At 43.1% G+C, this 110,182-nt stretch overlaps 1 protein-coding gene across 3 annotated transcripts; it reads left to right on the top strand.

Moving 5' to 3' along the window:
* Positions 1-17,661: 17,661 nt before the first annotated feature.
* On the top strand, positions 17,662-101,890 carry immt (inner membrane protein, mitochondrial (mitofilin)). 3 transcript variants are annotated; one of them, XM_041184600.1, is made up of 15 exons: positions 17,662-17,879; positions 39,434-39,507; positions 40,340-40,529; positions 43,367-43,478; positions 44,642-44,797; positions 47,679-47,804; positions 48,930-49,066; positions 51,253-51,356; positions 59,974-60,109; positions 64,349-64,478; positions 83,535-83,549; positions 93,842-94,065; positions 95,752-95,883; positions 96,507-96,636; positions 101,026-101,890. In XM_041184600.1, exons 1-15 carry the CDS (start codon positions 17,841-17,843, stop codon positions 101,631-101,633), a joined length of 2,313 nt encoding a protein of 770 aa, XP_041040534.1. In that variant the 5' UTR covers positions 17,662-17,840; the 3' UTR covers positions 101,634-101,890. The 3 variants fall into 3 exon arrangements, with proteins under 3 accessions (XP_041040534.1, XP_041040552.1, XP_041040543.1); XM_041184618.1 differs by lacking the exon at positions 47,679-47,804; XM_041184609.1 differs by lacking the exon at positions 83,535-83,549.
* Positions 101,891-110,182: the final 8,292 nt, after the last annotated feature.

Here is a 110,182-nt window from a genome sequence, read left to right as displayed (position 1 = left end):
TGCAGCTCCTGGAAGCTCGCGTTTCAGAGCTGGAACAGTGTCTGGGGACACTGTGGAGCACCCGCAAGTCTGAGAGCATCGTGGATAGCATGTTTAGAGAGGTGGTCACACCGCAGCTGAAGGGACTTGAGGAAGGAAGAGAATGGGTGACCACCAGGCAGTCCAAGAGAAACAGGCAGGTAATTCAGGAGTCCCCTGGGGTCTAACTCAGAAATTGGCATTCCATGTTGGAGGCTGATGAGGGCGCTGGTTCCTCCAGGGAGTGCAGACAGAGCCAAACCTCTGGCACCACAAGCAGTCTATCTATACAGGAGGGGAGGAAGAAAGGAAGCGCAATAGTAATAGGGGATTCTATTGTCAGGGGAACAGATAGGCGCTACTGTGACCGTCAACATGACTCCATGATGGTGTGTTGCCTCCCTGGTGCCAGGGTCAGGGAAGTCACTGAAGGGCTGTAGGGCATCCTGAAGGGGGAGGCTGATAAGGCAGAGGTCATGGTACATGTTGGTACCAATGACATAGGTAGAAAGAGGGATGAGGTCTTGCATCAAGAATTCAGGGAGTTAGGCAGTAGACTAAAAAGCAAGACCTCTCAGGTTCTAATCTCTGGATTACTCCCAGTGCCACCTGCTAGCGAGCTCAGAAATAGGAGAATAGCGCAGGTGAATACGTGGCTTAAGAGTTGGAGCAGGAGGGAGGGTTTTAGATTCCTGGATCACTGGGACAGTTTCTGGGGAAGGTGGGACCTGTACAAGTGGGACAGTCTACATCTGAACCAGAGTGAGACTAAGGTCCTTGCGGGCGGGTTTGCTAGTGCTGTTGGGAGGAGTTTAAACTAATTTGGCAGGGGGAGGGGACATGGAATGTTAGCAGAATAGGGACACATTATAATACAGTAAAACAATCAAGTCAGAGGGAGTACAAAAATAAAAACAAAAAACTGCAGATGCTGGAAATCCAAAACAAAAACAGAATTACCTGGAAAAACTTAGCAAGTCTGGCAGCATCGATGCTGCCAGACCTGCTGAGTTTTTCTAGGTAATTCTGTTTTTGTCAGAGGGAATACAGCTGCATTATGTTTCAAGGGAGTAAGGCAAGGCTGGATAGCCTCTACTTTAATGCCAGGAGTATTACAGGTAAAACGGATGACTTAAGGGTGAAGATTGAAATGTGGAATTGTGATATAGTAGCCATCACTGAGGCGTGGTTGAGGGAGGGGCAGCATTGGCAGCTCAACATTCAGGGATATAGAATCTTCAGGCAAGACAGGGGAGAGGGTAAAAGAGGAGGAGACATTGCATTATTAGTTAAGGAGTTAGTTACTGCAGTAAGGAGAGATGATATCTTTCTTGGAGGAGGCATCAAATGAAGATTTGTGGGTAGAGCTTAGGAATAAAAAAGGGGCAGCCACATTGTTAGGTGTTTATTTTGGACCCCCAGATAGTCAGCGGAAAATTGAGGAGCAAATATGTGCACAATTTGTGAAGATGTGTAAAAACAATAACAATAGGGTAATTATATTAGGTGATTTCAACTTTCCCAACATTAATTGGGATAGACATAGTGTTAAGAGCTTGGATGGAATGGATTTCTTGAAATGTGTACAGGAGAAGTTTTTAGGTCAATATGTAGAGGGTCTAACAAGGGACGGCCCAGTGCTGGACCTAATTCTGGGGAATGAAGCCGGACAGGTGGCTGAGGTGGTGGTGGGGGACCATTTTAGTGATGGCGACCGCAACATGGTACAGTTTAAGTTTGTTATGGATAAAGAAATAAAAAAGTTGCAAAAAAATGTTTTGGATTGGGGGAGAGTGGATTTTAGTAAAATAAGGCAGGATCTGGCCAAGGTAGACTGTGAACAGCTACTTGTGGGGAAATCTACAGAGGAGCAGTAGGGGCGGTGGGGGTGGGGGGGGGGGGGGGTGTTCAAAAAGGAAATGGGGAGGGTACAGGCCCATCATGTTCCCTCTAGGGTGATAGGAAGGAGTAACAAGCCCAGAGAACCATGGATGACCAGAGATATTCAGGATATGATGAGAAGGAAAAGAGAGGCTTTTAGCAGGTACCAGGGAAGCAAATCAGCAGAGGCATTAGTGGGTGCAGAAAGTACAGGGTGGAGCTTAAGAAAGCAATTGGGAGAGCAAAGGGGGAATATAAGAAAGCTCTGGCTGGTAAAAGTAGGGAAAATCTCAAGATATTCTATAAGTTTCTCAATGGGAAGAGGTTAACCAGGGAAGGAGTAGGGCCCATTAGGGTCCAAGGGGACAATCTATGGAGCCAGAGGACATTGCTAGAGTGTTAAATGAATACTTCATATCCGTCTTCACCCAAGAGAATGAGGATGAAGGTATCAAACTCGGGGAGAGACACTGCGAGGTTCTTAAGCAAATTGATATAGAGAGTGACAAAGTTTTGGAGATGTTGGCAGGCTTAAAAGTGGACAAATCTCCAGGTCCGGATGATTTGTGTCCCAGACTGCTGAGGGAGGCAAGGGGAGGCTCTGACCCAAATTTTTAATTCCTCTCTGGCCACGGGGGAGGTGCCAGAGGACTGGAGAACAGCTAATGTAGTTCTGTTATTTAAGAAGGGTTGTAGAGATAAACCAGGGAACTACAGGCCAGTGAGTCTCACGTCAGTGGTAGGGAAACTATTGGAGAAAATTGTGAAGGAGAAAGTCTATCTCCACCTGGTGAGGCAAGGTTTGATCAGGGATAGTCAGCATGGCTTTGTCAGAGGGAGGTCATGCCTAACAAACTTGATTAAATTTTTTGAGGAGGTGACCAGGTGTGTAGATGAGGGTAGTGCAGTTGATGTCGTTTATATGGATTTCAGCAAAGCCTTTGACAAGGTCCCACATGGGAGACTTATAAAGAAGGCAAATGCACATGGGATACAGGGTAATTTGATAAGGTTGATTCAAAATTGGCTTAGTTGTAGGAGACAGAGGGTGATGACAGAAGGCTGCTTTAGTGACTGGATCCCGTGTCCAGTGGCAAACCACAGAGATTTGTGCTGGGTCCCCTATTATTTGTCATTTATATAAACAACATGGATGACTATGTGGGGGTTAGGATTAGTAAGTTTGCAGATGACACAAAGATTGGCCGGGTGACAATGAGGTTGAGTGTCTTGGGCTACAGGAAGATATAGATGGGATGGTGAGGGGTAAGAGGTTTAGGGGGTATGTGAGGAAAAACTTTTTTATCCAGAGGGTTGTGACGATTTGGAATGCAGTGCCTGGGAGGGTGGTGGAGGCGGGTTGCCTCACATCCTTTATAAAGTACCTGGATGAGCACTTGGCATGTCATAAAATTCAAGGCTATGGGCCAAGTGCTGGTAAATGGGATTAGGTAGGTAGGTCAGGTGTTTCTCACATGTTGGTGCAGACTCGATGGGCTGAAGGGCCTCTTCTGCACTGTGATTCTGTGATTCTGTGTGTGTACCTACACCACATGGACTGCAGCAGTTCAAGCACGCAGCTCACCATCACCTGCTCAAGGGCAGCTAGGGATAGGCAATAAATGCTGGCCTACATCCCAAAAAAGGAAGAACTTTACAGTGTTTCGGACATTGACTGACTCAATGTGTGTTTTGAGCACTTTGTAATTGTCCAACCTTGTTGCTTGTTGCTGACTGGTTCGAGATAAAAATCACTGTGATGTAACCTGCCCATTATCCAGGATATGCATGATCCAACGATTGTCACCCAGTACAACAACAATCGAAGCGTCTCCCTGCTGAATATCATGGGAAAAGTGTTGCACTTGTCAGACCTTGTTTGAATGCATCAATGCTGAATCCCAGCATGGTTCCGGGACTGCAAGATCTACAATTGACATGACCTTCTCAGTACGGCAGCTGCAGGAGAAATGCAGTGTACTTATGCCACATAGACAGCAGCGATTCAAGAAGGTGGCTCACCACCACCTTCCCAAGGGCGATTAGGGATGGGCAATAATTGCTGGCCTAGACACATGAAAGAATAAATAAAAAACAAGACCACTAAATATTGCCTTTATTAATCTCACCAAGGCATTCAAACATGTGAGCAGAGGTGGTGTTTTTAAGCTGATGGAGGAAATTGGCTGCCTTTCAAAGCTGCTCAGTGTGATCTCTTTCCATGACAATGTGATGGGAAACTATGGCGGGGCAACATCAGAACCCTTTGACATTTGTAGTGGAGTAAAATGTGTGTTTTGACACTGACACCCTTTGGCATATTCTCTTTGTTGCTATCTGCAGAGGGTAGCTTTTTTTTTATTCTTTCATGATTTGTGGGCATCATTGGCTAGGTAATATTTATTGTCCATTATTAGTTGCCCTTGAGAATGTGGTGGTGAGCCATATTCTCAAACCGCTGCTGTCCATGTGGTGTAGTTATGCCCACAGTGCTTTAGGTGGGGAGCTCAAGGATTTTGACCTGGCGACAGTGAAGGAACTGCGATATAGTTCCAACTTAGGATGGTTGTGGCTTGGAGGGAAACTTGCAGGTGATGGTGATCCCATATCTCTGCTACCCTTGTCCTTCTAGGTGGTAGAGCTCACAGGTTTGGAAAGTGCAGTCGAAGGGTCCTTCATGAGTTGCTGCAGTGTATCTTGTAAATGGCACACATTGTTGCCACTGTGTGTCGGTGGTGGATGCTTTTTTGTGTACAGGACATATCTGGGCAATTTTCCAAATTGGCGGGTAGATGCCAGTGGTTATGAGCTACCAAACAAGCAGCCTACATTATCCTGGATGCTTCTTGAATGCTTTTAGAGTTTCACTTATCCAGGCAAGTGAAGAGTATTTCATCATAGTCCTGACTTGTGCTATGAGTCAGGAGATGAGTTACTTGCCACAGAATTCCTAGCTCTGATCTGCTCTTCTAGCCACAGTATTTATATGACCGGTCCTGTTCAGTTTCTGCTCAATATCCCCCGGGATATTGATGGGTGATTCAGCAATGGTAATGGCATTGAATGTCATGGGGAAATGGTTAGATTCTCTCTTGTTGGAAATGGTCATTGTCTAGCACTTGTGTGGCGTGAATGTCACTTGCTACTTATCAGTTCAAGCCTGAATGTTGTCCAGGTCTTGCTGCATATGGACACAGACTGCTTCAGTATCTGAAGAGTCATGAATAGTACTGAACATTGTTCGATCTTCAGCAAATATCCCCACCTCTGACCTTATGATGGAAGAAAGGTCATTGATGAAGCAACCGAAATGGTTGGGCCTAGGATAATACCCTGAGGAACTCCTGCAGTGATGTCCTGGGATTGGGATGATTGACTTCCAAAAACCATAACCAAGTTCCTTTGTGCCACGTTTGACTCCAACCAGCGGAGAGATTTCCCCCTGATTTCCATTGACTCCAGTTTATCTAGGGCACATTGCTGCCATATTCGGTCAAATGCCGCCTCAATATCAAGGGAAGTCACTAACTCCTCACCTCTTAAGTTCAGCTCTTAAGTTCATTTTGCACTAAGGGTGTCGGGAGCTGAGTGGCCTTGGTGGAACCTAAGCCACGAATCAGTGAGCAGGTTATTGCTTATTAAGTGCCACTTGATAGCACTGTCGACGATATCTTCCATCACTTTGCTTATGATTGAGAGTAGACTGATGGGGCAATAATTGGCTGAGTTGAATTTGTGCTGCTTTTTTGTGGACAGAGCATACCTGGGCGATTGTCCACACGGCTGGGTAGATGCCAGTATTGTAACTATACTGAAACTAGCTCTGGAGTACTATTGCCAAAGACTTGTATCAGAACTGATAGAAAGCTGTTAAGCTATGCTTGCCTGATATCCAAGGCAAAGGTGTGCCAAGTTCTCATCAAGTTCCTCCATGCTTACTATGCCACACTAGCATTCCATACTGAGGAACACCTTCAGCAGCAAATAGACAGATTTCTCTCATGCCTGTAAAGCGTTTGGTTTGACTGTCAGTATCAGGTAGACAATTATCATGGTCAAGGATGTTACCATACCGCCACCTATCAGTATTGACAATGTGACACTGATGTTGTTGGTTTAGAATGAGTGTATGCTCCTGGACCTCTGAGTTAGCTTCGCATATCCAGGCTCCACAATCACCGGCAATCTGTCACTCGATGCTGAAATCAACACATGCATCACAAAAGCTGCAGCTGTTATATCCAAGCTCTTTTTTTTTTTTTGCTAAAATGTATTTTATTCATAAAATATCTGAAAGAACATCACAAATGTCCAAGCTGAGCAAGAGAGGGTAGAACACCAGCAACCCGACTGAGAATACTGAACCGTGAGTATACCAAGCCCCTGTCCTCAGTGCACTCTACAGTGGTGAGATCTAGACATATATTAGGCAGATGAAATGGCTGAACAGTTTCCACCTTTGCTGTCTCAGACATATCCTCGGCATCTCTTGGCAGGACAAGGTCACTAACTCAGAGGTCCAGGAGCATACACTCACTGCTAAATCAATGACATCTGCGGTGGCTCAGCCACATTCATTAAGAACGTAAGAAATAGGAGGAGGAGTAGGCCATTCAAGCCTGCCCTGCCATTCAATAAGATCATGGCTGATATACCTCAGACCTCAACTCCTCTTTTGTGCCAGCTCCTCATAGCCCTCAGCTCCCCGATACTTTAAAAATCTATCTCCTCTTTAAATACTTTCAGTGATCTAGCCTCCGCAACTCTCTGGGGTAGAGAATTCCACACATTCACTACCCTCTGAGTGAAGAAATTCCTTTGCATCTCAGTTTTAAATGAGTGTCCCCTTATTCTGTAATTATGCCCCCAGTTCAAGATTCCCCCACTAGTGGAAACATCTTCTCAACGTCTACCTTGTCAAGCCCCCTCAGGATCTTGCACATTTCAGTAAGATCACCCCTCATTCTGCTAAACTCTGATGAATAAAGGCCTAACCTGTTTAGCCTTTCTTGATAAGTCAATTTCATCCCAGGAATCAGCCTAGTGAATCTCTTTTAAACTGCCTCCAATGCCAGTATATCCTTTCTTAAATACAGGGACCAAAACTGTACACAGTGCTCCAGGTGCGGCCCTACCAACACCCTGTACAGTTGTAACAAGCCTTCCCTATTTTTAAACTCCAAACCCTGAGCAATACAGGCCAAAATTCCATTTGCCTTCTTAATTACTTGCTGCACCTGAAAGCTAACTTTTTGCATTTCATACACAAGAACAACCAGATCCTTCTGTGCTGCACTTTTTTGGAGTCTCCCTCTATTTAAATAATAGTCTGCCTTTTGATTCTTCCTACCAAAGTGCATGACCTCACACTTTCCTACATTAAACTCCATCTGCCAAGTTTTTGCCCACTCACTCAACCTATCTATATCTCCTTGCGGATTCCTTATGTCCTCATCACAACATGCCCTCCCACCTATTTTTGTATCGTCAGCAAATTTGGATACGTTATACCTATTGTACAAGGGCACCAGCTGAGGCTTCTCCAAAGCTAAATTCTGGTTCCCCATACCTGCCTCACTCGCAGTCACACCCTCCAGTCTCTGACCATGGTCTAAATTTGATGGATGGATGACAGCCATATATCCAAAGGCCTTCTATATGGTGAATTGGCCACTGGGTCACAACCTCCTGGGTGTCCATACCTCTGCTACAAGAACATCTGTGAGTGGAATATAAAGATGCTAGATACTTACAACTGGGAGACAGTCGCTTACAGCAATGATCTCTGGAGGCTGACTGTTTGGAAGGGCATTGGAAGAAGAAGGGAAAAAAAACCCAACAGGCCGAGAGCCCAATGAAAACAGAGACCAGTGAATTGTGCCCCTTCTCAGCCTGCAGCAGCAAATGCAGCAGAGACTGTCATACCACAGTGGGCCTCCTGAGCCACATCAGACCATGTTGAACACAGAGTTAATGATCACGACGAACCATCCTCTTACAAGATGGAAGGCTACCACCACTGCTGCTTGATCTTATTCTTATATAACCATCTGATTTGAGCTTGTTAATCTGTCTGCTTCCATAATTTAAAAATGGAGGCTTAGTTGCTTGATGTAGAGATGTGTTGAACAATACTAGTTACAAAAGTAAAACACTTGTTAAAAACAAAAACAGAATTACCTGGAAAAACTCAGCAAGTCTGGCAGCATCGGCGGAGAAGAAAAGAGTTGACGTTTCGAGTCCTCGCGACCCTTCGACAGAACTTGGAAAACACTTGTTAAGATCCCTGTGGAAATCAACAAACCAAAGAAGTGAATTTACCGAACAACCCCAATGAAACAACCAATGGTCAAGATTTCACCTTTCTGTAATGATCAAAATCTCTCTCAGTAAATTTTAATGTTAGAATCAGAAATCTTGCCACTGACAAATGGTCTCCTCCCTTTAACCCGTGAAGCCACTTTCCATGATGCCTTCAATATATTTTTTGAACCCACGATGGTTTATATTCTTTAATGAAAAAAAATACTCCACTGCACTCTATTAGAACGTTTAAAAAAAAGAAGTTAATATAAAGTGTAGAATCCGCTGCCTTGTTCCCTCTCTCTCTGAAGTGGGACTCAGCTTGTCGATCATTCTCGTCACTTCCGGATCAGTCCAAGGCTGTGCCACCCAACATGCATAAACCTTGATGCCCTTACCTAATAAACAACTGAAAAGGAATAGAAAACACGCTAGAGTGATTTCACAACAGTAATAAAATCATAGGAGCATTGGCTCTATTTCATTTGAGTGCCACTATATTTTAAAAAGAAAGATTTAAAAGGATATGGAGAAAGGATCATACCACTATTACCCACATCCAAAGAACAAAGCAATAAAAGGTTTTTTCAAACCATTTAGAATGGCAGTAGTACAAGATAATTTCATTACCCAATACCAAAGGAACCATAAAATAAATCAACCTCTTCAGGAGGGGATCAAGGCAACAAAGAATATGTTAGCTTTTTCTTTAGCTGCTCCAGAAGAACTTCACAACTTTATCATTTGTAATGTTTCATGAGCATTTCTGAGCATCTGCTGTAGAAAAAAAGCAGCTGATTTGGAACTTTGGGCAGTTTATATTGAAGGCTTGCTAAACATTAAACTACTGTAACAAAAACAGAATTACCTGGAAAAATTCAGCAGGTCTGGCAGCATCGGCAGAGAATAAAAGAGTTGACGTTTCGAGTCCTCATGACCCTTCGACAGAACTTGAGTTCGAGTGCAAGAAAGAGTTGAAATATAAGCTGGTTTAAGGTGTGTGTGGGGGGTGGGGGGGGGGGTTGCAGAGAGACAGAGAGAGAGAGAAGTGGAGGGGGGGCTGTGGTTGTAGGGACAAACAAGCAGTGATAGAAGCAGATCATCAAAAGATGTCAACAACAATAGAACAAAAGAACACATAGGTGTTAAAGTTGGTGATATTATCTAAACGAATGTGCTAATTAAGAATGGATGGTAGGGCACTCAAGGTATAGCTCTAGTGGGGGTGGGGAGAGCATAAAAGATTTTAAGATATTTAAAAATAATGGAAATAGGTGGGAAAAGAAAAATCTATATAATTTATTGGAAAAAAAAGGAAGGGGAAACAGAAAGGGGGTGGGGATGGGGGAGGGAGCTCACGACCTAAAGTTGTTGAATTCAATATTCAGTCTGGCAGGCTGTAAATTGCCTAATCGGAAGATGAGGTGTTGTTCCTCCAGTTTGCGTTGGGCTTCACTGGAACAATGCAGCAAGCCAAGGACAGACATGTGGGCAAGAGAGCAGGGTGGAGTGTTAAAATGGCAAGCGACAGGGAGGTTTGAGTCATTCTTGCGGACAGACCGCAGGTGTTCTGCAAAGCGGTCGCCCAGTTTACGTTTGGTCTCTCCAATGTAGAGGAGACCACATTGGGAGCAACGAATGCAGTAGACTAAGTTGGGGGAAATGCAAGTGAAATGCTGCTTCACTTGAAAGGAGTGTTTGGGCCCTTGGACGGTGAGGAGAGAGGAAGTGAAGAGGCAGGTGTTGCATCTTTTGCATGGGCATGGGGTGGTGCCATAGGAGGGGGTTGAGGAGTAGGGGGTGATGGAGGAGTGGACCAGGGTATCCCGGAGGGAGCGATCCCTACGGAATGCCGATAGGGGGGATGAAGGGAAGATGTGTTTGGTGGTGGCATCATGCTGGAGTTGGCAGAAATGGCGGAGGATGATCCTTTGAATGCGGAGGCTGGTGGGGTGATAAGTGAGGACAAGGGGGACCCTATCATGTTTCTGGGAGGGAGAAGAAGGCGTGAGGGCGGATGCACGGGAGATGGGCCGGACACGGTTGAGGGCCCTGTCAACGACCGTGGGTGGAAAACCTCGGTTAATGAAGAAGGAGGACATGTCAGAGGAACTGTTTTTGAAGGTGGCATCATCGGAACAGATGCGACGGAGGTGAAGAAACTGAGAGAATGGGATGGAGTCCTTACAGGAAGCGGGGTGTGAGGAGCTGTTGTCGAGGTAGCTGTGGGAGTCGGTGGGTTTGTAATGGATATTGGTGGACAGTCTATCTCCAGAGATTGAGACAGAGAGGTAATGGAAGGGAAGGGAAGTGTCAGAGATGGACCACGTGAAAATGATGGAGGGGTGGAGATTGGAAGCAAAATTAATAAATTTTTCCAAGTCCCGACGAGAGCATGAAGTGGCACCGAAGTAATCATCGATGTACCAGAGAAAGAGTTGTGGAAGGGGGCCGGAGTAGGACTGGAACAAGGAATGTTCCACATACCCCATAAAGAGACAGGCATAGCTGGGGCCCATGAAGGTACCCATAGCCACACCTTTTATTTGGAGGAAGTGAGAGGAGTTGAAGGAGAAATTGTTCAGCGCGAGAACAAGTTAAGCCAGACGGAGGAGAGTAGTGGTGGATGGGGATTGTTCGGGCCTCTGTTCGAGGAAGAAGCTAAGGGCCCTCAGACCATCCTGGTGGGGGATTGAGGTGTAGAGGGATTGGACGTCCATGGTGAAGAGGAAGCGGTTGGGGCCAGGGAACTGGAAATTGTTGATGTGATTTAATGTGTCACAGGAATCACGGATGTAGGTGGGAAGGGACTGGACAAGGGGAGAGAGAAGGGAGTCAAGATAACGAGAAATGAGTTCTGTGGGGCAGGAGCAAGCTGAGACGATCGGTCTACCGGGGCAGTTCTGTTTGTGGATTCTGGGTAGGAGATAGAAGCGGGCCGTCCGAGGTTGGGCGACTATCAGGTTGGAAGCTGTGGGAGGAAGATCCCCAGAGGAGATGACGTCAGTGACAGTCATGGAAACAATGGCTTGATGTTCAGTGCTGGGGTCATGGTCCAGGGAGAGGTAGGAGGAAGTGTCTGCGAGTTGACGCTCAGCCTCTGCGAGGTAGAGGTCAGTGCGCCAGACAACAACAGCACCACCCTTGTCAGCGGGTTTGATGACAATGTCAGGGTTGGATCTGAGACAATGGAGTGCAGTAAGTTCAGAGAGAGACAGGTTAGAATGGGTGAGAAGAGCAGAGAAATTGAGACGACTAATGTCGCGCCGACAGCTCTCAATGAAAAGATCAAGAGAGGGTAAGAATCCAGAGGGAGGGGTCCAGGTGGAGGGAGAATATTGGAGATGGGTAAAAGAATCTGTTGAACTCGGAGAGGACTCCTGCCCAAAGAAGTGAGCCCGGAGACGAAGACGGCGGAAGAAGAGTTCAGCATCATGCCGAGCCCGAAATTCATTGAGGTGAGGGCGTAAGGGTATGAAACTAAGTCCTTTGCTGAGCACTGAACGTTCATCATCGGAGAGGGGAAGGTCAGGGGGTATAGTGAATACACGGCTGGGGTTGGGATTGGAAGATGGGGTGGGGACGGAGGGGCGGGCAAGGGTGGAGGGTCCTAGATGGGTGTTGGTGTCGATGAGTTGTTGGAGCTTGCGTTCCTTAGCACTTGAGAGAAAGAGAAAAAGTTTCTCGTTGAGGCGTCGGATGAGCCGAAGAATAAAATGAAACTGGGGGCACGCGCAGCTTTGAAAAAGGGTACGGCGGTGCTGCTGGAGGGAGAGGTCGAGTGTGTTCATATGGCGGCGCATGGCACTGAGTGTGGATTTCAGAATGTGACGGGAACAGCAGTCCGAGAAACGTTTTATGTCCCGGAGATACCTGTAATCCTGGGTGGGTTCGAAACATGAGGGGTGGAATTTCAGTTGAAATCCACGTGGGGTAAGTCGGAGATGGAGACAGTCACTGAGAAAGGAGATATGGCTGTGAAAGCGGGTTTTAGTAAACATCTTGTCAAACACCAGGAGGGAAATGGAAAGCAATGAAGGTGAGCAAGGTAAAAGACAGGAACGGAAATCTTGTCGCAGAAAAGAACAGAACTTCTTCAAGGAGGTAGGCATTTCTTGAAGAGCAGCAGCAGTCAATTAAGCACAGAGATAAAAACAAAAAAACTGCGGATGCTGGAAATCCAAAACAAAAACAGAATTACCTGGAAAAACTCAGCAGGTCTGGCAGCATCGGCGGAGAAGAAAAGAGTTGACATTTCGAGTCCTCATGACCCTTCGACAGAACTTGAGTTCGAGTCCAAGAAAGAGTTGAAATATAAGCTGGTTTAAGGTGTGTGGGGGGGAGCGGAGAGAGAGAGAGAGAGAGAAGTGGAGGGGGGGTGTGGTTGTAGGGACAAACAAGCAGTGATAGAAGCAGATCATCAAAAGATGTCAACAACAACAGAACAAAAGAACACATAGGTGTTAAAGTTGGTGATATTATCTAAACGAATGTGCTAATTAAGAATGGATGGTAGGGCACTCAAGGTATAGCTCTAGTGGTGGTGGGGAGAGCATAAAAGATTTTAAGATATTTAAAAATAATGGAAATAGGTGGGAAAAGAAAAATCTATATAATTTATTGGAAAAAAAAAGGAAGGGGGAAACAGAAAGGGGGTGGGGATGGGGGAGGGAGCTCATGACCTAAAGTTGTTGAATTCAATATTCAGTCCGGAAGGCTGTAAAGTGCCTAATCGGAAGGTGAGGTGTTGTTCCTCCAGTTTGCGTTGGGCTTCACTGGAACAATGCAGCAAGCCAAGGACAGACATGTGGGCAAGAGAGCAGGGTGGAGTGTTAAAATGGCAAGCGACAGGGAGGTTTGGGTCATTCTTGCGGACAGACCGCAGGTGTTCTGCAAAGCGGTCGCCCAGTTTACGTTTGGTCTCTCCAATGTAGAGGAGACCACATTGGGAGCAACGAAAGCAGTAGACTAAGTTGGGGGAAATGCAAGTGAAATGCTGCTTCACTTGAAAGGAGTGTTTGGGCCCTTGGACGGTGAGGAGAGAGGAAGTGAAGAGGCAGGTGTTGCATCTTTTGCGTGGGCATGGGGTGGTGCCATAGGAGGGGGTTGAGGAGTAGGGGGTGATGAAGGAGTGGACCAGGGTGTCCCGGAGAAAGCGATCCCTACGGAATGCCGATAAGGGGGGTGAAGGGAAGATGTGTTTGGTGGTGGCATCATGCTGGAGTTGGCGGAAATGGCGGAGGATGATCCTTTGAATGCGGAGGCTGGTGGGGTGATAAGTGAGGACAAGGGTGACCCTATCATGTTTCTGGGAGGGAGGAGAAGGCATGAGGGCGGATGCGCGGGAGATGGGCCGGACACGGTTGAGGGCCCTGTCAACGACCGTGGGTGGAAAACCTCGGTTAATGAAGAAGGAGGACATGTCAGAGGAACTGTTTTTGAAGGTGGCATCATCGGAACAGATGCGACGGAGGCGAAGGAACTGAGAGAATGGGATGGAGTCCTTACAGGAAGTGGGATGTGAGGAGCTGTAGTCGAGGTAGCTGTGGGAGTCGGTGGTTTTGTAATGGATATTGGTGGACAGTCTATCTCCAGAGATTGAGACAGAGAGGTAATGGAAGGGAAGGGAAGTGTCAGAGATGGACCACGTGAAAATGATGGAGGGGTGGAGATTGGAAGCAAAATTAATAAACTTTTCCAAGTCCCGACGAGAGCATGAAGCGGCACCGAAGTAATCATCGATGTACCGGAGAAAGAGTTGTGGAAGGGGGCCGGAGTAGGACTGGAACAAGGAATGTTCCACGTACCCCATAAAGAGACAGGCATAGCTGAGGCCCATGCGGTTACCCATAGCCACACCTTTTATTTGGAGGAAGTGAGAGGAGTTGAAGGAGAAATTGTTCAGTGCGAGAACAAGTTCAGCCAGACGGAGGAGAGTAGTGGTGGATGGGGATTGTTTGGGCCTCTGTTCAAGGAAGAAGCTAAGGGCCCTCAGACCATCCTGGTGGGGGATGGAAGTGTAGAGGGATTGGACGTCCATGGTGAAGAGGAAGCGGTTGGGGCCAGGGAACTGGAAATTGTTGATGTGATGTAATGTGTCAGAGGAATCATGGATGTAGGTGGGAAGGGACTGGACAAGGGGAAAGAGAACTACTGTTCCTATCAGCAAGAGGTTCCCAATGTTCTGGAATCTGAGCCACCTGTTGGATGTTTCGGGAATGCTGGAGACCAGCAGTGACACATAATAAAATCACAAATTGCAACTTTCATGTTCTCGCCGCAAATCTTCCAGACTGTTGAGATAGATCTGTCATGACCAGACGTGTAAAAGGCCTGTACGAGAGGGATGTTTAATCTTAATCACAGATTAGACACTTAGTAAGCCCGATGGTAAAACTTCAGTGTCATTTATTTGTTCCTCCTTGATCTGCGGGTCGAATTAATTTAATTAAGCTCATTCTTGTTTGCCAATCATCTCACAGGTGAATTTGAGAAAAGATTTCATACACACTGAAATATTTTGGATGGGAAATCCATTGCAATATTCAGAGAATTTTATTCACCTGATATGCAAAGCTAACTCAGTTTCAGTTCCAGGTCAGGGATAATATTCATATGTCAGTTTGGAAAAATGTAGGGTTAGAAGAGGTTTGACTGAGGTTTTCATCTTTGAATGAAGGACCTAGCACAGCCCAGCCAAAGACGGAATGCTAACCCTAAATGAGTCAATGGTTAGGCCACAATTAGAACACTGTGACTGACTTTGGAGTCCAGTACCACATATAATCAAGGGTAGAATGTAATGACAACATTTCTTGATGTAGCACGTTAAACATAGTTAAAAAGGTGCGGATCATGTCACAGGAATACCATCAACAAAAATTGACATTGAGCCACATAAGAATAACTTTGGTCAAAGTGGTAGGTTTTAAGGAGCATTTTAAAGGAGGAGAGAAACATAGAGGCTGAAAGATGGAATCCCAGAACTCAGGGCCCTGGCAGTGAAGGCCCTGCCACCAATAACAGAGTGATTAAGATCACAGCTGTGCAAAAGAATAGATATAGATGAGTGCAGAGATCTTGGAGGTTTGTAGGGCTGGAGGAGATTGAAGATATGAAAGGGGTGAAGCCGTGGAGGGCTTTAAAAACAAGGATGAGAATTTTTAAATGGTGGAATTGCCGGATCAGGAGCCAATGTAGGTCAGTGAACACATAGTTGATGATAGATGAACTGCTGTGAGTTAGAATCTGGACAGCAGAGTTTTGGATGAGTTCAAGTTTATGGAGGGTGCAAGATGGAAGGCCATTGAATGATCAAGTCTAGAGATAACAAAGACGCAGATGAGGATTTCAGCAGCAGGTGTGCTGAGGCCTGGATGCAAGTAGGTGACTTTACAGAGGTTGAAATAGGCAGATGTTGACGGAGCAGACAGATGGTTCGAAGTTCATCAATGAATCAAATAGGATGTCAAACTTGTGAAAGGTCCAGTTCAGCCGCAAACAGTAACCAGGGAGAAGACTGAAGTCAGTGCCTAGGAAATAGAGTTTGTAGTGGAAACAAAAGACAATGATTTTGGTCTTCTCAATATTTTATTGGAGGAAATTTCTGCTTATGCGGGACTGGATCTCCAACCAGCAATGTGACACTTTAGAGCCAGCGAAGTGTTTTAGAGAAGTGGTGGGGAGCAACATTCCCTTTATGCTGCACGGGTGCACAGCAATTGGGAATATGCTGCAGGGGGAACAAACAGGCCAGGGATAAGTAACACTTCCTTTAGGATTTGCGCACGAGTCACACATCAATCTTAAAGGGATCCTGCAATGCAACAGGTCGACCATACACAGCAAAAAAATGTTAGAGAAAATAGTGGTGGTGACGTAGAGCTGGGTGTTGTCAGCCTGCATGTACACTCTGATATTGTGTTTTCAAATGATGTCACTGAGAGGCAGCAGTAGATGAGAAATAGGCCCAAGAATAGATCCTTAAGGGACTCTGGAAATAACAGTTTGAGAGTGGGAAGAGAAGTCATTGCAAATAGTTTTCCCAATCCAGCAACTCCACCATTTAAAAATAGATCTACCTAGTCTATCTAGATAAGAATGCAACCAGACAAGGGTAATTCCATCCAGTTGGATGACAGAGGAGAGGTGTTGGAGAAGGCTGGTGTGATCAACCATCGCAAAGGCTGCAGACAGGTCATGAAAGATGAGGAGATATTAATTTACCACAGTCATTGGAATGTACTACCAAAATAAGGACAACTTGTACAGTGATTTGAATGTAATAAAAGCTAAGGTGCTTTACAGGAATGTTATGGCACAAAATTTGACATCAGTTGGAGATATTAGGGCAGATAACCAAAAGCTTGGCTGAAGAGGTAGGTTTTAAGGACTGTCTTGAAGGAGGAAAGAAAAGTAAAGGGGTGGATAGATATAGGGCTGGAATTTCAGAGCTTAGCGCTAAGGCAGCTAAAGGCACGACCCCTAATGCTGCATTGATTAAAAACGAGGATTTTCAACAGGCGAGAATTGATAGAACTCAGAGATCTAGGGTCATTGTAAGACTGAAGACAATTATAGAGATAAGGAGGGGTGAAGCTGTGGAATGGTTTAGAAGCAAGGATGAGAATTTTTAAATCGGGACATTGGTTGACTGTGAGCCAGCATGCACAGCGGAAATGAGAGACCAGTGGTGAAGCAGATTTGGTGATAGCTTACAAAGCACAAGTGGATAAATACTTGAAAAGTAAAGCTTTAAAAAGGGGTAGAGGGAAAATGGCAGAGCACTGGGATTAAGTGGATACCTCATTCATAGAGCTGGCATTGGCACAAAAGGGACAGCAGATTGCTCTCTCCTTTAAAATTATCTTTGGAGGTTATGATGGAGTCTGGTGTGTCTAGGACTGCCAATGTGCGCAGAGTTGGGGGGGGGGGGTGCAGGGGGTGATGATTCCCCTTAGGGCAAAACCCAGGGTTGCCAACTGTGACTAAATGTATGTCTGGAAATTTCATCACATGACTTGCACCCCCCCCCCCCGTATTCCAGCTCTTAGTCAGCCAGCACATTCATACTTGTGATGCCCTGCCTTCCTGTTCCAAATTGGAAAGCAAAGACCCACTACCCTTTTGGATGATGCTTAGCTGTCAGCCAAACGGCCCTTTTCTCCCATTTTCAATAAGAGAAAAGCTCAAAGAAAATGACAACAAAAAAAAATCGTTTTTTTAATGTCCTGGTGATTTATCTTCAGGATTGCACACAATATCCTGGAGATCATTCAATTCCTGGAGACTCCAGGCCAATAATTCTGGAGGGTTGGGAAACCCAGTATAACCACTGGTGTAAAATTGCAGAGACAATCAATCATCACCGATCCAACCTATAAAGTTTGGTTGCTGGGATGCAGAAGGTTAGGTTGAGCAACGGAAGGGCGGCGCACATGCGTATTGAGCTGGCGCAGCCTCTGTCGGACGAGAGCGGTCAACGCGGTTAGTCCCGCCTCAGAGAGAGAGACAGAGGGAGCAAGGCCGCGGGCTGTGCGTTTCATATTTCTTTTCCAAAACAAAAGATGTTTTAATACGGACGGCGGACTACTTTTCTTCATTAAAGAACATAAATCGTCGAGGGTTTTTGAAAGAAAATGTTGAGGGCTTCATGGAAAGTGGCTCCGCCGTTAAAGGTAGGAGATCGGTCGCTGGTGAGATATCTGATTCTGACATTAAAATGGACTGAGGGAGAGATCTTTCCTTTCCCTGGAGTGTCCTTGTCCTCTCCCGATAGTGAAGCCGGGCCACACCTGGGGGCTTCAGGCAGGCCGTTTGGTTCAACCTAATTTAGTTGGCTGGAAGGAGGCGGTGATTGACGAGGGTTTGCGCCAATCGGGTAAGGCGAGTACCGAGAGGTGCGGGACCGCTAACGAATCAGCCGCGTCAAGGGGCGGGTCCTCTCCCTGCGAGGGTGGGTCTGGGGAATCGTGCTAGGTTGAACGACAATGACAGTGGGAAATGCAGTTTCTGTGGGTGGGTGAGGAAAAAGGGACTTCATATTTAACTCGTTAAAATTTCGATGTCTTGCTGCCGCAGCGTTTCCCTCTCCTCGCCCAAATTGGTAACGCAGCGGAAGACATGCATTTTCAAAGTTGCATTTGTAGAGAGAAAATGGTATGACCTTCTACGTGAATATTAGAAAGTTTGTACAGATTGGCCTTGAAAAGGCATGAACCCATGTGGTTTTTTTAGCGTTTTAATTTCTTGTACTTTCTTTTTCAACAATCCTGAATTCCCCTCCAATTTAGTATAATATTTTGGCATGCAATGTTAAGGATTCAGGGCACCAGGCGGTTTCTTCAAAGAGTCTGTAAACTTAATTACAATACAGTTGTGTACAAATTTTCAATATTTTAATTGAAAGTTCTTTCCTTTGTGGTGGAGACCTAAGACCCATAGTAAAAACATTATAGGGGTGAGACAAGACAAATCAGTATGTAGTAGTTAGGTAAAGCTAAGTTTGGATTTGAAAATATTCCATTGCAGAAGGGGAGGAGTAAAGTTTAAGTTCACCTCTGTTAGTCCCCATAATTCTCAAGCAGAGGACATTGCAGAAGTGGAGGAGTAAAGTATAAGTTCACCTCTATTAGCCCCCATAATTCTCAAGCAGAGGAGAGTGGGATAATAATGTACCACTGGTATAGCATCAGTCTAATTGCAAAGTTGACTTTTGCTTGATGGGCTGGAGTAAATTGAATATGCCCAGCAATTGCTGTGATCGTCAGTAACATACTACACAAGAAACCGATGCAGTAATGTTTTGTAGAATATATGCTGTTGGCACAATGCAAATCGCGTGGTTTGGATCTGTAATTTGAATCAGTTGTTTTGCAAAATGATCAAGTTTCTGCTTTGTCTTTACAATTCACATTTTGAAGAAAGTAGATGTAAATGTTTTTCAACAGTTCATTTTTATTGGCTGACAATTTCAATTTTTAAAATTCTTTCATGGAATATGGGTGTCACTGGCCAGGTCAGCATTTATTGCCTATCTCTAATTGCCCTTGAGGAGGTGGTGGTAAGCTGCCTTCTTAAACCACTGTAGTCCATGTGGTGTAGGTTCACCCACAGTGCCGTTAAGGAGGGAGTTCCAGGATTTGACCTGGCAACAGTGAAGGAATGGTGAAATAATTCCAAGTCAGGATGGTGTGTGGCTTGCAGTGGGACATGCAGGTGGTGGCATTCCCATCATCTGCTGCCCTTGTCCTAATAGGTGGTAGTGGTCGTGTGTTTTGGAAGGTGCTGTCGAAGGAGTCTCGGTGAGTTGCTGCAGTGCATCTTGTAGATGATACACACTGCTGCTACTGTATGTCGGTATTGGAGGGAATGAATGTTTAAGTTGGTGAATGGGTGCCAGTCAAATGGGCTGCTTTGTCCTGGATGGTATCGAGCTTCTTGAGCATTGCTGGAGCTGCACTCATCACACTCCTGACTTGTGCCTTCTAGATTTGGACATGATTTGGGGCATCAAGAGATGAGTTAATCACCTCCAAAATTTCTAAAATTAATTACTAAACACTGTGCAATCATCGGTGAACATCCCCATTCCTGACCTTATGATGGAGGGATGGTCTTTGATGAAGCAGCTGAAGATGGCTGGGCCTAGGACACTACCCTGAGGATCTCTTGCAGCAATGTTCTGGGACTGAGATGATTGTGCTCCAGCAACCGCAATCATTTTTTGTGCCAGGTATGACTCCAATTAGTGGAGAGATTTTCTCCTGATTCCCACTGACTTCAATTTTGTTAGCACGCCTTGATGCCTAATTACTCAAAACCAGCTCTGATGGGCAGGAAATGTAGCCTGTATGCCTGCAATCAGACTCCTGAAGCAACCGCTCTACTCTGAACTTGGTTGTGGCAGGAGACTCCCGGAGGATAATGGAAACGCTTTAGAGATGTCCTCAAAACATCCCTGAAGAGGTTAAATATCCCCACCAACTCATGGGGTACCTGGCTTGTGACTGACTAAACGGAGAAGGTTTATTCAGGAAGACACTGAACACATTGAGAAATATCAGTTACATGCAGAGGCAAAGTTGAGCTGTTGGAGAAAGCGCACAAACCTCCAAATAACTCCTCAATCTGACCCTTCAAATGCCACTTGCCCCTCATTCTGGAGGAACTGCTGAAGAAGTTGAGGTGACCAGGTGTGTAGATGAGGGTAGTGCAGTTGATGTAGTTTATATGGATTTCAGCAACGCCTTTGACAAGGTCCCACATGGGAGACTTAGAAAGAAGGCAGATGCACATGGGATACAGGGTAATTTGATACAGGATTCAAAATTGGCTTAGTTATAGGAGGCAGAGGGTCCTGATAGAAGGCTGCTTTAGTGACTGGAAGCCAATGCCAGTGCCATACCACAGGGATCTGTGCTGGGTCCCCTATTATTCGTTATTTATATAAACAACATAGATGACTATGTTGGGGGTAGGATTAGTAAGTTTGCGGATGACACAAAGATTGGCTGGGTTGTTAACAGTGAGGTTGAGTGTCTTGGGCTACAGGAAGATATAGACGGGATGGTCAAATGGACAGATAAGTGGCAAATGGAATTTAACCCTGAAAAGTGTGAGGTGATACACTTTGAATACTTACTTCCTTGTTAAATTACTCCTTCCAATGAATGACATGACACTAGGAAGTTCTGAGGAACAAAGGGACCATGGCATGTGTGTCCATAGATCTCTGAAGGCGGAGGGGCATGTTAGTGGGTGGTGAAAAAACCACATGGGACACTTGCCTTTATCAATCGAGGCATGGATTACAAAAGTAGAGAGATCATGTTGGAGTTGTATAGAGCCTTGGTGAAGCTACAACTGGTGTGCAGTTCTGGTTGCCACATTATAGAAAGGATGTGATTGCACTGGAGGGGGTGCAGAAGAGATTCACCAGGATGTTGCTTGGGATTAAACATTTAAGTTATATAGAGAGGTTGGGTAGACTTGGGTTGTTTTCGTTGGTGCAGAGAAGACTGAGAGGCGACCTGATTGAGATATACAAGATTATGAGGGGCAGGGTGGATAGGGAGCAGCTGTTCCCCTTAGTTGAAGTGTCAGTCACAAGGGGGCATAAGTTCAAGGTGAGGGACAGGAGGTTTAGGGGGGATGTGAGGAAAAACTTTTTTACCCAGAGGGTGGTGACGGTCTGGAATGCGCTGCCTGGGAGGGTGGTGGAGGCGGGTTGCCTCACATCCTTTTAAAAAGTACCTGGATGATCACTTGGCATGTCATAACATTCAAGGCTATGGGCCAAGTGCTGGTAAATGGGATTAGCTAGGTAGGTCAGGTGTTTCTCGTGTTGGTGCAGACTTGATGGGCTGAAGGGCCTCTTCTGCACCATGTGATTCTGTGAAGTAGTTGAGCCAAATCATGCGGATGCATTTAAGGGTAAGCTAGGTAGACAGATGAGGGGAATAAAAGAATTGAAGGATATGCTAATAGGGTTAGATGAAGATGGCTCATGTTGAGCATAACCGTAATTTCTTCCAGGATTCCCTATATTCTAGAATGGTCCCCATGTTTTGGAAGGTAGCAAATGTATGTGACTCCAGACCCTCCTTCTGATATGGCCCAGCAAACCAGTTGGTTGTGTCAAACCACAACAGAAATATTGAAGAATAAAATCAGATGGACCACCCAGTATCACTCTAGGCATACCATCCCCAGTTGAACATGCAAAGTCTTCCTCTGAACAGGGGACAAGTTCCAAAATTGGTAGTGCTGTCCCACCAACGAGTCAAGCAACAACCTGGCACCGTCATACACAGCAAGATCAGTGTCCCACCCAGTGTCCCAGACTCCTGCATTACCATCTCCATTCCTGGATCTGTTTTGTGAAACTGGCAGAGTTGGCAACACTGGTATACAATTAGGAGAGAAAGGCCCTGGGAGACCTCAACATTGATTTCGAACCCCGTGAAGTTTCATGGATGGGGTCAGACACAGACAAAGAAGCCTTCTGCCAGTTATTACTGACTGCCATCCCTTAACCAATCATTTAGTACTCCATGTTGAACACCACTTGGAAAATGCACTGAGGGTAGCAAGGAAACAGCATATAGTCTGGATAGGGGACTTCAAAGCCCATCACCAAGAATGGCTCAGTAACACCACTACTGGTTGAGCCCTGAAAGACCTATGTGGAAGACTAAGTTTATGGTAGGTGGTGAGGGAACCGCAAAGATGGAAAAACCTACTTGACACACTCACCAGTCTCAGTTGTAGATGCACCTGTCCATGACTGTATTCATAGGAATGACCACTGTGCAGTCTTGGGGAGATGTAGACCATCTTTGCACTGAGGGGTGTTGTCATCGTGTTGTGTAGCACCACCACCATACTAAATGGAATACAAAAAGAACTAGCAGCTCAAAACTGGGGCATCTTTCAGGTGCTGTGAGCCATTAGCAGCAGCAGAATTCTATTTGACCATAACCTATGTACTCGTGGCTTGGCACATACCTCACTCTATCATTACCATCGACCAAAGGACAAAAATGTAGGGGAACGTGCTAGGAACAGCACCAGGCATACCTAAAAATGAGATGTCAACCCAGTGAAGTTACAACACAGGACTATGTGCATGCTATCCAGAGGAAGCAGCATGCTACGGATGGCATTAAGTGATCCCACAACTGACAGATCAAGTCAAAGCCTGCAGTCCTACCTCACCCAGCTGTGAATGGTGGTGGACAGTTAAGCCACTAACTGGAGGAGGAGGCTCTACAAACATCCCCAACACCAATGATTGTGGAGCCCAGTATGACAGTGCAAAAGCTGAGGCTGAAGCATTTGCAGCCAACTTCAGCCAGAAATGCTGAGTGGGTGATGTATCTTGGCCTCTTCTGATTTCCAGCATTGTAGACGCATTCAATTCACTCCGTGTGGCGTCAAAAAATGGTTGAAGGCAACGGAAACTACCAAGACTACAACCCCTGACAACACCCAGACTGTGATATTAAAGACCTATGCTCCAGAACTCAGAACTAGCTGTGCCTTTAGCCAAACTGTGCGAGTACAGCTACAACACTGGCAACTACCTGACAATGTGGAAAATTCCCCAGGTACGTCCTGTCCACACAAAGCAGAACAAATCCAGCCCAGCCAATTGCTGCCCCATCAGCAAAGTGATGGCAGAAATTGTCAACAGTGCTATCAAGTGATACTTACCCAGCAATAACCTGCTCACCAACGCTCATTTTGAATTCCACCAAGGCCACTTGAATCCAGAATTCATGGTCTTGATCCAAACATGGACAAAAGAACTGATTCAGAGGTGAGATTAAAATCACTGCTCCTGACACCAAGGCAGCAGTTGACTGCCTGTAGCATCAAGGAGTCCTAGCAAAAGTCATGGACAGGTGCATCTACAACTGTTAGACTGGCAAGAGTGAAGTCAAGTAGGTTTTTTTCCTCTTTGTGGCTCTCAATAAGAATCGGGGAGTAAATTCTCCACTAGTTGGAGACATGTCTAGCACAAATGGTTGTGGTTGCTGGAGGTCAATCATCTCAATCCTGGATATCGCTGCAGGAGCTCTTCAGGGTAGTGTCCTAGGCCCAACCATCTTCAGCTGCTTCATTAAAGATCTTTCCTCCATCATAAGCTCAGGATTGGAGATGTTCAGTGATTTTGCAGTGTTTAGTGTGGTTTGCAAATCCTCCAGGTACTAAAGCCCTTGTTCCTGCATGTAGCTGGACAACATTGTTATGGCACAGCAGGTGGTGAATGCTGAGCTGTTGAAATCCCAAAGGGAAACTTGAAACAGCTGCCACAACTGTTTTGCAATTTGTATTTTATTTCGAGATGTGTGCCTTGAATTTAGTAGTAATAAGTCTGCCGACACTTAAGAGTTTTTTTTACAAAACTAAATTAAACATTTATTAATAGAAGAAGAGATTTTAAACACATAGGTCCACAAATGACAACTATACTAACTCCTAGCTCGCCTAATTAACCTGGCTCCCAGTTACATCTCTGTTAAGGAAACAGTAAAACGAAACAGATTTTAACAGACCCAGGCAAACTACAAAATACCCTGGACAATGATATTTGAAGTGAATGCTCTTAGCTTCGGTTCCTGTAGACAGCAGCTTGATGCTTGGAGACTGGAGGCTTTTCACACTTGTGTTAGAACTTAGAACGTCTTCTCCTTTTACACATAACCTCATCTTGTTCTTTATACATGTTTCTCTCTTTTTACAATAAATCACAATATTATGAAAATTATTATATTTTCATGACAACATTCAAGCTTGGGCTAAGTGGCGAGTAACATTCACACCACACAAGAGCCAGGCAATGACCATCGCTAACCAGAGAATCTAACATCTCCCATAGACATTCAATGACATTACTATTGCTGAATCTCTCACTGTCAACATCCTGGGGTTACCATTGACCAGAAACTAAACTGGATCAGCCATGTAAATACTGTGGCTGCAAGAACAGGTCAGGGAATTCTGCAGAGAGTAACACATCTGATTCCCCAAAACCTGTCCACCATCTACAAGATGCAAACCAGGAGTGTGATAGAACACTCTCCACTTGCCTGGATGAGTGCAGCTCTAACAGCACTCCAGAAACTCGACACCATCATCCAGGACAAAACAGCCTGCTTGTTGGACACCACATTAGGCAGCAGTGTACAGTAAATCATCAACAACATGGTATAAGCAACTCACCAAGGGTACTTCAATAGCAATGTCCTAATCTGCGACCTTTATCACTTACAGCAGGAGCATTGGACTGCCACCACTGCAAGTTCCTGTCCAAGACTCTCACCACCTTGAATTGCATTATATCATCGTCCCTTATTGCTGCTGATTCAAAATCCTGGAACCCCCTTCCTAACAGCATTTTGGGTGCACCTTTACCATATGTTCTGCAGTGGTTCTCAAGGGCAGTTGGGGATGGGCAATTAAAACTGTCCCTTGCCAGCAAGATTCACGCCCTATGAGTGAAATTAAAAAATAAATCAGTTTATCTGCAGGTACAGCAAGCAAATAGGAAAATAAATACTGTAGTAAAACAGCCTTTAAGAGAAAATAAGCCTTAATTGCAATTATATGGAGCCTTGACAGGACAGCATGTGTAGCACAATATTGGTCTCCTCACTTAAGGAAGGACATACTTGTTTCAGAGGAAGTACAACAGAGGTTTGCTAGACTGATTCTGGGATGAGCGTATCAACGCACAAGAAGAGATTGAGTAGACTATGTTTCCTGGAGTTTAGAAGAATGAGGGGGTTTCTTTGAAACAAATAAAATCTTAAGGGGTTTGACAGAGTGGATGCTGGGAGGATGTTTCCCCTGTCTGGTGAGCCTAGAACAAGGGTTACAGTCCCAGATTAATGACTTGGCCATTTAAGTCTGAGCTGAGGAGAAGTTTCTTCATTCAAAGGTTTGTGAGGCTTTGGAATTCTCTAGCCTAAAGAGCTAAAGATGCTCTGTTAAGTAAATTCAAGACAGAGATTGATAGATTTTAGGATACTGCAGGAAGGTGGTTTTGAGGATGAACATCAGCTATGATATTGAATAGTGGAGCAGGCTCAAGGATTGAATGGCCTAGTCCTTTTTTATTGTGTTCTTAAATGTCATCATAGGCTAGTTGGGCTGATGGCCTGTTTCTATGCTGTATACTTTTTGTAGCTTCTCTTTGTCGACCAAAGTAGAAAATGGTCATTCATCGCATTGCTGTTCGTGGGCTGGATGCAATTGATTGTCACATTCTTTCATTCTGTAATATGTGAATAAACTTGAGTTTTGTAAGTACGATGGTTGCAAGAAATGGAGGAAGAGAAGTTGAACCGGTGGATTTTAAAAGGCTATGGAAGAGATGCAGGTAGAGCAAAATGGAGGGTTTCAATTCCAGAGTGTAACAATATAGTATCTGGAAATGCAGTAGAAAGGAGGGGAGTTGTATGTGGTTAATACCTATTTTGCATTAGCACATACTGGATGTTGCTTATAACTGCAGCATAATACATTTTTACTGGAAAGTATAACAACCAAATTGTTCTTATGGTCTAAACTAGATTTCTAAGGTAATTTAAGAGCTGAGTCTACTGATTTATTTGGACCTAAGGTTGCTTGCAATGAACTTCTTTACATAACCCACTTCCACTGCAGTTAGTGTACAATTGTGGAAAGTATGGGTACTTTGAGTTGGAGACTGATCCTAAACTATAAATGAAGGTTTTAAAGCCGGAGAATGCTTGAAAGAAGATTGAAAGAAAGTTGTGTCATAAAGCATCCAGATATGAACACACACACACACACACACACACACACCGGCGAAACCACAGCTGGGAAAAATTCTGGAATAACAGATGGATGAGAAGCATGGTCATAGAGACGAAAGGCCTTTAGGGAGCCTGTTGAAGGAACGGAGAACACTGGTAAGGGAATTCTGAAGACCGCAGGGTTGCTTTAATTTGCTCAGTGCAGTTCACCCAAAATAAGCCAAGCCAACGTAAAAGATCAAGGAATTTTAAGCACAAATTATGTTCAGAGCATTAGTTTCCATGATGTTTTGTGCAGTTTAAGAAGCATTGTGCTTGAAGTTGATTCTTCATGGCCCAGATCAAATTAATCTCTGAGTTTCTGCTACTTGTGCCAGTTTGCGGGCCTTTGAGAAGACACTGTTTAAAAACTTTTAATTTTTAAAATTACTAAGACTCGATAGTGTACTGTAATATAACTAGCAAATGGTTCTGAATAGTTTATTTAGTCATTTTCAAGTATTTAAAATTATTTTGAATATTTGGATTATTTATAAATTAATTGATTAAAAATCCTTATTTTTGTGATTAAACCCATTTTCTGCCAAACTGCACCAAGTTACCACTCTTAAAGGAATTTTTTAAATGAAAAATTAAAATAAATAATATTCTAAAAGGCTACCAGATTTTATGGCGGATTTATGTTTAACTTGAGCAGGGAAAAAACACTTTGAAATTTGTTATACCTTAATCTTTGCTTTTCTGAAGCAACAGATCAATTTATTTGTACTTGAAATCAGCAGAAGGGATGATAAGTAATAAAAAGCAAAGGAATATTTTCAAAAATACTAATCAATCCCTTGTGGGATTAAGCATGGGGAATTAAGATCAAGGGCACTTTCAGTCTAGCCAGGGTTAGTGTATAATGGGGGTAAACTGTTCTGTGAGCAGTGTATTGAGTTTTTATTACTTCACCATCTCCAGAATTTTCTTGGCTGTTCCATGCTGTCATTTGCATAAACCCATAGCTATAGAAGGCCTTTCTCAGGAGCATCATCAAACGAAATTTGACATGAGCCACAAGCGATAATAGGAAAGTTGACCAAAAGCTTGCTCAAAGAGGTAAGTTTTAAGGGGCATTTTTCAACAAGGAGATAGAGAGGGTAGACAGGCTTGGGGAGAGAAATCCAGAGTTTAGGGACTGGTAGTGACGTAGTGGTAGTGTCACTGGACACATAGACCCAGGGTAATGCACTGGGGACCCGGCTTTGAATCCCACCACAGCAGATGGTATTTGAATTCAATAAAACTTTGGAATTAACATGACAGGAAACCATTGTTGAGTGTCCTCAAAACCCATCTGGTTCACTAATGTCCTTTTAGGGAAGGAACTCTGTCATCCTTAACCTGGTATGGCCTACATGTGACTCCAGACTCTCAGTAATGTGATTGACTTTTAAATGTCCTTTGAAATGGCCTAGCAAGCCACTCAGTTCTCAAGGGAAATTAGGGATAAGGAATAATGCTGGCTAAGCCAGCAATGCCACATCCCATGAATAAAAAATAAAAAGCCAACGGCAGAGCTGCTGGAGCAGGTGGAGTGATTAAAAATTGGGGCTGTGCAGAGGCCAGAATTGGAGGAGTGCAGCAATCTCAGCGTTGTAGGACTGGTGGAAGTTACTTAAATGGGGAGGAGCAGACAGTGGAGATATTTGAGAATAAGAAGTTTCAAGTTTGAAGCATATTGAACTGGGAGTCAGGGTAGGTCAGTGAACCCATGGAGTGGTGGGACTTGGTGCAAGTTAGGTTATGTGAGCAGAGTTTTGGATGACCTCAAATTTATGGAGAATGCAAGATGGGAGGCTGACCAAGAAAGCATTGGAATAGCTTCATCCAGAAGTAACAAAAATATTAATGGGGGTTTCAGTAGGAGATGAGCTGAGGTAGGGGCGGAGATGGATGATGTTAGAGGTGGAAGTGGTTGGCCTTGGTGATGGTGAAGGGACTGGCTTCAAAGTGGTGAACAGTCTGGTTCAGCCTCTGTGATCAGAGAATTGAATTGAGACAGTGGCTAGGCAGCAGAATTTCTGGTGGGGATTGAACACAGTGTTATTGGACTTAATATTTAATTTGGAAGAAATTTCATACACTGCTCTCTCTGGCATTGAAACAGATCAGAGACAGTGAATGGGTTGAGAGAGATGGTAGAGCAGGGTGTTGTCAGCATTTATATGGAACCTGGCATGCTTGGATAATGTCACCTAGGAAGCCAAGGCTAGATCCTTGTTTGGGGGGAGGCGTCAGAGCTAATGGAGCAGGTATGGAGAGAAAAACATTGTGTAGGTGGTTCTCTGACCATGAGTGGGGAAAGAGAAGAGGACTTGATTTTCTATAGCACTTCTCACAACTTCAGAATATCATGGTCACAGTAAAAGGATGTCATTTGTGACTTTACTAAAGGCACATCAGCGAGAGAATAGGGTAGTTGGGAATGGGGCAAAACAGATTTATATGCTCGTGGCAGGGGGTTAGGTTAGTGCTGTATTCTCGCACCGGCTGTATTTGTCTGGCCAGTGGGGTTATCAAGCTTCTATTACAAAAACTAAAAACATTTTCAGTCATCTAACAAGCATATTGCATTTGCCAACTATTGGGCAATTTTAATTGTGGTCAGGTTGGAATGAACTCCGTTGCCTCAGCCGTGAGATGTTTTTTTTTTTAAAATGGCCGTTGCTTCTCTCATTGTGTTCCATTACACGTTTTTTAGTTGGCTGTGTCATGCTGCTAATTCATAATATTATTAAACAGGGCTTGATTGTTGGAACTGTCTTCTTCTGCCAGTTTGACCAGCAAGCTTACAAAAATGCTCATGTATACGCTTTTGAGAAACAAAATCAATAAAGTAAATGAAAAATCAATGAATCAGAGGGATGACATCCACTGGTCAGGCATTGCTCATGTATATATGCATGGTATCAATCAACATTAAATCATAATTTGCCCAATAGCAGTAGTATAAGCTCTGGAATAATCTACTCAGTGCGGTGAAATATTAACTTTTTCTCTACAGGCTTTTACATCACCTTGTATGCATTTGTGTGTATTCTGGTACACGGGCTATTTTCCTGCTCGTTACCCAGTTTTCAGAGTTAACTCTTTTTTGATGATTTGAAAACTGGTAGGTTTCATTAATTGGTCACTAACATAAATTTTACTTCTATTTTTAATCCCAAGGATTAGATTTTTAAGATGTTGGAAAGAAAGTTCTGTAGATCAGTGACATTCTGTTTGTGCAAAGACAGAAGGTACTTTGCATACCAAGTCCAGTCTAATCTCTCTAATGCTTATGTATCCTGAATTCTTTCTATTTGTTTGCACATTTTGGCTGACACTCCAGACCCAAGCACGTTTCTTCTGTCCCCCTATATTTTTCCTCAGAGCCCTCTTTTCCTGGTCATGCCAACTCTCACTTCTCTTAGGGATACTTCCTCCCATCTCTCCTCCCCCCCCCCACCCCGCAAAAAAATCAATCCTGCCTCCCTTTGCTGTCATCCTGGCTTTGATTCTTTTTAAATATGCCACAGCTACCATTTGTGACTGTGTTGGCATTTTTTTGAAGGGCCTGTGGAGGCATACATCACTGTCTCCTTATAAGCAGCAAATCCAATTTTCCCATCTTCTCATCAACTTTCTTGCCTACTATGCTTGCTGGGGCTGAAGTCGCCCATCTCTCCTCTCCCACTCCTCCGACCCATCATTGTCCTGTGCTGATCCACTAGCAGAGTACAATCAGCACCCCTTTTAGCATTTTCTACTGCAAAGTCCTTTCACTTGTGAACAAGACCCTTGCCATTCACAGCCTCATTGTGGATGATTACATTTGACATCCTAGCTTCAACTGAAACTTGGCTCACAGCGGTAGCATATTTTTCCTTACGAAAGCCTCTGTGCTTAATCATACTTTCCAGTACTTGCCCAGGCCAAACTGCTGAGATGGTGCTGTAGTCTTCATCATCAAATTATGCCTTATTATCTCCCCCCACTCCCTGGCACCTCTTCCTTAGAGCATCTCTTCCTATGGAACAGGTCTTCACTCTCCTGTAAAATTCTTATTGTCTATAGCTACCAGCCCAATGAGTTTCTTCCGGAAATATCTTTCCTCCCAGCCTGTACACTGAGATTCAACATCCTTGCTGATTTTAATCTCCATCCTAGTTCACTGCCTTTTCGCTTTTATAAATGAACTGCCCTCCTGTCCTCTCAAAACATTTCTCTCCATTTAAACTCTCATATCTATATTCTTAACCGTGCCATATTCAGTGGTCTTGACCAATGATGTTCCCGATCATTCCCTAGTATTCCGCATTAGCAGCATCACCAACTCCCATCCAAGTTTCCTTCCTCCTGTCCGTGTCTTTAAAAAATCTTTTCCCCAAGTCACTTACAATTTCACTTTCAAGCTGCCAGTTGCCCAACTCTAAATTTTCTTTTCCCATGGACAAAAAAAGAAGTTTGCCTGCCCAGGATAGTTTACATGTTTATGTTAAAAGCAAAATATTGCGGATGCTGAAAATCTGAAACAAGAACAGAAAATGCTGGAAAAACTCAGCAGGTCTAATAGCATCTGTGGAGAGAAAAAAAGCAGAGTTAACGTTTCAAGTCCATGTGACTCTTATCCAGAGCTAAAGAAAAGTAAAATGTGATCAAATTTATACTGCTTAAGGGGGGTGAAGCAGGTAAAGCTGGATAGAAGGCTAGTGGTAGGTGGAGGCAAAGGAGAGATTGCCAGAGATGTCATGAGCAAAAGGACAAAGGGGTATTAATGATAGTGATACCTGGCTAAAGGAGGTGCTGATGGTGGATTAAGGTCAGAACGTAGAATGTGATAATAGCAGGACAAGGGTAAGCCCTTTGGAAAGAACAACGTGAACAAGTGACAGATGGGAGGAGATGGTGGGAAAAAAGATTGAAAATTAGGATAAAAGGTGGATATAAAACAATGAATTAAAAAAATGGATAAAAAATGAAGATGAATATTTGAAAAAAAGGAGTGAAGATGGAGGAGAGTGTTCCATGGTCTGAAGTTGTTGAACTCTATGTTAAGTCATGAAGGCTGTAAGGTGCCTAATCGGAAGATGAGGTGCTGTTCCCCCAGTTTGCGTTGGGCTACACTGGAACATTGCAGCAGGCTAAGGTCGAACATGTGGGCATGAGTTCAGGATTGGGTGTTGAAATGGCAAGCGACAGGAAGGTCTGGGTCATGCTTGCTGCCAGGTGTTCTGCAAAGTGGTCACCTAGTCTGCTTTTGGTCTCTCCAACGTAGAGGAGACCTTCCGGGAGCACCGTGCTATTCGGGTCTTTTAACTAGGGCCTTAAACCCAGTGCCCTGTATGCACTCCCGGGTAGTTCATTGCAGGGCACTATTAAAGAAGAGCAGGGAAATTCTCCCAGTATCCCTATGTGACACTTTTCCTCCAATCAGTATTTATGTTTGTGGGATCTTGCTGTGCACAGATTGGTTACTGCATTGAATGACGTTACAGTGGTGTGTATATTTCAAAGTACTCTGCGCTAAAATACTTTGGAAAGTTCTGATAGATGGGCTGCTTGAAAACAAGTTTGTTCTTATCAGATGCCAGGTGCTTCTTGCTTATACCAGATTGCAGCATCTAAAATTAATCCATTCTAGGTTACACAAAAAACAAGAGATGAAGCGAATACCTCAAACATGTAATTGAAGGTTAGGAATACACCCGAAAACATGCTCATGTCCTGGCACCATGTAATCTAGAGGCCAAAACTGGAATCCATGCTGGACAGATACCTTCTGCCCTGTCTCATTTGTGCAGATAGATATGGGCCTCAGAAACATGGGGCAGAATTTTGCTGTTGGCTTGCAGGGGGCAGGGCCCGCTCACTGACGCATAAAATGATGCGGGATGACATTGGGCGGAACCCCCGATGTCATCCCGGCCCATTTAAATTTTCAGGAAGGCGGGCCCGCAGCAAAATCAGCTGCTGGCCCGCCGACCTGTCAATGGCCATTTGAGGCCATTAACAGACCATTTATACAATTAAAGGACCTGCCCGTCCAACCTTAAGGTGCCAGCGACGGGATGAGGTTTCATGCAGGGTTTCAAAAATTATAATAAAGTTATTTAAATTATGAGCATGTCCCAACTCATGTGATATTGTCACATGAGGGGAAGATGTTAGGGAATTTCCTTTTTTCTATTTTTAATACATTTCAACGTGGAAGTGTTCTCCCTGAGGCAGCACTTAGCCTCAGAGAGAAGTGCGCTCTTTCGTGCGCATGCATGAAAGAGCGCACTCGCTTTTGGGGAATCCCCCTGCCCGCAAGGAAGCGCATTAATTGGCCTGCCCACGTAACATGGTGGTGGGGCCCGCTTCTCTGGCAGGGATCGTCTCCCCGCCTGCCAGAGATTGGGTTGGGCCCGCCCACCTGACGGGCAGAAAATTCTGCCCATGAGCTTGTGTTTAGTTAGACTGCTGGCTAAAGCCAATATTTAGATCTTGCTTATTAATTCACAAGGATGATGACAAGAGTGAGAAGATATAAGTATGGGGCAAGTTGCATCATGCCAGGATGAGTGAGGACTGCTCACACCGAGAGTACTTGTTTGACTTTGGTCTCCATGTGACAAAAAAGGATGTCAAGGCACTGGAGAGGATGCAAGGATTAATTTACAAGGATGATGGTTAGAACCTCTCAGATGTACTTATTTTAGGAAAGATTGAACAGGCTAAGGCTCTCTTCTCTAGAGATCTTTAAAATTATGAAGGGGCTTGATGGGGTAGGCGCAGAAAAGATATTTCTACTTGTGGGCAAGACCAACAGCAGAAGTCATAAAGATAAGATAGTCACTAGGGAATTCAGGAGACATTTCTTAGCCAAAAGAGTGGTGACAATGTAGAACTCAGTACCATAGGGTGTAATTGAGGAGAATAGTTATAGATACATTTAAGGGGAATCTAGATAAGCATATAAGGGAGGGAGAAAGGAATAGAAGGACTTGCTGATTAGAATAAGAATTAGAGGGGTAGAGGAGGCTCATGTGGAGCATAAACACTGGCATGGACCAGTTGGGCCAAATGGCCTGTTTCTTTGCTGTAGAGTCGATGCAATTCTATTTCTATCAGTAGTGCACAACTGAGAACTCTTAACGGTTTCTGTTACATAAGCTGAGTTTTAAAAATGTATGGGTATTTTACTGAAAAAATTCAATTGTGATCAATATTGAATCAAAGAGTTAAAAACATAAGATGGACTTGTCTTTTTGGGTCTTGTACTTTCTGATACTTTACGATAATGTATTGAAAATAGTAAATTGTTTTGCGTCAATTGATTTATGTTGTGCACAGATTTCAAATTGAAATTGGAAACAGTTGTATTTTTTTTTCCAAGAAAACATTGGCTTTAACTGAATTCACAAATGCCACAGTGTACCCCAAATAGGAATTCCTCTGTTCAGGTCATTCACAAAATGGAAGTTTCAGCATTTTTTTCCTTTATTCTTTAATGGGATGTGGGCGTCACTGGCAAAGCCAGCATTTGTTGTCTGAATGGCTTGCTAGAGTCAATTGCTGTGGATCTGGAGTTGCATGTAGGCAGATTTTCTTCCCTAAAGGGCATTATTAAATCAGATGGGTTTTTATGACAATTGATGCTAGTTTTATGATCACCAGTACTGAGCTTTCAACTCCAGATTTATTAATTGAATTTGACTTCTATTGGCTGCTATGGTGGGATTTGAACCCATGTCCCCAGACCATTAGCCTGGCCCTCTGGATTACGAGTCCAGTAACATTACCACTATGTCATCATCTCCCTTTCCCTCTGGAAGGTGTGATTTGAAGTACTGAATAAGTACTTTGCTGCTTCTGTGAAGACACATGCAGTTGAATTTGATGTTGGAATGGGTGGGGGGGGGAAGGAGAGGGTGTGGTTAGAAATTTTGACCCAGTGACAGTTCCTTCACTGCTGCTGGGTCAAAATCCTGGAACTTCCCTCCTAACAGCACTGTGGGTGTACCTACACCACATGGACTGTAGCAGTTCAAGATGGCAGCTCAACATTACCTTCTCAAGGGCAACTAGGGATGGGCAATAAATGCTAGCCCAGCCAGCAAAGCCCACGTCGTGAATGAATAAAAAAATAGATATTGGACAGTGCAGGTCGGTAGAAAGGAAGTGCTAAATAATTTGCCATACTGAGTTAGTAAGCTATATGGTCCAAATGATTGACATTTGCTGATGTTGATGAGAGAAGTTAGGTTGGAGATAGTAGAAGCTCTGACCACAATCTTTCAATCGTCCTTGGATGTTGGAGTGGTACCAGAGGATTACAAATTTTAATCCCGGTTCAGAAAAGGAGAGCGGGATAAACCTGTCAACCGCAGGCCAAATCATGTTGGGAAAACTACTAGAGACAAGAGTCGTGGACAAAATTAATTCTCACTTGGAGAGGCATGGCTTAATAAGGGACAGTCAAGTGTGGATTTTCTGGTATTAAATCTGGTCTGACTAGCCTGACTGAGTTTTGATGTTGCAGAGGCTTGATGAAGGTAGTACAGAAGATGTGTATATATGCACTTTCAGAAGGTATTTGATAACATACTTCATAATGGACTACTTTAGAAAATAGACACACACAGTATTAAAGAGACAATGATAACTTGGGAATAAAATTGGTTAATGGATAGGAGGCAAAGAATAGTGGTGAGCAGGTGATTTTCTGACTGCAGAGGAGTGTCTTGTGGAGTCCCCAGGCGTTGGTATTGGGTTCATGGCTTTTCTTGTTCTACATAATGACCAGCACTTTGGAACAGGGAGTACAATTTCGATGTTTGTGCATGATAATAAACTTGCCAACACAGTAAATAGTGAGCATGATAGTAGCAGACTTCAGGAGGACATAGACTGGTGAAATGAACAGACACACAACAATGCAGTTTAACGCATAGGTATGAAGTGTGAAACAACTTGGGAGAGGCAATGTAATCTAAATGGTACTATTTGAGGGGATGCAAGAACAAAGAAACCTTGGGGTACACATTGCCAAATCTTTAAAAGTAGGAGGGAAAGTTGCTGAGGTTAGGAAAACATTTGGGATACTTGATTTTTGAATTGGGGCATTGAATACCAAAGCAAAGAAACCTCTTGAGTAATCAAAACAGAAAATGCTGGAAATACTCAGCAGGTCTGACAGCATCTGTGGAGAGAGAAACAGACCTAATGTTTTAGGCCTATGATCTTTCGTCAGAACCATCATTTTTAGGAAGGATGTCAAGTTCTGGAGAGGGTACATCAAGATTTACCAGGATGATGTCTGTTTATAAGAGCCATGGTGTTGGGGCTAGTATATTAGCATGGGTAGAGGATTGGCTAACTAATAGAAGCCAGAGTTGGGATAAGGGGGGCATTTTCAGGATGACAGCCTGTAATTAGTGGAGTGCCACAGGGATCAGTGCTGGGGCCACAATTATTTAATATATATTAATGACTTGGGTGAGGGAAATGAATGTACTATCGCCAAGTTTGCTGATGACACAAAAATTGGTGGAAAGGCAAGTGGTGAGGATGATAGAGTCTACAGAGGGATATAGACAAGTTAAGACAGTGGGCAAAAACTTGGCAGATAGAATATAATGTGGGAAAATATGAGATTGTGCACTTTGGCAGGAAGATTAGAAGAGCTGAATATTATTTAAATGGAGAAAGACTGCAGAAGGTTGCAGCACAGAGGGATTTGGGAGTTTTTGTGCACGAATCCCAAAAAGCTAGCATACTAGTTCAACAAGCAATAGGGAAGGCAAATGGAATGTTGGCCTTTATTTCAAAGGAAATGGAGTATAGAAATAGGGAAGTCTTGCTAAAACTATACAAGGCACTAGTTAGACTGCACCTAGAATACTGTGAGTAGTTTTGATCCCCTTATCTAAGGAAAGAAAAACTGGCATTGGAGGCAGTGCAGAGAAGGTTCACGAAGTTCATCCCGGGTATGGAGGGATTTTCTTCTGAGGAGAGGTTGAGTAGGTTGGGCCTGTACTCATTGGACTATAGAAGGATGAGAAGCAACCTTATTGAAACACCTAATATTCTTAGGGGGCTTGACAGGATAAATGTTGAGAGGTTGTTTCGCCTTGTGGGAGAGTCTAGGACCGATGGACATAATCTCAGAGTAAAGGATCACCATTTAAAACAAAGATGAGGAGGAATTTCTTGTCAGAGGGCAGTTAATCTGTAGAATTCTTAAAGCAGAGGGCTGTAGAGGCTGGGCCGTTAAGTCTTTTCAAGGCTGAGATAGGCAGACAGATTTTTAATCAGTAAGGGAATCAAAGGTTATGGGGGAAAAGGCAGGAAAGTGGAGTTGAGGATTATCAGATCAGCCATGATCGCCATATGACCATAAGAAGTAGGAGCATAAATAGGCCATTCGGCCCATTGAATCTGCTCCGTCATTCAATAAAACTATGGCCGATCTGATAATCCTCAACTCCACCTTCTCTTGCCTTGAATATACTTAACGACCCAGCCTCTACAACCCTCTGCGGTAAAGAATTCCACAGATTAACCACCCTCTGAGAAGAAATTCTACCATGTCAAGCCCCATAAGAATCTTATATGTTTCAATAAGGTCGCCCCTCATTCTTCTATACTGCAATGAGGGCCCGAACTACTCAACCGCTCCTCAGAAGAAAGTCCCTCCATACCTGGGATGAACCCAGTGAACCTTCTCTGGTCTGCTTCCAATGCCAGTTTTTCTTTCCTTAGATAAGGGGACCAAAACTGTGCACAGTATTCTAGGTGTGGTCAAACTCGTGTCTTGTACAGTTTTAGCAAGGCTTCCCTATCTTAATACTCCATCCTCTTTGAAACAAAGACCAACATTCCATTTGCCTTCCCTATTACCTGTTGAACTTGTATGCTCGCTTTTTGGGATTCATGCATGAGGACCCCCAATCCCTCTGTGCTGCAGCCTTCTGCAGTCTTTCTCCATTTAAATAATAATCAGCTCCTCTATTCTTCCTGCCAAAGTGCATAACCTCACACTTTCCCAAATTTATATTCCATCTGCCACGTTTTTGCCCACTCACTTAACCTGTCTATATCCTCCTGTAGACTCCTTGCATCATCCTCATCACTTGCCTTCCCACCAATTTTTGTGTCATCGGCAAACTTGGCATTCATTCATTCATTTCCCTCACCCAAGTCATTAATATATATTAAGTAATTGCGGACCCAGCATTGATCCCTGTGGCACTCCACTAGTGATAGGTTGCCTTCCTGAAAATGCTCCCAAATCCCAAACCTCTGGCTTCTATTAGTTAGTTAGTTAGTTAGTCCTCTATCCATGGTAATATACTACCCCCAACACTATGGGCTCTTACCTTTAATAAGTAGCCTTATGTATGGTACCTTATCGAACGCCTTTTGGAAATCCAAATATATTACATCTACTGATTCCCCTTTATCTATCTTGCTTGTTACCTCCTCAAAGAATTATAATAAATTTGTCAGGTATGATTTCCCCTTCGTGAAGCTATGTTGACTCTTCTAGATTAGATTATGCATTTCTAAATGCTCTGCTATTACATCTTTTATAATAGACTCCAATATATTTCCCAGTGACAGATGTTAAGCTAACTGGCCTTTGGTAACCTGTTTTTTGTCTCCCTTTTTGAGTAAGCATGTTACATTGGCAGTTTTCCAATCCTCTGGGACTTTCCCATAATCTAAGGATTCTTGGAATCCAGTGCATCCACTATCTCTGCTATCTAGCTATTCTCTTTAGTATTCCAGGGTGCAACCCATCAGGTCCAGCTGACTTATCGGCTTTTAGCCTCATTTGTTTCCCTAGTATTTTTTCTCTAGTGATCGTTATTGTGTTTAGTGATAGTTATTGTATTTATTTCCTCCCCTACTTTTGCCCCATGATTACTTAGTATTTTTGGTATGCTATTAGTGTCTTCTATTGTGAAGACTGATGCAAGTTATTTATTCGTCTCCTCTGCCATTTCCTGGTTCCCCATTGTCATTTCCCCAGCCTCATTCTCTAAGGCACCTATATTGACTTTGGCCTCTCTCTTTTATATATTTAAAGAAGCTGTTACTGTCTGTTTTATATTACTTGCTAGTTTACACTCCAAGTTTATTTCCTCCCTCTTTATTAATTGTTTTCTCATCTTCTGTTGGTTTTTAAAACTTTCCCAATCCCCTGGTTTACCACAAATCTTTGCCACATTGTATGTTTTTTTTCTTTCACTTTGATACTATCCTTAACTTCTTTGGTTAACCATGGTTGGTTTATCCCCTTTCTATAATCCTTCTTCCTCATTGGGATCTATTCTTGTTGTGAGTCATGAACTATTTTCTTAAACGTCTGCCATTGTTCATCCATTGTCTTTTCTGCCAAACTCCTGTTCCAGTCCACTCCAGCCAACTTTTCCCTCATTCCTTTGTAATTACTCTTTTTTTTTTATTTAAGTTTAGCACAGATGTTTCTGAACTAAGTTTCTCACTCTCAAACTGAATGCTAAATTGTACCATATTATGGTCGCTTTTGTGGTCACAGGAGATCTTTTACTCTGAGATCATATATTAAACCTGCCTCATTGCATATTACATCTCATTGAATGGCATTGTAGGCTCGATGGGCCGAATGGCCTGCTTCTGCTCCTACGTCTTATGGTCTTACTAACTACTTCGTAGTTCTATTGTCATGGTGCTACTTATTCTAAATGTTTCCCATGATTGGCTGAAATTTGTGGTGTGATGTGCTGTGCAGGCTAATATTGTATGCCAAATCAGTCACTCAAACTCAATTTACAGTATATTACAAAATAGAATTTTTGACCAGTATTTTGAGAATTGAACCTTGCTGTTCCTCAGGTGTGGACTTCCTCTAATTTTATTAAACTGCTCTCTCTTCCTTTCTCCCACAGAAGTGTCTTTGTGGTAAATCACAGCTTCATCCCTTGCGACAATGCCGTGGGTATACAACTGGAAGTAGAGCTGGGTGTGTATACAATATTATTAATTAAAAACGTAATTTTTTTTTTGAAAAAACCAAAGGGCTGAAATATTTTTACTTCTAGTTCCTTTTAGTGTGAGGAAAATTATTTAAATGTTCCTTCGCCTAATAAAAGAGAAGGCTTGCTCTGAGCAGAATTCTACTGTGGTGGGACCAGTCAGTCATTGTAGTGTACCTGCTGGGATAGGGTGATGGGTCATCTGATGCTGGACCTTTACTATTGGTTCTTTGTGAAGTGCAGGAGTGGAATATATTCAACCTGTGTCCCCCCGCTCCTTTGATATTGTGGAGGAAAGCTCACTCTGCATGGTATTAAAGAGACAATGATAACTTGGGGACAAAATTAGCCCTTGGGAGCACTGGAGCAGGGCTGGTATTTTTTGATTGTTGTATCTGTATTGGATTATGGAATTTTTTTAATATACCAAATTCCATTTGCATTTGCAAAGTCAGAAAAATAAGCATCTCAGGATAAATGCTGGCAATACAAAAATGAGATCAGTTAAATGTTTGGTTTAATTTTACAGAATAGATTTTAAAAATATGCACTTCAGTAATGAAAGTAAATCCAGTTTGTTGTTCAAACTAATTTATTTGAGGAGCCTTTAGGCAGGCACATTGTTTTGCACTACATGGCAAAACTATAGCCAGCTCCTGCCAACTGACTTCTACTGATACCTGCATTCAGTCATGTCTATCTAGACAGAAAGTGGCTTTCTTTTATGAATGAATATTATGATAGTTAGAAAGTAATTAAATTCTTTCAAATGTATTACCTTTCATTTTTCTAGCTGTTTTTTTTTGTCTTTAATAACAGTACGTCAGCAGGCAAAATAGTGGGAGGAAGTATCCTGTTTATTGGAGGTGGCCTAGGTGGCACTATATTGTATGCAAAGTGGGATCCCAGATTTCGAGAGAATATAGAGAAAACCGTCCCGTACTCTGAAAAAGTGTTTGAGTTGGCTCTCGGTCCTGCACCGTATAACCTCCCTCTATTAAAGAAACAGGTATGTATGTATAAGCTATTGAAATTTGAATTTCTGCAATCTCACTCGACTGTTCATTCCATAAGACATAGGAGCAGAAATTAGGCCATTCGGCCCATCGAGTCTGCTCCACCATTCAATCATGGCTGATAAGTTTCTCAACCCCATTCTCCCGCCTACTCCCCGTAACCTTTGATCCCCTTACCAATCAAGAACCTATCTATCTCGGTCTTAAATACACTCAGTGACCTGGCCTCCACAGCCTTCTGTGGCAATGAATTCCATAGATTCACCACTCTCTGGCTAAAGAAGTTTCTCCTCATCTCTGTTCTAAAAGGTCTTCCCTTTACTCTGAGGCTGTGCCCTCGGGTCTTAGTCTCTCCTACTAATGGAAACATCTTCCCCACGTCCACTCTATCCAAGCCTTTCAGTATTCTGTAAGTTTCAATCATATCCCCCCTCATCCTTCTAAACTCCATTGAGTATAGACCCAGAGTCCTCAAACGCTCCTTGTATGTTAAGCCTTTCGTTCCTGGGATCGTTCTCATGAACCTCCTCTGGACCCTCTCCAGGGCCAGCACATCCTTCCTGAAATACGGGGCCTGAAATTGCTCACAATATTCTAAATGTAGTCTGACCAGAGCCTTATAAAGCCTCAGCAGCACATCCCTGCTTTTATATTCTGGTCCTCTCGAAATAAATGCCAACATTGCATTTGCCTTCCTAACTACCAACTCAACCTGCAAGTTAACCTTAAGAGAATCCTGGACTAGGACTCCCAAGTCCCTTTGCACTCCAGATTTCTGAATTCTCTCCCCATTTAGAAAATAGTCTATGCCTCTATTCTTCCTACCAAAGTGCATGACCTCACACTTCCCCAAGTTGTATTCCATCTGCCACTTCTTTGTCCATTCTCCTAATCTGTCCAAATCCTTCTGCAGCCTCCCCACCTCCTCAATACTACCTGTCCCTCCACCTAGCTTTGTATCATCTGCAAACTTAGCCAGGATGCCCTCAATTCCTTTATCTAGATCATTAATGTATAAAGTGAAAAGTTGTGGTCTCAACACTGACCCCTGCGGAACTCCACTAGTGACTGGCTGCCATCCTGAAAAGGACCCCCTTATCCCCACTCTCTGCCTCCTGCCAGACAGCCAATCTTCTATCTATGCTAGTACCTTGCCTCTAGCACCATGGGCTCTTATCTTACTGAGCAGCCTCCTGTGCGGCACCTTGTCAAAGGCTTTCTGGAAGTCCAAGTAGATAACATCCATTGGCTCTCCTTTGTCTAACCTACTCATTACCTCCTCAAAGAATTCTAACAGATTTGTCAGGCATGACCTTCCTTGATGAAACCATGCTGACTTTGCCCTATTTTACCAAGTATTCTGAAATCTCATCCTTAATAACGGACTCTAAAATATTACCAACAACTGAGGTCAGGCTAATCAGCCTGTAATTTCCCGTCTTTTGCCTCACTCCCTTCTTAAACAGGGGGGTTACATTAGCGATTTTCCAGTCCTCCTGGGATCCTCCCTGACTCCAGTGATTCCTGAAAGATCGTAACTTCCAGTTGACTTCATAGAATAATATGGTATTGACAGAGGTTATGCAATCCATCAAGTCTCTGCTGGCTCTTTTAGAGAGCAGTCCTCTTAGTACCGCTCCCCCACTCTTTTTCGTTATCACAATTTTTTTCCTTCAAGTATTTATTTAATTCCTTTTGAAGGCTGTTATGGAATCTGTATCCACCATGCTATCAGGCGGTGCATTCTAAATCCTTACTACTTGCTCTGTTTTTAAACAAAAGGGTTGTCTTCATATTGGCTCTGGTTCTTCTGCCAAACACCTTATATCTGTGCTATCTGGTTATCGACCCCCTTCGGTCATTGGAGACAGTTTCTCTTTAGCCACTCTAACTAAAAGCTTCGTGATCCAAATTTAATTTTAGCCACCTCTGCTCTAAGGATAAAAACCTCAGCTTCTCTAGTCTATCTGTAACTGTAAGCCCTCATTCCTAGAACCATTTTGTAAATCTCTTTTGAAACTTCTCCAAAGCCTTCGTGTTGTTCCTAAATTGTGGTGCCCAGAATTGTATGTAACACTTCAGCTGGGGTTGAACCAGTTTGTTACATATTCACTGACATATTCATACAAAAAATAAATAAGCATGAGTAGGTCTGAACTGTCTGGACTTCATGACCTGGCTTGGCAGTATTTTGCAGGCTATACATGTCTCATGAATATGTGGTTTGCATGTCCATATTTGAGATGGTGGGCACAGATCCAATTCCTTACCTTTGATGCCTGACCTTGATGTGTCCCATTCATCTCTTTCCTGAACTGTAGATGTTAGTTATACTTCTATTTGAAAAAGTGTCTCTGTTTTCAAATATGTGAAGTCAATATTACTAATTGGTAGAACCCTTTAGAAACAAATTTGCAGAGTTGGAAGTTACAGAGAAGGGCAATTGACCTATGGACTAAAATTGGTTTAATTTGATTCTTTTTGCACTGCAGTCTGAATCCCCAAATAGCTGTTTGTGCATATTTGTATTTCCTTGTATGGTTTCTCAGTCACTGCAAGATCCAAGAATGTGGAGAGGTGGTTGAAGAGCCATTATTTTATTAAAGCTAAAATTCTGAAATTCATTCTGCCAAGATGGAGTTTGCGGGTCTGGTGTTGTTGTATATTTTTGACAGACTTATAAGTTGAGCTTGTTGTACAAATTATAATATGAGCAGCTGCCTCCAGTATATTACCCAATTATGATCAAGAATTTCTGGCTCTTCAGGTTATATTTTTGAAGTTTGTAGAGTGGCAGTGGTTAATACTTAATTTAAATTACTGTTTTAAGGACATGGAGGATCCATTGAAAGTATTAACGTCCTCTGAAATATCGAAGGAATCCAAACTTCCAAAATCCATGCAAGATAAAGAAGCTTCACCCTTTGAAGCGACTATAGAAGGTAATTCTGAATCATGTAGTAAAGATTTCAGTGCATACTATACTTAACCTGTATTTTCTGGCAAGAGTAAAGTATACAAAAGTACTTGGCAATGTTAATGAGTATTATTGTCTAAAATGTTCAAGTTTGAACTGCAGTTTTAGTAATAGATTTGATCAGAATATGTTGGGAAGATATGAGGAACGTACCTGTCAGTTTATGCTTCAGTGATGTAGCCTATCTTGAATATATGGATCTCAGATAATTTGGTGCTTAAAAGTTAATTCTTGATTTAATGATTCTTCCAAAAATTCTTAATAATTGGTCTTTTACATAGAATTACCTAGAAATTACTGCACAAAATCAGGACATTTGGCCCACCTGGTCCATTCCAGCGTTCACGCTTCACATAAGCCTCCCCTTACTCTACTTTATCTAACCTATTATCGTCATCATTGGCAATCGCTCATATTGAAGATGATTCTTTCTTGTAGATGGTTGTGTTTAAGTGAGATGCCACTGTTGGCTGGGTGTTCACAGATGGCTTGCGAGCCCTATTTTAGGCTTACAGGCTCTTTGTGTGGACATGAAGAATAGAAGAAAACAAAGCAATCATAAGAAATAATGAAGAATTAGGAAGAACGGCAAATAGGATAAGAGATTAAATAATATAAAGGAAAATAGTTTTTTAAAAGGAAATCTATGTGCAATGGCGAGTTAGATCACTATTAAAAGTGAAATGTAGACAGCTGTAGAACGGAGCTCAAAAAAGGGGTATTGAAAAGAAAGTAAGAAGGACAAAGAAGAGAAGAGTCAAGTTGTGAAAGAAAATAAGTTTTATTAAATGATACATATGTGAAGGAACTGCCATGAAGAAAAAAATGGAGGAAAATGTTTATGGAAAAATGCACCTGCAGAAAGGCAATTGGGCAGAACCCCTCCTGGAAGAGTGCATTGTGAAAATATTCAGGTTTCTTTGAACAATTACTTGTTCTTTGCAAGAAGTGTTCTTTAAGATAGTATTATACCTTTTGAGACTGAGTAACTGGTGCCAAACCTTAAATCGGTGAGCAAAGAAGCTTGAGTTGAGTGCCTGACTGCGTTTCTCTTGGATGCTTTATACAGGTCATGATTTTAAAGCTATAAAATCCTCTTGCCCATCTCAAATCCCACCCTATTTTCAGATTCCTCCAAACATGCAGCTGCAATTATTTCTGCTGTTGGTGACGCTCCAACAGTCCCTGCTCCTGTGGTCCAAGGTGAACCTAGTATCATACCTCAGGAGCATGGTCCAGAAACCACCTGTGAGCATGAAATGAAACAAAAACCTGATCCAAGTGGTAAGTAAAGCAACATGTTTATTGACAAAAGATTATGTCTATTGCATCAGAGATTATGTTTTAGTCCATTCAAAGAGAAATTTCATCAGGTTACTTATTCTAAAGCCTCTTTTGATGACTTTGGCTGTTAGACGTTTATTTATAATTGTTGGTGGAGAAACTAATAATAAAAAAAATACCAGCTACACAAAACTGATGATGATCTACCAGCTGGACCCTGAGAGCTAAGGGCTACTGGTTGTAGTGCTATAAGAAAAAGCAAATACATGTCAGCAATAAACTAGTTCTAAATGGAGAGAAAGATTACTAATATACCAGCTATAGCCATGGTGCTCTAGTTTGAATGAAATTTTATGATTTGGCAGATGGTAATTGCCAGGCTGACCAAATTCCGAAGGGAAACTTGTTCAAGCTATTATGACAATTTTGAAATTTATATTTATTATGAGAAGGCATGTGCACTGAAGTCAGAAGTAACGAATTCACTACCACGGTTGGTGATTTTAAAGATTTAAAACATTTACTAACAAAAGAAAGTTACACACACAAGATTACAGTTATACAGTTACTTAGTCTTATAACAGTTCCCAAAAGATTTCTACTTAACTAGACTCCCAACCACACACCCCTTTCAAGCAACTGTCCAAATAGATTCTTAATCTATAAAGCAATGTTACCACAAGCATCCATTGTCGCTATATGGGAGGTGTTTCATAGCTTCTCTCTCCCTCTTACTTGACAATGGAACTCCAAGGCTCTAACAAAACCTTGCACTCGCTGCAAGCTGTAAGTGGTACAAGCTAGCACTTATCAGAGGTGGCTAGAGGCTGCTTTTTCACAGGTCTGTTTTATATAGTCAAGATCTCACATGGCGACCACATACAGCTTTCTGTCTTTCTTTAAATATATTTTCTTCCTTTTGACCTGTAAACCCCATCATTTCAACCTTTCTTTGGAAGTTACTTTTCCCAGAATGTAAATATCTTTCATGTTTCCAATTTAGCTTTGCTTTTGGATCAATAAAACATGATATCCCCACTTCTTGTTTACCTATGAACTCCTGCAAAATGCAACCATTTGCCTTGTCACCTTCAAACAACCTCTCAACTTATCTAAAAATGCAAAACGTTAGCTCGTCCATTTCAAAATGCCTACTTACACCTAACCACTTTGATTATTTAAACCTTGCAGTCTGACTGTTTTCAGTTTAATTAAGTTAGACACACGCACACACCCCTTCATAAACCTGCTTCAGTATCCCACAGTAATATTAGGACAAAAATGATATTTCCTTCACAGAACTGAAATGGGAAATTGAAATACTTGCTGTTACGAGGGAAGGAGTAAAGTTTTACATTTGAGCTCTATCATACCCTACCACCCTTATTCAATCACGTAACCAGTAATATATATTGCATGGAGCATTCTCTGACTCACTCAGCATAATTCCACAGAAGATCTGCTTGCTTATGTGTGTAAAATGAACATGTATCATTTGCGTTCTCAATTTTCATTGCTCCACCATTGATCACTCTGCCTTCAGCTAAGTCCTAAGCTGTGGAATTCTTTCCCTAAATCTCTTTGTGTCCTTACCCCTCTTCATGTTTTAGATGTTCCTTTAAGCCTACCTCTTTGTCCAAGCATTTTGTCAACTGTCCTAATCCCTTTACATAGTTCAGTGTCAAATTTTGTTTGATAGTATTCTTGTGAAGCACCTTTGGATGTTTTGCTATAAAAAGTGCAAATTGTTGTACATATGTTTGTGTGAACAAAGGATAATATTGCTGCATTTGCAAGATATGGTCCTCACCACTTATACAGTCCATGCTATGCTTATCGTAGACGACCATGTATATTGAATAAAAAGCACTAACCATTTTCCATTACCCTAAGAGTTAATTAGAAAGGTGCTGCTATACCATATTAAAGCATGTTGGCTATTTTGTTAATCTTCTGTTCAGTGATGTGGGATATTCAGTTTTTATCCCAACAAGGATTCCAGGAAACTTCATGGTTGCCATGTGTCCTTCCCACAATTTGTCATTTGCTGGCAGACTCTCAATTTCTGATGGCACTTCAGTGCAGGAACTGGGAAGCTACATCCATCATCAGTTTGTATTTTAGTGATCAGCAAAGCTCACAGGCATTACAGCAGTGGAGATTGACTTTGTTGTTCATATTGAGTAAATTGCGTTAATCCTAATGAACCCCTTTTAGAAGCGGTGGGAATCAGATTGGGAGCTAGGTTTTCGAGAAAAACAAATGACGGTTAATACCCCACGTGCGTCTAGTTGGATGTTATGAAATTAGTGACTATGATATGCTTTTAATAAATTAAATAGATGCATTTCGAATAAGCAAAGTATCTGACGCATAATTGGATTCACCACCTCTTCTAGTAGGCGAGAGCTCAAAACTCTAACATCTGTGTAACTTCATTAAATGACGGGAAAGAACTCCAAAGATTGGAAACTGACTAGCATAGCCAGGTTATTTTAAAAAAGGATCAAGTATACGTGGAATCCATCAACCGGCAAGTTTAATGCCATTTGTAGGGAAAATATCTGAGTTAATTGTAAGCATTTTAAACAGAGATCACTTTGGTAAAGTATAATTTATTAAAGTGCAAGGGAAAAACGGCCATGCTGGAGGTTTTTTTTAGATGCTGCTGATGAGATGGAAAACGTGGTTGTTAAAAGCTACTAGAGATTCTATTTGATTGTACAGCAAAAATGGGATCTGTAGACAACTAGATACGTTTCTTGAGAGAGAAAATGTTGGAGGGATATGTTGAGGTAGCTTTTCTTTTTTAAAAAAAAAGGACACACTTCTAGTGCACAGTGACCTCCTGGTCATAAATATGTCCTTGTGCTCTTATAAGGTGAAAGCTGTAGTTGTGAAAATGAAGCCTTGCAGGGCCAACACATCGCAGTAGAAGAACGTCCACCTCAGGAGGTTGCAAAACACCTAGCTCAGCAAGATAGAGAGGAAAACGTCAAAGTTGTTGGTAAATAAAATCGATTTCAAATTGCTTTACTTTTAACAGACAAATTTTGCGACTAACATAGCAAATATATCATTCCCCAGCTGCAAGAGTGGTAGGTCCCAAACTGCATTGTTTTATTGGTGACCTTTCTTAATTTGCTCCTATCTTTTGAAGGTGGCAACTCCTATTACATTAGTGTTCCACAGCCTCTTGCAGCTCACCATTGCCACCTCCAAATAAGAAAGGAAAGAACTGTGTACATTTTTTTCATGTACCTCTCACGACCTTGGGGCATCCCAAAATGCTTTACAGCATTTGAAATACTTGTCAAGTGCAATCACTGTTGTAATGTAGGAAACTCCAGCAGCCAATTTTGTACACATCAAGGTCCCCAAAACAGCACTGTAATTCTGAACCAGAATTTGTTTTTTAATTACATTGGTTGAGTGATAGACATTAGCTGGGACAATAGAAGAATTTTCCTGCTATCTTTCAAAATAGTGCCATGGGATCTTTTATGTCCACCTGAGAGGGCAGACAGGGCCTTGGTTTGATGTTAGTGCACTTAAAATTCTTATCACAAAGACCCTGTTGACATTTAGTTTCTCTATTTCATTCTTGTTTTGCCTGAGTTGTAAACTTTTATTTGATTCTTGTATCTCCAGGGACTTGTTCTTTATTTGAAGCTAAGAACCAAGTTTGATACAACCTGCCTCCCTTGATGTTTCACTTAGGCAAATACACCATCTACTGTGCAGTGGAACAGTATGAGCCATGAATCTCCCATGTTCAATCCTTGGTCTATGCTATTACTAATCTTGTGTTGAGTTTGATCCTAACTGCTTTCCAGCAACTCCTGATAGAATGTGCATGTGTGGGTGTCAGTTAAGGACAAGCTGAGACTTAACTGTGATGCTCCGTAGTGAAAGGCTCTGCTAGTCCTCTATCCCAAGGTTCACATGAGGAATCATCACTTGACATTAAGCTTTATAGAGAAACTAGTGAACCTATTCTGCTTCATTGAATACCCTATTATTAATGACTGCAGGTGGTGTCCTGGGGTAAACTAGTAGTTTTCAATAGTTTTTATGTAAAAGGTTTGATTGTAAAGGTGAACTTCTTAAAAAGTGCATTACTCTTGTGCAGAAATAACATCAACTTTGGAGGATGCCCTTGGTCGAAGTGCCCAAGTAACACTCAAGGCAATTGAAGCTCAGGATTCAGCAATAGAAGCCATTACCTCGCATGCTCAGAGGTTAAAGGAAGCAATGGATAATTCTGAGGTAAACCAATGAAGAAGAATATAAATTTTTAAAGTGAGATGTTACTGTAAGGAATGTTTAAGGTTTCCAGAAGAGGGGGGGGTGGTGTAGTTATCTTATGAGGAAAGGTTGGTTATGCTGGGCCTGTATCCAGCATGGAGTTTAGCAGAATGAGATGTAATTGAAACATTAAAGATTCTGAGGGGATTAGACAGGGTGGAAGACTAGAACTAGGGAGCATAGTTTAAAAGTAAGGAGTCTCCCATTTAAAGTGGAGATGAAAATTTTTTCTCTGTGGGTCATGACTCTTTGGAACTGTCTTCCCCCAGTGAGTGGTGGAGGCAGGGTCATTGGATACTTTTAAAGCAGAGATAGATAGACTCTTGACTAACAAAGGATCGAGGGTAGGTGGAATGTGGAGTTGAGGCCACAATCTGATCAGCCATGATCTTATTCGATGGTGAAGCAGGCTTGAGGCATTGAATGGCCCACACCTTCTAATTCGTATATTCATATGGCTCTGTTATAATCAAGTCCATCTTGTTTAGCTCATTGTATGCTGGAAAGAATGTGTCACTAAGCTCCCCTGGTAGTCACAGAATTGTTACAACATAGATGGAGTTGTTTGCACTGTCTCTCCATAGTAGTAATTTCCCTGTTGTCACTCTCTCCTGCCTTCTCCCTGTAGTCCTGCACACACACTTCCTTTTTCAGATAACAATCCAACTCGATTGAATCTGCCTCCATTACACTGTGTCAGGCAGTGCATTCCAGATCCTAACCACTCGCTGCGTGAAAAAGATTTTCGTCATGTTGCTATTTTGCCAATTACCTTAAATCCTTGTTCTTGATCTTTCCTTCATTAGGAACGGTTTTTCCCTGTCTACTCTGTACAGACTCCTCAAGACTTTGAATACCTGTATCAAACCTCATCTTGCCCTTCTCCAAGGAAAACAGGACCAACTTCTCCAATCTAGCTACATAACTGAAATTTCTCATCCCTGGAACTGGGATATTCTTGTGAATCTTTTCTACACTCGTTCCAATGCCCTCACATTTTCCTTAAGTGTGGCACCCAGAACTGGACACTATACTCCAGTTGAGGCCAAACCAGTATTCACCAGGGAAGTGGTGGCATAGTGGTATTGTCACTGACTAGTATTCCAGACACCCAGGGTTAAGCTCTGGGGACCTGAGCTCAAATCCTACCACAGCAGACGGTGAAAAAAGGGGTCACTAACCAGGGGGCATAGATTTAAGGTAAGAGGTAGAAGGTTAAGAAGGGTGCTGAGGAGAAATCTTTTCACCCAGAGGGTGGTGGGAATCTGGAACTCACTGCCTGAAAGGGTGGTTGAGTCAGAAACTTTTGTAATATTTAAGAAGTATTTAGATACTCACTTGTGTTCCCATAGCCTCCAGGGCTATGGGCCAAGCGCTGGAAAATGGGATTAGTGTAGTCAGATCTTTAACTGGCATGGATATAATGGGCCGAATGGCCTCCTTTTGTGTTGTAAACGTCCAGGAGTCTAAGTTTACCATAACTTCCTTGCTTTTATACTCTATGCCCCTTTTAGTAAAAAATATTTGTGCAGCAGTATGAATCTCAGATACTGAATTTAAAAATCTGCATCATTATCTGTTTGTTTGCTTCACACTCTACATAAGTGGTCTGGAGTATAATCCTGTAACAAGTATTGGTTCAGTGAGACCATTTTCAATGTATACAGTGCCCTACATGTCCTCAGGATGTCGGAAAGCAAGCCTGCTCTGCCATTTAATAAGAACATGGCTGATCTGAATGTAACCTCAACCCTATATTCCTGCCTAGCCCGATAACCTTTCACCTCCTTGTTAATCAAGAATCTATCTAGCTCTGCCTTAAAAAATATTTAAAGACTCTGCTTCCACCACCTTTTGAGGAAGAGAGTTCCAAAGACACTCAACCCTCAGAAAAAGATTCTCCTCATCGCTGTCTTAAATGAGCGGCCCCTTATTTTTAAACGGTGAAAGAATTATTTTTAGTTAGCATGGTTATGTAGGTAAATGTAGTAGATAAACTTTGCTGTGCACAAACAATCAAACAAGTTAGTCTATTTTTGGTGTTTTGCTGAATAAATTAACTTTTTTCTATTTATTTGGGTCGCCTTTCGTATTTGCTGCATATTATGTTGATATCTTCTTTTAATGATTAAATATGTTCTTATCAGAATACTGCAGATCGAAAGTCAGAACAATGGCGAGCCTTGGAAACTGCACTGAGCATCCGCAGCAAGGTTGTGAACAGAGCCAATGAAGCACTGATGAAAGCCAAGTAAGTATGAGTTTTATATTCTTTGTTTTAAAGGCTCACTTTTTTTCTGATGAGGTCTTAGGACAAATCATAAATCTATTAACACTAAGATCAAGAAGCTATGCTTGGTGTGGGGCAATTTGACACTGCTGCCTGCTGCTCTGTGTCATGCTGTTGGGAGGACTACGACTCCCTGCATGCCTGGAGTTCCGGCGCAAGTGCAGGGAGTGGCAGGGGACAGGCCTTGAATGCTCAAAGGTGGCGCTCAGAGCGCAGCAAGATTGCTCAGGTTACTGGTTTCTGGTATGAAAAGGCTAACCACAGGATCGGGGTCTTGGATGCGTAAAAGAACCCATGTGACCAGATTAGCCAGGAGCTGATCAGCTAGCAGAAGGCTGCTATCTCTGTGTAGCTAGTGCTCAGAGAAGTCCAGGAACAGTTTGTACCTCTGTGCTGCTGGCAGTTGGATACAAAGGAAAACCTGTGAGTAGTGGTGTTCTATTGGAGCAGCTAGAGAACTGGAATTGTGCTGGTATTTAGATGCTGGGGTGCAGTTTTGTGAATCCAGTGTAATGTAGTCTCGGGAGAAGAGATTGAGCAGCTGGAAGGTGAGCAGTTCTTGGGCAATCTGAATTGGAGCTGCTGTTGAGGGAAATCAGAGGCTAGGTCCTTGAAAGAGAAGAACTGAAATCCCTCATGAGGAAGACAGAGTTTTAAGTGATTTTGGTGACTCGGTGATTACTGATGTCTCGGTGGGCTGCTAAGAAAATTTGTGGGATCTGTCTTGGCTGTGTCTGCCGTTTAATGTGTAGTTTGTGGTGTGTTCAACCACACTTTGCCTGTTAATTCATGTTTACCTCATGTTAATTATGGATGTGTTAGTACATAAGATAGATAGTATTGATTGTTTGCTTTATTGACTTTTGTATAGTAAAAGTTCTACTCTATGTTTAAAACTGTGGAATCTTGTGCCTTTATTCTCTTAGTAAATACTTGGGAATTCAAATTTTACACCAAAGGTTACTTGTCCCTAACTGGAGTATATTATCGACAACCAGTTCTCAGCATTATGTGTACGGTTTCATAATGGCTAATGCTAACATTAGCAAATCAAGTGAAGCAGCTTAGGGTTAAACCTTTTCTTTAAAGTTGTACAAATCTTCTGGCTTATTATGGATAAATCTCATAGATGTTTACAGCACAGGAGGCCATTCGACCCACCATGTCCAAGCCGGCCAGCAAAGACATGACTAATCTCATTTTCCAGCGCTGGGCCCATAGCCCTGGAGGCTATGGCGACGCAAGTGAATATCTAAATACTTCTTAAATGTTACAAGAGTTTCTGATTCAACCACCCTTTGAGACAGTGAGTTCCTGACTCCCACCACCCTCTGGGTGAAAACATTTCTCTCCTCTTAGCCTTCTACCTCATACCTTAAATTTATGCCCCCTGGTCATTGACCCCTCTACTAATGGAAAGAGTGCTTTGCTATCCACCCTATCTATGTCCCTCATAAGATTATACAGGTCTCTATCAGGTCGCTTCTCAATCTTTGCTTCTCCAAGGAAAACAACCCTAGCCTATCCAAGCTTTCCTCATTGCTCAGACCCTCCAGCCCAGGCCGCATCCTGGTAAATCTCCTCTGCACCCTCTCCAATGCAATCACATCCCTTCTATAATGTGGTGACCAGAGCTGCACGCAGTACTCCAGTTGTGGCCTAACCAGTGTTTTATACAGTTCCAGCATAAGCTCCCTGCTCTTGTAACCTATGCTTCGGCTAATAAAGGCAAGTATCCCATATGCCTTCTTAACCACCTTTATCTGCCCTGCACACCAAGGTCCCTCTGATCTTCAGTACTCTCCAGGGTCCTACCATTCATAGTGTAATCCCTTGCCTTGTTAGCCCGCTCCAAGTGCATTATCCCACACTTTTCCGGGTTGAATTCCATTTGCCACTGCTCTGCCCACCTGACCAGTCCATTGATATCCTCCTGCAGTTTATGGCTATCCTCCTCATTATCACAGAATCAAAATCACAGTGCAGAAGAGGCCCTTTGGCCCATCCAGTCTGCACTGACACGTGAGAAACACCTGACCCACCTACCTAATCCCATTTACCAGCAATTGGCCTATAGCCTTGAATGTTATGACATGCCAAGTGCTCATCCAGGTACTTTTTTAAAGGATGTGAGGCAACCCGCCTCCACCACCCTCCCAGGCAGTGCATTCCAGACCGTCACCACACTCTGGGTAAAAATGTTCTTCCTCACATTCCTCCCCCCCACCCCCCCCCTGCCCCCCAAAACCCCCTGCCCCTCACCTTGAACTTATGCTCCCTTGTGACTGACCCTTCAACTAAGGGGAACAGCTGCTCCCTATCCACCCTCATCTTCTACATCTCGATCAGGTCACCCCTCAGTCTTCTCTGCTCCAACGAAAACAACCCAAGTCTATCCAACCTGTCTTCATAGCTTAAATGTTTCATCCCAGGCAACATCCTGGTGAATCTCCTCTGCACCCCCTCCTGTGCAATCACATCCTTCCTATACTCCAGCTGTGGCCTCACTAAGGTTCTATACAACTCCAACATGATCTGTTTTGTAATCTGTGCCTTGATTGATAAAGGCAAGTCTCCCATATGTCTTTTTCACTACCCCACTAACATGCCCCTCCACCTTCAGAGATCTATGGACACACACGCCAAAGACCCTTTGTTCCTCATAACTTCCTAGTGCCAAGGCATTCATGAATACTTCCTTGTCAAATTACTCCTTCCAAAGTGTATCACCTCATACTTTTCAGGGTTAAATTCCATCTGCCACTTATCTGCCCATTTGACCATCCCGTCTATATCTTCCTGTAGCCCAAGACACTCAACCTCACTGTTAACAACCTGGCCAATCTTTGTGTCATCCATGAACTTTTTGATCATACCCTCTACATTTAAGTCCACATCGCTTATATACACCACAAACAGCAAGGGCCCCAGCACCGAGCCCTGAAGAATCCCACTAGAAACAGACTTCCAGTCACACAAACGTCCCTCTATCATCACCCTCTGCTTCCTGCCTCTCAGCCAATTTTGGACCCAACGTGCCACTTTGCCTTGGATCCCTTGGGCTCTTACTTTCTTCACCAGTCTGCCATGAGGGTCCTTATCAAAAGCCTTGCTAAAAGTCCCTGTAGATCACATCAAATGCATTACCCTCATCAACACTCCTGGTTACCTCCTCAAAAAATGCAATCAGATTTGTCAAACATGACCTTCCCTTAACAAATCCATGCTGACTATCCCTGATTTAATCCATGTCTCTCCAAGTGCAGATATATTCTGTCCTCAGAATTCTTTTCTAGTAACTTCCCCACCACCAAGGTTACACTGACTGGCCTGTAATTTCCTGGTCTATCCCTTCCTCCCTTTTTTAATAATGGGACAATGTGAGCAGTCCTCTGGCACCTCACCTGTGGCCAGAGGATTTGAAAATTACTGCCAGGGTCCCTGATATCTCTTCCCTTGACTCCCTCAACAGCTGGGATACATCTCATCCGGGCCTGCGGATTTATCCACTTTTAAGGCCGCTAAACTCGCTCATACCTCCTCTCTTTCTTTCTGTGTTAATTTCCTCTAATACTTCACAGTCCCCCACCTGATACCTATACCTGCATTGTCCTTTTCCATTATGAAGACCGATGCAAAGTTTTCATTTGAGGTCTATACCCAGGTCCACACACACATTGCCTCTATGGTCCCTAATTGGCCCTATTTTTTTCTCTGGTTATTCTCTTGCACTTTATATATTTAAAAAAAAACATTGGATTTTCCTTTTATTCTACCCACCAATGCTTTCTCATGCACTCCCTCTTAGCTTTCCTAGTTTCCTTTTGAAGTCCCGTTTCTCTCTCTCTCTCCCTCCCCAACCAAACCATCAACCCTATACCTTTTATACTCCTCTAGGGACTCTACTGCATTGAGCCTGCAGTATCTGCCATAAGCTTCTCTTATTTTCTTAATCCTAACCTTTATGTCCTTTAACATCCAGGTTCTTTGGACTTGGTCCCCCCCACTTTGTCTTTACGGGAGCATCTGTCCTGTACTTCGCTACCTCTTCCTTGAGTGCCTCCCACTGCCCTGACACAGTTTTATCTGCAAGTAGCTGCTCCCAGTCCACTTGGGCCAAATCGTATCTCATCTTAGTAAAATTAGCCTTTCCCCAGTTTAAAACTTTTATTCCTGGCCCAACCTTATCCTTTTCTATAACTATCACTATCTCCAAAATACTTCCCTACTGATATGCCTTCCGCCTGCCCAGGTTCATTCACGAATATTAGGTCCAGAACTGCCCCCTCCCTTCTTGGGCTTTCTATGTACTGGCTTAAAAAGTTCTCCTGGATGCAACTTAAGAATTTTGCTCCCCCCCCTGCCTTGCACACTAAAACTGTCCCAGTTAATATTTGGTTAGTTCAAATCACATACTATTACTGCCTTATTATTCTTACACTTCTCTGAAATTTGATCACATGTTTGATCCTCTATCTCTCCCTGACTGTTAGGGAGGGCTTTTCGTACACACCCAACAGCATGTTTTCCCCTTTTTGTGTTTTTTACTTATACCCATGTGGCCTCATTTAATGATCCTTCCAGGATGTCGTCCCTTCTCACTGCTATGCTTGACTCCTTGATCAATAGTGCAACACCCCCTCCTCTTCTATCCCTCTCTCTCTATCTCTTCTGAATATCCTATAACCAGGAATGTTGACCTGTCAATCCTCTTCTTTTAGTCAAGTCTTGGTCATAGTTATGATATCATACTCCCACTTGCCTATCTGTACCCTCAGCTCGTCTGTCTTATTCCTCAAGCTCCTTGCATTAAAATATATTCCATTTAGCCTTGCTAACCTCTCTTCTTACTTATCTAGCCTATGTTTCCTCTGCCTTTCAGATTCACTTACTAGCATTTCAACTTCTAATTCCATCTCAGCTTCTCTCCCCTCTGAACTACTTTTCAGGATCCTGCCCCAACAGCATTAGCAAACCTCCCCGCAAGGATGTTGGTCCCATTCTTGTTCAGATGTAATCCCTCCAACTTGTACAGGTCCCACCTCCCCCAGAATCAGTCTCAATGCCCCACACATCTAAAGCCCTCCCTCCTGCACCATCTCTCCAGCCATGCATTCATCTGCTCTATCCTTCTGTCCCTATACTTACTACCTTGTGGCACTGGGAGTATTCTGGAGATTGCATCCTTTGAAGTTCTGCTTTTCAATTTCCTACCTAACTCCCTAAAGTCTGCTTGCAGGACCTCATTTCTCTTTCTTCCTATGTCATTGGTCCCAACATGGACCCAACCTCTGGCTGTTCATCCTCCCTCTCCCTTCAGAATGCCCTGCAGCCATTCTGTGACATCATTGATCCTGGCACCCGGGAGGCAACATACTATTCTGGAGACATATTTACGGCTGCAGAAGCACCTGTCTACTTCCTTCACTAACGAATCCCCTACCACTATTGCCGTTCCGCACTTCTTCCTCCCTCACTGAGCAGTTGGAACGCCCACAGTGCCATGGCCTTGGCCCTGCTTGGCCTCCACAGAGGAACTGTCCCTCTCACCGTTTTCCAAGGCCGAGAAATAGTTTGCAAGCGAGATGCACTTGGGGTATTCCCTCACTACTTGCCTGGGCCCCTTCTGTATAGCGGTCACCCATTCCCTCTCTGCTTGCACTTCCTTAAGCTGCGGGGTGACCACATCCTGAAATGTGCTATCCATGAACTTCTCAGCCTCGTGAGTGCACCGTAGTGCTGCTCAAGCTTCAAAACCTTGAGTTGCTCCAGCCGAAGACACCTCCTGCGCACAGTCATCCAGACCGCCAGGAGCATCTAGGATTTCCCACATAGCGCAGGATGTGCAAATCACGGGACTGAGCTCCCCAGTCATATCTTAACTAAATAGAGTATGTACCCTTGCTTTTATTTTACCCTTACTCCTACTTGAGTATAGACTAGATACTTGATCCTCTAGGTGCTGCCGACTGCCTGTCCCGGGCTCCTCCTCTTGCACCCTCCTCTAGGTGCTGTTGACTGCCTATCTCAGGGTCCTCCTGTCGCATTCTCCTCTAGGATATCTTCCAACATAAATTTTATATCTTCCGATATAAATTTGGATGGGTGAGAGTAGAATTCTGTAAATCCTGTAAAAAGAATTCAGGAAAAGCACTATTAAAGCAGTTGGTTTAGAGAATTGTAGATATTTATACTACACAAGGAGGCTCATTAGCCCTTCTGCTTATCCCGGCCTTCACAAATTACTGACTACATAGTCCCCTTCCTCTGCCCTTTCTCATATGCCTTTTCATATTTTTAATTTTCTAATATTTATCCACTTCCTTTTAAAGAAAGATAACATAAACTATCCCTGCAATATTGCATGTCCTAATAACCATCTTGAGTTTCGAAAAAAATCTAACCAATATTGGTGAACTTAAATTCATACCATACATCTCCATCCCCCACCAGGATGGTCTGAGGGCCCTTAGCTTCTTCTTCGAACAGAGGCCCAAACAATTCCCTCCACCACTACTCTCCTCCGTCTGGCTGAATTTGTTCTCACACTGAACAATTTCTCCTTTAACTCCTCTCACTTCCTCCAAATAAAAGGTGTGGCTATGGGTACTCGCATGGGCCCCAGCTGTGCCTGTTTCTTTATGGGGGATGTGGAAGCTTCCTAGTTCCAGTCCTACTCCGGTCCCCTCCCACAACTCTTTCTCCGGTACATCGACGATTACTTCGGTGCTGCTTCATGCTCTTGTCAGGACCTGGAAAAATTTATTAGTTTTGCTTCCAATCTCCACCCCTCCATCATTTTCACATGGTTCATCTCTGACTCTTCCCTTCCTTGACTTCTCTGTCTCAATTTCTGGTGATAGACTGTCCACCAATATCCATTACAAGCCTACCGACTCCCACAGCTACCTCGACTACAGCTTCTCACACCCCGCTTCCTGTAAGGACTCCAACATATTCTCTCAGTTCCTTCGCCTCCGTCGCATCTGTCCTGATGATGCTACCTTCAGAAACAGTTCCTCTGACATGCCCTCCTTCCTTAACTGAGGTTTTCCACCCACGGTCGTTGACAGGGCCCTCAACCGTGTCCGGCCCATCTCCCGCGCATCCGCCTTCACGTCTTCTCCTCCCTCCCAGAAACATGATAGGGTCCCCCTTGTCCTCACTTATCACGCCACCAGCCTCTGCATTCAAAGGATCATCCTCCGCCATTTCCTCCAACTGCAGCATGATGCCACCACCAAACACGTCTTCCCTTCACCCCCCCCCCCCCCAGCGGCATTCCATAGGGATTGTTCCCTCCGGTACATCCTGGTCACTGCTCCATCACCCCCTACTCCTCAACTCCCACCTACGGCACTTCCCCATGCAAACACAAAAGATGCAACACTTGCCCCTTCGCTTCCTCTCTCCTCACTGTCCAAGGGCCCAAACACTCCTTTCAAGTGAAGCAGCCTTTCACTTGCATTTCCCCCAACTTAGTCTACTGCATTCGTTGCTCCCAATGTGGTCTCCTCTACATTGGAGAGACCAAACGCAAACTGGGCGACCACTTTGCAGAACACCTGCGGTCTGTCCGCAAGAATGACCCCAAACCTCCCTGTCGCTTGCCATTTTAACACTCCACCCTGCTCTCTTGCCCACATGTCAGTCCTTGGCTTGCTGCATTGTTCCAGTGAAGCCCAATGCAAACTGGAGGAACAGCACCTCATCTTCCGACTAGGCGCTTTACAGCCTTCCGGACTGAATATTGAATTCAACAACTTTAGATCTTGAACTCCCTCCTCCATCCCCACCCCCTTTCCGTTTTTCCCCCTTCCTTTTGTTTTTTCCAATAACTTATATAGATTTTTCTTTTAAATCTATACCTTTTATGCCCTGTTAGTCTTTCCACCCCACCCCCACTAGAGCTGTACCTTGTGTGTCCTGCCATCCATTCTTAATTAGCACATTCATTTAGATAATATCACCACCTTCAACACCTTTTAGTCTTTTGTCTGTGACATCTTTTGATTATCTGCTCCTATCACTGCTTGCTTGTCCCTACAACCACACTCCCCCCTTCTCTCCCTCCTCCCCTCCCCACCCCCATCCCCCACCTTAAACCAGCTTATATTTTACCCCTCTCCTAATATTACTCAGTTCTGTTGAAGGGTCATGAGGACTCGAAACGTCACCTTTTTTCTTCTCCGCCGAAGCTGCCATGAGTTTTTCCAGGTAATTCTGTTTTTGTTTTGGATTTCCAGCATCCGCAGTTTTTTGTTTTTAAATTCATACCTAATGGTTGCTGATTCAGTAGGTGTATTGAAATGTTGCTCTTTGATCATGTATCTGCTTAAATGGAATAATCAATAACGTAATGCTAAAATGAGTCCAAAGCATTGTGATGTTAAAGGAAATTTTACAGTGGAATGAGTAAGAATGCTAACCTTTCTTGGTAAATGTGAACTTAAACGCAGCCCTTACTAACTAGATGTTACTGAGTAGTTGATGACAGTAGTGCTTCAGCATGACTAATCGAAAGGTGACATGCCTTTTATGTTTTGTCATATGCCGTCTTATTTTTGTTCATTTTCAGAGAAGAATTAGACAACCTTCGGAGCACAATTGAAGAAGCCAAACAGAGTCAGATCTCTTCTGTTAGACCACAGCTCCTGGCTGCGGAAGAGAATCTCCACCACATGTTGGTGGATCTGGATCATGTAGAAAGGAAGGTAATGAGCAACGTGCACTTTAAGTCAGATAAAACTTTTCCCTCTCCCATGTGATATTGATATTTAAGGAGATATTCAATTCCTCCCAAGTAAAATATATTCCAAAGAGGAAGAAAGATGGTAAGAGGGGGAAAAAGCATCCATGGCTAAGCAAGGAAGTTAAAGATAACATAAAGGCAAAAACTAAGGCATACCAAATTGCAAAGGTCTGTGGCAGGCTGAAAGATTGGGAAACTTTTAAAGATCAACAAAGGGTTACTAAAAAAATAATAAAAAGAGCAAAGGTAAATTATGAAAGAAAACTAGCGCAAAATGTAAAAACTGATTTCTAAAGCTTCTACAAGTATATAAAAGGAAAGAGAGTAGCTAAAATGAATGTTGGTCCCTTGGAGGATGAGACTGGGGAGTTAATGGTGGGGAACGCAGAAATGGCAGAGACACTTAATCAATATTTTGCCTCAGTTTTCACGGTGGAGGACACTAGTATCACCCCAATAGTAACAGGTAGAGCAGAGGGTATAGAGAAGGAGGAATTTAGAATAATCACCATCACTAGAGGAAAAAGTACTGAGCAAACTATTGGGATTAAAGGATGACAAATCCCCAGGACCTGATGGCCTACATTCCAGGGCCTTAAAGGAAGTGGCAGCAGAGATAGTGGTTGCATTGGCTATAATATTCCAAAATTCCCTGAATTCTGGAAAGGTTCTAGTGGATTGGAAAAATGCCAAAAAATACCCTTATTCAAAATGGGGGGGGGGGGAGTCAGAAAGCAGGAAACTATAGACCATTTAGTTTAATGTCTGTCGTTGGGAAATTGTTGGAATCCATTATTAAGGAGGTAGTAATGGGGCATTTGGAAAGTCAAAATGCAATCCATCAGAGTCAGCATCGTTTTATGAAGAGTAAATCGTGTTTGACTAATTTGCTAGAGTTCTTTGAAGATGTGACAAGCAGAGTGGCTAATGGGGATCCTGCAGATGTTGTACATCTGGACTTCCAGAAGGCCTTTGATAAGGTGCCACACAAAAGATTAATACAAAAGATAAGATCACATGGAGGTAGGGGTAATATATTAGCTTGGATAGAGGATTGGCTAACCAACAGAAAGCAGAGGGTCGGGATAAATGGGTCTTTTTCTGGATGGCAAGCTGTAACTAGTGGGGTGCCACAGGGTTCAGTCCTTGGGCCCCAACTATTTACAATCTATATTAATGACTTGGGTTCAGCGATAGAAGGTACTGTAGCTAAATTTGCAAATGACACCAAAATAGGTGGGAATGTAAGTTGCAATGAAGAAATAAGAAATTTACAAACGGATATGGGCAGGTTAGGTGAATATACCAAAATTTGGCAGATGGAGTTTAACGTGGATGAGTGTGAGGTTATCCATTTTGGCCAGAAGAATAAAATTGCGACTTATTATTTGAATGGAGAGAAACTTCAGAATGCTTCAGTGCAGAGGGATCTGGGTGTCCTTGTGCATGAATCGCTGAAAGCTAATATGCAGGTACAGCAGGTAATAAGGAAGGCAAATGGAATTTTGGCATTTATTGCTAAAAGAAGAGAGCATAAAAATAGGGAAGTGTTGTTGCAACTATACAATGCATTGGTGAGACCGCACCTGGAGTACTGTGCACGGTTTTGGTCCCCTTGCTTAAGGAAGGATGTAGTTGCATTGGAGATGGTTCAGAGCAGCTTCACTAGATTAATTCTAGAGATGCAGGGCTTGTCTTATGAGAAGAGATTGAGAAGTTTAGGCCTATACTCGCTAGAGTTTAGAAGGATGAGAGGAGATCTAATTGAGGTATCTAAGATGCTCAAGGGGATAGACAAAGTAGACGTGGAACGGATGTTTCCCCTTGTGGGGCATTCTAGAATGAGGGGCCATAGTTTTAAGCTAAGGAGTGGTAGATTTAAATCAGAGATGAGGAGGAATTACTTTTCTCAAAGGGTCGTGAATCTGTGGAACTCACTATCTCAGCGTGCAGTGGATGCTGGGACGCTGAATAATTATGGAAGAGATAGACAGACTTTTAATTAGTAACGGGTTGAAAGGTTATGGGGAGAGGGCGGGAAATTGGAGTTGAGGTTGAAATGAGATCAGCCATGATCATATTGAGTGGTGGGGCAGGCTCGAGGGGCTGAATTGCCTACTCCTGCTCCTAGTTTTTATGTCCTTATATATGTTCTTAAGTGATATCCCCTTTATCAAATGCAACTACTGTTGTTGTGGTACAATTTGAAATGGAGCAACAGCATTCAACATCTCACCAAATTGGTTCTTCATTTTTTATCAGCCAGTCAGTGAGTGTTGGGCAGTTTGAAGAAACATTAATCAATCCTTTCATCAGCTTTTGCGTACTTGAAGAAATTCTAGATAGCAATAAGGAATGAAGGCCCTGTCTTGTTTCCCTTCTTTACTATGGCGAAATTTAAATATTGTAACATTTCCATTTGACGTAAAACGACTACGTTTCTATTGAAATTTGGAGTCATCACGCAGCCATCCAGTCTAACTTGTGCTTTTTCAGGACCTTAAAACCCTGAAACTCTTTGTCCTTTTTTTTCCTTCCTATAACATTCATGTTACTTAATATGTCTTTGAAAACAAACAAGCTTTAACGAATAGCTGAATACCACCTACTTGATGGTGTCTTATCATGTATGGGGTGTAAACATCAAACTTTCCATGTAATATTTTGCAGATTTGTTTCAGTCAAAATTTAAATAACCATCTGTCTTTTGAAGAGCTGAAACAATTCACAGGTTGCCATTGTATTGCAAGCATGAGTAAGAAAACTGTACAGTATCTTTATGGGACTTGGGAAATAAATGTAAATGGTAATAATGCAATATCATATATTTTTGCTCAGCCTTTGCTTGCATATTAAATTATGTAGTGATATTTTATGCTTTGCAAATCTTGTTATAATTTGTTTCTGCAATCAACTGAAGAGGCAGCCAAAACTAGTAATAACTCCAGTCTTGGGTGCAGCATTCTGTTAGTAATTCAATCCCAGAGGCAGGTATCAAATGCAAACTTCTGAGTATTGTGATTTATGCCTTGCACTGCATCATATTACAGCTACTGGTCTGAGGTAGCTAGTTTCAGATAGGCAGTATCTCAATTACAGGCGCTTGGCATGATTCAAGCTGCATGAGATGGTGTGCATGTGTGCACAAGTATACAGAGCTCTTCATCCAGCATTTAACGCTTAAATGTTCAGAGATCGTGAGTGGGAAATTTCATATTCAGAATGTTTAAATCAACTACAGACAGGTTTAAGAGGTTCCGAACAGGTTAAAGAGTCTCATGAAAACTTTGTCAAGCAGTTTGACATCATACTGGAACCTACATCATGCATTGTCACTCCTCCTTTCCACTGTTGAATTAGGTCCTGAATGCTTTGTTATACTACAACCTTAGTATCAGGCTGCTTTAAAGTGATGTTAAATGTGCATCCGGAGTTAGCTGGCAACTTGGAGATTTCTCAGAGCAAATGTTGGACTGACTGTTTTTAAAAAGAAAAGGATTTCAGCTTATCCCCATAAAACTAAAATGTCCAAGTATTTTAAGAAAATTCAGTTGAATGTCAGCAATAATTATTAGTAAGCAACTAACATTAAATAGTTTTTAAAGCTTTAACCTTTCTCTTTCTATTTTTTAACAGTATTTTTGCGTTCGTAATTTTCATCACTGAATTTAACTTTTATTTACTTTCTTTTAACTACTCAAAAAATAAAACTTGATCTCTTATCATGCCTGCACTGTCGACTTCCGACCTTTCATAGTTTGACAGAAAAACTGTTTTTTAACCAACTAATTGATGGACTAAACGTTAATGCCTGACCTGCTTGCACATTGAAGTAACTAGGTCAACTGATGCTTTTTTTATTTCAGATGCACCTGTAATTGAGATACTGCCTCTCTGAAACTAGCTATCTCAGAGCAGTAGCTGTAATATGATGCAGTGCAAGGCATAAATCACAATACTCAGTAGTTTGCATTTGATACCTGCCTCTGGGATTGAATTACTAACAGAATGGAAACAAATGATTGGAAATCCAGGGCATAACTAGTTAGAGCCCAAGGATTGAATTACACTTTAAATTCTGGCAATAGTGTCTTATTCTTTATAACCTGTATTCTCCAGCACTGCTGTCTTCCATATTGCACTGCTTCTCATTTTGAGTAATTCTGGTTTCTTTCTGCTGAAACATCTGCTTTTTGTTTAGGTGCAGGCAGCTCAATCAGAAGCCAAAATAGTTGTTCAGTACAGTGAGCTGGTGGCTATGGCCAGGGATGAATTCAAGAAGGAACTGGAGAGCATCACTCCAGACGTAAAACCTGGATGGAAAAATCTCAGTAAGTACAGTGTTTGTTTCTTGTATTGTAATTTTAATTGTATTTCCTTTTAGTCATTCATACTAACAAAAGAGAGAATTAAATGTTGTTTTGACTTCAATGTTATGAATTAGGAGCTGGAGTAGGCCACTTAGCCCCTTGAGCCTGTTCCACCATTCAATAAGATCATGGCTGCTCTGATTGTAACCTCCCGCCAACCCCCGATAACCTTTCACCTTGTTTATCAAGAATCTATCTACCTTGCCTTAAAAAATATTCAAAGACTCTGCTTCCACTGCCTTTTGAGAAAGGCTCACTACCCCCTGAGAGAAAAAAATTCTCCTCATCTGTCTTAAGTGGCTGACTCCTTACTTTTAAACAGTGATCCCTAGTTCTAGATTCACTCACAAGCAGAAACATCTCTCCACATCCGTCTGTCAAGATCCCCCAGCAGCTTCACGGTTTCAGTCAAGTTGCCATTGTTCCTATGAAGTTCAGTGCAACACTTTTGCAGTCTTATTTGCTTTAATGAAAGTATTTGCACCTAAAGAGGTATACAAAAATTTTAGATTAAAAAAAAAGTTTCAGCACACAACCAAAGCAGCAAAAATGTAAAATGTTTTTATTTGCCGTAAGAAGTGGTAGAAGAGTCTTAAAATATTATTAACCTTTGACTCTGTGGCATGTGCAGCCAGGTTTGTGAAACTTTTAATTTATTTACTCATGCATTCCATGAGCTAATGAAGTGTACATTTCAGTTTAATACTTAGAACTGAACTTGTTTATTTAGGAAACAATTTGAGGGGGTGGGGATGGGCAGCACGATTGAGACTTCTAAAGTACCTTGAAAAATTGAATACACAACCAGGCTACTTAGCTTGGACTGAGCTTGAAAATGTAAGTATAAAAGTAAGTAAAACTAATAAGTCTCCAGCAGGACCAGAAATTAAAACGTATAACCTGTGACTATGGGGCCATGTGCAGCTCTGAAAGCCCAAGTAACTTGGTCCTATTTGTATTCATTGCTCATTCATTGATTTCTTCTGTCTGCATTTACAGCGCCTGAAGATTTGGAAAGGACTGCTTTTGGTGTTGCTTCTAGTGAAGCTTAACGCAATCAAACAGCATTAGCATGGTTTTCTGAAAGGGAAATCATGTTTGACAAATTTGCTAGAGGCTCTTTGAGGATATAAAGAGCCGAGTTGTTAAAGGGGAACCGGTAGATGTAGTGTATTTGGATTTCCAGAAGACATTCGATAAGATGCCACATAAAAGGTTATTGCACAAGAAAGGAGCACACAGTATTGAGAGTAATGTATTAGCATGGATTGAGGATTGGTTAACACACAGAAGATAGGGAGTTGGGATTAATAGGTCTTTTTCAGGTTGGAAAGATGGAGTGCCACAAGGATCAGTCCTAGGGCCTCAATTATTTACTATCGATATTAATGACTTGAAGGAGGGGGCAGAGGGTAATGTATCCAAATTTGCTGATGATACAAAAATAAGTGGGAGGGCATGTTGTGATGAGGACATAAAGAATCTGCAAGGGGATATAGCTAGATTGAGTGAGTGGGCAAAAACTTGGCAGATGAAGTTTAATGTAGGAAAGTGTGAAGTCATGCACTTTGGTAGGAAAAATCAATAGGCAGGCTATTTTTTAAATGGAAAGCGACCCCTAAATAGTGCAGCACAGAGGAATCTGGGTGTTCTTGTGCATGAAACACAAAGTTAGCATGCAGGTGCAACAAGTATATTTTTTTTATTATTCATTCATGGGATGTGGGTATCGCAGGCTAGGCCAACATTTATTGCCCATCCCTAACTGCTCTTGTTCAGAGGGCATTTAAGAGTCAACCACATTGCTGTGTGTCTGGAGTCACATATAGGCCAGATGGCAGATTTCCTTCCCTAAAGGACAATAGTGAACCAGATGAGTTTTCACAACAATCAACATGATTATCATGAGACTTTTAATTCCAGATTTTTCTTGAATTCAAATTCCACCACAGATGGTGGGATTCGAACCGGGGTCCCAGGGGCATTGCCTTGGGTCTCTGGATTACTAGTCCAGTGACAATACCTCAAGGCCATTGCCTAAATTAAGGCAAATGGAATTTTGGCATGTCTTGTTTGGGGGTTGGAGTATAAAAATAGGGAAGTCTTGTTACAACTGTACAGGGTGTTGGTGAAGCCGCACCTGGGGCAGAATTTTTCCCATGTCGGGCAGGCCAAGCGGACCCGATCGCCACCTGCGATCGGGTCTGTGCCGCCATTTTACACAGGCGAGCCAATTAAGGCCCACCCAGCGTATTTCTCAACTCCCGAGGATAGCGGGAGTGGACGGGCAGCGGCAGGTGTGCACAGGCCACCAGGTCCAATGGCGACCCGACAGCCTGTTTCAATAAAGGCCTGGCTGCCTTTGCAAGGCTGCTCACAATGGCCGGGAGAAGAGCACAGCAGAGGGCTACTGTGCATCATGCAAGTCCGGAGGGTAGGCCAGTGGGGCAGGCCAGGCCAGAGGATAGGCCAGCAGGGCAGTGTGCCCCTCGTTTCTCAGATGAATGCCTAACTGCCTGTGGCAGCACGGTTAGAGGTCCTGATTCCAAGGGATGGGAGGTGGAGGCCTCCCCACCTGACCAAACGTGCGTGGGAGGAGGTGGCCGATAGTGTGAGCTCCCATGATGTGGTGTAGTCCAGTGCCATAAAAAATTCAATGACCTCCTGCGCTCGGAAAGGGTGAGTACCATGTTGGCTGAGGTTACTTAATGCAGCCGTCACCCTTTTTCCCCCTGCCCCGCAACCCTGAGCACAGTAACAGCATTGAATTCCCCACTGCATGGATCCTTCGCTGGGTGTGCCAGCAGATATTGCCCATGCCTGGTTCACCCTGAGAGGGTTGTGCTGAGATGGGTTCTGCACCCGCAGCATGTGTGACACTGACACCCAGAGTATAAAATGTGGGTGAAACTCAAGAATCTGCACCTAGGCATAGTGCTGGAACTGGGAAGCATGTCAAAGTCAGGGTGCTAACATGCTGGGAAGGGAGCTTCCAGGTGGTGGGATACCAATCTGTCTGCTGGTATTTGTGCTCCATGTGCTTGTGCTTCCTTGCTTAGTAAAGTTACACCATGTGGTGCCACATGTGATGGAGGCAGCATTTGGGCAAGATGGGGGGCTAGGGTCAGCCCTGGCTTCTTTGCGTGAGTGTGTGGCAGCTGCGGGGTAACGAAGAACTGGAGTCCTGCAATGTCCCACTCTGGCTGGGTTAGCTGGGATGCGACGGGAACCCGGGTACAGGCTGGACTAATCAATGCTCTTCTCTCCTTTTCAGGAGATGACTGCGCACAATTCCGCAGGGCGGATGCAGACTGGCGGAGGCCAGGCCCAGTTGGCAATCCTGACACCTTTGGAGCAGCAGGCCATTGATTTGGAGAAGCGTCATGCCCCCAGGTCCACCGGTGACGTTGAGGCTGGGCTACCACGGGGAGGCATGTTTGGCGAGTACTCAGGTCACCATGTATGTCCCAAAAGCCATGGCACTGCTGAATGCTCAGTGATTTGAAGTTTGCAATAGGGGTTATCAGTTGATTATGGGTGGATGAGCGCATAATGATCCGGGGAACCGGCTTGCAAGTTGACATTGTCTGCACTGTAACTAATTCTTGTTCTTCCTTTCAGCATCACTGGAGCAGGGCTAGGAGGAGGAGGCAGAGGGGCCACCTTTCACACCTGAGGTCCCAGAGGAAATCCACTCACCAGCGTCACACCATCTCTGCCAAGCAGGCACCAGCACAGATACTAGCGCCTCGGTGGGAATTAGATCTTTGGTTTGTGTCTTGGGGCACAGCGGTGAGGGCACTTCACATTCACTTGTGGTGCGGGCAGAGACAGAATGCCCAGGACACTGGCAGTCGGAGGACTGCAGGGGACCAGGCACATGCTCGGTCGGTGGCTGATGATGTGCCTCTGGCATTGTCCGTGAAGCAGCAAACTTTGGAAGTGCAGCAGGGTATGTGGGAGGATCTGGCAGAGATACATGAGGCTATGAGTGGCATGGTGCCTGTGCTTGAAGGGTCCACATCGAGCATCACTGATGCATTGAACCTCATAGCCATGCGCCATGCTTCCTCCATGGAGAGAGTGGCGACGCTTGTGGAGAGGCTTCTCCAGGAGAACAGTCAGGGACTGGGGTTGTGCTCGGACCTGCAAGCCCTCACAGCAGCATTGACCTCAGCTGGTCGTTGCCTGTGTGGGAGATGGTTTGAGCACCAGGTATCCCAGCTCAGTGCCCATCCATCTGTGGTGAGCAGGGAGGTCCGAAGTGACCCCACATCAGCGCAGCAGCTGTCTGGTCGTCTCTGCGGGCTCCTCACATGGTGCTTCGGATGAGGGCAGCAGCTCCTCCACCCCTCTGCCAGTGACCGTGGCATCCAATGAGGCTGCGGTGACTGGGAAGAAGTCAGCTGTGGAACTGGCCGGTCCCTCCCAGGCAGGGCCATCAAATGCTCCGCAGGCAAGAGGACGTCCGCCAAGGTCATCGAGGCCAACAAGACAGCCACAGTGAGCAGGCAGTCTCGGATGCCAGTGCCAGCGAGGGGACAACACCTGGATGTAGCACCCGTAAGCATAAATTTAAGACACCTTAGGCACACCACGGGTTTCTCACTGTTGCTTTTATGTTGGCCCGTAGTAGTTTATTGAAGACTTGGAGTGATGTGCACACTTTTTTTGGTTTATGATGTTACATTTGTTCTCAATAAGTTTTGATAAGTTGCCATCCTTCAGGGTGATTCATTACTTCTCCAAGTGGACGGGAACCTGTGATGTTATGAGTGAGTTGTTTGACATTGAGCTTTAAGGGCCTTATTCAGCCAGATTTAGCATTTGGGTATTGAGTGTGGAGCCTGCAGCCCTGGCTGTGTGTTGAAGGTCCATCTCTGACGGACTAGCTGAAGGTTCTTTGGATTAAAGCTTCCTGGGTGTCCCTGCCTCCCAGGAGTATTCCCGGGTCAGCATCTACCCCCTCAGCTTTCTGCTGTGTGTGCTCATCCTTGGACTCACTGCTGGTAACTCCTATTTTGCCTCTGGAGCAACTATGTCTTCCTTGTCCACTGAGCTGCCCCTTTCCAGCACCAGATTGTGGAGAGTGTAGCATGCAACCACTATCAGTGACACATGATCTGGGGGGTAATGGAGTGCAGCACCTGAGCAGTCCAGGCATCGGAAGTGCATCTTGAGAAGACCAATGTTCTCTCCACCACCGCCCTTGTGGAGGCATGGTCCCTATTGTACCGCTGCTCAGCCTCTGTTCTTGCATGGCGGAGGGGCATCATGAGCCACCTTTTGAGGGGATAGCCCTTGTCACCCAGCAAACATCCTTCCAGTGTTCCAGGCTGGAACACTGAAGAGCCTTGGCACCTGGGAGTGTCTGAGTATGTAAGTGTTGTGGGAGCTGCCTGGGTACCTTGCACAGACTTGTAGAATCAGCATCCTGTGATCACACACAATCTGCATGTTCATGGAGTGGAAGCCCTTCCTGTTGATGAAGGCACTGGGCTCACCTGCTGGTGTCTTGATGCACCCTGCACACGGGGGAAGCCAGCAATCGCTGCAAAGCCTCTGGCTCGCTCTGTCTGGCTGGCCTCATCCCAGCGGTAGCGAATGAAAGTCAATGCATGCCTGAACATTGTATGTCACCTGCTTGACAGCTGATCGGGAGACTGTGAAAAGATCATCCAACCACCCCTGGAAAGAGCTGGAGGCATAGAAGTTGAAGGCAGCTGTGACCTTTAGAGCCACTGGCATGGGGTGCTCACCCACACTGTTTGCGGAGATCTCAGGCCTATCATCTGACAAATGGAGGTGACTGTCTCCTTTGAGAGATGGAGCCTCCTTCGGTACTGGACCTCAGACATATTGAGGTAGCTGCTTCGCCGCCTGTATACCCTGGCAGCAGGATAGTGACTTCTTCCGTGGCCCCTTCCGCTTTGGACTTTCTGTTGGCCTTGCGCCCCTTGTGCCTGTGCTTCTCCTCCCAAAGCTGGCTCCCTGGAGGCTGAATGTGGACTCCTGGTCTCCTCCCCCTCTGGCCCTCCCTCTCTCCTCAGAGGAGGTGCCTCCAGTGGAAGGAAGGCTTCCTGAAAGCTGCAGGCCCCAAAAATTATCTTTACTGTAGAGTCCTGACCTGAAGGCTCTTACTCCTGTCCAAGCAGCTGGTATGGGTTTTGAAGTATTCTTGCTCACACAGGCAAATATCAGTGACTCTCACAGTAAATACCTGACCTGACAGGTGACATTCGTGACCCCACTCACCCCTCTTATCCCGCCTGTGGATGAGGTTTATACAAATGTCTCACAGCCGTCTGCACATTGTGCCCGTGCGACATCCTGGAGATTACACGGGCCCCAAAAAATTGCAGTCAGTTGCTGCCTCAGGGGCCTTAAGTGCATGAATAATTAATGGCGGGCACGCATCAGAGAACATTATGCGCCCACCCACCTAAATATTGTGATGGCGTGCGGTGATGTCAGGGCGCTCGCCCAATGTCACCGTGCGTCATTTTATGCGTCAACATGCAGGGCCCACCCCCGCATGCCAACGGGAAAATTCTGGCCCTGGTGTGCTGTGTACAGTTTTGGTCTCTGCATTTAAGGAAAGATATATTGACATTGAAGGCAGTTCAAAAGAGATTCAGTAGGCTGATTCCGTTATCAAGAGCAGCTAAACAGGTTAGGCCTTTATTCAGTAGAGTTTAGAAGAATGAGGGGTGGTCTTAATGAAACGTACAAGATCCTGAGGGGGCTTGACAGGGTAGATGTTGAGAAGATGTTTTCACTAGTGGGAGAATCTCAAACCAGGGGACATGGTTACAGAATAAGGGGACACTTACTTAAAACTGACATGTGAAGGAATTTCTTCTGAGGTTAGTGAATGTCTGGAATTCTCTACCCCAGAGAGTTGTGGAGGCTAGATTACTGAAAGTATTTAAACAGGAGGCAGATAGATTTTTGAAATATCAGGGAGTTGAGGATTATGAGAAGCTGGCACGAAAGAGGAGTTGAGGCCTGGGGCAAATCAAGCATGATCTTATTGAATGGTGGGGCAGGCTTGAGGGGCCGAATGAACTACCCCTGTTGTGTTCTTATGTTCATTGGTGATTCATTAATTTAAAATTGTCACAGAATGAGAAGTTAGGAGAAATTGCTTGCGTGGAACGTGGAATGCTTTGCCAGAATAAGTGGTTGATACAGAAGCTGTTACATTTTTTAATCAAAAACTGATAAATACTTGAAACAGAGGAAAATAGAGGGATGTGGGGAGAGAGAATAGGGTGGTGGAATTAGTTTTGGATTATTCTTGCAAAGAGCTGGCACACACCTGATGGGCTGAATAGCATCTTTCTATGCTGCTAGTTTCTCGAGTTCTGTTTAAGTTTTTTTTTCCTTGTATTTTTGTTCATTGAAAGATTACTGCTACTTTCTTTTATTGAGCTTTAAACCGTGCTATAGCGGTTGAAATTGTTTATGTACCAGGCTGTTAGCAGGCTTAAAAAAAACCATAACAAAAACAGAATTACCTGGAAAAACTCAGCAGGTCTGGCAGCATCGGCAGAGAAGAAAAGAGTTGACGTTTCGAGTCCTCATGACCCTTCGACAGAACTTGAGTTCGAGTCCAGGAAAGAGCTGAAATATAAGCTGGTTTAAGGTGTGTGTGTGGGGGGGCGGAGAGATAGAGAGACAGAGAGGTGGAGAGGGTTGGTGTGGTTGTAGGGACAAACAAGCAGTGATAGAAGCAGATCATCAAAAGATGTCAACGACAATAGTACAATAGAACACATAGGTGTTAAAGTTAAAGTTGGTGATATTATCTAAACGAATGTGCTAATTAAGAATGGATGGTAGGGCACTCAAGGTATAGCTCTAGTGGGTATTTTTTTTAATAATGGAAATAGGTGGGAAAAGGAAAATCTTTATAATTTATTGGAAAAAAAAAAGAAGGGGGAAACAGAAAGGGGGTGGGGATGGGGGAGGGAGCTCATGACCTAAAGTTGTTGAATTCAATATTCAGTCCGGAAGGCTGTAAAGTCCCTAGTCGGAAGATGAGGTGTTGTTCCTCCAGTTTGCGTTGGGCTTCACTGGAACAATGCAGCAAGCCAAGGACAGACATGTGGGCAAGAGAGCAGGGTGGAGTGTTAAAATGGCAAGCGACAGGGAGGTTTGGGTCATTCTTGCGGACAGACCGCAGGTGTTCTGCAAAGCGGTCGCCCAGCTTACGTTTGGTCTCTCCAATGTAGAGGAGACCACATTGGGAGCAACGAATGCAGTAGACTAAGTTGGGGGAAATGCAAGTGAAATGCTGCTTCACTTGAAAGGAGTGTTTGGGTCCTTGGACGGTGAGGAGAGAGGAAGTGAAGGGGCAGGTGTTGCATCTTTTGCGTGGGCATGGGGTGGTGCCATAGGAGGGGGTTGAGGAGTAGGGGGTGATGGAGGAGTGGACCAGGGTGTCCCGGAGGGAGCGATCCCTACGGAATGCCGATAAGGGGGGTGAAGGGAAGATGTGTTTGGTGGTGGCATCATGCTGGAGTTGGCGGAAATGGCGGAGGATGATCCTTTGAATGCGGAGGCTGGTGGGGTGATAAGTGAGGACAAGGGGGACCCTATCATGTTTCTGGGAGGGAGGAGAAGGAGTGAGGGTGGATGCGCGGGAGATGGGCCGGACACGGTTGAGGGCCCTGTCAACGACCGTGGGTGGAAAACCTCGGTTAAGGAAGAAGGAGGACATGTCAGAGGAACTGTTTTTGAATGTAGCATCATCGGAACAGATGCGACGGAGGCGAAGGAACTGAGAGAATGGGATGGAGTCCTTACAGGAAGTGGGGTGTGAGGAGCTGTAGTCGAGATAGCTGTGGGAGTCGGTGGGTTTGTAATGGATATTGGTGGACAGTCTATCACCAGAGATTGAGACAGAGAGGTCAAGGAAGGGAAGGGAAGTGTCAGAGATGGACCACGTGAAAATGATGGAGGGGTGGAGATTGGAAGGAGATTGTCCTCCTTCTTCCTTAACCGAGGTTTTCCACCCACGGTCGTTGACAGGGCCCTCAACCGTGTCCGGCCCATCTCCCGCGCATCCGCCCTCACTCCTCCTCCTCCCTCCCAGAAACATGATAGGGACCCCTTGTCCTCACTTATCACCCCACCAGCCTCCGCATTCAAAGGATCATCCTCCGCCATTTCCGCCAACTCCAGCATGATGCCACTACCAAACACATCTTCCCTTCACCCCCCTTATCGGCATTCCGTAGGGATCGCTCCCTCCGGGACACCCTGGTCCACTCCTCCATCACCCCCTACTCCTCAACCCCCTCCTATGGCACAACCCCTTGCCCACGCAAAAGATGCAACACCTGCCCCTTCACTTCCTCTCTCCTCACCGTCCAAGGGCCCAAACACTCCTTTCAAGTGAAGCAGCATTTCACTTGCATTTCCCCCAACTTAGTCTACTGCATTCGTTGCTCCCAATGTGGTCTCCTCTACATTGGAGAGACCAAACGTAAGCTGGGCGACCGCTTTGCAGAACACCTGCGGCCTGTCCGCAAGAATGACCCAAACCTCCCTGTCGCTTGCCATTTTAACACTCCACCCTGCTCTCTTGCCCACATGTCTGTCCTTGGCTTGCTGCATTGTTCCAGTGAAGCCCAACGCAAACTGGAGGAACAACACCTCATCTTCCGACTAGGGACTTTACAGCCTTCCGGACTGAATATTGAATTCAACAACTTTAGGTCATGAGCTCCCTCCCCCATCCCCACCCCCTTTCTGTTTCCCCCTTTTTTTTTTCCAATAAATTATAAAGATTTTCCTTTTCCCACCTATTTCCATTATTAAAAAAAATACCCACTAGAGCTATACCTTGAGTGCCCTACCATCCATTCTTAATTAGCACATTCGTTTAGATAATATCACCAACTTTAACTTTAACACCAACAGAATTACCTGGAAAAACTCAGCAGGTCTGGCAGCATCGGCGGAGAAGAAAAGAGTTGACGTTTCGAGTCCTCATGACCCTTCGACAGAACTTGAGTTCGAGTCCAGGAAAGAGCTGAAATATAAGCTGGTTTAAGGTGTGTGTGTGGGGGGCGGAGAGATAGAGAGACAGAGAGGTGGAGGGGGTTGGTGTGGTTGTAGCGACAAACAAGGAAAAATTTATTAATTTTGCTTCCAATCTCCACCCCTCCATCATTTTCACGTGGTCCATCTCTGACACTTCCCTTCCCTTCCTTGACCTCTCTGTCTCAATATCACTGCTTGTTTGTCGCTACAACCACACCAACCCCCTCCACCTCTCTGTCTCTCTATCTCTCCGCCCCCCACACACACACCTTAAACCAGCTTATATTTCAGCTCTTTCCTGGACTCGAACTCAAGTTCTGTCGAAGGGTCATGAGGACTCGAAACGTCAACTCTTTTCTTCTCCGCCGATGCTGCCAGACCTGCTGAGTTTTTCCAGGTAATTCTGTTTTTGTTTTGGATTTCCAGCATCCGCAGTTTTTTTGTTTTTAACTTTAACACCTATGTGTTCTATTGTACTATTGTCGTTGACATCTTTTGATGATCTGCTTCTATCACTGCTTGTTTGTCCCTACAACCACACCAACCCCCTCCACCTCTCTGTCTCTCTATCTCTCCGCCCCCCACACACACACCTTAAACCAGCTTATATTTCAGCTCTTTCCTGGACTCGAACTCAAGTTCTGTCGAAGGGTCATGAGGACTCGAAACGTCAACTCTTTTCTTCTCCGCCGATGCTGCCAGACCTGCTGAGTTTTTCCAGGTAATTCTGTTTTTGTTTTGGATTTCCAGCATCCGCAGTTTTTTTGTTTTTAAAAAAAACCATGTCTGTTGTGAGACACAGCAGTTCAGTAGATTAGCCCTTTTAATGCTTGAGACCTTAATATGAATTTTGGTCCAGCTTCTCTACTGGTTGTAATTAGAAATTAGCTTGACAGTCTTAACCTAGTTGCTAATAAGAACACAACATAAAAAAATAGGAGCAGGAGTAGACCATATGGCTCCTTGAGCCTGCTCAGCTATTTGATATGATTATGGCTGATTCTCAGCCTCAACTCCACTTTCCCAACTCTCTCCATATCCCTTGATTCCCTGAGAGACCAAAAATCTGTCTATCTCCATCATAAATATACCTAATGATGAAGCATTCACAACCCTCGGGGTAGAGAATTTCAAAGTTTCTCAATTATGTGACTCAAGAAATTTCTTCAAATTTCAATCCTAAGTGATCAAATGCATATCCTGAGACTGAAACCCATGTTCTAGATTACCCAGCAATGGGAAACAGCCTCTCTCTGTCTCTCCTGTTAAGCCCTTTCACAATGTTTCAATGATATCACCTCTCATTCTTCTAAACTCCAGAGAATATGGACCCAATTTACTCAGCCTCTGGTCATAGGACAATCCCTTCATCCCAGGAACCAATCTAGTGAACCTTTGTTGTACTGTCCCCAATGCATGGCCCCCCCAGGCAACACTATTTGGTACCAGCTAATTCAGAAGTCAATGCTGGACCACTGTGGGAAGTGAAAAACGTCCTACTGGTGCAGTAGAGGTGCTGTTCTACAGTTTAAGCCCACAGAAGCCAGTTGAAGTAAAGGGACAGTGGCTGGGAAACTCAGTGGCTGGGAAACTCCAGTGCGTGGCCTGGTGGTATTTCGCATTTTATTTCTGAGCTTGCCTTCATGAAACTGGAAAAATTGCCAAGAAGTTTAGAAGGAAGAAAATAATCCTAGTTGGTTTAAAACATGCCTTGATGATGCTGAAACTCAAGGTGACAAATATCACTGCTCACAGCAAATGTTGAACCATCAAAAACATGCTTTGTGCTATCTGTAGGGATGAATAAGAAAGTGACTAACTGAATAACTTGGCATGATCAGAAAGCACTATGGTTTCCTTGGTGTGGGAGTTGTGGTGAATGTAGACAGGCAAGAGACAATCTGAAAGCCAGAAATACTTCCTATGCAAAGATGGACCACTTAAGCAAGTTAACACAGCTGGTGTAATAATTAACTGTATGTAAACAATAGACTCAGATGAAATGGTGTCATGTGAATTACATTTAAAATTTTTGAGATGTGAGTTGCCATTGATACAGATTGGAGAAAGTGCCGACAAAATACAATTAGGAGATATTTCCTTGAGCAATACCAGTTTGAAAAGGGAGTTTAACAGCAGGGCACAGACCTTGTGAAATACAGATAAGAAAGCGCTGATTCCCAAGGGTCAGTTTAACCGCTAGTTTGTGGAATGTTTGGAGAACAGTTAACAGATGGAACCGCAATGCATGTTCGAGGGGGAGGTAATTGTCTGCATGATTTTGACCCAACAGCTCTGAAGGAATGACTATATAGTTCCAAGTCAGTGGCAGCAGTGCATACCATTTACAAAATGCAGTGCAGCAACTCACCAAGGCACCTTTCCAACCTGGGATCTCTACCACCAAGAAGTACAATGGCATCAGAGGCATGGAAACACCACCACCTGTAAGTTCCGTTTCAAGCCAAACACCATCCTGACTTGGAATTTTATCGCCATTCATTCCTTCACCGCTGTTGGGTCAAAACCCTGGAACTCCCTTCCTAATAACATTGTAGCTGGAGCTACAATAGATGGACTGTAGTGGCTCAAGAAGGTGCCTCATCACCACCTTCTCAAAGGCAATTAGGGAGGAGCAGCAAAGGCTGGCTCACTTTCCATGATAGAATTAAATAAAAATGCTGGCTTCCAATTATAGATTATATACCGACCACTGAAAATTGTTGTCACCTCATAAACCTGAGCAGTTTTACAAGAACAGCAATGTGGCCATTATAAGTAGACTCAATATTTTCTGATCAGGAAGGTGAAAGTCAGCCACAATTCGAGGTCTTGATTGATATCCAGAAGTTCCTATTGGAAGGTGCACTTGTGTATTTGTGGAGTGAAGATAGGAAACCTTATGACAATTGCTGTCTAGATTCACACATTAGGAAAAGTCACTTAACTGTATTTACTACTTTTGAGGCCAGTGACATCATTGCATGGGTGTGAATTCTCCGAGGTAGGGATAAGAAAAAGTTGATAACAGGAACAGAAGTAAATCTGACACATGGATGTGAATGTAAGTTTCTGTTAATAACTGTATTGTCACTTACTAAGTATGTGAGAGAACATGCTTTATTGATATCTCCTTGATTGGAGGCGGGGTGGTCAATAGACATAACAATTTTGAATTTTGGCTAGCGGATTAAATTGAGACACTGTCATTTAGTAGTCATGCGTGGAAAGGCAAAATTTGCTGTAAGACTTAATTTGGACTGGAATTCGCACTGCAACTCTAGTGTTAGTCTGAAGCAGAGTTGCTTTGTATATTGTCAGTGTAACCTGAACCCAGAGCCAGACTCCTGACTTGACACTAGAAATGGAGTGACACTCTTTTTGGAAAAGTTTCACCCTGCTTTGATAAAAACAAAAAACTGCGGGTGCTGAAAATCCAAAACAAAAACAGAATTACCTGGAAAAACTCAGCAGGTCTGGCAGCTCGAAACATCAACTCTTTTCTTCTCCGCCAATGCTGCCAGACCTGCTGAGTTTTTCCAGGTAATTCTGTTTTTGTCACCCTACTTTGAATTTGGTTTGGACCCTAACAACTGATTTATAGATAGCTGTTTAATGCAATGCAAAGCTAAAATGGCTTTCCACTAATGCTAACTTTGTAGTGTTAATTCACCATTAAGGATCCTGTATGAATTTTAATTACAAAGGAATATTTCAGAATTTACTTCTTCTAAAATAGAAACCTCTTCTAAATCCATTGTGCTGTTTATATTGTATGTGGTCAGTATCTGTGTTTTTCTGTTTAACATAAACATAGCAATGGGTGACATGATTTCTATTAAACTTGAATGCTACAAAATATTTCACAATATTGGAACTTGAGTGAAGAGTACAACCCCTTGTAGCAGTTCCACTATTGTGAGATTATGGTGGTCTGTTTACTCTCTTGCCTTTACTTTATATCCCTTGATCTCCTTATCTAACAAAGATATTCAATCTTAGTCTTGATAAGTTCAGTTGATCCAGCATCCATAACCTTTACGGAATTCAAGATTTGAACTAAACTTTGTGTGAAAGACTGTCCCAGTTTTATTCCTAAATGACCGAGCTCTAATTTGACTTACCAACCCCTTTGGTTTGGATTCCCTTTCCAAAGGAAATGGTTTCTCTGCATCCATCCTATCGCAATCTGACATATTGAAGAACTTTTATTAGATCACCCCTCAACCTTCTAAACTGATGGAAATGCAAACCAATTTTCTGCATCACGTAACACAGGAATTGCTAGATGTAAGATGAACAAGGTCTATCTAGTTCACCTTCCACCCCACTGGCTGTAGCACAACAATAATGGAGTGACTGACTAATTTAACCCTCTTAAGCCTATCTATCTTTCCAGTGAATCTATACCACCTCTAAGACCAGTAAATCTTTCATGACGTTTGGTGCCCCAAATTAAATGCTGTACTCCCAAGTGAGTCTGACCTAAGCTCTGCACTACTGAAGCATCAGTTTTCTCGCTTTCGTATTCCATTTGCAGTTATGACAAAAAGCAGAGACTGAGGAAGGGAGATCTCAGGCCAACATGCATGCTGTCACTTAGTTTCAAAGTGGAGTCATCCTCTGTTGGCACATCCTTTGCCAATGACCAGTAAAAGTGAGGACCCAGATCAAATAGTTGAATGAGTCTTGTATCTGTGCCATTCAACTTGGATGTGTCCCACATCAAGGACAACAAGCAAACTGTCCAAGTTGGTACTATTATCACTTGAAGACAAACGTCCATCAAATAGCTCAAATGGCATCTCTGGAGGTGTTATTTGGAGGTTGATTATATGAATATAAGCTCGTATATCCGTTATTTGGTGCTGCCATTATTGGTTTGTAGAGTTTACCTTGAACTGGTGCAGTCATGCTGAGGTCAGGATGGTGGTAGTCCACTTGCAGGTTATGGTAAATTGTGTGGTTGACCCTGTTGTACAGGATTTCTTCCAACCTGTCTCAAGCAAAGGCTGAAACACTTGATGGTCATTAGGTGACTAACCATCAAGTGACATTCCTCTTTGGGATGGGATAGGTTAGCAGTATCTCTTGGCTTCAGGATGACATGACCTGTTCTGAGATTGGTCAGGAGTAGAACCATGAGTGAAATTGGTAATCCAGTTCTTGTGCCAAGCTGATTGGCGTTACTTCAGGATGCTTTTGCTTGTTGATCAACCAACATAGCTCATTGCTGAGTTCTGAGGGCAGTGATCTGTCATTAGTGTTGGGATTCCCTTTGTCAAGTCCAGATAACCCCTTAGCCTATGCTTTAACTGGCAGTTAGGATCTCAGTGGCTGGAAAATAATCTTTCATGTACCCTAAGCTAATATATTGTGTGGCTTTAGCTGGTTAGACTCCAGCAGTATCCTTTTTTTTTTTCATTCATTCATTCATGGGATGTGGGCTTTGTTGGCTGGGCCAGCATTTATTGCCCATCCCTAGTTGCCCTTGAGAAGGTGGTGGTGAGCTGCCTTCTAAAACTGCTGCAGACCTTGTAGTGTAGGTACACCCACAGTGCTGTTATGAAGGGAGTTCCAGGATTTTAACTCTGCAACAGTGAAGGAGCAGCAATATATTTGCAAGTCAGGATTGTGGGTGACTTGGAGGGGAACTTCCACATGGTGGTGTTCCCACTATCTGCTTGTCCTTCTAGATGGTAGTGATCGTGGGTTTAGAAGCGCTGTCCAAGGAGCCTTGGTGAACTCCTGCAGTGCATCCTGTAGATGATACACTCTGATCCTACTGTGCATCAATGGAGGAGGGAGTGAATGTTTGTGGATGTGGTGCCAATCAAGTGGGCTTTTTTAATAAAATAAAAGCAAAAAACTGCGGATGCTGGAAATCCAAAACAAAAACAAAAGTACCTGGAAAAACTCAGCAGGTCTGGCAGCATCTGTGGAGAGCAGCACAGTTAACGTTTCGAGTCCGAATGACCCTTCAACAGAACTGTTCTGTTGAAGGGTCATTCAGACTCGAAACGTTAACTGTGCTGCTCTCTGCAGATGTTGCCAGACCTGAGTTTTTCCAGGTATTTTTGTTTTTGAAGTGGGCTTCTTTGTCCTGATGGTATCAAGTGGGGAGTATTCCATCACACTCCTGACTTGTGCCTTGTAGATGGTGGACAAGTTTTGGGGAGTCAGTAGATGAGCTACTCATTGCATGATTCCTAGTCTCTGACCTGCTCTTGTAGCCATGATATTTACATGGCCAGTCCAGTTTCTGGTCAATGGTAATCCCCAGGATGTTGATAGTGGGGGATCGGTGATGGTAATGCCATTGAATGTCATGGGGTGATGGTTAGGTTCTCTCTTATTGGAGATGTTCATTGCCTGACACTTGTGTGGCATGAATGTTACTTCCCGCTTGTCAGTCTAGGCCTGGATATTGTTCTGGTCTTGCTGCATTTGGACATGGACTGCTTTAGTATCTGAGGAGTTACGAATGGTGCTGAACTTTGTGCAATCATCAGTGAATATCCCCACTTCTGACCCTTACGATGGAAGGAAGGTCATTGATGAAGCAGTTGAAGATGGTTGGGCTGAGGACACTACCCTGAGGACATCCTGCAGTAATGTCCTGGAGCTGAGATGACTGACGTCCAACAATCACAACCATCTCCCTTTGTGCTAGGTATGACGCCAAACAGTGGAGAGTTTTCCTCCTGATTCCCATTGACTCCAGTTTTGCTAGGGTTCCTTGATGCCACACTCGGTCAAATGCAGCCTTGATGTCAAGGACAGTTGCTCTCACCTGACTTCGGGAGTTCAGCTCTTTTGTCCATGTTTGATCCAAAGCTGTAACGAGGTCAGGAGCTGAGTGGCTCTGGTGGAACCCAAACTGGGTGTCACTGAGCAGGTTATTGCTAAGGCAAGTGCCACTTGATAGCACTGTTGATGACCCCTACCATTACTTTTCTGATGATTTAGAGTAGACTGATGGGGCGGTAACTGGCCGGGTTGGATTTGTCCTGCTTTTTGTGTACAGGACATATCTTGGCAATTTTCCACATTGCCATGTAGATTCAAGTATTATAGCTGTACTGGGACAGTTTGGCTTGGGGCGCAGCAAGTTCTGGAGCACAAGTCTTCAGTAATATTGCTGGAATATTGTCAGGGCCCATGGCCATGCAGTATTCAGTGCCTTCAGCTGTTCCTTGATATCATGTGGAGTGAATCGAATTGGCTGGAGACTGGCATCTGTGATGCTGGGGACCTCCGGAGGATGCCGAGATGCATCATCTACTCGGCACTTCTGGCTGAAGATTGTAGCAAATGCTTCAGCCTAATCTTTTGCACTGATGTGCTGGGCTCCCCCATCATTGAGGATGGGGATGTCTGTGGAGCCTCGTCCTCCAGTGAGTTGTTTAATTATCATCCACCATTTATGACAGGATGTGGCAGGACTGCAGAGCTTAGATCTAATCTGTTGGTTGTGGGATTTTTTAGCTTTGTCTGTCTCTTGTTGCTTATGCTGTTTGGCACACAAGTAGCCCTGTGTTATAGCTTCACCAAGTTGACACCTCATTTTTAGGTATGCCTGGTGCCGCTCCTGGCATGCTCTCCTGTGCTCTTCATTGAAATAGGGTTGATCCCCTGGCTTGATGTTAATGGCAGACTAGGGATATGTTGGGCCATGAGGTTACAGATTGTGTTCGAGTACAATTCTTCTGCTGCTGATGGCCCACAGCGCCTCATGGATTCCAGCCTTGAGTTGCTAGATCTGTTCGAAACCTATCCCATTTAGCACAGTGGTAGTGCCACACAACATGATGGAGATTATCCTCAATGTGAAGCTTGGACTTCATCCCCACAACAACTGTGCGGTGTTCACTTCTACCAATTCTGTCATGGATGGATGTATCTGGGGCAGGCAGTTTGGTGAGAATGAGGTCAAGTATGTTTTTCCCTCTTGTTGGTTCCCTCACCACTTGCGGCAGACCCAGTCTAGCAGCTGTGTCCTTTAGGACTTGGCCAGCTCGGTCAGTGGTGGTGCTACTGAGTCACTCTTGGTGATGGACATTGAAGTCCCCTACCTAAAGTACATTCTGCACCCTTGCCACCCTCAGTGCTTCCTCCAAGTGGTTTTCAACATGGAGGAGCACTGATTCATCAGCTGAGGGAGGGCAGTACATGGTATTCAGCAGGTTTCCTTGCCCGTATTTGACCTGATGCCATGAGACATCATGGGGAATAGGAGGGTGGGATTTTTAAACCTTGACCAAACTGTGTCTAGGGTTAGGCAAGTGAGGTGTGTAAGCCTTCTTAAAGCAGTTTTCACATTTACCAGGTACAGTTTTGGAGTGGTCATGTTACCAATTGGACTAATAATCTAGAGAACGTGGTTTCAGATGTAACTGGATGGGTTTGTGGAACTGAATTCAATTTAAAAGAAAAAAATAAATAAAAATAGGCACCAGTAAAAGTCACGAGGAAAAACTCAATCATTTTGGGAAAGAAGCTTGCCACCACCTTCTCAAGGGTATTTAGAGTTGGAGAATAAATACTGGGCTTGCCCACATCCCAAGAATGAACAGAAAATGCGTTCTGAGAATTCTTTTCATACTTAGTGGGTATTGCAGTTGAAGTTTTGCAGCTTCATTGGAGAATTCATTGGAAAATTCTTGTGGTCACTTGCTGGTGTAAATGATGAAAATTGGCTTTGGATGGATATTCATTTATGCATAGATTTTAGAGTGCATTGTTCTGCTTAGTTTCAGTTAACATTCTACTTTTTTTTTAATATTTATATATCATATCTTTCAAATTAGTTAGGAAAAATATGTACATTATTAAAAATGGCTTCATTACTGATATGAAAGTTTAGTGTGTGTTCTCATTTACGCTGTAACAGTTTGTCTGAGTGACTGCTTCTAGTGGTGCTGTTGTCAACTCGTATTAATTCTTCCCACCCTTTTCTTGCAGAGGTGTCTGATCTAGGTGAGTCTGGCTAGTTTGTTGTATATATACTCTTTATTAACCCACTGCATTTTAAGTACTTTTATTAGGCTGTGAGATCCTTGCATACTTAAGGACTCTCAGCAAAATGAGGGACTTTTGAATCCTTGTCACTGTAATTCAGGAAGTATTGTGGTCCTCCTTTTCTCCCAATCCAACTAGATTCAAGGAAACTCCAAGGAAAAACAGAGAATTTACAGAAAATGTAAAACGTGAAAAAAAGAACCGGTGCATGGAAAGTGTTGAAATATTTGTGTGCATTAAGTTGAAAGAGGCTGCAAAAGTATTTTGGATGTATTTACATTCTTTTTTATTCTAACTTGCACTGCTTCTATAATTTGTAAAGAAAGTGCTGTTTATTGTGAAACAGTGGTACACTGGATCCCACCTTTTTGAAGCCCAGAAAAATAGTCAATGTGTCTAAGTATCTGTGGTTTTTACATGAATTAGCAGCTTTTGACGCTGCCACTGACAGCAAAATTGGGGAACAATGCATTATTGTTGAAAGTTTTGCTGAGAGTCAATTAGAAAATAGGAGCAGGAGTAGGTCATTTGGCCCTTTGAGCCTGGTCTGCCATTCAATATGATCATGGCTGATCCTCTATCGTGACACCATACTCCTGCTCTCTCCTCATACCCCTTGACACCTTTAGATTCCAGAAATCTATCTATTTCTTTCTTAAATATGTTCATTGACTTGGCTTCTCCAGCCCTCTGTGGTAGAGAATTCCATAGGCTCACCACCCTCTGAGTGAAGAAGTTTCTCCTCATCTCAGTCCTAAATGGCCTATCCCATATCCTGGGACTGTGACCCCTTGTTCTAGAATCGCAGCCGGAAGAAACATTATTCCTGCATCCAGTCTGTATGGCCCTCTCAGAATTTTAAACATTTCAATGAGATCCCCTCTCATTCTTCTCAACAGGCCTAGTCGACCCAATCTCTCCTCAGACAACAATCCTGCCATCGCAGGAATTAATCTGGTAAATCTTCCCTGCATTCCCTCTCTGGCAAGTATATCCTTTTAGGTAAGGAGACCAAAACTGCACACAATACTCCAGGTGTGGTCTCACCAAAGCCCTGAACAGCTGCAGTAAGACATCCTTGCTCCTGTACTCAAGTGCTTTTGCAATGAAGGCCAACATACCATTTGCTTGCTTAACTGCTTGTGCAGTTGCATGCTTGCATTGACTGGTGTACAAGGACACCCAGGTCCCTTTGTACATCAACATTTCCCAATCTATCACAATTTAAATAATACTCTGCCATTCTATTTTTCCTACCAAGTGGATAACTTCACACATACCCACATTATACTGCATCTGCCATGTATTTGTTCACTCACTCAACTTGTCTAAGTCACCTTGAAGCCTCTTCACATCCTCCTCACCGCTCACATTCCCAACAAGATTTGTGTCGTCAGCAAACCTGGAAATATTATACCTGGTTCCCTCATCCAAATCATTGATTATATAGTGAATAGCAGGGACCCAAGTCACCACCTACCACTTCGAAAAAGACCCATTTAATCCTACTCTGTTTCCTGTGCCAACCAATTCTCAATTCATGTCAATATCTTATCCCCAATTCCATGTGCTTTAATTTTGCATACTAACCTCTCTTATGTAGGACTTTATCGGAAGCTTTCTGAAAATCCAAATACACCACATCCACTGGTTCTCCCTTATCTATTTTGTAAGTTAAATCCTCAAAAAAACTCCAATAGATTTGTCAAACATGATTTCCTTTTCATAAATCCATGCTGACTTTGTCTAATCCCCTTGATATTTCTAAGTGTCCTGTTATCGCACTGTTTATAATAGACTCTAGCATTTGCCTTCCTATTGATGGTATGTTAAATGATCTGTAATTCTCAGTTTTCTCCCTCCCTCCTTTTTTAAATAGTGGGGTTATATTTGCCACCCTCCAATTTGCCCAGATTGTTCCAGAATCAACTGAATTTTGGAAAATGACAACCAATGCATCCATTATTTCCATTGCCACCACCTTCAGTACCCTGGGATGTAGATTTTTCAGGCCCTGGGGATTTATCAGCTTTCAGTTCTGTTAGTTTCTCCAACACAATTTTTTTCGTAATACTAATTTCCTTCAATTCCTTCTTCTCACTAGACCCTTGGTTCCCTACTATTTCTGGGAGATTATTTGTGTCTTCCTCCGTGAAAACGGAACTAAAATAGTTGTTTATTTGCTGTGCCATTTCCTTGATCTGTACTATAAATTCTCCCATTTCAGGCTGTAAGGGACCTACATTTGTCTTCACTAATATTTTTCTTTTTACATACTTATAGAAGCTTTTATGTTCCTTGCAAGTTTACTCTCATACTCTATTTTTCCCCTCTTAATCAATCTCTTGGTCCTTCTTTGCTGAATTTGCCCAATCCTCAGGCTTGCAACTTTTTCTAGCAACTTTGGATCTAAAACTACCCTTAATTTCTTTTGTTAGCCATGATTGGGCCGCTTTTCCTGTTGTTTTTGTGCCAGAAAGGAATGTATAACTATTGCAATGCATACATTCGTCCCTTTAAATATTAGCCATTGTCTATCCACCACCATGCCTTTTAATGAAATTTTCCGATCCATCTTAGCCAACTCATGCCTTATACCTTCAGTTTTCTTTGTTTATATTTCAGATCCTAGTTTCAGATTGGACCACTTCACTTTCCATCTTAATGGAGAATTCTATCATGTTATGGTCACTGTTCCCTTAAGAACCCCACACAACAGGATTATTAATTAACACCTTCTCATTGCACAACACCAAATCCAGGATAGCCTGTTACCTAGCTGGCTCCTTGACATACCGGTCTAAAAAATCATCTAGTACAAGTTCCAGGAATTCATCTGCCACAGTATTATTGCTAATCTGGTTTGCTCAGTCTATATGTAGACTAAAGTCACCCATGATTACTGTAGCACCCTTGTTACAGGCATCTCTAATTTCTTTTTAATGCCGTCCCCTACCTTATCACTACTGTTTGGAGGCATATAGACAACTCCCATTAATATTTTCCACCCCTTGTTGCTTCTTAGCTCTGCCCAGACTCTTCTATATCTAGATTTTCTGAGCCAATATCCTCTTTCACTATTGCACTGCTTTCATCCTTAACTAACAATGCCTCACCACCTCCTTTTCTTTCTTACCTCTCCTTCCTAAATAGAGTACCCTTGGATATTCAGTTCCTAGTCTTCGTCTCCCTGCAACCATGTCTCCGTAATCGCAATCATATCGTACCCGTTTAGACCTATTTGTGCTGTTAATTTGTCTACCTTTATTGCAAATGTTCCATGCATTCAGATACAGTGCCTTTAGACTTCTTAACACATTTTTGCACATTTTTTTTGTTCTATGGCCCTATTTGCTGTTAGCCCTTGTTTCCTCTGCCTTCTGCTTTTGCTTTCTACTTTTCTGTGTTTCATTCCTATCTTTGTTTCCCTCTCTCTTGTGTCTCCTCACACAGGTTCCCACCCCCCCGCCACTCTAGTTTAAACTGCAACAACCTACCCCCCCACTTCCCCTCCCCACCACCCACAGTACTAGTGAATACCCCTGTGAGGATATTGGTCCCTGTCCTGTTGGGGTGCAACCTGTCCAGCTTGTACAGGTCCCATCTTCCCCAGAGTTGCCTCCAGGAATCTAAATCCCTCCCCCCTATACCATCTGTCCAGCCACAAATTCATCTGGTCTGTTCTCCAGTTCTGATTCACTGGCATGTGGCACTGGGAGTAATCCTGAGATTACTTCCTTTGAGATCCTGCTTTTTAATTGATTTCCTAGCTCCCTATGTTCTGCTTTCAGGACCTCATCCCTCTTTACCTATGTCATTGGTACCAAAATGGATGACGACCTCTGGCTGTTCAACCTCCCCCTTCAGAATTTCCTGCAGCTGCTTAGTGACATCCTTGACCCTGGCACCAGGGAGGCAACATGCCATCCTGGTGTTACGACTACGGCCACAAAAACGTCTATCAGTTCCCCTTACGATAGAATCCCCTATCACTATTGCTCTCCCACTCTTTTTTTTCTCCCCACCCTGTGCAGCTGAGATGCTCGTGGTGCCACAGACATGGCTCTTGCTGCACTCCCCTGAGAAACCATCTCCCCCAGCAGTATCCAAAACAGAAAATCTGTTAGGGAGGGAGATGGTGTCCGGGAACTCCTGTGCTACCTGCCTAGTGCTTTTACTCTGTTTGGCAGTTACCCATTCCCATTCTGCCTGTGCGCCCTTTACCTGCAGTGTGACCACCTCACGGTACGTGCTGTTCACAAAGATCTCATCCTTGTGGATGCTCCACAGTGACTCAAGCTGCAGCTCCAGCTCCGAAATGTAGATTTCACGTAGCTGCAGCTGGAGACACTTCATGCACACATGGACACCTGGGACACTGGAAGTGTCCCTGACTTCCAACATCATTCAAGAGGCCGAGCTGTCCTGTTATGACTTGCCCTTAAATTACTCGCTTTACTTTTATTTCCTCGAGTTTAGAGAATATTAAGGACAGAATAAATACTCACCAGGTCCTACTTACCAAGGCTGCTGCTCTTTCTTCTGAGGAAAGGTAGGAAATGAAAGGATCACCTCCTTCCCTCTTCAGCAAACTCCCTCTCTCACCAAACTCCAACTTAAACACTTCAGTGCGGGCAAAAAGCCGCACTCCAGTGCGGGCAAATATTGAAGCAGCTTTGAATACTGGAATCTGGTTACACTACTTAAACGCTGTCTTGATTGCTGGGTTGGAGTTCTTGCATCCAGAGTTACAGTGACATGCATTGTTTCACGGTATTTTATATTTCTATTCCACACTACATGGTGAAGTTACTTTCCTTAGCATACCATTGTACTTGGTAAGATTGCAACCAAAATGATGTATAGTTTTACAGTACCTGTTAACTAGACAGATGAGCTACCAGAATTTCAAATGCAAAATACTGCAGATGCTGGAAATATGAAACCAAAAAAATTTATAAAGCTGGAAATATTTAGCAGTTCAGACAGCATCCATGGAGAGAAATAGAGTTAACATTTCAGCTGGGGGTGGATGGGGGTGGGGGGATAATGGGCCAGTGTGTGTGCTGATGATGGAGTCAGGCCCGCCATCATTGGAGGCAGCCACAGAGGCTGCTGGGTGTTGAGGCGGGCTAGTTGAAAGGCCCTCCTCAGTTCTCTGGGACTTTGTCCCAGTAATGTTGTTAGACATTAAGCCCTCTAGCCCTTGCTCTCACACCCTCCTCACCACCCCCCACCCAATCATCATGCCTTATCCATGTCAACTCATGCCCTTCACCCACCCTAGTTTTCCTTCATACAATCCGTGCCAACTTGCAGCACTTCCATGACAATTCACCCAGTGTGCACTCTGGACAGAGCCAATGAACCCTATAGGAACAATGGACTGGATTTTAAGGCTGCATGTGTTTTCAGCGGGGCATGCTGTCAGGTGGGTAGCCCACTGCCTCCCATCCACCCTCAACCCACTCCATAATGTGGAAGGATGACATTGGGAAAGGTGCCCATTAACCCGCCTGCCCATAGGCCTTTTGAGGGTCGTATGTGGTCAGCTATTGCTCACTTAAGGCCTTCAATTCACTTCCATTGCCATAATACACTGGGCAAGAGTGGGGAGGCCTTTTTCTTTAAACAAAGTTGGTGAAAAGGTGGGAAGGAAGGCGGGCACATCATTCAGGCGTGCCCTGTGTTTATCAGAGGCAGCCTTCCGCCCTCCTTGTGTCCCTCTACCTGGCCTCCAAATCCCATCCATCTCTCACTCCTCAGCCTCTCCTTCCCGAGGGTGTCTGAACCCTCCTTGCCCAAAAGGCCCTTGATTTACTTGGGTCTGATACCTATCCTTGATCACTGTGGGCCTCCTTGCCGTCCCAGCAGTGCTCACTACTGAGTTCTGGCATTGCTGGGGCTGCAAGAGCTACCAACCAATCAGATTGGCTGACAGCTCTTGAGAGTGGGACTTCTTCCACCTGAGGGCTGTTAAAACTGCAGGGTGACCTTATTCGGTTTGGAACTGACATTTTCTTCTGGGGAGCAAACAGTACAGCCCGCCCCCACCTCCGGAAACCTAGCGCAATGGCATGTGTGGAAAAATGTAAAAAGAGAAACAGCTATTCGTAAATTAAAGTCTCATTATGTATGCTTGGCTGAGAGCCCGACTTCTGTTAGTAGGGTTGTAGTAGCAGTTTTTTTAAGAAAGTTATGAATGTCTGATTTTTTTAAATGGCTGTTTAAAGACATGCCACTGTTACTGTGGGGTTCATTGGTTCTGTACAGTGTGTGTACTGGGTGAATGAGCATGGAAGTACAATGAGTTGGCATAGAGGATATGAGGGACCATTGAGGGCGGGTGGATGTGCAGGGGTTGGCATTGGCAAGACCTGTTCCCACAAGACCTGTTCCTCTGAGGGGCCACGAACCACGAGTCCTTGAGAAGCTGACCAGACTTCACGAAAATTGCAGAGGGGCTAAGAGATGCCTTTGCAATGGAGCCAGCCAGGTTGGGAATTTGTGCTAGCAAACATTAGGACGCTGGGAGTGGGAGCAGGAATCCTGGCATCATGTCCCATCCGCCTTTTTTTTAAACAGGTCCTCAGAACCTCCTCATCTCTGCTAAAATCCAGCACATTAACTCTGTTTTTCCCTACAGATGCTGCCTGACCTGCTGAGTATTTCCAGTATTTTCTGTTTTTGTATTAGAATTGCAGACTTTGGATCATGATCTTTACATCTGTTGTCCTGTGCAAGGGAAAGTAACTCTTTTTTGCTGATTGGCAAGTAATACATTTTCCGAAATCAAAGCTATCTTAACATGATTTCCAGAATGAATCTAATTCCTGTTTTTAATGTTTTAATTTGTTCCCTGTGACCTTTAACTATCATAAATGATTTGTGGATGCCTTTTCCTTTGTGTGGTGAATAATGAATGCATACCTGATTTCTGTTTTAAGAGTTGTTCATAATGCTGCAATTACCATTGGTTATTGCTAATCTAGTCAAGTTTATCATATGCTACTCCTATTTACCAACTTCAGTGGGGCAAGAACGGATCTGGGCCGAATAAATTGGAATCAAAGGTGGGCAGGAAAAATGGTACCTAAACGATGGGCTACCTTGATAAAAGAAACTATCCGGGCACAGTCAAGGCATACTCCTTTGAAGAGGAAGTGCGGGACAAACCAGTTCAGATCTCCTGGATGACAAAAGAGATTCGGCTTTAAGATGAAGGAAAAAAAGTATCCTTATATAAAACACAAGGAGCTATATTAGATCATATGGCCCATTGAGCCTGCTCCTTTATTCAGTACCATTTTGGCTGATCTTGGGCTTCAATTCAATTTTCCCACCCACTCCCTTAATTCCCTGAGAGACCAAAAACCTGTCTATCCCAGCCTTCAGTGTTTTCAGCGATTTAGAGCATCCACAACCCTTAAGTGTCAAGAATTCCAAAGATTCAAAACCCTTTGAGTGAAGTAATTTCTCTTCATCTCAGTGCTAAATGATCGGTCCCTCATTCTGACACACTGCCCCAGTGTTTTAGGTTCACCAACCAGTGGAAACGATCTCTCAGCGTCTACCCTATCAAGCCCCTTCAGGTCTCAGTGAGATCGCCTCTCATTCTTCTAAACTCCAAAGTATATACCCAAATTACTCAGCCTCTGATCATAGGACAACCCCCTCGTCCCACAAATTTAGTGAATCTTCACTGTACTCCAATGCAAGTTTATCTATTCTTAAATGTGGATACCAAAACTGCACACAGTATTCCAGATGTAGTCTCATCAAAACCCTGAGCAACTACAGCAAGGCTTCTTTATTGTTGTATTCCAATCTCCTTACAATAAAGGCCAACATGCCATTTGCCTTCATAATTGCTTGCTGCACCCGCGTTCTAATTTTCTGCTGTCCTTGTACAAGCACACCCAAGTCTCTTTGAAAATTAACATTTGCAAGTTTCATACTTTAAAAAAAAAATTCTGCTGTTCTATTCTTACAGTCAAAGTGAATAACTTCATACTTCCCTACATCATACTCCATTTGTCATCTTGTTGTCCACTCACTTGAGCTGTCTATATCTCTCTGCAGCTTCTCTGTGCCCCCCCCCCTCACAGCTTAGGTTTCCATCTAGCTTGGTTGATCAGCAAACTTAGATACATTGCTCTTTGTCTTTTCATCCAAGTCATTAATATAGGTGGTAAATAACTGAGGCAACAGCACTAGTCCTTGTGGCCCTCCACTGTTCACTGAGTGCCAACTTGAAAAAGCTTTGTTTATGCCCGCTCTCTGCTTTCTATTCTTACTAAAATATTATCCCCCCCCAACTCCATGAACCCTTATCTTGCCTATTAATCTTTTGTGTGGTACCTTATCAAAAGCTTTTTGGAAATCCAGGTATACTACATCTACTGGCTCCCCTTCATCTACCCTACTAGCTACAGCCTCAAAAAAACAAATTTTCAAATGGAAAATAGAAGGTTGAGAAGTGATGTGAAAAAGCAAATAAGAGAAGCAAAGAGGGAATATGAAAAGAGACTGGCAACTGACTGTGCAGACATGATGGGCCAAACTGCCTCTTTCTGTGCCATTAAGATTCTATGATTCTTGATAAAGAAAGGAATCCCAAAGTCTTCTGTAGGCATATAAATAGTGAAAGGGCAGTAAGAGGAGGAGTGTGGCTGATTAAGGTCCAAAAAGGTGATTCATGCATGGAGGCAGGGGACATAGCTGAGGTATTAAGTGAATACTTTGCATCTAACAACCAAGGAAGATGATGTTACCTAGGCCATGGTGAAGTAGGTAATTAATATACTAGAAAACTTTAAAATGGATACAGAAGTGGTATTAGATAGCCTGTTTGTACTTAGCTGATAAAACACCAGGACCGGATGAGATGCATCTGAGGATATGGAAGGAAGTGAGAGTGGAAAGTGCAGATGCACTGGCTATAATTTCCCAATTTTCTTAGACTCAGGGGTGGTGTCTTGGGACTGGAGAATTGCAAACATTACACACACGTTCAAAAAAGGGTGTAAAGATAAGCCCAGCAACTACAGGCCAGTCAGTTTAACTTTTCTGGTGGGGAAACTTATAGAAACAATCATTTGGGACAAAATTAATAGTCACGTGGACAAATTTGGGTTAATTAAGGAAAGCCAGCATGGATTTGTTAATGGAAAATTGCGTTTAACTAGCTGGAGTTTTTTTGAAGAGATCATAGAGAGGGTTCATAAGGGCAATGCTTTTGATGTTGTGTACATGGACTTCCAAAAGGCATTTGATACAGTGCTGCACAACAGACTTGTGAGCAAAGGTATGGCTCATGGAACAAAAGGGACAGTAGCAACGTGGATATGAAATTGGCTGAGTTACAGGTAACAGAGTAGTAGTTAATGGATGTTTTTTGGGTTGGAGGAGGGTTTGTAGTGGAGTTTCCCAGGGGTCAGTGTTGAAATCCTTGCTCTACCTGATATATATTAATGACATGGGCATATGAGAGAGTACAGAAAAGATTCCTAAGAATGGTTCCAGAGTGAGGAGCTTTTGTTACAGAGATTGGAGAAGTTGAGACTGTGTGCCATGGAAAAGAGAAGTCCAAGAGGAGATTTGATAGAGGAATTCAAGATCATGAGGGTAGAGTGGTGGAGGCTGGTTCTATCGAGGCATTCAAAAGGGAATAAGACTGTTATCTTAAAAGGAAGAATGTGCAGAATTATGTGAAGAAGGCAAAGGAATGGCATTGGGTAAATTGCTCATTCAGCGAGCTGGTGCAGGCACGATGGGCATGGCCTCCTGCACTGTAGCAATTCTGTGACTCTTGGCTGAAAATGTAGATTCACATGTCTTTGCAGAAGGCTTTCACAAAGGAAATATACAAGAGGCTTTCATGTCACAATAAATAAATACTCTTAATGTCCTTAGTACTTTTGAAAGAGTACTCTTAATGAAAATTAATTTTAAAATATCATAATCCTAGAAAACACTTGTGCAAAAGTTTTTCCCTTCCTCAATGTTACTGTATAAATTTTCCCAAGTATGTGAGCTGCTTAACTAAGCTTTGTGCAAATTCATATATAGCACTATGCATGTAAAATAACTGGCATGCAGTTGTGTAATTGCCATTTTAATTCCATGAAATGTTTTTATCTGTATTAAATTTTTTTGTAATTGAAAAAAAATTTATCCCAAATGAATGGTTCTTCTCCCAGAGTAAACTTGTTACATACTCTTTTTTTAATGGTATTTCCAAACTGTAGCTGGCCAGCTGAGCACCGATGACCTTAACTCATTGATTGCCCATGCCCATCGTCGCATTGACCAATTGAACAGAGAGTTGGCAGAACAACAAGTGCGGGAACAGCAGCACATTGACATGGCACTTGAGCATCAGAAACTGGAACATAAGAAAGCTTTGGAAACAGCAGTGACAAAAGCCCTGGAGCATTATCGATCAGAAATCCTTCTTGAAAGGGACAAAAAGGTAAGGCACAAGCCCAGTTCTGCATGGGCTTTATTAGCCAATATCTTGCAGACTCTATAAAGAATAGTTTCTTAGATTTTTAAAATACATTGCCAAGTATTTTAATGGTAAGGGCCTCAATAATTTAGAGGTTAGTGCTATCATGGCACACCAGCAGGGACCTGTTGCTGGCACATCCTGTTTTATATGGGAACTACAGGACACTTCCTGCACACCTGGTTTCCAGAAGAGCTGTCAGTTGCTCAAGCTTTTGCTTTGATGAGTGGCTGGAGTCATTTCAAGGACTCAGTTATGAGAAGAGGTGGAAAAGATAGGATTTCTCCTTCGAACAGAGAAGTTTAAGCGATGACTTAATAGAAGATTTCAAGATGAAAGGTTTTCATACAGTAGATAAAGAGAAATTATTTGCTCTGGTGAGTGGGTCAATAACTAGAGGTCATGATGCAAAACTATTAGCACAAAATCTAAAGGGGAGTTGAGGAGCAATTTCTTCACTGAATTGACAGGATCTGGAATGCTAATAATTTTAGAAAGGGACTTAGAAGAGAACTTGAAGGTGAGGAACCTATGGGGTATAAACAAAAGGTATGGAACTAACAAGACTGCTCTTTTAAAGAGCCAGACTGATTGGCCTTTTATGTGCTGTAAGCTCCTAAGATTTTATGTACAGATTATTATAAACACTAGTCAATTAATAACTATATATTAACCAGAACTTGTGCAATTAAAATTTGATAAGTTGCACAAATCTTAATTTCTCATGCTGTTTCCTAGTTCGTAGCTGAGGTGATGAGTGGTAAACTGCTTCAAAATTGACTCTACTGGCGTTTATGATCCTTTATGGTCTAAGGTTTTTCAGTTCTGGGAGAATTGATGGATTATTTCACAGCCATGGAGAGAGCAAAAAAAAGATGTATGTTGGCACATTATTATGTCAGCTAATGCAAAGTAACATTGACACTAGAATACTCAAGGATCAGACCCCATAGTGTCTGCAGAATATAGTTTTGTATCTAGTATTTAAAAACCTTTTGTGACTTGAGGATTTAAGCAATGTTCCAGCACCCATCCTGATCACGCTACTCTCCACATGATGTGATTCCTCATTTTATTGTTTTGTTTTGAAGGATTCTATCTTTTGCAAACAGATATTTGTAGGTAATAGCCTGGTTATGTGAAGTGTTTATTCAATGTAAAAAGTAGGGTGAAAGAGAAGCTGAAAAGAGACATAGTGGAGCACAAAAGGAGATTAGAAATTTTTAAATTAATATAAAAACACATTGGGATAATTCATATTGATAAATATTCTCACCATAAATTGAGAGGCTGAATAATGAATGAATGACTGGCTGGTTTTACTGTTTGATGATTTGGTCATGACTGCGTTGATTCAGGATTGGTATCGAGAAATAAGATTGGAGTGGATAAGCTCAAAACTCGAAGCAGAGGAAGATAAAGGAGAAGGCAAGGCAATGGCTTTGCTCTAGTTAACAACTGCAGAGTCATGGCAAAAATCACTGATATTTTATGAAAAGAATACCTGCCCTGCTGTAACCACATATTTTGTTAAGTAATGTTAGTATCAGCTGTGTTATAGGCTGCTCTATTTTCAAGTTGATGGAACTGAAATGAAGTCAAGAAATGTCAAAATGAAATCAATTGAGTACAGTTTTCTTTCAAATTCAGGCAGAAGAAGTACGAGAAGTAATGGAGGCCGAGATGCGAACTCAGCTACGCAGGCAAGCTGCTGCTCACACTGATCATCTGAGGGAGGTACTGAAGGTTCAGGAACAGGAATTCAAAGGAAAATATCAGGAGGTAAACTTTACACTGAATATTAAGCCACTTATGGCAAAATAAAATAATTAAACCTTCAAAGCCAGCCAAAGCTTGCTCTTCACATTATGCCTAATGGCTCCCAAATGGCTCTGAAGAAGAGTCATAAGGATTTGAAATGTTAGCTCTGATTTTTCTCTGCACAGATGCTGTTAGACCTGCTGAGTTTTTCCAGCATTTTTTGTTTTTGTTTCAGATTTCCAGCATCTGCAGCACTTTGCTTTTATCTTGCAATGAAGGGGCCTGATTTCCTGTGAAAAGTTCCTTAGTGCAGAATTTTATTAATTGGTTTAACTCAGCACTGAAAATGGAATGCTTAAAAACACTTCAGACTGTAATTTTGAGTAAGAAATGGCGTGTACAAGTACACATACATTTCTCACCTTTCACAATTACATCAAAGATTGTTAGTTATCTGAAAGACGCAATTCCACTGTGTGAAGAACATCACTGATTTTTTCCATTTCCGGTCAAGCCAATCAAGTAGCCTTAAGTAAAATTATTCGTTTTGGGCCAATTAGGGTTATTAAGGGCAGCTTAGTACATTTTTTTTTTATATGTAGTAAAGTTTTATACCGCTTGATTGCATTTTTTTAAATTTGCAGGAGTTGCAACAAAAGATATCTGAATATGAAATTGAATTCAGACGCTTGGCTCAGGAACAAGTGGACAATTTTACACTGGACATGAATGCAGCTTATTCCAGGTTGAAGGGTATTGAACAAGCAATGGAAAGTGAGTGATTGCTGGTCATTAGCAAGTATTTTGCCTAAAGTTTACAAAAACTTGGTGAGATGCATCCAGCGAGTATTCTTATCACATTTTTCTGACAATAATTGTGGATGAAGAGTCACTGAATTAATTCTTCCCTGACGATTTAGTTTTTAATACTTAATCCCCACACCCAACTTATATATTGGTGTGTGATATTTGTCAACAGGTTGCTGGAATTGGTCTCTGGGTAATGACATTATTGTCACTGCACGGTACATATTGTATTCTTGTTGAAAAAAGATAGCAAATCAAAATTGAAAGTTAAACCTTTTTAGGAGTGAAATCACAAAGCACATTTTCACATACAGTGTAGTGAAGTCTCTCCCCAAGATACTGTGAATTTTGGAGCAATTGAAACCTTTAAGACTGTGGTTGATAAGATTGTCATGTAGGCATGATTAATAAGGGTTTGGAGTTGAAGTACAGACGATCCAACAACAATAACGTTATATTTGTATATCTGCCTTTAATGTAATAAAATGTCCTAAGAGCAGAACAGGCTCAAAGGGTTTGATGGCGTACCCCTGTTCCTATGTTCCTATGATAGGGATGCTATTCTGGAAGATGAGTGACAGATCCTATAATTATGGGAGGGCATATTGTTAAAAATCAAAATATTCCAAATGCTGGAAAACTCGAATTAAAAACAGGAAGAGCTGAAAACATTCAGCAAGTTGGGGGGCACCTGGAAAAGATAGGGTTAACGATTCAGGCCAGTGTCCACATCAGATGAACTGATCCGAAGAAAAGGAGGCGGGAAGAAGAAATTGGTCTGTGATTTGGTGGAGGTCAGGAGATGACAAAAGGAGGCAATAATGAGAGAAATAAAAGTTATATCTGGGGATATGTAAATAGCTAAAGCAGGAGGGCAGAGGGTGAGACAATGTCCCAGTGATTTGGGAGTATGATGGAAGAAAAAGGCAAGTGACAACAGGAGATGGACTATGTTGCTGGTCATGGACTTATATGGAATGCCCATCCCATATTATAAGTAAAAAGCAAAAATAATGTTGGAGAGATAACATACACAGTTACAGATAGGTAAAGGTTTTCTAAATTTTTAATGGCAAGTTGGGGAAAGAGCTGAGTACATGGCAGCAACCTCCCATTCCTCTCCCAAGTCCTTTAGCATGTTCTCCACTCAAATCTGTTCCCATCTTTCCTGAACTCTGTTTGAATCCATCCAATCTGGTTTCTACCTCTGTCACAGTACTGAAACAGCTCCTATCAGTCACAAATGACACCCCATTTGACTGTGACAAGGTTGAACTTTCCTTTCTCCTTCTTGACCTGTCTACATCCTTTGACATAGTTGACCACACCATCCTCCCCCAACATCTCTCCACTGTTGTCCAGCTGGGTGAGACTGCTCTCATCTGGTTTTTGTCTATCTAATTGTAACCCCAGTGAATCACGTACAATGGCTTCCCTTCCTTGGCCCCTTCCTATTTCTCATCTACCTGCTGCTCCTCATCGACATCATCCAAAAGCACACCATTAATTTTCACATCTACGCTGATGACTCCCAGCTCTACCTCACTACCAGCTCTCTCAACTCCTTTACTATTGCTAAATTATCAGACTGCTTATCTCACATCCAGTACTGGATGAGCAGAAATTTCCTCCAGTTAAATGTTGGGAAGACTGAATCCATTGTTTTCAGTCCCCACTTCAAACTGTTTCCTGACTACCATCTCCATTCCTCTCCCTGGCAACAGTCTGAGATTATGCCAGTCTGCTTACAACCATGAGGTCACATTTGATCCTGAGATGAGCTTCTGATCTCATATTCATCCAATCGCTATGATGGCCTAACTTCACACCGCAACCCCCCCCCCCCATCTCAGTTCATCTGCTGTTGAAACTCTGATTCATTCTTTTGTTACCTCTAGACTTGACTATTCCAATGCACTTGTGGCTGGTCTCCCACATTCTACCATCTAAACTTGACATCATTCAAAACTCTGCTGCCCAAGTCTTAACTCACACCAAGTCCAGTTTACCCATCATCTTGTGCTCCCTGACCTACATTGACTTTGGGATGTTGATGTTTAAAATTCTCATTCTTGTTTTCAACTCCTTCCATGGCCTTATCCCTATCTCTGTAATCTCCTCCAACCCCACAGCCCACCGAGATATATGCCCTCCCCTAATCCTGGCCTCTTTTGTATCCCTGATTTTAATCACTCCACCATTAGTGATCATGCCTTTGGTTGCCTGGGCCTCAAGCTCTGAAATAGCCTCGCTACACCTCTCTGCTTCTCTACATTGCTTTCCTCCTTGTTATGACACAGCCAATGGTAAGTGCTGAGTTGCTCAAACCCCAGAGAGAAACTTTAAACAACTGTCACAACTAATTTTCAATTTGTATAAATTTCGAGATGTGTGCCTTGAATCCAGTAATAATAAGACCACCAAATCTTATAGATTTTTATGAAACTAAATTAAACATTTATTAATAAGAGAAATGATTTTAAATACATGCATAGATCTACAGATTACTACTATGATAACTTCTAAATCCCCTAATCAACCTAACTCCCAGTTACACCTTCACTAAGGTAACAGTAAGACACACAGATTTCAAAAGACCCAGGCAACGAATCATGATATCCTGAACAAATTGAATTCCAAGTGAGTTTTCTTAACTTTAGTACTTTGAGGATAGCCTCTTGAGGCATAGATGTTGAAGGCTTTTCACACACTTGTAATACTACCTCCTTATGTGGGTCAGTGTCATATCCTGTTTTATAATGCTCCTGTGAAGTACTTTGGTACGTTTCCTTGCATTCAGAGGTGCTATACAAGTATAAGTTGTTGTTGAATAGGAGTAAGCAATCCAGCCTGTCCCACCAATTTCTTATGTAATTGTGGCAACATATTTTCCATAGAAGCAGGAGTAGGTCATTTGAGCCTGCTCCGCCATTCAATATGATCATGGCTAATCCTCTTTCTCAACACCACACTCCACTCTCTCCCCATATCCCTTGACACCTTTAGAGTCTAGAAACCATTTATTTCCTCCTCAAATATATATCCAGCATACCATTTGCCACCTTAACTGCTTGCTGCAGCTGCAGGCTTGCTTTCAGTGATTGATGTACAAGGACACCAAGGTTCACAAAGACTCCTTTGACAGCACCTTCTAAACCCACGACCATTACCATCTAAAAGGACTAGGGCAGCAGAGAGACGGGAACACCATCACCTGGAAGTTCCCCTCCAAGTCACTCAACGTCCTGACTTGGAAATATGTCGCTGTTTCTTCACTGTCACTGGATCAAATTCCTGGAACTCCCTTCCTAACAGCACTACACCTCATGGACTGCAGCGGTTCAAGAAGGCAGTTCACCACCACCTTCTTAAGGGCAACTAGGGATGGGCAATAAATGCTGGCTTAGCCAGCAATGCCCATGTCCTGTGAATGAATTTATAAAAAAGGATCCTTTGTACATCAACATTTCCCAATCCATCACCATTTAAATAATACTTTGCCATTCTGTTTTTCCTACCAAAATGGATAACTTCACACTTATCCACATTATACTGCATCTGGCATGTATTTGCCCACTCACTCAATTAATCTAAATCACCTTGAAGCCTCTTAACATCCTCCTCATCACTCACATTCCCACCTAGTTTTGTGTCGTCAGCAAACTTGGAAATATTACATTTGGTTCCCTCATCCAAATTACTGATATATATTGTGAATAGCTGGGGCCCAAGCACTGATCCCTGCAGTACCCCACTAGTCACCATCTGCCATTCCGAAAAAGACCCGTTTATTCCTACTGTCTGGTTCCTGTCTGCTAACCAATTTTCAATCCATGCCAATATATTACTCTCAATCCCACGTGCTTTAAGTTTATAGACTAACCTCTTATGTGGACTTTATCAAAAGCTTTCTAAAAATCCAAATAAACCACATCCACTGGTTCTCTCTTATCTATTCTGCTTGTTACATCCTCGAAAAAACTCCAGTAGGTTTGTCAAACATGATTTCCCTCTCGTAAATCCATGTTAACTTTGTCTAATCCCATTGATATTTTCTAAGTGTCTTGTTATCACATCCTTAATAGCAAACGCTAGCATTTTCCCTACCCAGCACCCCTGCAGAAAGCCCTAGAAGCTATTAGCAAATAACTGAGGAGATGATCAGTTTGCACAGGCCTTAGTTGAAGCTCTTCCTCAAAAGTGTCTCCCAACTATAAAAAGTATGAATCAAGCTGTATCGTTTCTCATTGTTTCTCATATATGCATATATATAATTATAATTACATATCTATTTATAATTAAAAGCTTAGTGTCTTCTTCAACTACCTTCATGAATTGTATAATGTCTCATTTCAGGTCATGCAATTGCTGAAGAGGAGGCTAGAAAGGCGCATCAACTCTGGCTCTCCATAGAAGCTCTGCAATACACACTAAAAACGTCCTCTGGTGATAGTCTGACAGAACCTCTACAGAAAGCCCTGGAAGCTATTACAAATAGCTGTGGAGACGATCAGTTCACACAGGCCTTAGTTAAAGCTCTTCCTCAAGAGTGTCTGTCCCGTGGCGTGTACAGTGAAGAGGCATTGCGTCATCGATTCTACACAGTACGGAAAATAGCACGACGTGTGGCCATGATAGATGAGACGAGAAATAGCCTCTATCAATATTTCCTCTCCTACCTGCAGTCCTTCCTATTAATGGAGCCCCAAGTAGCAAAGCCTCCTGAGGAACTTAACCCCGAAGACCTGGACACATTTAGACTGTTATCGTACGCTTCGTTCTGCGTTGAACATGGCGACCTAGAGCTTGCAGCTAAATTTGTCAACCAACTTCGTGGAGAACCAAGAAGGGTGGCACGAGACTGGCTGACAGAAGCTCGTGTGACCCTCGAAACAAAGCAAATAGTAGAAATCCTTTCAGCTTATGCCAATGCGGTTGGTTTGGGTACCACACAAGTTCAATAATTCAACAGAAAACAGTCCTTATCACGATAGGAAAAATGGAGTCCAACCCTGTAAGCACTATGTTACTGACTTCACTGACTGTTCCAGTGTATTTCCAGTAGATGGTACAATGAAGTAAGTTGTTGGAATGTGTGTTTGTAATTTGGTATAATAGTTTTATGGATTGGACTTTGTAATTGAACCAAATAATCATTTCAACTCACTGTATGTTGATTTTTCCCTTCAGATGCATATCAATAAAACAATTAAACAATGAATGGAAAATTTATATTGATATATATAAAAATACTAAAATTGAAATATGACCAGTTACTAGTTCAAGAGATAGTGAATCATCAGATGATGCGTCCCTAGATTCTGTTTTTGCTCTGTGGATGATCAACCAAGGGTTGGAATAACTGCTGGTTACTCCTTGATTTGTAGTGACCTAAATCTGTTGAATAATTGGATTTGTAGAGATAAGTTAACACCAAGTAAAGAAACTGATCATCTGAACATCCATCAAGAAGCAGCTAAGGGCAAATTCATAATGGACCTAGTTATTAGCATAAGGTTCTCAATTTTAAAGATTGAATTGAAGCATTATAGATTTATTCATGCACAATACATGCAATGGTACTTAAAAAGTAGTATTTACAGCCCCTGCTAATGGCTATTGGTTGGGGATTCAAGGTTGTTACAGTTCTGAGCTTAGTATCTTTGGCCTTTATGAACCCAAATACTCATTACACTGTCTGGTTTTATACATTTTAATGCACTCTGTGACCATCTATACCATTCAGTATTACATAACTAAATTTAAAGGTAAAATATAACTCCGTATGAAGAGAATATAATTGATTTTTCCTTTAGTTTTCCTTGCGTTTTCAAACCATCAAGAAGACTGCCTTTTGCCACCTTGGTTACATCACCCGACTCTGCCTTGGCACGAGCTTATCTGGTGCTGAAACCTTCATCCTTGCCTTTATTATCTCTAGACTTGACTATTTCAACATACGCCTGGCTGGCATTCCTAGCTCTATCTTCTGCAAACTTGACATTAAAAACTGCTGCCTGTGTCCGAATGTGCACTTGTTCGACTCGCCCATCTCTCCTATGCCCACTGATCTACATTTGGCTCCTGGTTAAGCAACAGCTTAATTTTAAAATTCTCATCCTTGTTTTTAAAATCCCTCAATGGCCTTGCCCCTCCCTTTCTCTGTGATCTTCTTCAGCCCTACAGACCCTCTGGCCTCTTAAGCATTCCCATTTTAAATGCTGTATTGGTGGCCATGCCTTCAGATACCAAGGTCCTCTCTATCTCTGTTTTTGCTCCTTTTTAAAACCTTTGACCAAGCTTTTGGTCATCTGGTCTAAAATCCCCTTTCGTGGCTTAGTGTCAAATTTTGTACATAGGTTTTTTTAATGCACCTTGGGACTTTTTATTACATTCGAAGGCATTATATCAATACAAGCTGTTGCTTAATAAGCTCTTGTTGAGCTAAGAATAACACACTTTGCCATCCAATCAAGGGTTTAATTCATTTCAGATGTGACTGTTAAGATAGTGACTTTTAAATAGAACCTTAAAAGCATAACATTAATAGACTTCATTCGGGACAGTCTGATATTTCTTTAGAGTATGTCCAAGCAATACAGAACACTAATGAACAATAGTCTGAATAATTTCCTTCTTTCCTCATTTAATATCATGGACATTTTCGGTTATCTTTAACGCATTAATAGGTCAAGCACCAGACCATTTTGACGTCAAGCACTGGAGTAATGGGAATTTTTTCCAGTCTTGAGAAGACAGAAGGAAACGTAATTTAACATGCTGAAGCACTTGTTGCTGGTGAAATGATCAGCAACGTTGACAGGAGTTGGGGGAAGAATCCACTCACATCTTACCAGCTAAAGTAAGGTATTTGGTGCCCGTGCAGTGAAAATGGTACTTAGCCATGTTTTAGTAGTTACACAGAAACAAAGATTTAAGGTACAAAAAGGATGTTGATGCCAGCTGAAAATGAACCATCCAGTCTAATCCCGCATTCCACCTCTTGGTCTATTGCCCTGTAGGTTGAGTACAGATTAGACATATTCTCAAGAGGAGAAAATAAAGGGCATCCAAACCTGAATGACTAAAGATAGAGATCAAAATGAACCAGACAAGAAGGCTTATGATAAACGTAAGGTTCATAACTCAGTGGAGAACCAGGCTGAATACAAAACATAATCACAGAATTTTAACAGCACAGAAGGATCCCATTCGTGTCTGCACTGGCAAAGGAGCACTGACATATGAGAATAGATAGGTAATGTAAAAGGCAACACACAAGTCTTTTATGAACACACAGTAAAATTTGAGTTTATATAAGAATAATTGAAATTCTCCCATTATCACTACTTTTAAAGATTCAAAGGAAGGGTGGCCAAATAGAGACAAAAAGATTTTGGAGGCAGCGGGCATAGCTGAGGAACTAAATGAATACTTTCTGTCTAAAGAAGAGAATGCTGCCAATGTCACAATAAAGGAGGAAGAGAGAAATTTGATAGGATACAAATAGATAGAGGTGGTTAAGGTTAGCGGTGCTCAAAGTTGAAAAATTAGGTTGCTGAAGGAAGGATAGAAATTGTGGAGGTTCTGACCACATTCTTCCAATCCTCAGACATGGGGATTGTACTAGAGGACTGGGATATTGTAAATATTATACTCATGTTTTAAAAAAGGGAAAATTGATCAATCCAGTAACTGAAAGACCAAGGGGGAACTTAATTTTTGTTTTATTCGTTCATGGGATGTGGGCAATGCTGGCCAAGCCAGCATTTATTACCCACCCTTAGTTGCCATCTAGTTCAGAGGGCATTTGAGAGTCAACCACATTGCTGTGGGTGACCTGGACTTGGAGAGACAGGGCATCATTTCAAAGTTTGCAGCTGACACAAAATCCAGAAATATAGTGAATAGGAGGATAGTAACAGGCTCCAGATGAGCGTAGACAGACGGGTGAAATATATGGGAAGACATTTGACAGGTGAACTTTAATGCAGAGATGTATGAAGTGATTCATTTTGGTAGCTCCTTTAGAATGCCCTGGTAGGTTCCTTGGTGACAGTAGATGTGCTGCTGATCCTGGTTCCCATTGCAAGTTTTAGCAAGCTTTCCACTTCAGGCCACCTCTCCATAATACCAGAAATGCAGTAATTTCTGCTGCACAAAACTCTACTATGCAAAAAGTGTCTGCCGCAGTGATATTTCAAAAATCCACTAGACACATGGGAACACCATCACCTGGAAGTTCCCATTCAAGACACTCACCATCCTGACTCAGAAATACATCGCCATTCCTTCACTGTCGCTGGGTCAAAATCCTGCAACTCCCTCCCTAACAGCACTGTGGGTGCATCTACCCCACATGTAGATGACAAAAGGATGACACCACAAAAAGATGACAACAGCTATACCTTGTACAATGCACTGAGAGTTTAGTGGTGCATACAATGTAATATATAGTCTTTCAATGAAACCTTAAAGACAAAACATTTGCTTATTGGTAGCATAGTGACCTTGAAGTCAGAAGATTGCAGGTTCAAAACCTATTCCAGCACTGGAGCAAAAAAAACTTGGCTAACGTTTCAGTCCATTACTGAGAGTGATGCATCTTTAGAGGAGCAGTCGTTCAGATGAAATATTAAACCTTAGTTGAAGATCCTATTACATTATTTAAAAGAATAAAAAGCTTCATGGTTAACCTTAATGCCTAAAGTAAACTAGCTAAAATATTAACTGGTCATCTATCTCATTGCTGGTTGTGGGATCTAGTTGTGTGTAAATTGCCTGTTGTATCTGCTCACACAGCAACAGTTAATCCAGTTCAAAATAACCATTGACCTTGGTCCAGAGAATTGAATTCCAGAGGATGAGGTGGGAGTGACTGCCCTTGACCTCTAGGCAACAAATGACCAAGTATGGCACTAAGTCACCTTAATAAAATTGAAGTCAGTGTGGATCGGGGGGAAGCTCTCACCTGGCTGGAGTCATACCTAGCACAAAAGATGATGGATGTGATTGTTGGAACCCTGCCAATTTAGCTCTTTGAGCACTGTCCAAGGAACTACCCTCTTCAGCTACTTGGTCACTGACCTTCCCTCTGTCATAAGGCCAGGAGGAGGGATTGTTGGATTGCTTTCCTTTTCTCATTTGTATATATTTGTAAATATACATTTATGCCTGTGGAGTGAAGTCTTTACAATACAAGAATGTCCTATACGAGTGTAGGAAGTTCTGGCTGCAAGGTAAAGAAATGGTTAATTTATTGTAGTGAACAAGGCTGGAGTGAACAAGTGATTCTCAGCATAGGAATGATGTCCTCCTCAAACCCGTTGCATTGCAGGAATCTATTCTCAATGCCTGGTTTTCTATGAGCTGGGTGAGGGTCAGTTTGGAGTTTGTGAAAAAAATCACTTGGATGGCATAGTGGTATTGTTGCTGGACTAGTAATTCAGAGACTCAGGGTAATGCTCTGGGGACCTGGGTTCAAATCCACTGGCGGACTGTGAAATTTGAATCCAATAAAAGTCTGATGAAACCATTGTCAATTGTTGTAAAAACCCACACAAAAACAAAAATACCCGGAAAAACTCAGCAGGTCTGGCAGCATCTGCAGAGAAGGACACAGTTAATGTTTCGAGTCTGAATGACCCTTCAACAGAACTAAGTAAAAATAGAAGAGAGATGAAATTTTAGCTGGTTTAAGGGGAGGGTGGGACAAGAGACATTTGTAAAAACCAATCTGGTTCACTAATGCCCTCTGTTGGCTTTATCTGGTCTGGCCTACATGTGACATCAGCAATGTGGTTGATTCTTAAATGTCTCCTGAACAAGGGCAATTAGGGATGGCCCACATCCAATGAACATATATATAAAAAATAGAATTCATATACCAAGATCAGGCTGCTCTTCCTCTATCTCTCTAAGTTATTTTTTGCTCTGTAAGTTGGAACTACCCATGACAAAGCTTCTCTTTCTCATCTTCCTTCTCAAATAGCTGCTGCTGTTTAGGGCTTACAAAGGAGGATGCCTCAGGGACTTAGTAGGAGTCTGGACATTTCATTATTAATTAGTTATACCAAGAAAAGCATAGCTAATATACATTATCTCCTTCTCCAGGCTTGGGATGATAATTGGCAAATGACATTCATACCATGCAACATAGGAACAAAACAAGTCCAGCAACCTACTAATATTCAATGACATTACCAATGACAAGCATTAACATCATGGGTGTTAACATTGTCCAGAAAGTTAACTGAACCAGCTCTTTAAGATCGATAAAAGAGCAGGTCAGAGATTAGGATTTTTAAAATTCATTTACAAGATGTGGGCATCACTGGCTAGGCCAGCATCTATTGCCCATCCCTAGTTGCCCTTGAGAAGGTGATGGTGAGCTGCCTTCTTGAACCGCTGCAGCCCATGTGGTGTAGGTGCACCCACAGTGCTGTTAGGGAGGGAGTTCCAGGATTTTGACCCAGCGACAGTGAAGGAGTGGCAATATATTTCCGAGTCAGGATGGTGAGTGTCTTGAAGGTGATGGTGTTCCCATGTGTCTGCTGCCCTTGTCCTTCTAGATGGTAGCAGTTGTGGGTTTGGAAGGTATTGCCTGAGGAGTCTTGGTGAGTTTCTGCATTGCATCTTGTAGGTGATACACACTGCTGTTACTGTTCATTGGTGGTGGAGGGAGTGGATGTTTGTGGATGTGCCAATCAAGTGGGCTGCTTTGTCCTGGATGGTGTCAACCTTCTTAAGTGTTCTGGGAGCTGCACTCATCCAGGCAAGTGGGGAGTATTCCTTCTCACAACTGACTTGTGCCTTGTAGATGGTGGACAGGCTTTGGGGAGTCAGGACATGAGTTACTCTCTGCATAATTCCCAGCCTCTGTCTTGCTTTTGTAGCCACAGTATTGATATGGTTAGTCCAGTTCAGTTTCAGGTCAATGGTAACCACCCCAGGATGTTGATAGCGGGAAATTCAGTGACGGTAATGCCATTGAATGTCAAGGGGCAATGGTTAGATTTTCTCTTGTTGGAGATGGTCATTACCTGGTACTTGTGTGGCACGAATTTTACTTGCCACTTGTCAGACCAGGCCTGGATATTGTCCAGATCTTGCTGCATTTGGACACGGATTGCTTCAGTACCTGATGAGTCACCAAATGGTGCTGAACATTGTGCAATCATCAGCGAACAACCCCACTTCTGACCTTATGATGGAAGGGAGGTCATTAATGAAGCAGGTGAAGATGGTTGGGCCGAAGACACTACCCTGAGAAACTCATGCTGTGATGTCCTGGAGCTGAGATGACTGACCTCCAACAACAATCATCTTCATTTGTACTAAGTATGACTCCAACCAGCGGAGATTTTTCCCCGCTTCCCATTTGACTCCAGTTTTGCTAGAGCTCCTTGATGCCACACTTGGTCAAATGTGGCCTTGATGTCAAGGGCAATCACTCTCACCTCACCTTTGGAGTTCAGCTCTTTTGTCCATGTTTGAACTAAGGCTGTCATGAGGTCAGAAGCTGAGTGATCTTGGCAGAACCGCAACTGAACATCAGCGAGCAGGTTATTGCTAAGCAAATGCCGCTTGATAACACTGCTGATGACCTGATTTGCCTGATGGAATTGCCCTCCATGCCTTTTTGCTTGGCGACGAGGGGTTTCCTGTAAGGGCTGCTGCTGCACACCCTTCACCTCTGCTTTTGACCGCCGTCCAGACAGGCGTTGGCTTGTCTTGTTGCCGATGGTCCCTAATGGAGGGCTCTGTACTCGGGAGTCCTGTCCTCCCCCTTACCATTGGGGACTCAGGATGGAGGAGGTTGCATGCAGCAGTCCCATACAACCAGAGGTTGTCTTGGTTCATGGACTCCCAAGATGCCAGCGTGTTTTGCGGCCTTCTGGAGTGCGTGGGCCATGTCTATGTTTCATATCGTACACTGCACCCCCTTTTTGTTTATTTAAAAAGCCTTTTGCTTTTAATTTGTTTGCACTTCAGTTGCACGTTCCTGATCTTCAGATACCCGGTGCAGAGAGGGGCAGGAGGGAGGACCATCTCCTCGTGAGCTGGCTCCTGGTTGTGGCCAAGCTGGCCATCAACAGGTCCAGGCAGCAGGTGAGGGGGTCGTCCAACTGCCTGTCCCTCTTCTGTGGCTACGTTCATGGCTGGGTCTCCCTGGAAAGAGTGCACATGGTGTCCGCTGGCACAATAGAGGCCTTCCATGCTTGGTGGGCACCTCTATGATTGGGGTGCTTTATAGACCAATCTGATCATATTTTGGTTTAATGTTGATAAGTTTCCTTTAACATTTTTTTTTTGTTCACTGTGTCCCTTTAAGGGGCTGCATCTTGTTTTGTTCCTCATTTGTCCTAATTTAGTTTAACTCCTTTAATCAAAAGAAAAGCATTGTTGATGACCCCTTCCATCAGTTTACTGGATGGAGAGTAGACTGATGGGGCGGTAATTAGCCAGGTTGGTTTTGTCCTGCTTTTTGCATACAGGACATAGCTGGGCAATTCTCCACATTGCCGGGTAGATGCCAGCTGTAGTGGAAGAGCTTGGCTAGGACCGCAGCAAGTTCTGGAGTACTATTCTTCAGTACTATTGCTGGAATATTGTCAGGGTCCATAGCCTTTGCCAGTGCCTTCAGCCGTTTCTTGATATTGATAAGGTGTCACATCAAAGATAGGAGCTCACGGTATTGGGGGTAATGTATTAGCATGGATTGAGAGAGTGATAACACATAAAAGACAGAGAATCGGGATTAATGGGTCTTTTTCAGGTTGGAAAGACATAACCAATAGAGTGCCACAAGAATCAGTCCTAGCGCCTCAATTATTTACCATTTATATTAATAACTTGGAGGAGGGGGCAGAGTGTAATGCATCCAAATTTGCTGACAATACAAAAATAGGTGGGAGGGCATGTTGTGATGAGGACATAAGGAACCTGTTAGGGGATATAGATAGATTGAGAGAATTGGCAAAAACGTGGCAGATGGAGGTTAATGTAGGAAAGTATGAAGTTTATGGCTAGTGTGAGACAAGGCAATGGGCCTAGTGCTGGAAAATGGGATTAGAATAGTTAGGCACTTGTTTGACCAGTACAGACTTGATGGGCCAAAGGGCCTTTTCCTGTGCTGTATACCTCTGACTCTAGGTCATGCACTTTGGTAGGGAAAAACAAAAGGCAAACTATTATTTAAATAGAGAAGGGCTCCAAAAAAGTGCAGCACAGAGGGATCTGGGTGTCCTTGTGCATGAAACACAAAAACCATGTAGGTGCAAGTAATTAATGAGGCAAATGGAATTTTGGCCTGTATTGATTGCTAGGGGGTTGGAGTTTAAAAATAGGGAAGTCTTGTTACCACTGTTGGTGAGGCCACATCTGGGGTACTGTGTATAGTCTTGGTCCCCATATTTAAGAAAGGATACACTGGCATTGAAGGCAGTTTGAAAGAAATTCACTAGGCTGATCCCTGAGATGAAAGGGTTGACTTATTAAGAATGGCTAAACA

The sequence above is a fragment of the Carcharodon carcharias genome, chromosome 1 (genome assembly GCF_017639515.1).
Source record: "Carcharodon carcharias isolate sCarCar2 chromosome 1, sCarCar2.pri, whole genome shotgun sequence".
Classification (NCBI taxonomy): Eukaryota; Metazoa; Chordata; class Chondrichthyes; order Lamniformes; family Lamnidae; genus Carcharodon; species Carcharodon carcharias.
This window is presented reverse-complemented; position numbering and strand designations above follow the sequence as displayed.

Coding starts and splice junctions, on each gene's coding strand:
- immt (XM_041184600.1), top strand. CDS start 17,841: ATGTTGAGGGCTTCATGGAAAGTGGCTCCGCCGTTAAAG. Junction 43,479..44,641: donor CTTTGAAGCGACTATAGAAG/GTAATTCTGAAT, acceptor CCCTATTTTCAG/ATTCCTCCAAACATGCAGCT. Junction 51,357..59,973: donor GAAGCACTGATGAAAGCCAA/GTAAGTATGAGT, acceptor GTTCATTTTCAG/AGAAGAATTAGACAACCTTC.